The sequence below is a fragment of the Zingiber officinale genome, chromosome 8B (genome assembly GCF_018446385.1).
Source record: "Zingiber officinale cultivar Zhangliang chromosome 8B, Zo_v1.1, whole genome shotgun sequence".
In the NCBI taxonomy this organism is placed as follows: domain Eukaryota; kingdom Viridiplantae; phylum Streptophyta; class Magnoliopsida; order Zingiberales; family Zingiberaceae; genus Zingiber; species Zingiber officinale.
The window spans coordinates 6626186-6768573 of NC_056001.1; the positions used below are offsets into that span (position 1 = coordinate 6626186).

Consider the following 142388-nt stretch of genomic DNA (forward strand, 5'->3'; position numbering starts at 1 on the left):
ACTTTCTCATGGCCTCCTGCCTGGCAACCCGATTCTGATATCCAAAGAGTTCCTTGAGATTGAGCATCATGTCATAGGCAGCAGTACATTTAACATAGAAGCCAAAATATAACATAGGTTATGATACTAATGTTGCAACACATTTACCATAGAAGCCAAAATATAACACCGCGTCATCTCATCTGTCTTGACCCATTTCCTATGTCTCTCTATCTCCTCTTCACTAAAATCCTTATCAGGCATCCTAGGACAGACCTCAAGAAGTACGAACTTGTATTCTTCAGCAGTTAATTTGGACTAGTAAGTTTGTTTTCTTTTAAAATAACAGCAAGAAGATTGAAAGTCATTTTGAAATTCTGAGAATTACAAAATAAAATATTTGGTCAAAACTTTAGAATTTAAAATAATATTGATTCCTCAAACAATATAATTTAAATTCACCAACACCTCAAAACACCGTGAATTTCGTATGCCACGATAGTGTGGACGTATACTAATTCAAACATTTGTAAGAGAATGGTTTACCCATTAATTTTATTATCTTGTCAACCTAACTTTATGACAAATAAAATTAATAGTTAGTTTATCTTCGATCACACAAATAATAGCAATGACTCCGATGAAGAGGATATTATTAAATGCGCCTAAGTATATACCATTACTTGATACTTAGTCCATTAATTAGGATTGTGCCCCTTCAGATGGAGAAGATCACACAAACCTAAATAATTTCCTATAATCATCCATAGAGGAAGTTTGATCTAGTGATCCATAAACAAACTCATCCGATATGGAGGAAGACACTTAAAGCCAACGAGCAAGTTTGAATGCATCACTTACAAACCAGTAATGAAGACCGTGGAATTTATTTAAATAATCCCTCTCCTACTTAGTTATTTAAATTGAGAAATTTTAACATGCACACACATCACAGCACATACATCACAACACACACATCACAGCACATAAAAACAACATATAAAGGCAATAAATATGAAAATAAAATTTTCAATTATTATGATATCATCCAACGCTGTCCTCCAATATGCCGCCAATGAATCGCTGTCCTCCAATGTGCCGCCAATGGATCAAGTCGTCGCGTCTATCTCGCTTCCTTCTCCGCCGGGCCTCCGGTCCTCAAAATAACACCATGCATAGCAAGGATACAAGCCACAATATAAAGAAATAAAATTTACATTTATTGATCCTATATTCCACAAAAGAATTTACATGTAATCTAGATCGAACAAAATGTAAAAATAATACAGCAATCGGTCGTATTTAATTATTACAATTATGCACACACAAACAACCTCGACATGTCCGAGGGTTCAAATCATACACAAACACACAAAGCCATAATAGTTGGACTTAGGACGCCTGTAACCACAGAGTTAATCTTTCTTGCACATCCTACTATTATCTGGCCTAAACTTATGTACAAACAGTGCATAATTTAACCGAAAACCTATCACAGAGAACCAGAAAACTCGCTCTGATACCACTTGAAAGCGCTGAAATTCCGTTCTGTTTCAATTTCCTTGTACAAAAAATTGTACAAGAACATAACTTTTTCTAGCAACCCGCATGTTCGATCAATCATGTGTTTGATCAATCAGGCAAGTTTTTGAATGATCAAAGCACACCTTGATCGAAGTACAAGATCACTGGCATCTTGTGTTGGTATTCCAAAAAATGATACAAAGAAAACTAACTAATTACGCAGCGGAATTAAGAACTAGTTGTATCTTTTCTTTGTAGCTAAAGACCTCTTGATCTTCTGTCGTATTCCTCTCCTCTTCTTGGACGTCATGTGGGCGACGATCTGCCAAGACAACACCACCCTCTTTCTCTTCTCTGTTTCCAAACCGCCGACTACAAAAGGAGGCTCTAGTATGGGGCACCTTCTAATCTTCTTCCTTCTCTTCTTCCTCTTCTTCCTCTTCTTCAAGCCGCCACCCACCAAGGGAGAAGGGCGCCGACCCTTCGCAATAGGTGAAGGGGCGCCGACCCTTAGCAATAGGTGAAGGGGTGCCGACCCTAAGCAAGAAGGAAGGGGGGGAGGGGCACCGGCCATAAGGAGGAAGGAGATGAGGGGCGCCAACCACAAGGGGAAGGATGTGTGCCGTCGACCTTAGGAGGAGAGAAGAGAATTGTAGAAAATTAGGTTTTAGGGAGCATCACCTACTCCTTTTATAACCTTTGCCGTTTGTTACAAAGAAAGAAAAATAACAGAATTCTGTTTAGAAAAAATCTCCCTTTCTATAACCATGTTAAACCAAACCAAGTTAAAGATGGGTGGATGCGAGACTTTATATAGAGGCTACAACAAGGACCTAGAGGAGGAATTGGTTTAGGCCTCCTGATGGGCTTGGGCTTCTTGTGTTTGACCCGAACACCCAATCCAAGCCCATCAATAATAACACATACCACTAAAGGGTTATTATTGAACTACCGCACCAATCTCATATTACAATATGGGTTCCTTCTTATCATAAGTGTGTTAATCTCCCCGTGTTTAAGATATCATATATCCGTTAATTAAATGAGTTACTGACAACTCAATTAATTAGCATCTGATTCCAAAAGTAGTACCACTCAACTTTATTATCATGTCGGACTAAGTCCACCTGCAGGATTTACATGATAATCCTTATGAGCTCCTCAAGGGGACATCATCAACCTAAATAATTAGGATACAGATTCCTTTTATAATCAACAACACATCGTATAAATAATACTATCTCTCAACTCATTGGGCCTATTGATTTAACGAATAAATCTCACTCATTGATAAGTTAAAGAAATAAATACTAAGTATACGCGTTTATTATTATATAGGGATTAAGAGGGTAGACATCCATAATAATAGAGGTTCTGTTCTTTTATGTAGTCAGTACAAATCGAACAACCTCAAATGGTCCTGCTCAATACACACAAAGTGTACTAGTGTAATTTTATAGTCAAGACAGACTAATACCAAATTACACTACAACCGTTCCAATGGTTTGTCCCAATCCATCTTGGTTGTGAGCTACTATTTATAATTTATATAGAACTGATAACATGATCTTTTGTGTGGCACCACACACCATATTATCTACAATATAAATTAAATGGACAACTGCATTGACATATATATAAATATAAAATACAGACATTTGACTAAGGTGATTCTCATTTCAAAATATTTTAAAATAGATGTTCATACAAAAGCTAGGCTTATAGTATACATCCCAACAAATCATATATTTCGTAGCTATTGTATGTTTGCCGAATACAGGGTCATGTTTGAATAAAAAAGCAAAGACCTCTTTAAGTGTGTCTCCATCAACGGTCGAGCGGCGACCTTAAACCCGGGTGCGAGTGCATATAAACCGTGGAGCGGCGACGTTAAACGCGGGTCTACAATAAACCATCGAGCAACGACCTTAAACCCTCGTCTCCATCAACCATCGAGCGGCGACGTTAAACCCTCGTCGCCACCAACGATTGAGCGGCGACCTCAAACCCTCGTCTCCATCAACCGTCGAGTGGCGACGTTAAACCCTCGTCTCCACCAACGGTCGAGCGACATCCTTAAACCCTTGTCTCCATCAATCGTCGAGCGGCGACGTTAAACTCTTGCTGGTCACAACGATCGAGCGACGACCTTAAACCCTCGTCTTCACTAGCGGTCGAGCGGCGACCTTAAATGCGAATCTACACCGAATCATCGAGCGACGACGTTAAAAATGGGTCTGCTTCGAATCGTCAAGCGACGACGTTAAACTCGGGGCTTCATCAAATAGATAAACAACAACGATAGGCCCAAGTCTACGCGGGTGGACGAATGGTTGACTACAAATAAGGGTTGCTCGAAAGCCCCCAAAATTGTAGATGAACGACCCATTCGGGAGAATGTACCAAAATACTCCAAACTCCGTGACTTAAAAAGAAAGGCAAATTGGGCAGACGCACATAAAAAACCATGGTTGACCGAAGGAATTATGGGACTACAATACAACCAAAGGAAGATCAGGAAGCTAACACAATAAGAAAAAGCCCGATCGAACGACCAGACATGCATTAATACTTTAAAGTTTACAAAGGGGAAATTACAAGGATAGAGCCCTCAGCCTCACTTTAAGTAATCTAATACGTCATCGAGCAGAGCAACTATCAGCTTGTCCTGGCTTAAGGCCTTGCTGGTCACAGCGGCCGACAGGTGGCCTCCCTCGTGAAGCTGACCGATCGTCCTTTCGATCGTCAAATCTAACAGTCGAAGGGCTCGATCTATGAATCTGTTGCAGAATGTGTTCGAACGGAGGTAGGCTTACTTCATGTTTTCAAACCTACTCCCTTCGGCATCCTAGTAAATCCACAGCGTCGCACAGGATCCCTCCAGCAGCGCCACACGGGATCCCTCCAATGCCGCACGGGATCCCTCCAGCTCACCCTTGGCGGTGGCTAGCGCGGCATCCTTGGAGGCCACCTGATGGCGGAGGGACTTTTCCTCAGTCGAGCAGCTGTTCCGCTCAACCACCAAAAAATCCTCGGCCTCCTTAAGCTTCTAAGCTAGGCTTCGAGTCTCCTTGTTCATCAAATCGAGGTCGTCGATGGCCCGTTGCTTCCTAGCGGTGGCAGACTCTATCTTCTTGTCGAAGGTGGTGACCTGTTTATTGAGTCGAGCTAGCATCACCTCCTGATCGGCAGATTTTTTTCCGCTCAGCCTCCATAAGTTTATTACTTTTCTCCAGGTTGGCCTTCAGCTTCTCGCCCTCAGAGATCGACGGCGCTTGGGAGGAGGAGGTGCCACTTGAGACCTTGAGTTTCTTGAACTCATCCTCCAAAAATGCAAGCCTGTGACACATGGCCAGGCTCTCCACCTAGTACTGTGGGAAAATAGAAAAAGGTTATGGCCGAACGGAGGTAAGCTATGAGTTTACATTAAAAAACTTACTCCAGTGGCTATTTGGGTGTGACTGTTAGCCAGGGCGCCTGGAGGAAGCATCGACTGCATGCCTGAGGTAGCGGAACGCGGAGATGGCTCCGCTCGGCGTTTCTTGCGCCTGGTCAGCGACACGTCAGAGGAGGCTGAGCCCGAGGGTTCCTCGACGGGAATGATGGGGCGCCGCTCCGGCTGAGGCTATGAGCTCGGGGTGGTCCCTCCGCTCGGTGCATGGCTGGCCGCACCTTCGGCCACTTCCACAGGCGTCTCCTCGCTCAACCCAAGTGGATCTTCGTGGGAGCCGACCGACCACAGACCTCGGCTCGCTAGTTCCTCGGTAGCAGTCGCCTTGATCGCGTTGTCCAAAAGCTTTGCCTTGCCGGCCATCCACGCGCGTATCATGACTTCGGCTGCAAGATTAAAGGAAAAATCAGTTAGCATCAAAGAAATAAGTAAAGAAGCGTCTTACCTAGGCTGGTCGACAACCGGGTGAGGATCAGACTCAAGTCGAAGATGTAGAGGATACCCTTAAGCAACAACTTGTAGATATCATACTTCTGACCGGCCAGCATCGCCGCAGCATCCAAATAGTCCAATCGGCTCTTGTAACTCTTCAGTAAGGGCTGAGGCACCACTTCAAGTTGCCAATGGGTCGAGAATTCCGATCGCTCGGGAAGACGTAAGAAAAAGAAGTACTCCCTCCAGTGTTTATTGGAGGATGACATTTTATCAAAAAATACTAGACCAACCCTTGACTGGAAGAAAAAGGTCCCCGGATCGGACAGCTTCGAGTAGTAAAAATAGTGGAAGACCCTAGGCGTGAGAGGGATGTCGTGCAGCTGAAACAAGTCAACGACGCCGCACAGAAGACGGAAGGAGTTCGGCACTAGTTGAGGGAGGGAGATGCGGAAGTATTTACAAACTGCGATAATGAAAGGATGGATAGGAAACCGCGGGCCGACGGAGAAATGACCCTTGAATAGGCAGATGCATCCGGTCGGCGGGGTATTTGGCCGATTAGACGAGGAAGGCAAAACAATCTCGTGGTCAGGCGAAATTTCGAAGGCATTTCTAAGGCCCTCCGTGTCGCCCTCGTCAAATCTAGACTCCATGGTGGTATACCAAGGTCCTGGGATGGCGGTCGATGGCTGTGAAGAGCCGGTCGTAGCGAAAACACAGGAAAAAAGGGAGTCGTCGGAGGAAAGAAATGCAATCGGTGGAGGAAAAAACTGCTAGGGGTTACCGGAATCTGAAGATGAGTTAAAAGGCCCAAAAGCAGACACGAGGGGGAGAGAGGTTACTGGAAAGGAGAGGAGGTTGCCAGAGAAAAGGAACGAAGGATTGCCAGAGGACAAAACACAAGGAATCGTCGGAGAGCACAGCGCGTAGGGGCACAGGGGTCGTCGAAAACACAACAACGAAAGCGTGAAGAAGGCGGCGACACAGCGGGCTCATATACCCTGGGCTCGGCAGACTGGAGCCGTCCGATCTAGGTCATGGAAACCTAGGTCAAGATCTTGCCATTAAATTCAAACCACCAAATGTCACAATCAATGGTCATCACGTCAGGCGTGCGACGACTGTGGGCGTGACATGTGGCGTGCTACCATGGGTCGACAATTAAGGTAGGCATGGGAACCTGTTATGCCTTAATGAGAGAGGATTTGCATACTTCCCAAGAAATTGGGATGGCGTCAGCCTAGCTCGCGCTCGCCCAAGATAGCTCGAAGAAAAAGTTCTACAAGTGCAAGCCTTTGTCCGCCCGATTGGATCTAGGGAGAGTGCTTATGACCGAGCGACAAGCTTCAGAAGCCCAATCGGGCAGGATCGGGCCCATCCTGATCGGAGTCCATACAGTGACGAAGGTCGATCGGGAGGGAATCTGTTCACACAATGGTCCAGTCAGTCGGACTACAACCTCCTTCAACTAGACTTGGAAGGGAGGCTTGTGATGTGGTGGTGATGAGGGGTCCCGCCCCGCTGCCACGGTGGAGGTCAAAGTCAAGACGGTCAACGGACGGATGGTCTTGACCGGTCGGATGGGGCATATTCCGACTATGGGTTGAGCACTGACCCACTATCTCTTACACGGAGTAATCAAACCGACGCTTAAGGGATGCGTAGAAGCCAAGTGGCCATCCCACTCGACCCAGCAACGACGACACGGACCGAGCGGCTCTCCCGCTCGGTGCGATAGTGAGCTTCCGGCCGAGCGGCCATCCCGCTTGGCCTAGCAACGGGCGACACGGACCGAGCGGCTCTCCCGCTCGACGTGACAGTGAGCTTCCGGCCGAGCGGCCATCCCACTCGGCCCAGCAACGGACGACGTTCGGGCAGGGAACTTTCAGCCGAGCGGTTATCCCACTCAGTGTGACAGCAGACGCAAGAATATCAGAATCCTAGTCGAACGGCCATTCCGTTCGGCCAAGCAACAAACACAACAAGGTATCCTTCGACATCCTTTTGGGAACTAATGCCGCTGACAGGCGACATGGTCAGACAGAGGATCGTACGGTGGAAGCTTCCACTATCACTTCAGAGATATACTAGGCCCATTAAGGTACCGTGTCAGGAACACTTTACTGATATGTCTCTTCAAGAAAAGTTTGGGATAGCGTGCCCTCTTTAAGAAACATGCACACACGTTACAGGAGCCCTATATAAAGGGGGTCCAGGCATCGACGGAGGTATGCTTCTCTCGCGATTTCTACTGTTACGTTATAGTTCGTTTCACTTCTTGCTTCGCCGGAGATTGACTTGAGCGTCGGAGGACCATCGCCAGAGACCTCTTCCCTGGTTCGCACTGATGCTGCTTGTGTAGCAGGCGGGAGTGAAGTCCACAGGAGATCAACGGGAGTGCCACGTCCCCAGCATCCATCTCTTCGACTTTCAGACAAGATTAAGAAGAAATCGTGCAAAGCTTTTGTTTAATCATCACGATGACTTTAGACATGTGGTTCAACACATAGAAGATGTAAGTTAAATTAGAATTAATTTTATAATTATATGTTTGATTCTGTATAAGTAATTTTTTATTGTTTTTTTTGCTATTTATTTTTTTAATAAAATTGCAAGGGGCATGATGAAATTGAGGTTTGGCATCAATATTATTGCACAGAGGAGTTTGGGAGGATGAGTGTGCTTGCACGAGAGCAATATGTAAGTTATAATTTAATAATTTTTTTTTTTTATTTGTATTTTATTTTTGGTACGATAAGTTTTTTTATTTATATATATTTGTTTAATAGGAAATGATGATCACCCTCTACAAGGACAAAAAAAGCCTCACTTTTGGCAACAACAACAAAAGATGGTACTTCTCCACCCACCCTCTATGATTTTAAGAATTTAGCATTTGAATGCCACCGGAAAGTACTTGGTCGCAAATCTGATTATATTCGTGGATTAGGATTGGGACCCAAACCACCATCAAAGACATACAAGACTTCGACATCTGCTACTCCTACATCATCTAGTACACAAGCAGAGATGGATGTTATGCGAGAGACAATTGTTGCACAAGATGAGCAGATATCTGAACTGGAGGCTCAATAAGTCAAGACACAAAAAAATATTACATCAACTTCTCATGCGACAACAAGATAGTTGATTACCCGAACAGTCTAAGTTGACTCCTACCCACGAAGGAGAAGATTATCTAAATATTTGATACTTTAGTTAGATATTTTATTGTAACATACTTTTATAAGTTACTTTATCATTTATTTTCTTTTTTTTTTTTTTTAGATAATTTACTACTATGTTAAAATTTATCTTTTTATCAGTTATTTAATTAGTATTTTGAAATTTACCCATTATTATTTCGTGAAAACACTTCATAAATTGATAAAAAAAAATAATTTTTAAAATTTAGCAACTAATATATTTTGGTTGGTAACTGAATTCAAAATACCGACTAGATCGGTTAAAATTTAGCAATTAAATGTATATTTCACTGATATTATTAAAAAAGTTTACCTATCATTTATTTGGATAAAAAATTTGGTCAAATACATATTTGGCTGGTATTTTTTAAAAAAATTATCGATCATTTATTTGGACAAAAATATCAACCAAATATATATTTTACCATTATTTTTGAAAATATTTATCCAACATAATGGTCGGATATCCTTATTTAATGACTATGGATTACCAATAGCGACTATGGATTACCGATCAAGCCTTGATGAAACATATTTGGCCGATAATCCATATTATTGACCAAAATACTATGATTACCGGTCATTTTATTTTGCTAATAAATCCAACTTTTCCCGTGGAGCGAGCTGGTTCGTTTTAATGGTAGGGATGGAAGTGGCAGATGAACCTCAGCAACGGTGGTGCGTAGCTAATCTGCAACGAACGCAACCCAATAAAACTAGCAGCGTTAGAAAGCCTAGCGAGAGGGAAAAGGACAGACCTTGTCGCAACAGACAGAAAGCGACGTTGAAGGCGGATTTAACCTAATAGCCATTGAAAATTTTCTATGGACGGACCAATAACTTTTAAAATTAATTGATTCGAAAAGAATTAACTTCTCAAAACAAAAAAAAAAAACTCTAGTTCCAACCCAACACATCAAATCTCTCTTTATCAATTATTTTTGTTAATCAGCATTTATTTATTTATTTATTTATTTTTGGGGGAGAATATTCATATGAATAAATTTGCGAGAGCCATATGTATATTAAAAAAAAATTAGAAGTGAAGGGAATCATCAAGACATCTCATGCAGATTATATTGTGATGTAAATCTACTGAGCACCAACCAACTCAACTGCCCCGTGGGGGCACACGCGCAGATTATATTGGCTACAATACAAGGTGGGTTCTACAGTTAGGTCTTTATTTTGTAGCTGAATCTGATGCATAATGATTAGGGAGCTGAACTCACTTTAAGCAAATCAGTTGCACAAGGGCATGCAGATATTTCAACTAAATGCAACCTTTTGATAAAAATAAATAAATAGAAATAAAGAAGTGACGCCGAATAAACGAATAACAAATAAGAATAAAAAATTAATCCTCAACTCACCTTCAGCCCAACATAATGCACGTGTTAATTTCCTAAGCAGAGACTCGAGCCCACAAGCCCCTAATGATCCTAGGAAAAGAACGATCATTTACACATAGATAAGAAATCATTTTTTGGAGGGAATTTATGTTCCAATCTGTCTTAAGAAAAAACTATATGAAAGAACGATTAAAAAATGTTCAGACAGTCGAATGTTTTCCCCCCTACTGTTGCTGTTTCTGACCATGTATTTAGAATCCAACTTTGAGAAGAAACTCAAAATGGTCTTCGATTGACTAGCTGATAAACAAGCTCTGCTACTAATTTCTCTCTCTCTCTGGTTCAAGTGCTGTGATGCATCTTCCATTCCCGGCCTCCCGGGGGCAATAGGAGTATATAGGACTTCAAAGATCTATATTACCTAATCAATACCAGAGCACACAATCAGTTGTTACCAAAAAAAGGTGAAACTTGATATAACACAACTAAAGCAATAATGTATTGACTACATGTAGCTTAGGCATGAAATCCAGAATAACATCAAAACTTATGTTTATTAACATAATTATTGAGTTGGAGCTCTTCTCAAGAAATTGTGGCTCTATTCTCGAGTACAGATTCCATTAACCAATTAGCATAACGTGCAGTTCTAACTAAGGTTAACTAATCAAAGTAGTATTTGGGATTAGTTTATAGCTCAAAGGAACATAAATTAGCTCTTACACAATGAAGGATTGTTCGTAAATGTTTGGTTCTTATTCAACAATAAGTGAAATATGAAAATATGACAAGAATACACACGATGAAAGAATGGTTCAAAAACAGTCTTTAAAAAAAAAGAAAAGGTATTAAATGATTGACTAGATGTGTAGCTGTTATGGTAGTTGGGTTAACCAGGTGTGTGCTGATCATGTGAGGATGGGGATGCAAGAACTTTGATTTAGTGTGTCATACTTGTGTGGGTTGTGTTACAGCATGCATAAAATCATACCACCCAACCCAAGGCCACTTTACCTGTTGGAACTCAAGCTAAATGAAAATCTCAATCAATGTTACTACTGCAAAGACTAGAAAGAGAACTCCACCAACATAAGCAATAACCTGAAAAAGGAAGAAACAGGTGTTTTATAGTATATGCAGAAGGATGTAATATCAGTATTGAACAAACATACAGAAATAATGTCTCTGTTAAGTGGACATCTTGGCGTTGGGCCGGTCTAGTTTGTTTGCGTACACGTGAGAAGTGTAAACCACACAGGTCCTTGCTCTAATGCAGGATTGATAACGTGGACTAGTTGACCATTTATTTTGAAAGCTCTAGTTGTTAGGAAATGAACAATCTGTATATATTTATTTTGTAATGAATGTTTACTGTGTTACTGTTGCTCACGTGTTTTAAAAAAAAAAAGCTCACATGGCAATATTAGTATATCAATAAAATAACAGAATTTGACAAGTAGACAATGTAATGCCTATATTTTATAAAATATGAAGTTGTGCATATAATTGTCAAAATTATAAGTTTGGCCAGATTGGTCACAAACGCAAATGTTAATCTAGCAAATATAGCAAATCATAAGTTTTTTCATAAGCAGAAACACTTTCTAAGCACCTTTTTACTCAACCTCAGATTTATTTAATCAATTTGAAGGATATTCATATGATTTGAAACAAACATGCGAATAGAAAAAAATGGAATAAAGTGTGGTCAAAAAACTAAAAAAATATATAATAGACTAAACCACCAGAGGATAATGTTTCAACTCACCTCCTTGCTTACTGTTTTAGTTATAATTATTGATGTAGCTCAAACTTCTAGATCAGAGTCCATGGAAGCTCATAATTTCAGTACTAATTATGTGATGCAGTTTGAAATTTGGAGATAGATTTAAGGATTATTTTTAAAATTTTACAAGTTTATAAACTTTTAAAGTTATCTAGTTTTTTTTTAAATGTTTTATTTTTTTATGACAAATTACACATTATTTTTAAGAGACTTGTCTTTATATGATGGCAAAAGATAAAATCGTCACCTTAGCAGCCCCTCCGGACAATCTCACACACTTTGAAAGAGGATAAATCACGGGAGCTTATTCAACCTTAGCCGAGCGGCCTTTCTAGACAAGGGGCATGAGATAAGAGACTTGTCTTTATCGTGGTTTATGAAAAGGGTTTCGATCCCCACAAAATGGATTATTAATCAATATGTGATATTTTCACATTTTGTGAGATTTGTTCTCAGTGTGAGATTGTTTCTCATTCTTGTTTTTATTTCAATAGTTGACCATCTTTCAATGCTTTTTTCTAGTTAATTCACAACATTTTTAAGGCCTATCTTTATTTTACTTGCCATTAACTTCTATCTTTGATATAATACATATGTTCACTAGTAGGTGGTTGAGGCTATTTAAGATGAACAAAAAGATAAATCCATTTTGATAGTTTTTGAAAAAAAAAAAAGTGTACCTTCTCAGAGACAAATGTCCCAAGAAAAGAACCCCCAAGAACTGCAAGCTGCAACCATGAAGCCTTGTTAAATTTTTATCTAGTAACATCTTGTTTGACAAGCCAGAAAGGAATAAAAAATACAACTCTGATCTTTCCAATCTAACATGACATGGCTATTCAAATTCCACAAAGATTCATTCGCTCTCTAAAAATATGCTATTCATTAAGCTAGATGTAAACTGGAGACTACCATTTCAATATAAGAAAAAACAACTTTATCTTACATACATCCATTCGTCATTAAAGGGTAGCCCGGTGCACAAAGCTTCCACCAATGCAGGTCTCAGGAAAGGGTCTATTGTACGCAACCTTCCTCTGTTTTGCAAGAGGTTGTTTCTGAGACTTGAACCCATGACCTCTATGTCACACTGCAACAACTTTACCTTGCACCAAGCCTCCCCTTCACACATCCATTCCTCATTCCAGCAAGAAAAATATACTAATGGGTCTCCATAAACAAAAATCTTCACCTCTGGGACTAGTGAATCTAATTGACAATGATAATTCTTTTGAAACTGTTTGTATGCATCTGAGATATGCGAAAAATATCTCATTATATTTTTCTATTCCTATAATCAACAATTAAATGATTGTTCTGGTTAACATGCTGGTGCGATCACTCAATACCACCAAAATTTGGTATGTCTGATTGTCTGCTTAGTAAATCTGTTGCTAATTGTAAAATCTAATGGTTTAGGAACCTAAGTGATGCAAAAAGAACACAAGCACAAGAGTTTTCAAATTATATCAAGTACTAAAAAAAGCAAGTTCCATGAGTTATATAACAAGCAGAATAGATGAAAATTGTGTATATGATACAAATGACCAGAAACCTCTAATTAAACAGAACTTTAGAAATCACAAGAATGACGAAGTGTCCTATAGATTAAAATAATTAATGATAATTTTTGCTTCAATCTTGTAGTACATGGGATTCCAAGAATAGAGCTCCATGCAGCATATAATGAATGTGAACCCTACGTACATAGAAATCTGATGTAAACTTGAAAAATATAAGGAAATTTGTATCATATCTTATTTCATTACCAAAGTTGCAAAAGCATGACCAACAAGTGCACCTCCTATGACACCTAGAGGTGAAGAAGCTGCAGCAAGTGCTGTAGTAGAGAGAATTCAACTGTCATGACTAACATCAAAACATATTACTCAAACCGAAGTGAAGACATCAATATTCACCTATTGTGGAGAAAAATGACTTATCACCCCATTCGGCAACAAAAACCAAGATGAATGTGCTAATAACAGTACTGGCTGCAGCCATAATTCCTGCACCGTCTCCTGAAAATTCTGAAATTGCTAATTCTGCCTGATTTAAAATTTGAAAGACAGATTAATCGACTGTATCAAACGACTATTTTAGGATTAATTAGTCAACTATATAATAACACCACAAGAACCATAAAAGAGCATCACGATGCATAAACATCATACCAAGAATGACCGAATGCACAATAATATCACTTTGCAGAGTCAAATAAATTCTTTGAAAGTGATGCTTACAAGAAAATTGGCCACATGTTGAAATTTTCAGTAGCAGAAGTACAGGCATTAATATGTACGAATGACAGTTCAGGCACTGAATAAAATTATAAAGACATTATAACATTCTGATGAGTTGAGCAACATAGAAACATAAGGATATTAAGGAAATCGGAGATTTATTAAGTGAGGCTAATATGGAGCAACTAGATCAAGAAAGGAATAAAATGAGGAATAGAGTGATGAGCAAAACAAGAGAAAAGGATACTAAGTTAGGAACTGATTATAAACAAGAAATAAGGGCACCAAATGTGGGGCATTTGTAGAAAGATCCAGTGGTCTGATGCAGATGAGGTTAGTCCGTAGTTAATTGATATAGGAAATGGAAATTAAGTGATTCCCCAACAATAAAAGAGCATATATTGAAATAACAGAAGAAAAAGAACCTCGTTAAGTCAAGAAGTATGTAACTTAAAGCATTTGCATCGTGGAGAACTCACATATACATTTCATGAATTAACATCCAAGGATCAATCTTAAGAACTGGAGAAGCAAGTGAAACTCGAGCTGAAGAAGAATGAGTATATGTTGTAGAAACCAGAAAGCATCTCAGTAACTCAAGAATCCAGACTAGCCAATTTGAGTAGGGAATTTATAGAAAAAAGTAAAATATTTCTGGAAACTAATATATTCTGAAGAACCTCATTAGAGAATAAGATGAGAAATATTCAATTTTCATCTAAATATCGAATCACTTCTCTCATCAGAAAAGAAACTATAGTATGCATTATAACTGGCTCACTGCTTATATATTCATTATTTCATGTCACATTGGATCACCTTGCTTCAATCATTGAAAGGAAGCATATATATTTACTTTAATTAATACAAAATCTCATAGGACAAAAATTAATGGAAATACAATTCATTCAGAAACTTCACCTCCTTCTGTTCATCTGTGCTCTGTTGTCCATCATCTGAAGCAGCATCAAGCAATGTAGTGACTCCAAAATACACCTGAAATTACTTTTTAAGGCAATACTTGACATTCTGTAAATCACATTTGAGTATGTAGAGATGCATAAATGGAAAAAAAACATTGTCCTTTTATAAGCATAAGTTGATAATTACCAATAGGCAAACCGCAGCAAAATCATCAATTGGGAAATCAGTCCCGCCGAACCTAAGCTAGTAGAGTAGTGTGAGTGGAAAAATCTGTAAAATAACTTTCTAAAAGAATAGCAAAAATAATTACCTAAAAGGAAGAGCGTCATCAATGTAATGGAATGTTCTGCCCAAAACGACAGAAACAATTGACATTGTGCTGTGAGATGCAACAAAGCAAAGTATTAATTTTGGGGCTAAACGGAAAAACTCTACACTAAATGAGAATAAGTAACTTAAGGGTGACCACATACAATGCACTGATAGCGATGATAAGTAAACTGTACAGATAAAAGTAGCTATTTGTGTGAGTTAAACAAATACAGCAAAGTATAACTGTTTTAAAACTAAATAACATGCCAAAGAATAATGCTCTAACACCAGCTGCTGCAGTTTCCAAAAGAATATATAGTATAGAAGCTACAGTTCATTGAAATTTGAAGATAAATAAAAGATACAATTTCCTTGAACTAAATATATCCTGTCCATAAGTCTTCAATTACGATACAAGAAAAAACAAGAAGACATGCCGTTGTTTATGAAAAGATAAAAAAGATACACTAAAAAGTCACAAAATTTGATTTTTATATTATTTGAATATTTAAAACAGCATAACAGAAAAAAAAAAAAGAACAATAACAATAAATAAAAGAGACCATCTTTAAGGAAATATATTATGAGTCATTTACTCACGCAAGTGCTCCAAATGTTCCTATAAAAACAATGACACCAGAGTTCCTAGCTGCCAAAAGAGCCTGCAAAAAGAACAATTGTATAGTTAACTTATTCAAGCAAAAGTTTTATCATAGAGAGTAACAACTAACCATGGATTTTCACTGACACACTACATTGGTCAGAATAAAGAGGTAAATAATAAAGGAAAAGAAAATAAATGTGATAATGATAAGAGCTCAAACACCCTGAAAAAATTTCCATGTGTTGGCACGAATGACATGATCCATAGTAAGTCTGAAAGCCTTGATTAGTGTCAAGAAAGTACAAAACATAACAAGAAACAGAAAAAATTCTCATCAGAAGGTTACAATCACAACTATTTGAATATGAAAGAAAATTGTTTTGCACTATTAAACAATCAAATACTGATATTTACTTTTCTCCTGAAAAAGTGTGGTAGAGCTAGCATATATCTCAATCCAAAATTGACAGTTTGAAACTAAAGGGAGATTATAGAAGCTTTAGTTTCTGTTCTCTCATTTATAGGCCATATGGGAGCAGGAATGATCTTTCTCTGCAATAAGAAATAAACTAATGCATTCAGTTGAAGTATCTTACGGCGATAAAAAATGTTTTGTCACCCAGTTCGGAGAAAAAGATCAGCAAAAATGCCTGCATAAAGAATTTGAAAAAGATATAGTTTTAAAGAAGGAAAAATATAAGAAGGGAAATTGGCACACCATAAAAGAATCAGAAAATTGAACAAATGGAATCATAGAAGGAAGTAAAACAAGAAAAATAATAGAACATGCATGAGCTTTACGAATATCTAATGGTATAACGTGTAGATATTCCTGTTCAATTTAAGAAGAATTGCACCTAGTAGTTGTTTCATTTTTCTAAAATCTGACAGCACTTATAAGAATTGCAGTGTATTCTACTAGCCACTTAATAAGAAGAATTGAGTAGACTTTTATGTTCACTCAAAATCCTATAAAAAAATCTAGACAGGTTATTTCATTTACTTTGGGTTGATTCAACTCAATGTTCCGTTGTATTATTGATTGAAAAAGTAGTACTAAAATGAACTCAAGCCCAACAAATAACATTAGATATTTTTTTTTGAAAAAAAAAACAAAAATATGTCATACTGATGCAAATCCCGTACTGATGTCACCCAGATCTCCTAAATAAGTCATTGGCTGAAGTCCAGCTAGTTCTGTCCCAGCAATTGCCTGCTGAGATGCTTGAAAGGTAAATAGACCAAGAAGAAATGTGAACTCCAGTGCTCTCCGAACATTGCTGCTCCGACCCTTCGTGGGGATGTCTCCAAGTGCTTTCTCCATCATATGGGTATGATGGATGGAGTCTAGATTAGGTCTTCCGCTATAATCGTCGAGCCCCTGCTACCAACTCGATGAAATCATTTCAAAGTTTAACCGCGTGAGCTACTTAGTTCTTCCTGGAAACAAGATCTCGAAAAATATTTATAAGGCCCTACCCCTCCATCTTCAGGAATCGAAAACTTTCCTGAACTTCTAGAAAATGTCGGGCGCCGGAGGGAGGAGCGGCGGTCGCAACGAGGAAGCGCATGGTTGAATCGGCAGCTGCGAGGGACGGAAGCAAATGAGAGCGGACGGGGGAAGTCGGAAAGGAAGAAGGGGTGAGGGAGAAGGCCTTTGGTGAAGCGGCAGCAGCAGGCCATCCCTACCGGCTACCCTCTTCGGGGAAGTGGATGATGATATAATCGTTTCCCTCCACCAGATGAAGTATGCCGATTCCCTGGAACTACCAAGACGGGGCGCAGCATTTCGGCCTTGGAGAAGTTGACACGTAAGACTATTTCGTAAATATCGTCCGGCGGCGGCTTGTTGGCGAATCACGCCCACTGAGTTGAGAACTGGTTCGTTCTTTCAGGCGGCTGAAGATGGACGTGAGTTCCGCTCGATCATCTTCGAGTGAATATCAGTATGCATATGCATATTCAACTTGAATAGTTTGAATTTAAATATTTTAATTATTTTGATAGGATAAATTTGAGTTATAAATATATCCGTTTTATCGACTTCTTGTGACATTATCAATGCATTTATTAATTAACTGTGTGAAGGTTATCAAAGTATTTTTAAAAATTACTTCATAATTTTAATCTCTAGAAAGTCATCAAAATAATTAAAAAAATATTTTTAGTGATATTTATTTTATTTTATATTTTGACCAATAGTATAAAGATATTTTAGAATATTAAAGTGAAAAGTGTATTCAAAAGCGCACATTTTAATAGTTATTACTCGTAATTAAGAAGTAAATTTCTATACCAATCGATATTTCGAATTATTTTGTAACCGTTCATAAAACTATTTATTTTATAATTTTTTTGTGAATTTAGAGAAAGAATAATGATACGGAGAGAAAAAAAAATTCAAATAAACATTTACGGATAAATATATAAATTTATGAAATAATGCGTGTTATTTCTTCGACGTGAGTTCTTATTGGCTGCTATTGGTGTACCCTGTCAGATTTTGTATTGGCTTCTATTGGTGTTTCCTGTTTAGGATTACTAACGATTCAAGCTTATCGCTGTGAAACCCTAATTCTCGCAACTATAAAGAGTCCTATTCTGCCCGGGCGCCGTCTCCACTTTAGTCGATCGGCTGCCGAACTTCTCGTCCGTTTCTTGAATCCCCAATTCTCCAAGGTAAGTAATCATCTCGCTTCCTCGCGATCGCAAGTTTTCGTAGGTTTTCAACTAAATGTATTTTTGTTGTACTTTTTTCATCATCGAAATCAGAGTTCTTAGTCCCAGCCATGTCAGTCTCAGAGATCGCTTGCACTTACGCCGCTCTCATCCTATACGATGATGGCATCCCCATCACGGTTATCCCCTGTTCTCCCCTTTCATTTTGCATCCTTTTTGGCGATCTGTTCCTTAACTATTTGCCTTCATGAATTGATCAGTCAGAGAAAATCTCAACTTTGGTGAAGGCTGCCAACGTAACCATCGAATCATACTGGGCTGCCCTGATCGCCAAACTCCTCGAGAAGAGGAGCGTGGAGGACCTCATATTGAGCGTTGGATCCGGTTTGACTTTTTCTGTCGTTTCGTTCTTGCTTTTTCGTGCTCGTGAAAAAAAAAGATCGAATTTTGGACGATATTTTTGGATGCTCTTGCAGGTGGTGGTGGTGCTCCGGTTGCTGTCTCTGCTGCTCCTGCCTCTGGTGGCGCTGCGCCTGCCGCCGCCGCTCCTGCGGCTGAGGAGAAGAAGGTGAGAGCCTTGTGCCTAATTAGATTCAATCATTTGTATTTGATGTGAGAAAGTGTTCAACCTTTTATTTTGATCGTTTGCCTTCGTTGTCACCGCAGGAGGAGCCGAAGGAAGAGAGTGATGATGACATGGGATTCAGCTTGTTTGATTAGAGAGTAATTATGGTCCCTTTTAGAATTGGATGACAGTTAATTGTTACCGTGACCAAATGTTTTTCTTTATGGTATTTATGTTACTGTCTTTTGTCAAGGAGTCAGTTCTCCAGTATGACATTTCCATTTTGGTATTGAGCAATCGCACTCTCAGTTGATGCTTATCTTTATCTATAAAACTGGTTTCCTTTATTCTTTGTGGTAAAAAAAAATTATAGTTCTGTTTTATTTGCTGTTTGCTTTGCATCCATTTGAGTTTCTACAGTGATAAGATTGTTTTATCTTGAACAGTTCAATGTTTTGGATTAGATTAGATAGTTTTATCTTGGATGATTCAAGTCAGCTAGGTCAAATGACATAGAATATCTTTTGAGGAACGGCTTGGAGGTTGTGTCCTGCATCTCTCTTGTAGTATCGCATAATTTTATGATTGTTGTGATTGGTTTCCATTCGATCTGTATGTTTGGGCCGATTTGGATTCCAATAGACTCGTGGTTTGCAGGAAGTCCACAATACAATTTGATCCAATATTGAGATGTCTTTGCGGGATGTACGTGCAGTTTTATTTAACCATTGTTTAAATATCTTTAATTTTTTTTTCCTATCAATATTAAATGTAGATACTAAAATTTAATAACATTTTAACCTGGTTATTAAAAAAATAAAGATATTATTAATCAAGTAAAAAAATAGTTGTGTGTTGGCTCGTGTTGGGCACAGCGCGTAGTCCTAGTGCTCGGGCTCTAGTTAAGACCTGAGCCTGGCCTCTGCGTTTGTGGAGCGGGAATGAGCATGACCAAGAGTGCGTTTGATTTTAGTTAAGGGTTTATTTGATTCAAGTTATCATGTATAATTTTTGTTATGTGATTATCAAGTAATCACATAACCAAGATTGTGGAGAATAAAACATAGTCAAATATTGTTTGTTCAATTTAGATAATGCAATAAAAATAATTTGTTTGAAGGTTTTAATGAATAATTTAATTTAATATTTTATTAGATTATCCTTAGTTATAAAATTAATTATACATAATAATAATAATAATATTATTATTATTATTATTATTTAAACTCTATTATATTTTATTATATTTTCATATTTTTTTATTTTTATATATTTTTTTATTTTGTTTTTTTTTATTTTTTAAATTTTTAGGATTTTTTACATTTTTCTATTTTTTAAAAAAAAATTAATGTTTTTTAACATTTTTTATTATTTTTTACTTTTTTAATTTTTTACGTTTTTCCTATTTTTTTATTTTTTAAAAAAATTTAATGTTTTTTCTATTTTTTTGTTTTTTTGTATTTTTTTTAAAAATTTTTTTATTTTTTTATATTTTTCTATTTTTTTATTATTTTTTTTTAAAGTTTTTTTTACCATTTTTTATTTTTTTATTATTTTTTAATGATTTTTAAAAAAAATTTATGTTTTTTTTTATTTTTTATATTTTTCATTTTTTTTCTTTACATTTTATTTTTTTTCATATTTTTCTTTTATCTGAGGATATTTTGGGTAAAAAAAATTTGATAACCCCGAAATCAAGAAGTTAGGGGGCGTTTGGTTTGCATTTTCCGTTTTCTGTTTTCATTTTCTGAGAAAATGGAAAACGTGTTTGGTTTGCGTTTTCCATGTTCATTTTTAAGAAAATGAGAGAGCGTTTTATAAGAAAACGAAAAATACGGAAAAGTCATTTTCTAAAAATTGAAAAACGTATGTTTTTCAGAAAATGAAAATGAAAATGAGATAAACCAAACGCCCCTAGTTTTTTGAGGTTTTTTGATTCCTGATTGTATGTTTTTTTTATTGACGTATCGGGCATGGAACATTATTTCAACCAAACGTATTCATGTTTACATGGGTAAATGTACGATGATTAATTTATTTTTTCACTTGTTCGTTTGAGTGAATGAAAGGGAAAAAATCCATTCTGTCATTATTAAGCTAAAAAGCATGTCAAAATTAATGAATAATTTTGAAAAAAAGTATTTCCTCTTCTCTTCTGAACTCCTGTTCTTTCTTTACTCGCTTTATCAAATATAATTTTTAGATAATAGTTCACATAAAAAAAATAATAAAAAGATCGATTCAATTTTATAGAATTTTTTAACCAATTATATAAATCAGGAAACGCACTTCTAGCTCTCAATTGAAAGGTGTAAATGTGCATGATCAATAAGAGAATTGATAGTGGAGAGAAGTTTTAAAAAAAATAAAGATTTTAATTTTTAATATGGTAATGATATGATAGAATATAAATCTCTAAAAAAAATTGATGACTGCGGATGTCCTAACTCCTAAGTGTACATTTTAAGGATAAAAAATTAATAAAAAGGTATTATAAATTAGGCCGGTTCGAATCGGTTCGGCGAACTGAACCGAAATCGACAGAGGTTGATTGATTATCAGGACGCTATAATAATTATTTATAATTATATGACGCCAATTAGATGCTAAAGGAACTCCTCTCCGGCGCAATGGAGACGACGCAACCCGCTGCTTCTGCTCCTGCTCCTGCACCTGTTCCCGCTTCCTCCCAAACCTTCACCCCATCGTCCGCGAAATCCGCTGATCCTCCGCAACTCCTGCAGACTCCTTCCGTTTCATCCACCAAATCTGAGGGCATGGTCGCCGAGCCCCGAGATCCACCGTCCTCGGCTAGTTTGCACCCGCCGGAACCCTCCTCGTCGGCAGGGCCTTCCCACGCCTCCTCTTCGTACGTCATCACCATTCCCAGCTGCTCCGGTTCGCTTCCATCCAAAACCCTACCTTTCGGATTTTACAAAGTGGCTTCCTTGACTTCAAGGCATTAACTTTCTTTTTGCCTCTTGCCCTAGGGTGGTTCTCTTGGGACCAGATCCACAATACGGAGCGGAGAATACTACCAGAGTTCTTCGACGGTAAGTCCGCTTCCAAGAATTCCGAAGTCTACAAGTACTACAGGGACTTCATCATTAAACGGTTTAGGGCGAATCCAACGAGAAAGATCACATTAACTGATGTTCGGCGAGAGCTGGTCGGAGACATTGGTTCCATTCGGAGGGTTTTCGATTTCTTGGAAGAATGGGGTCTAATCAATTATACGCCCTTAGCCAAGCCAAGTGCCGAGGATAAGAAGGGAAATGATGAAGGTTTGGAGAAAAAGGAGACTCCTAGGAGAATTTGTACTAATTGCAAATCACCCTGTAGCATGGCATGCTTCACCACGGATAAGGTGTGATGCTTCGTTCTCAGTACAAGGACCTTTCTATTATCAATCTTCTATATACTACTAGAGGAGGATTACACTAGTTGCCTTGCTATGGATATGAAGATTTTATGGATACAATTAGGCTTAAATATTGATGAGCAAGCTCCAAATTTAAGAGCTTTTGGTAGGTGCTTAATAGAATTCTCTATTGTGATTGATTTAGAGAACCATTTGTACCTGTTGGACCGTTCTGCCAAACCATAGCATTGAATTCACAGGCACATGGTAAAAACCTCTAATGCCATTAGTTTCAAGAGCCACTTGTACTTGATCTCACTTATCTGGTCATGCATGCCACTACCAAGTGCTTTGAAAGTCAGTTCTTGGGTGTTTGGAGTATTAGGGCATCATGACTTGTTTACTTGCTACTTGTATGCCAACCTCTGATTTTGATCTGCACGAAATTCAGTATGAGAACATGCTGTTTATTACAAGGACTCTGTGGTCCACATCTCCTAATGTAGTGACTATTATTGAATATCAATCAAATCTTAATGCTACTTGTCATCTCCTAATGTATCTTTCACCTCCTTTTAAGATACGGTGATGTTAGACTAATCATATTCAAAGTTAACCTCATTGAGTTCCATGTTTCTTTTGTCTAGTATAATTTCAAAGTGAAGACAAATATCTGTTCCAATATAGTTATAACTCTTCACTTTGTTGAACAATTTCTGCATAGTTGAGCCCAAATAGTTATAACTCTTTAGTGTGGTTGTTGAACAACTTTTGCATGTTAGTTGAGGATAGACTAGTTTATGGATTTTGCTAAAGAAACAAAACTGTGTAATAGATGCTGCAATTATCCTGAACTCCTTGCAGAATGAGACCCATTGATGCTTTATAATTACACTCAAGAGGGGTGTTGGGTTACGTTGCTGAGGTAGGTGACAGTTTTACTTAAAAATTTTGGCTGGAAAGATTTCCCTTGTGTAATGTGATGTCACCATTAAATCGTATTGGGGTGTAACAAGGGCTCTCATTAGTGGGGCATTTTGGAGCCTAGGAGATACCATAAATGAGCCTTTAGAAGTGTGGGAGACAAAGATATGTAGAGAAGTGTGTAAGTGTGTGACCTGCTATGTTATATGACGTTGAATGTTGGGCTATGACGTGAGAAGAGGATGTTAAGGTGGATGTGTTGATATACGAGGAGCATTAAAGAAAAAGTCGAAGTTGTATTTATTAAGAGAGAACTCCGAGAGAGACACGTTTAAGATAGTACGGACATGTCATGTCCGTAGACGACCAATAGATATTTTAGGGCAACGTGAAAATATGACAAATACGTACATCAAACGAGGAAGATCAAAAAAGACTTGGTTAGCAACGATAAAACAAGATAAAATTTATTTAAGTATAAATAATGATATAGTAGGGGATAGAATCCAATATCATAGAAGGATCCATATAGTCGACCTCACTTAGTGGGATTAGGTTTCGTAGTGGTGGTTGTTGTTGTCTAGAGAGCATTAAAGGTGAGGTAATTTTTGCTTGTCTTCATTGGTGTTAAGAGAGAAATCTAGGGAGGAATGAAGGGCATAAGGTATGACATCAGTTGAATTGATTTTCATTGTACTTGCTCTGGTCTACTATGAACAAGGATTTCCTTTGTGAATGTAGGGTTATGTGAAACACATTAAATTTCCATTGTCTTTATTTATATATTCGTGGTACTCTGTTAACGGAGATGAATATTCCATCACATGACCTTGTGATGGAGGCTATTCCACATTCTATAGGGATCAGATTTCGATCCACAGTTGTGTGATTCAAGGCAATTGGTGATATAGAGTTATCAATCCTATTCAGTGATATCAGGCACTTGTGATCCCGACAACATTCTCCAACATACATACATGATCCGCTAAACATGATATTAATAACAAATACGACATCTGAATTTTATTGAAAAATGGAACAAACTCAACAATAGAATAATATTTTCTTGGTTTCCATTTAAAGGGAAGAGGTTTATAACCTGCGATCAACCCTCACTCTTTCCTAGATGAAACAACACCTTTCATTCTTAGATTGGGTTAGGGCGAATAGGATAAATCTTGATTTGATTATATTAACCAATATAGAAGAAATTCCAGTAGCCACATAAAATTTCAACAATGCCATCTAATGATTTGCATGACTACGCCAACCTGTCTTAACTATGAAATCAACAACATCAAGCCACACCTAGTCTGCAGATTCATCACCACCTAGTTTTAGTCAAGGAGAATCTACAACATTAACCAAAGTATTCCAACCAATAGCAACGATTTATAAATGCTATACAAAGTGCATTACAACTTCCTTTTGTAAACTAAGAGTGTGATGGAAAACTGCCTTTAGTTTGCAGTTTTTTTTTTCTTCTCATCAAACAGTCAAGAAGTTGGCGTGCATTTTACTGGAATCATAACTTCAATTTTCTATGATTTTTCCCCAATAACTGGTGATCAGATGATTATATATACATTGGCTGCACAGAAAATTAACTGCTTCATATCCTTGTCACATTTGAGTATCTAATTTCACTCCATTTCTGAAATGGTATTAAGCACCCCTATTTTGTTGAATTTGGCTGTAAGCAGGCAGATATTATTCTGTGTGCTCGATGCTTTGTTCGTGGCGATTATAGGCCTGGCCTTAGTTCAACAGATTTCAGAAGGCTTAACATTACAGAAGAGACAAAGACTGATTGGACTGACAAGGAGACTCTTCACCTACTTGAGGCCATTTTGCATTATGGCGAGGAATGGAAGAAGGTTGCAGAGCATGTAGGTACCAGATCTGAGATAGACTGTATTGCTAGATTCATCAAATTACCTTTTGGGGAACAATTCTTGGGGCCTGAAGGTAGCATAAATGGCAATTCACACAAGGAGAAAGATGAAATAACTACAAAATCGATAGAAGATAATGCTCCAGAACAGGGTTCTCCAAAGCGAATGCGTCTCACACCACTTGCTGATGCAAGCAACCCAATCATGGCCCAGGTGTGGTTATAACTTCGATGGTAAAATTGTTGTTCTTTTTTTTTCTGTGGATATATACGCCTGTTAATTTTAGACATTTAGAATATATCTGAAGTTGCTGAACATAGATTATTACAAACAAATGTGTCTCACGCCACTAGCTGATGCAAGCAACCTGATCATGGCCCAGATGTGGTTATAACTTGGATGGAAAATTTGTTATTTTTTCTGTTGATAATGCCTGTTTAATTTAGACATTAAGAATCAATCTAATGTTTCTAAACATAATTCATCGAAACTCTATATATTCTTCAAAATGCAAGTAAAATTGGATTATGATGAACACTGGAGCACATATATAACTGTTGTCGAATAATAGTCCTTTAACTTAGTAAGTGATATCAATTTACTTTTGGTGCTCACTGCTAGTATACTTTCCCATCTTAATATCATTGTTATATTTGTTTGTTTTCTTCAATCAAGTTAGCAGAGGTGGCCAGTGCATTACACCTTTTCACTCAGTTTTTTTGTAAAAACTTACATTCTCTTTTCCAGGTTTCCTTTTTATCTGCAGTGGTGGGCTCAAATGTTGCTCAAGCTGCAGCCCAAGCAGCTGTTTCAGCATTACCAAAGGTGGAGATTGCTAGTGGCTTCACGGTAAATGATGATAAGCTTCACTCGGCAGCAGATGGAGCAAAGGAAGAAGGTGTTACCTGTTACTAGGGAGACTTGAATTCTTAGTAATGCTTGTTAATCCTTGATGACTTAGCAAGCGCAATTAATTTGCTGCTTTATCTAATTTGATGATGACAATAATACGGATAGTTTGCTATCTTTCTATTCTAGTGAGATACGTTTTGACTCTGATTTTAAGTTTCCACTACTCTCATTTTATATTTTAAAATTAAAATCTTTCATCAAACCATTTTAGACCGCGGAGTCAATTTTGCTTTGTGGCATCATTTTAGATGTATTGCTTTATTTCCCTTTGAGAATCTGACAGGTTTCCAGATTAACTTAAATGTTCTAAAATTACATTTTCCTAGTGCAGATTCTCCTGCTGTGGATCAGCAAGCCTATTCTGAGATTCTCAGCGTGGCTGCTGCAGAGGCACAGGCTAAGCTTGAGACTGAACAGAAGGATGTGGAGCGATATATTTCTGATATAGTGCAAGTTCAGGTAATCTAACTAGCCAATGCTTCTGCGACCTGCCATTTTATATGTTTCTATTTTTCTTCTCCAAGTCAGTCTTAAGAACAAGTATATAAGCTATCCGCAGATGAAAGAAATCCAGGATAAAATTATACACTTCGAGGAGCTAGAATATCTTCTGGAGAAAGAGAGGTTGCAACTGAGGCACATGAAGGATCTTCTTTTTGAGGATCAATTGACTTATCTACAGCACAACACTCGACCAATATCAAAAGGAGCTGAAGGGCAGAACGCAAAATCAAACAATCATGTTCCTTGATGATGAGGCAGAATTTCCATACTAATGGCTACTAACCCCTTGTTTAGTTGGAGGAATTTTGAACCCCACTTGTGAAAATTATGTTTCTGGATTAATCAGGTCCAGGCGAATTGTTGTTCTATTACTCATCCTTTTTTCCTCTTAGTTCATCTTTGTACTGAAATACAATCCTATTTGTTTTGTTTTATTGTTGTTGTAATTTAACTGTTCGGGTGCCTATGGCACAGAAAAATAATGGTCTCGCGCCACCCAAAAACTTAAGTTGTTTCTCTTGATAATTAATGACTTCATTAAGGGTAAATGCTGATAATATTTGTCTTGCTTTCAAAGTTGCATTTATGGTGTCTGATGATTATTTTTATTAATGACTGGTGTTGCTATTAATTCTGTTTATACTGTCATATTATTTGAAATTTGCTCACTTCATTTTCAGAATTTAGTTTAGATATTCACACGACTAAAAAAAAAACTGGATTACAAAATTCAATAGGTCCCATCGAGATCTGAACTCGGGCTATTAATTATTAATTCAATGTATTTTAGATCTGTAACGTACGAATTATTCGACTCAAGGATGGTGGTATTTGGTAGTTAACTAAACAGGTATCTTTATTCATTTTAAAAATAAAGTAGAGATGTACCCAAATTCTTGTCTTCAATTCTATTGGCAAAATTGCCATTGATGGAACGTATACATTGTACTTGCTTCACTAATTATATGAATAGGCTGATTAAATTGATAGTTTAATAATAGTAATGATAGAGATTATATTGTAATATTATATGACAAATAATCCACTTGACTTTATGGAAGCGTAAAGGGGCGTTGACATTATTTTTATAAGATGGGCAATGGCTTTATTTATCACGCGTGATGTGCATATATATTGAGATAATTTCTTGTTTGATGAAAATTATATTTGAAGCCATGAGTTTAACAATAATTTCTGTTTTAGTTTCAAGGTGTATATTCTTATAATACATATTCATTTAGATTAGAATTGATCAAGCCATAAAATTAACTTCTTAAACCTCCATATATCAATAGAAATTCTCTAAACATAATTCAATTATAACTAGACTAACAGTAAATTTTTAAAGACCACTCCCATTTACACGTCCAAACTTAAGTTTTTCCCATTGATATTCATGCAGGACACTGCTAATAGAAAATTAGAACTAACTTGAGATCCAACTATCAAGAATATTAATTACCCAACTTTAATTTGCTTGATTAGGCAAAGAAAATAATCAGTAAATTAGCTGCTTTATTGCCAGTTGCCCCACGTTTGGGTGGCCAAAGTGCTATATATCTGCTTCGAAAGGGATTTGAGACATGGAATATTTCAAGTTGAGCTTAATTTATGCAGAATTGAAGTACCCAGATAAGCTTGCACACTATCTAACACGCATTAAAGCAATAGAAAAATAAATAAATTATCGAGTGACGCTGTCACAAATTAATTTTTCAGAAATATCTACTTAAAAAAAATCTACAATTAAAGATTCATGGGTATTATTGTGTTCATTGTCTTCTTCTCAAGTAAACGGATCCTTTCAAGTACAATAAAACTTCTCTTCATTTGTGCTGAGCCAACAATGGGCATGCTCTCCTACGTCGATGAGGTGACGACTAGTTCACTTGTTCATTCGCCGTAGCATGTCGTCGTTAACTTTAATTAGCAAGAAACGTGGTTGACCTCGATTAATTATTCATCTATAGGATCAAGTTGAGTTTATTTTGGAGCCGGAAATCCAAATCAATGATTTTTTGGTGCCTTTTTCATTTGTTTTCCCTCATATTTTATAGCTCATTACATCGTGTATATCCGATCCCCTTATATATCGATCTGATCGAGTTCGTCTTCTGCAAATAACCATCTCATCGATCTATTCTATTTCTACCGCCATGAAACAGGAAGCAACGGGCAGATCAGAGAGGTTTCCTTCGCTCGCGCCATGCAAGCGTTCCCACAAGAAACCGCAGCAGCAGCGCAAGGTCAGAATTGTGCACATCTTCGCGCCGAAAGTCATCGAGATCGACACCGAGAACTTCCGCGGCCTCGTGCAGCGCCTCACCGGAAAGCCTACGGCGAGATCAGCCAAAGGTAAGAAGAAGAGAGCGAGGCCGGCGTCGCCTCCACCCGCGTCGAACAGCACTACTACTACCACGACGACGACCACCACCGGGGAGTTAGTACTGTCGCACCAAGAGGCAGCGACCGCGGTGAAGGGCGAGCCGCCGGCGTTAGAAGAGCCATGGAAGGAAGAGAGCTTTGGCGGCGGATTGATGGTGAGCGCGTTTGGGGATTCCTGGGAGGGGATAATGTTTCAGGACTTCAGTGAGATCTACCGTGAGTTGTGATTCCAGATTAATTCTATGCATGCATGGATTTCTGATCTAGGAAGATTGCTGATTATACACACACGGTTGAGAATTAAACTTATAAAAGTTGTTGATGAACATAGCATGATGAAGTGATAATTATTAATGAGAATTTGTGATAGGATAAAATTTGATGATATATCATGATAAGAACAAGAGTCTCGCGGAGATAAAAAAAAAATTTTAAAAAATCTAGATTATTAGTGTTTATCCAATAAATCTATAAATATGTACCTTTTTCATGAATGAAGATTTTCCTCCTATTCCACGTAAAGATTCTCCTCCTCTTCCATAAATTTTCTTCTCCCATAATTTTTTTTTTCAACAAAGTGGTATTAGAGTCATGTCGATACTTCCTATCTGTCGTTTTGTTGATTTGAAGTATGGTAATTGGTTGTTGAAAGATATTATAAAGTGCCTCAAGAAGGAGTCGACCAAACGGAGGCACAGAGAACGGTAATGACGAAACAAAAGAGAAAAAATAAAAAAACTCTTTTTTTTTATCTATAAAGCTCTTGATGAAACTACTTTTGAGAAATACAACTTACAAAAAGACATGGGAGATCCTACAAGTAGCATACAAAGGTGATGAAAGAGCAAAAAATATTCATCTTCAAATCCTGAGAGGAGAATTTGAATCGTTGGAGATGAAAAAGTCCGAAAGTCTATCAGACTACTTTATAAGGGTATTAGTTATTGTCAACCAATTGAGAAGAAATAGTGATGACATTGAAGATAGTCATGTCGTAGAGAAAATTCTACGATCCCTAGAGCCAAGGTATGACGATGTAGTTGCAGTCATAAAAGAATCAAAAGATGTGAAAGAAATGAAGGTGCAAGAACTATTAAGTTCTCTACAAGCTTATGAAGCAAGAATGCAAAGAAGATGGAGAGAGCCTTTGGAGCAGGCTCTACAAACCAAGCTCACGATTATTAACCAGAAAGAAGAGTCAAAGATCGAAGGTTCACAAGAAAACGACGGTAGCCGTGGTGACTTCCGTGGACGTGGTCGAGCTAGAGGTCGTGGCAGGAGCTTTGCTCGAGGCCGAGGAAGAAGTAAAGACAACAATCAAGAGAGAGACCAAAAATATGACAAAAGAAATGTAAGATGTTATACTTGCAATAAATTTGGACATTATGCATCGGAATGTCACTTTAACAATGTGCAAGTGAATGCTAATTACACATTAAAAGAAGGCAATGACAATATGTAGTTTTGCTAGCAAGAAAGGATGGAGATTTTATAAACAAGAACTTGTGGTACTTAGACTCCGAGGCAAGCAATCATATGTGCGGGCATAAAGATATGTTTGTCGAGTTGGATGAAACGGTGAATGGACAAGTCTCATTTAGAGATGCGTCCAAAATCCAAGTAAGAGGCGTTGGTAAGATTTTCATCAAACTTAAAGATGGAGCTCACACATACATCACTAATGTTTATTATGTGTCCGACATGAAAACTAACATTATTAGTCTTGGACAATTATTTGAGAAAGGTTTTAATATGCAACTAAAAGATGATAGTCTTTATTTGAGAAAGCAAAGCAAACTTATTGCTCATATTCCTATGTCTAAAAATAGGATATTTTCTCTTGATATTAAGCATGTTATTGCAAAAATATTTAAGTGCATGCATAAAGAATAGTACATGACTACGACACATGAGGTACGAACATGTGAACTTCAGAGCTCTAAAGTTTCTATCAAGCAAAGGAATGGTGAATGATTTCTCTCATATTAATACCAAAGATGATATTTGTGAAGGGTGTGTTCTTGGCAAACACCCTAAAGCAAGTTTTTTGAATGAATCGCACAACCAAGCTAAGAAGCCTCTTGAACTCATTCATACAGACATATGTGGTCAATCACTCCGACCTCCTTTGGAGGTCGTCGATATTTTCTAACCTTTATTGATGATTCCAGCAAGAAAACTTGGGTCTATCTTTTGATGAATAAAGACGATGCTTTTGAGAAGTTCAAGAAATTCAAAGGATTGGTAGAAAATCAACCCGGCTATAATATCAAGGCAATGCGGTCATATCATGGTGGTGAATTCACCTCAAAAGAATTTGAAAGATTCCGCAAAAAGCATGACATCTGGAGGCCTTTAACCGCACCTTACTCCCCTCAACAAAATAGAGTTGCTGAAAGGAAGAACCGAACTATTCTTGACATGGTTCGAAGTATGCGAAAAATAAAAGAAGTGCCTAAAGAATTTTGGGTCAAAGCTGTAAATTGTGCGGTGTATTTGTTAAATAGATCTCCTGCAAGGAATCTAGAAGGAATTATACCTCAAAAAGTATGGACTGGATACAAGTTATATGTATTTCATTTGAAGATTTTCGAGTGTATTGCTTATGCACACATTCCAGATCAAAGAAGAACGAAGCTTGATGACAAAAGCTTACTATGCATTTTCATTGGCTATGATGCAAGATCGAAGACTTACAAACTCTATAATCCAGTGAACATAATGGTTATCATAAGTAGAGATGTTGAATTTCAAGAAGATGGTGCTTGAAATTGGAGTACTAATATGGTGATGATTCAAGAAGAAGAACAAGTGAAGAAGAAAGAACCAACTCCACCATCGTCGCTTACTTCTTCATCATCCTCGGATGAGGAAAATCCTCCACCACAAAAGATAAGGAGTCTTCAAGAATTATATGAAATGACAACTCCACTTAATCTTATTTGTCTTTATGTTAATGAAGAGATTGTATCTTTTGAAGAAGTTATTAAAGATAGCAAATGGAAGAAAACCATAGATGAAGAGATGAAGGCAATTGAGAAGAATGAAACTTGGCATCTTACTACTTTGCTCGATGGCCACAAGCCCATTGGCGTGAAGTGGGTTTATAAAGTGAAGAAAAATGCTCAGGGAGAAATAGAAAAGTACAAAACGTGACTTGTGGCAAAAGGCTACAAACAAAAGGCCGACATTGACTACGAAGAAGTATTTGCTCCCGTTGCCCGAATGGAAACTATAAGGTTGATAATCTCTTTAGCTGCTCAACTAAAGTGGCAAATATTTCAGCTTGATGTCAAATCAGTATTTCTTAATGGCTACTTAGAAGAATAAGTCTATGTTAAACAACCGGTTGACTGCATCAAGAGGGGGCAAGAAGAAAGGTGTTGAAATTGAAGAAAGCTCTCTATGACTTGAAACAAACACCGAGAGCATGAAATTCAAGAATTGATACATACTTCAAAGAAAATGACTTTATGCAATGCCCTTATGAGCATGCTCTTTATGTAAGAGAACATAATGATAACATCTTATTGATATCATTATATGTAGATAATCTAATCTTGACAGAAATTTCACCTCAAATGATAAATTTTTTTAAAAAACTATGACAAAAGCATTTGATATGACCAATATAGGACTTATGTCCTACTTTCTCGGCTTGGAGGTGAAACAAGGAGTTGATGACATATTTGACTCAAGAACAATATGCAAAGGAGGTCCTCAAGAGATTTAGAATGGATGATTGTACTCCAATTAACACACCCGCGGACTGCGAAACAAAGCTATCTAAGAGTGACGAAGGAAAGACGGTTGATCCCACACGTTTCAAAAGCTTGGTGGGAAGCTTGCGGTACATAACTTGCACTCAATCGGATATATTATATGGAATTAGTCTTGTAAGCAGGTTCATGGAGGAGCCTAAAGAGACTCATTGAAAGGCGGCCAAGTGAATCCTTTGTTATGTCCGAGGTACTTTGAATCACGCACTATTTTATTCTCACTCTAACAATTCTCAACTTGTTAGATATTCGGATAGTGATTGAGGTGGAGACTGTGATGACCAGAGAAACACTTCCGACTTTGCATTCTTCATGGGAGATATGACATTTTCTTGGATGCAAAAAAAAAAAACAACCTATTGTTACTCTTTCCACTTGTGAAGCAGAGTACATTGCGGCATCCTTATATGTTAGTCATGCTATATGGCTAAGAAGCTTGCTAAAGGAGATAAGATTTGAACAAAATGAAGCAACTCAAATTTGCATTGATAACAAATAAGCAATTGCATTGGGAAAGAATCTTATATATCATCAAAGAAGTAAGCATATTGATGTTCGCTTTCATTCTCTTCGCGAACATGTGAAAAACAAAGATGTGGAGCTAGTCTATGTGAAGACTAAGGATCAAGTTGCTGACATCTTTACAAACCCATTCAAATTTGAAGACTTCGTTAAAATATGATATTTGCTTGGAGTCACAAAATCAAGTTTAAGAGGGGGTGTTGAGAATTAAACTTTATTTTTAGAGATAAAAGTTGTTGATAAAAGTTTATGAAGATAGAATGATGAGGTGTTAATTATTGATAAAGTTTGTGATATGATAGAATTTGATGAGGTGCCATATAAGGATAAGAGTCTTGTGGAGATAGAATTTTTTTTTAAAAAAAATCTAGATTATCAGTGCTTATCCAATAAATATATAAATATGCACCTTTTTTTTTTATGAATGAAGCAAGTGGAGTATTTTATTTTTATTCTCCTCCTATTCCACATAAAGATTCTCCTCCTCTTTCACAATTTTTCTTTTTTCCATATTTTTTTTCCCAACACATATATATATATATATATATATACAGTTTTGTTAAATTACGGACTTCTTCGTGCGGACTCATCCGCACCTACAGATTTTGGTTTTATTTTTTTTATATTTTTGATTTTTTTTTTTACCTTCCTCGTACTCCTCTCTCTCGTCGCCGTGTGCATGTGCCAGCCTCGCCGCCCTCCTCGCCGCTGGTTGGCCGGGCACCACCCACCGGTCACCCCGCCTCCTCGCCTCCGGCCGCCCACCACCCGCCGACCACCCGCCGGCAGCCAGAATCCCAGCCGAAATCCGGCCGCGATTGCGGTCGCTAGCGTGGTGGCCAAATCGCGGCCAGATTTCTGCCGGATTCCGGTTGAAATCCGGCCGGGAATCGGATGGAGTCTGGCAGCGACCGGATTCCGGCCGCGATGGCGCCGGATTCCGGCCGCGATCGCGCCATCGTCATCGCGACCGCACCTGCCTCCGTCGCGATCGCGTCCCGACGCGCCCGCGTCAGGATTCCGACGAAGGCGCGTCCGGATTCCGGCGCAATCACGGCCGGAATCCGGATGCGACCGCGCCGGAATACAGTTGCCTGCCCAACACTTTCGGAATCGCCTGTATCGCGGTGGGAATAGAGATGTGGCCGGATTCCGGACGCTATCCCCGACGGGTTCACCTTCTGGTCTATAGTATGGGTGTCTCCAGGCGGCCGAAGGCCGCCGGCGGTGGGCAGATGGCCGGTGGTAGGGCGTGTGGCGAGCGCGCGAGGAGGCGCGGTGAGCACAGTGAGCAGCGAGGAGGCGCTTGGCACACGAACGGTGTTCATGGTTTTGGCAACGAGAGAAAAAAAAGGAAAAGTTGCATTTAAAAAATTAAAATAAAAATGACATGGCAAAGTCCGTAGCAATCCGTAGGATAGAGTCCGTAGCATAACAAAACTCATATACAGTTTTGTTATATATATATATATATATATATATATATATATATATATATATTTCGCGACTGTGCGCGCGCAGGATATCAGTGATTTTAATTTGTTTTTTATTTTTTTTTAATTTTTGAATTAAAAAAAATAATTAAAAAATTTTTTAAAAATTTTATTTTTAGGGTTCAGGCTTTGGGTATAGTGTTAAAGTTATTTTTTTTTTTAGATTTTACCTTTGGGGTTTAGGCTTTTCAATTAGGTTATAGTGTTTGGTTTTAAAAAAAAATTAAAATAGCTTTTATTTAAGCTTTTATTGAGTATTGTAATATGTTAAGGGGATATATTAAGGTATTAAAAATTTATATAAGGAAATGTTAAATTTTTTAATTAATTTTTTAAATTTAAAATATTAAAAAAATTAAAAAAATAAAAAAAAATTGACCGATCTCCTGCGCGCGCGCACAGTCGCGCACTGTGCGAGCGCGCAGGAGATCAAAACTCTATATATATATATATATATATATATATATATATATATATATATATATATATATATATATATATATATATAGTATTGATATTATGCGCGCCCTCTTTTGCGCTCCTGTGCACGTCAAAGCCAGGTGGATTTTTTTTTTTTTTTTTCAAAATCTCATATTTTCACACCACGTCATTTGATTTTTTTCCTTTTCTTTTCTAAAACTTAACTTTTCCTCGCCTCGCCTCGCCTCTGTGTTTCCTGCGACGCCGAAGGATAGATCAAGATGCAGAGCCAAGCCAATCGCCGCTTCACCACCTACCGCCACTCTTCGCCGCCTTCGCCCGACGCCGCCCTCCCCCTCTCCCTCGTCGATGCCGAGCCCCGAGGACCTTCCTCCATGTTCTGGTTCATCCTCCACGGCTTCTGCTGCTTCGTTAGCCTTGCCCTTGGCTTCCGTTTCTCCCGTGTGGCCGTCCTCCTCCTTTTCTCCACCTCCACCCTCAACTCCACCCCCTTCCTCCTCACCACAACGATGACGACCACGACCACCACTACCACCACTACGACGACCACCACCACCCGAACCGAGACCGTCACCATCTCCCATCTGCCCTCGCTCACTCCGGCTGCTCACCTCCCGCCGCAGAACCGGACGCAAGGCCACGTCGTCGTCGGCAAGCATGGCATTCGCATCCGGTCGTGGCCGCACTCAGAACTCGCCGAGGTGCTGCGGGCGCACGAGATCATCCAGAGCGTTCATCGCGAGCAGCGGCTCCAGTATGGCGTCAAGAGTCCTCGGCCGCTGCTCGTAGTCACGCCCACCTATGTCTGCACCTTACAGACGCTCCACCTCACCAGTCTTGGCCATTCCCTCATGCTCGTGCCCTATCGTAGAGCACGACGTCGCGGGAAACACAGAGGCGAGGCGAGGAAAAGTTAAGTTTTAGAAAAGAAAAGGAAAAAAATCAAATGACGTGGTGTGAAAATATGAGATTTTGAAAAAAAAAAAAATTCCACCTGGCTTTGACGTGCACAGGAGCGCGGCGCGTATAATATCAATACTATATATATATATATTAGCATATAGAATTTCTTTGAGATTCACATATAAATTTAATTATCGAAAGATCAATTTAAACATGAATAAACGATCCTCTCTGTAGAAAAATATGAACGGATAGACTTTTGTGGATTTTGTTATCGTAATCTAAAATCTTTTAGTCATTCTTCCCACTTTATTTAGACATTTTAGAATCCACTTTAATAGACAAATGGAAAATTAAATGATAAGACAGATGTGTTCACAGAATTTTTTTTTCCTTAAAAATTATTTATTTCTTATAATAGCTCCAATTTTAAAAGAAGTTTATCATTTTGTGAAAAATTATTTGATTTGATTTGATTTGATTCCGAAAGTAACAGAGGAATCAAATCAGCGCCTAAACTAAACCGATCAAAACGTCTCCGTGTTCAATGTCTCCGTGGTCAGTGGACCCCTCTCGATCTCGACCAGATGATCGGTTCAGTGTAGCGACACGTGCCCTGGACAATTTAACGCCGTCTACCAAATATGCCACTCACCGCGCCCGGCGCGAGCCCAATGGATAACGCCTCTGTCTCTGTCTGCTCGCGACCTCTTCCTCCGCCCAAATTGGCCTCCCTTCTGCCCTAGTCCAGGCGATCCGCCATTAGAATTCTGCATCAGCGGACTCCTCGGCGTCTCCATGAAAGCATCCTTGCAGTTCCGGGACGATCGGAGTCCCCTTTTGCGGGCAAAACTCCCCCTCGACGCCCTCGGCATCCCCCTCCTCTCCTCCTTCGCGGCCGGCGACCCCCAGGACCTCCGCCTCGATCTCAGCACCAGCTTCCGTGTCGGCCCCATCGTCCGCTTATCGTACCGCCCCAACGATGCCCGGAGCCCCTTGTCTTTCGCCCTCAAGATCGGCGCTGGCGATTTCGGCTCCCCCGTCGCTGCTCCCGTGAGCATGTCCGTCGAGTTCACTCCTCTTGTCCGCGGAGGCGTCCCCTTCTTCACCGTCGTCTTCAAGCCCCGCCTCGGCGATTTCTGCCTCAAGAAGACTGCCCGATCGGGATTTGCCTCCGCGCCTTCGCCTCTGGGCCGCCTTGAATCCGTCGCGCCGGAGAACGGATTCCACGAGGGCAAGATGGCCAACGGGTTCGCCCCGTCGGCGGCCTCTGCCATCAGTGTTCACGGTCTGCTGTCCAGCACGGAGCTCCGAGCAAGCAGCGTCCTCCCATTGCGGAGAGGCGCGTCGATGAGGTTCCGGTGGGGGGTCAAACTGCCAGCGGAAATCGAAATGGGGGTCAACGCCGACCACGCGGCCAGGGCCCAAATCTCCTTCCGACGACTTCCGCAGCTCGTGATGAGCAAGATCACCATCGAGCACGTGATGGGAGATAACAAATCAAAGGAACGAAACGGCAAGGCTGCTGCGGAGGAGGCGGATACGTGGACTCCGGTGAAACAGCAGCTGGATTTGCTGCGAGCGGATAATGCCGTTCTGAAGAGAGAAGTGCGCGAGCTCTGCGTCGAGGTGCTCGCCAAAAGGGAGGTTCCAGCGTCCAGCGAAGCGAGAACCGCGGGTAGCCAGAGGAACCTCGAACGAGGCGGCGCCAAGATCGAGCCGAAACAGTCATCACCGCCACCGCCGGCGGAGAAGCGGACTGAAGCTAAGTCGGCCTCCGCCGGCAACAAACCTCGAGAGGACAACGTGAACGACGAGCTGAAAAAGGCGCTGATGGCGGCTACCTCCGGCACCGGAAAGTGAGTGAAAACGTCGAACGATGATGTAGAGAGAAGAAATTTTTATGCGCATTCAGCGATTACATGATTTGTTAACTAGAAATCAAATTCACAGTTGCACCTTGTCATTATGTTAATTTGCAAACAATATAAAGAGGTATAATTTGTTATATATCTAGCACGATGAAGAATTATTGTTCCAACTTTTTTTAACTGAAATGAAAAACTCTTGTTCTATGGAAAACTAATGGATCATGTTCTTGAATACTAAATAACATTGTTGTTAAATATTCGAAACAAGTAGCAAGTCAATGATAATGTTTTAATTTATCAAATTATGAAATTTTAAATCATATATAATACTTTATTTTGAAATTTAGTTAGTGTTGAAATTTTTTAAAAGAATTCAAATGTGTTGTTGATATGGAATCAGATATTAATTTAGTTTCGTACAAATGAAGGGATTAAAAATATTTTAAAGATAAGAGAGTTTAGTAAGTAAATTATGAAAAGGTTTCTTTGAAGTAAAAAAAACCTAAAATAGGAGGGTTTTTTTTTATGGCAATTACCCAACACTATATTTAGATTACAAAAAATAAATAGAAAGGATTGAATTTATAAAAAAAGTTACATTTTCATTTGTAATGTCGTATTCCTAATCCATTTCATATATTAATTTTAAAAATATTTTGACTTTTTCACCGGATACCTTCACTTTTTAATTAACTTATTTATATATTTTTAATATAATTGTTAAAAGAATCTAGCAGTGCACTGTTACTTCAAAATACTTGTTATTTTGTAGAGGCTTTCAATATACTTAAGTGATGTCTATGCTTTAATGTAATAATGATTTGACTTGAAAAGGCATCAATGGAAGTTCATAAGAAATTAGCAAATTAAAAAAAAAATCCAATCCAACATTAACAAGAATTACCTTTAAGCAGTGCTTCTGATAATATATAGAAAATACAAATACAGAAGTTATAAATTATGATGATTACAAGTGCATAAATTCAAAATCAATTGGTTAACCAAGTGATCAAATATGGATGGCCCGGAATATGATGAATGAACCAAATAATAGGGAAATGTACTAAAAACCTATCCACAATTTGATTGACAAACCAAGACAAAAATCCATCCATGATCAAGATCCCAAAAGTATATTAGGACGAACAACATGAAGCATTACCCCCACTCGGAGGCTCCTGACCAGGGACTACTATTTGAGTTCCTTTGAGCTGGTTTGAGTTCCCAGCAGATCCCCTATCTTCATTAGCAGCAAGGGACTTCTTGCTCACGTTTCCATAAATTTCAGTGAGGCCAGTTTGGAAGGCATTCTCGACATTAGTAGCTTCAAGAGCAGAGGTCTCCATAAAAAAGAGATTTTCACGTTGGGCAAACTCCTTAGCATCCTCAGTTGGAACTGCTCGAAGACTTCCAAGGTCAGACTTGTTCCCGATGAGCATAATCACAATGTTCCTATCAGCATGGCTTCGCAGTTCCTCTAGCCATCTTGCCACATGGTCAAACGATTGACGTTTGGTTATGTCATAAATCAACATTGCTCCTACGGCTCCTCTATAGTATGCACTAGTTACTGCTCGATATCTATTGGAAATCACAGCATAATTCATATTATGACAAAAAAAAATGCAACGAGAACAAAATACTGATGTCTGATAGATAAGAATGCTTATAGATAACTATAGAAGAAAGAAAATTATAACACCCTAATTGCCGACCGCTATATTGTCCATTACTAGTTTTTGATGATTAGATAGTGTTTTTTTCTTATTTATCCAGTGTTAGCTATTGTGAATTTGAATTGAAATTCCTTAAACTGACAACAATAGTAAAATTTTTTGATCTTCACCAAGTTCAGGTTTCTTTTGATTCTGCAGCTGAAATTTTAGATGTTAGTCTACTGCAGAGTTTGGTGATGAATTCAGCTAATAATAATTCTTGACAAGAAGATAATTTGGAATCTTTTAGCATCTTATTTACTGGTGGAACCCAGTGAATAATCTAGCTTGGGTTGAAAGAAAAAACAACTAGAACACAATATACAAACATTATTGTAATATAAGAAATCTGTAAGTTATCTGGTAAAGCATTCCAACCATTGACACCAACATAATGCATCAGTATCAAGATAATTATCATACTTGTACAAAAAAATACACAACAACAACAACAACAACAACAACAACAACAACCAAGCCTTTTCCCACTAGGTGGGGTCGGCTGACTTGTACAAAAAAAAAAATAGCAAAACTAAATTATCATTCTAACAACTTGGTATAAGATAGGCTCGTCTGGTCATTGTGCATCCTATAGACTATCATTTCCGCTATGTGAAGGCATGTCTCTAACTAGGTATGTGGTAACATCTTCCAAGATCTTACCAAGGAACAAACACAGTAATAAAACCTAGTATTTGGTGGATGTTTGTCCATTGATATACAAGGCCAGCATTATTTTCTGACCTCTAGTATTTGGTATGCAAATCCAAGGCTGCTAATGAAGGACAGCATTAAACTAACACAAAAGTTAAGAGCGATATGTTCCTTGACCTCTGATGGCAACTTGGTTACTCAAGCTGTGCATAGTGAAAAGACAAAAGCAGCTAAACAGATAAATTAGAGAAGAAAGACATGTCAAAATTATAATGTGTTGCAATTACATTGAAAGTAAGAGCACATAAACATGCAATAATTTGAATAGGTTATCTAAATGGCTAATTTTAGTGAATAATATAACCAAGAAATGACAAATTAAATTAATTCATGACCCCATGTATTTATAATCAGAAGTGCTTTACAAGGGATCTTGAAACATCTTATGCCTTTAACAAGAGTTCCATCAACATATAGTCTCCCTGCACGATCAGGTTGATAAGAGTTTACCAAAGGTTTGTTATAATTTGATTATTTCATATATGATGAAAGTATTTGGTGTGGCAATTCTATCTTGAAGCTCTTTCATTAACCATCATCCGTGTCTTGCAATGATCTAATTCAAGTAGAAAAGAAACAAACAAAAAACCCTAAAGCAGAGCCTTTCTGACTGTATGTTGCACAAGTAAACATGTGTGAATGGCCATTCTACATAAAAATGCTTAAATATTTTGTTTTGATACTTATTCTTAAAATTTTGCATTAGATTTTCAGGAAGAGGTAAAATACATTAAAAACAAATTTAATTCACTCAATTATAGAATCATAGATACAAATATTTTGCTCATTTGATAAAGAAGACATATATGGCCAAAATTATTGGTTCAAGATTAGTGAATATTCTACATTGTGGACCTTATTTGTCCTTCACAAATTTAAAAACAACTCTGAATTATTAAACAAGGCTCAATAGCATGCAGAGGCAATGCAAGTGAGGCATAAAGTACTTGAATTCATAGTTTTGTGACCATGAAAAAATAATTACCTTAAAATAAAAAGGAAATTAAATCTACAACTGCATATCGGTCAGGAAAGTGAATTCAAAAGAGGATGAGAAAGGGAAAAAATTATATTAGACAAGTAAAAAAGTTATACTGGGGCGAAAAGGAACAACAACTACAAGCAACCTCCTCATGTTTCTTCTATGTAAAAGACGATGATGAATCAACTATTGAGAAACAAAATCACATTAGAAAATATGGCAAATTAATCAGACATTAACCTAGATCGAAGATGGCACCTGACCAATGAATTTAGGAGACAATACACAAATAATCGACTGCTGATTTAAATGATTCGAATACCTAGCATGCCAAAAATCGATGAAATAACACGGAATGCCACTGATTCCGGAGATGAGGAAGGGAGGAATAACCTTTCTTGGCCGGCGGTATCCCAGATCTGGGCCTTGATCGTCTTCTCGTTGATGGCGAGAGTGCGGGTCTGGAACTCGACGCCGATGGTGGCCTTGGAGTCGACGCTGAACTCGTTGCGGGCGAATCGAGCGAGCAGCTGCGACTTCCCCACCGCCGCGTCCCCGATCAGAACCAACTTGAACACATAATCGATCTTCTGGTTGAACTCCCCGTGGTAATTCCGGTTCCCCGACGACATCCTCTTCCCCCGCTTATATCAATTGGTTGTTCCAGCCGTTCAACCGACCCAGGGATCACCGGATGTAACAAGGTTAATTGATCGTCGTCGAAGACTACGGCGAGAAGAAGGTCAGGTACGAAATCCGCACCGATCTCTTTTCTCTCTCCCATTTTGCCTTTGCTATGTATAGTTCCTGAGTTCAAGCTTGCTTCTCCGTTTTTTTTTTTTTTTTTGTAATTTTTTATTTTTAAAAGAATTACGTACGTGGCATGAAGTTGTTGCTTTTATTTAAGTCAGAAGTTAAAATTTCTCCGGGGAATTTTTTGCTCAATGGAGAAATCAATATCTTCGTAGGATTTATGTATAAATCCAGCACATGTGAAAAGGCGGGAATTTTTTGAGCCAGCCGCGCCACTCTCCGCTTTTTCTTCGGTTCTCGTATCTGCCGTTCCTCGATCGAGTCGTCCGCTCTGCTAGAGATGGGAAGGAAAAAGCGATCGAGGGTTTCAGAGGAGGGCGTCGAGGATTCTGCTCCAAGAGAAGGGGGCAGTCTAGGTGCCGGCGCCTCGTCCACTTCCAGTGACAAGAGCTTGTATGAGGTATCCTGGTCCAAACGAAAACCCTAATTTTGATTGTTTTGCTTGTTCGAACTTTCTACCTTTCGTCAGGGGTACGCACCTTTCTTTGCTCTTTCATCGCCGTAGACCCGCTATTTGGGTTAGGGTTTCTAGAGTTCCTTCTCGCGTTTGAATTTTCAACAAACACCTGGTAATCATGTGATCGAGGGGTGTATTATTGGACAAAACCATATTTTTATGTTAGGAATGTACAAATCAGGTCGTGGGGACGTTATTCTTGGAGATAATTTTGGCAAGATCTTGAGTTCTTCATAGTTTTGAGCGTTGAGTACTGTTAGGGAGTAAATATTGGTGAATTAATATCCTGAGATTGACATAAACAAGCTTAGTAGGCAATGATAGATCTTCGAACGGGAACTACTGTGATTGTACATCTTCATCATTGATCCTCATCAGGTGACTTAGTACCACCTACGGTGATTCTACAATTTCCCATTTAAAATGGTTAGAATATCAAGTTGAGAGGATCAAAAGCCATAATTGTTAGGTCATTGTGTTGGGTTTTGTAGTGATGTAATCTGAGCGCAGGTAGAATGATGGTATAATACCGCTTTGGCAAAGTCGAGGTTAGAGTTGAACTCTAGCTCTTTAAGATGAATTTGCCCTGTGCATGGTGCTCGTCCTTAAGATACAACGACTTTATCTTGCGATAGCAACACTGCAAATCGCAAGACTTTCGAACCGAAGAAGCATCTTGAACTCTCCAAATGCAAGCATGAAATGCAATACTTGCTTTGCTATTAACTGGAATAAAAAATAAGAACATGAGGGATCTTATTTATACCAAATAAGAGTCTCTTGGTTCAATTAGATCTCATCCATCCAACTTGAATTGGATGATTTAGATTGCATCCCTTTCCAAGAGACACAATACCTCTTCCTTAGATGCTTTCTTTTTTGAAATTAATGGTTCAGATTGAACCAATGAAGAGACACTTAAACCTTTCAAAGTTGGATGAACAAGATTTGTCAATCTTGATCTAACAATTTAGATTTAATTTTTCATTCACATTAAATTTTCAACAATCCTTCACATGAATGAAAATTAATGTATGCATGTTGTCACCTAAGGAGAGTTCAATCGAAGGAATATTACATTAGGAGAGGTAGATTGAACCAATGAAGAGGCATTTAAATCTTTTAAGTTGGATAAACAGATTTGCCAATCTTGATCTAACGATCTAGATTTAATTTTCCATTCACATTAAATTTTCAACAATCCTTTATATGAATGAAAATTAATGCATGTATATTATTATATAAAGAGAGTTTGTTGGAATCCCGTGGTAGTTTTGATATGATCGACCTGGTTAAGTTAGGTTATGTTATGTTTGATCCTTGTGTCTAAGTGTGCAGAAGTTTAGAAATACAAGAAGTCAAGCGGAAGACGCAACTAGCGAGAAGAATGACACGAGAAGGGAGTCGACAGACTCGGTGCATTCGAGGGACGAGGTGTTGCGGAAGAGTATATCGGTGGACGAGAAAGACGTGCGCGATGTTCCGAGGGACAAGAAGCTAGAGCGAAAGCTTGCTCGAGGAGAAGGCCAGAAAATGGGTCTGGGTGAGCCCTATTTCGAATGACTGCGATCACCCAAGCGATCGGAGCAGCAGAAGAGCGAAAGGAGACTGAAATTGCTGTTGGAGGTGCCTTCAAAGTGAATTGAAAGCGCCTCCGCACCTTCACTGTGGAAGGATGGAAGGCGCCTTTGATGAACAGTAGGAAGATGCCTTCCAGCCCTATGGAAGGTGCCTTCGACCAAGCTGGAGGCGCCTTCCAGTCCTATGGAAGACGCCTTCAAGCCATGGATAAGATTTTCCAGGAGCTATAAAAAGACCCTTGAACTTAGGAAAAAGACAACAACTCTTGTATTCTTTTCCTAGCAATAGTTTGAGCAATTAACAAGTATAAGAGGCTTCTCCGTTTTCACTGAAGGAGATTTTTAGAGCTTTCATTGTCCTTGGATTAACAACCACTTAGTTTGTAACCAAATAAATCCTATGCCTCTTCTTTCATTTTCTTCTTGTTTATTTGAATTACACTATTGCTGCTAATCTGAGTTGAACGGACGAGAAAGGTATTTGTTTTACTTTTTGACAGGCAATCCACTCCCTCAAGCCGACCGCCAAGGGTTCTAACAGAGTTCAATTGAAAGATTGTTGCATTAGGAGAGGTAGATTGACCAATAAAGATGCACTTAAACCTTTCAAGTTGGATGAATAAGATTTGTCAATCTTGATCTAACGATCTAGATTTAATTTTTCATTCACATTAAATTTGTAATAATCCTCACATAAATGAAAATTAATGTATGTATGTTATCACCTAAAGAGAGTTCAATCGAAAGATTATTACATTAGGAGAGGTAGCTTGTGGTTTTGAACCTTCTGTAGTAGAGTAACATCGGATTTACTATGCTGTTAAGTGAACGTCAGGTCTTGAACTACTCGACCATTCATGTAAACCAAAACAATGGTACTTACACAATAATATTTCTCACTTCTTTATAGTTCCTACTGTTTTGTCCGTTTGGTCATGGACAACATCTTGGATTCTTAAGTATTTCATTGAAGCGACCCATCTTCACATTTTATAGGTGACCTCCTATAAAGAGTATCCTATCATACTCTACTTTTTCAAGTATAAGAGTCATTAAAAGTTTATAACTTAATCTCACTACATATTGTAGGAAGTACTTTTCCATTCTAGGAATGAGATGGGGGAACTAGTCCAAGTGTTTACACGAATTTTTATAATTTTGTTATCCTATTGAATTAAGATCTTGGAATATTCAATCAACAAGGTTGGGTTACTACTATGAATGTTTTTGTTTGTAGATTTTTAATCTAATTTTTTTTGATGTGCACTATATTTGATCTCTATTCAAACCCTTTGTAAATGGATCTGCCAAGTTATCTTTTGATTTGACATAATTAATAGAGATTGCTGGTGCAATCAACTTCCATGGTTTTGATGTTTGTTTGACAATATGTTTAATGGAGCTTGGTCAAGGTTGAAATAGTCAATTGAGAAGTCTAGTTAGGCCAAGGTTGACCAGATGACTGACAAGTGGTGAGTAGTTTACCAAGTGATTAGCAAGTCCAAACAAGTCAAGGTGATCTAATGCTCGGCAAAAGGAAAACCTTAGGGGGAGGTAACCCTAGGTCTTGGAGGAGTGAACTCTAAATAAAAGCCCTAATGACTGAAGTTAGGTCCTGGTAGGTGAAGCTACGTGGTGAAAATTCTGGTGAGTGAGCTAGGCCCTAATGAGTGAAGCTAGGTGCTTGGTGAGTGAAGCTATGTCCTAGTGAGTGAAGAAAGGTGGTGAAAATCCCGCTGAGTGAAGTCAGATAATGAAAAATCTTAGGAAGAGGTAACTCTAGGTAGTGAGAAGTTTTAGAGGAGTGAATTCCAAGCATGTGTGATCGGATGGTTTCCGGTCAACTGCGCGACGTCGACTGGACCAACAGATTTTTGTAAACTTAAGTATAGTTTTATCAACCCTATTTTGCATTACTATTATGTTGTTGTGTTAATTTAGTATTGCAGAAATGTCTTAGTGGATTAGACTATCAGACATTGAGTAAAAAAAGTCCAAACAGGTCTGGAGGTCTAGATATTTGGCATGTGAGTTAAGGCAAGCTTTTGGAATGAGTGTAGTGAGCTCGTGTCTCAGCAGGGATAAACCCTAGGCACTGATCCAACTGGAGAAACCAATGGAGGTTTCTAAGTTGAGATCGAGATAGTCATTACTGTCATATTCATGCATCATTATTATTTATTGTGCTAACTTTATTTTGCATGATAAATATATTATCTATGCTAACTTTGTTTTGCAGAAAAGCAAAGTTGACATTGATTGAGAGGTTCAGTTGACAGAGCAGGGAGGTTCAGTCAACTGATCTAAGAGTGTTATGTCGACGGAACAAATGGAGCAAACATGGAAAGCGATGTTCAGTTGTCGGATAACTTGGATCCGTCGACGGAACAACATGATTTTCGGGATTGAACGGATTAGATCAAATTAAATTAGAAAAGAAGAGTGTTCAGTTGATGGAACACAGGGGTCGGTCAACGGAATAACTTAATTTTCGAGATTGGATGAATCGAATCACAACAAACAAGGAAGGATGGATCATGGATCAGTTGACTGATAGGATTCTCAGTCAACGGAAAGGATCAGTCGAAGTTGACTGAACGAAGCCTATAAAAGAAGGCCTTGGGATCCGAGCTTTGTACAAATCCTCTATTCGAAATAACTTTAGCAATTACACGTGCAATTTTTGCTCCTATGATGTCAAAAGACTCATCGATAACCAATGTTTCATCTTATTTATTTATTGTCAATATATTGCACTTGTACTTCATTATATTATTACTTGTACTTCTCATTCATTTAGTGGATTGTCCAATGAAAGCAATTAAGGATCGCAAACTTTGGAGTAGGGGTTAATTGGGTTTCGAACCAAGTAAAAAATCAAAGTGTGTTTTCTATTTTTGTCTCCCTTTTTCCCTATTTTTATTCCGTTGCGTATTCGAGTTTTCCAAAAGATTTTCGAAAAGAAAAGAAAAGCTTTTAAGCGACGAGATTCGCTCCCTCTCTCTCGTCCTCAATGGTCCTACATAGATAACTCTGTTAGAAATTAACTATCTAATGGTATTGTATCGTCGATGAATATGTCATGACTTATCATTATACATGCTATTTTGTACTCTTGCAATTGCCGATTGATTTTCATAATATATCATCATTGCAGACACTGATTTTTTTCGACATGAGATACCTTCTAAGAGGTTATGAAGCCATTCAGCTTCTTTTGCAACTTTATCTAAGGCTATAGACTTAGGTTCCATGGTTGATCGAGCTATGCACGTTTGTTTTGTGAATTTTCATGACATTGTTCCACCACCAATGGTAAATACGTATCCATCGGTGGATTTCAAGTCTTTGGTATCAGATATCCAATTTATATTACAATAGTTTTCTAGTATCACTGGATATCTCATATAATGTAATTCATACTCTATGGTGTATCTTAAATATTTAAGAACCCTTATTAATGTCTTCCCATGTTCATCATTCGAATTACTTATAAATCTATTTAATTTGTTGATTGCATAGGTAATATCCGGGCGTGTGTAGTTAGTGATATATATCAAATTGTCAATTATCCTCGAATATTCTAATTGGGATATAGGTTCACCATGGTTCTTAGCCAAATGCAAGTTTAAGTCCATTGATGTTTTTTTACAGTAGAAAGATCATATACATTAAATTTTCTAAGTACTCTCTCAATATAATGAGATTGTGATAGGATAATTCCATCTATTGTCTTATCGATCTTAATTCCAAGTATAACGTTTGCTATATTCATATTTTTCATATCAAACTTCTTAGTCAACATTTTCTTAGTAGTCATGATTATATCATAAATACTACCCATGATAAGTATATTGTCTATATATAGACAGATAATGACAAATGAGTCAGGTGTGTCTTTGATATATATACATTTATCGCACTTGTTTATTTTAAATCCATTTGACATCATAGTTTTGTCAAATATCTCGTGCCACTGTTTCCATGCTTGTTTTAACCCATATAGTGACTTCACGAATCTAGACATCTTATTTTCTTGTCTTAGAGCCACAAACCCTTAAGGTTGTTTCATATATATTTCTTCTTCTAATTCACTATTTAGAAATGTTATTTTCACATCTATTTAATTTATCTCAAGGTTATGTATTGCAGCAATAGCAATGAATATCCGAATGGATGTGATCCTTGTTATTAGTGAATAGTTATCAAAGAAGTCAAGATCTTCCTTTTGTTTAAATCCCTTTGCCATTAATCTTGCCTTATGCTTTTCAATAGTTTCACCAGCCTCATATTTCTTCTTTAGGATTCATTTACATCCTAAAGGCTTGCTTTCAGGTAGAATATCCACTAATTCCCAAATATGGTTTTTGTATGATGAAATTTATTTCACTATTGATGACTTCTTTCTAAAGGGGAGCTTCGGGATTTAGTAAGGCTTCGCTTATTGTTTTTGGTTCATTTTTCAACATATGTCATGAAATCAAGATCAAATGAATTTATTATTTTGACCCTCTTATTACGTCTTGGTTCTTCATTACTTCTAAGATTATCCATATTTACAGTTTCATAGGTTCTTTTATTTGAACTTTCTTCTTTCTTATCTTTGCAAGGACAGATATCTTCAAAAAAATACAACATTCCTCGATTCAATTATTGTTCCAATATGTAAATTAAGAACTATTGATTTGTGCACCAAAAATCGATATGCACTATTATTATTGGCATATCCAATAAAAATGCAATCGATTGTCTTTGGTTCTATTTTGGTTTCCTTTGGCTTAGTTACTTCAACCTTAGCTAAACACCCCCACACTTTCAGATGTTTATAAGAAGGCTTATGACTATTCCATAACTCATAATGAGTTTTATTTTATTTAGAAAATGATTTTCCAATAAAATAGCTCCCCCCACAAAAAAAACAAATTCAGGGGTAAGTCCGCACTTATTAACATAACATTCATTATTTCTTTAAGAGTTCAAGTTTTACGCTCGACGATCCCATTTGATTAGGAGAGTAAGAGCTATCGTTTGATGAATAATGTCAGATTCTGCACAAATTCATTAAATGGATTATCATATTCTCCTTCTCGATCATTTCAAATGCTGTTAATTTGTTGACCAAGTGATTCTCAACTTCATTCTTATAATTTTTGAATGCTTTTAAGGCTTTATCTTTGCCTTTCAATAGATACACATAATAGTATCTAGTGTAGTCATTAAGAAAGTAACAAAGTATTTTTTGCCTCCTCTAATTTACATGAATTTTAAATCACATATGTTATTGCGAATTAATTCTAGAAGGGTCGTGCTTCTTTCTACTGAATAGAAAGATAACTTTGTTATTTTAGTTTCAACACATATTTCATATTTATGTGTTGGATTAACATTAAATGTTGGCAATAAATTTAAATTCACAAGTCATTCAAAGTGTTATAATTTATATGTCTAAGTCTTACATGCCATAAATTAGAACACTCGGTCAAATAAGCAGAATTTATAATTTTATTGCCATTGAATTTACGATGTACAACCATTACATTCATTTTAAATAAATCGTTCTCGGCAAACCCTCTTACTATGAATTGACAATTTTTTGTCAATACATACTTATTTGACTCAAACATTAGTCTGAAATCGATTTTGACAAGAGTCGACCCTGACACTAGATTCTTTCTGATGTCGGGAACATGAAGTACATTGATTAGTGTCATTTTTTTACTTGACGTCTTCTTTAGTACCGCCTTGCCAAGACCAACAATGTTGGAAGTTGCAAAATTGCCCATGATTAGTTTTCTCCCATTAATAGGTGTCTAAGTTGAAAATTAGGCCTTGTCAGAGCAAATGTGCCATGTAGCACCCATATTGACTTACCAATGCCATGGATTGTCCACCAAGTTGGCTTCAAATACAACGGTTGACCTTGGAACTTCTTAGCCCTCACTTGGCTCTGCCTTTTATTGGAATACTTTCTTTTCTTACCAGTGTTTGGTTTCATCATATCTGCCTTTGCAAATACAAACATTTTTGTTGATTCAGATTGCTTGTGATTGCCTTCTTCAATCCACAGTCTTACAATTAGATTCTCAAGTCCCATTTCCTTTCGCTTGTGCTTTAGATAAATTTTGAATTTCCTTCACGAAGGTGGAAGTTTCTCAATTATCGTAGCAATTTGAAAGGGCTCATTCATATGTCGTTGATAAGGCGGTACATTCATAGTTTTAGAATTAATCATCTTGAAGTCTCCTTTTGAGAGATTCCCATAACTCCTTTACAGTTGATATTGGACTATACACGTTGTATAACGTGTTGTCCAAGCCATTGACGACATAATTTTGACATAAGAAGTCATTATGCCCCTAAGCATCATATGTCGTCTTCTTTCCTTTATCAGTCTCACCTTGAAACATGGAGGTGGCATCTTCACATAAGAACCTTTCAAGGTTCAACGTGGTTAGGTAAAACAACATCTTTTGCTACCACCTCTTAAAATCAATATCTATAAACTTCTCCAGTTTTTCGCCATGTACCGGAGGACAAGGAGCTGTCGATGATGAATCCATCAAGATTGCATGGAAAGTTTTGTCTTAAAATTGTTGGGTCGCGCGGACAGAATGACAATATAACACTGCTTTGGCGAAGTCGAGATTAGAATTGGACTTTATCTCTTTAAGATGAATTTTCCTTGCACACGATGCTCATGGAATATGACAATCGTCTCCCAAGATACAACGACTTTATCTTGCGATAGCAGCACTACAAATCGCAAAACCTCCGAACCAAAGAAGCTTCTCGAACTCTTCAAATACAAGTATGGAATGCAATGCTTGCTTTGCTTTTAATTGGAATGAAAAATGAGAATGTGAGGGATCTTATTTATATCAAATGAAAGGGTATAAGAACCTCTTGGTTCAATTAGATCTCATTCATCCAACTTGAATCGGATGGTCTAGATTGCATCACTTCCCAAGGGATACAATACCTCTTCATTAGATGTCTTCTTTTTTGAAATCACCAATGAAGAGACACTTAAACCTTTCAAGTTGGATAAACAAGATTTATCAATCTTGATCTAACGATCTATATTTAATTTCTGATTCACATTAAATTTCTAACAATTTGTTCCTGAATGACTTCATGTTCTATAGACGAACACAAATAAACATCCAATATCTCTCACATTAAAATGGCTGTAACCTTGTCAAAAATTCACGACAAGGATTCCTTTTATTCTTGTCTTCAGCAAGACAAAGATTTGGCTATCATCCAATTCAATGAAATCATTTTAAGACTGTAACTGGATGAAAGGTTGAGTTTGGCTTAGTCAAGGAACTAAATTTCCATAAGTAGTTTTAATTGAACCCACACAGATGCATGTTTCTATAGAATATACACAATGGAAATGAATTTAGGAATTCCATGCATGTATTTTTTTGGCACTGTCTTTAAATTTCATTATCCAAATTACATTTGCCTGTATATTGCTTTTGAAGTATTATGTATCTTTTATGGTTCATTGCATGTAGTAAAAAAAAAAAAAATCTATTTTCACCATTCCAATGGCTTCAATTTCTGGAGTTTGTTGCAATGTGTCTTCTTATTTATAATTGGTACTATGTTTTGGTGTTGCAATTACTCAAATGCTCTGTCATTTCTATCCTTTTATGTATTGAAGTTGTAATGAATGTGCACAAGCTAACTGATACTAAGGACAATGGTTAACTAGAGGGCTAGGAAACATATCTTTTTTCACATTGAATGCTTTTCTAGTGATTATCATGAAATCAAATGCTTCTCATCCGGTTAGCTTGTGAATTTGTTTCTAGAATAGCTGCTTGCTAGAGTACTGCTTTCAGATTCTCACTTTGTTTTTGGTTAGTAGCTTGATTTAATGTTCTTGCAGATTCTTGGTGTGGAACGGACAGTGTCTCAGCAGGAAATAAAGAAGGCTTACTACAAACTTGCCTTGCGACTTCATCCTGATAAAAATCCTGGTGATGAGGTTGAGAATTGTTTCCAGATGGTAGTTAATCTCACATTAGGATTGTTGGTCAAAACATTATCAAGCATTTGCTTCAATTTACAGGAAGCAAAAGAAAAATTCCAACTTCTGCAAAAGGTTATATCTATTCTCGGGGATGAGGAGAAAAGAGCGGTCTATGATGAGACTGGTTATACTGGTGATGATGTAATATCTTTTGAAAGATTTATTTCCTCTTGTATTATATTATTACTATATCAAGAAATAGATGGGCAACCTTCTTGTCATCATCTTGGAATGTTTGTTTTCAACAGGCTTTGGGTGGGGATGTTGCTGAGAGTCTGCAGGAGTATTTCAGAACCGTGTACAAACGAGTATAGCCCTTGAAATGCCCAATTTCATTGTTATCTAGTTAAACTTGTAAGATGACATGATTACATAGATCAGTTTATTTCTTTTGGTTTTAGGTTACAGAAGCTGACATTGAAGAATTTGAAGCTAGTTATAGAGGCTCTGATTCTGAGAAAAAAGATTTGAAGGATCTCTACGTAAAATTCAATGGCAATATGAATAGGTAATGAAGAAAAATACCTTCAGTTCTTTGTACTTTAATCTGGCTTGCTCAGTTAAAATTTTTAAATTTCGCATGGATTTAAAACTGGAACGATGACAAGCTTTTGGACATTGATTGTTAGCTAGGTTTTATTATTAATTTGTTTGCTTTTTGTAAAAGGAAAAAAGGTAACATTTTTTTGTTCATGCAGTCGTACTGCGACTGCAAGTCCATTGAGGCTTATCATTAAAGTTGTACCATGACGAGTCACCTGTTTTGTTTAGGCTGTTCTGTTCAATGATTTGTTCTGATCCAATGTTGGATTCTCACCGCTTCAAGGATGCAATCGATGAAGCAATAGCTGAAGGTGATCTTCTTCCCCATCAGTTTTAGTAATTAGTATTGCTCTAGTTTGTGAGAATAATCAAATATATTGCTCATGATTAATCAATAAAATAGCCTAATGTACTCCGTATTTGCAAGGCAAACACAAACTGCTGCTTTTCCAAATGGAAAAGAATTTTTTTCCCACTTAATATAACTAATTGACCTTCTCTGAAGTTCGATGAGAAGTTAATATTTGAAAATCATGTGATGAAGAGAATATAACTAGCAAGAGTTATCAGCTACTTTGTGGTGACTTGGATGCCCGCTTTATTTTCCAGGAGAAGTGAAGACGAGCAAAGCTTATCAGAAATGGGCTAAGAAAGTTGCTGAAACAGAACCACCAACTGATCCTCTAGTCAGAAGACGGAAGTGAGCGTTTTTCCCATATTGCACCTAGTTATTCATACATTTTTTTTTCCCCACAAGATACAGTTTCATTTTGCCAAACATATATAGGTCAAAGAAACAAGAAGGAATGGACATAGTTGCAGTTATATCCAATCGCAGGAGCCAGAGAAAAGAGCAGTTCAATTCCATACTCTCCTCCATCGTGGCTAAATGTGGTACCAGTGCTGATGCTGAACCAACTGAAGAAGAGTTTCAGAAAGCACGACAGAGGCTTGAGAATAAGCAAGTGAAAAAGAGAAAGCATTAGCATGTCGGTGCTCCCGAATCAATGGTTGAAGTTTTGTATTCCTATTTGGTGCTTAAAGTGATGTAATAACCTCTCACTTTTGTCAGCAATGTCTTTGTCCCAGCTGCGTGTTAGTATATCTAAACTTGTTAAACTGCAGATCTTTAGTTGAGCTAGTTGTGCACTCAAGACTGATTGGTGCATTGTTAATCTAGTTTTCCAGACTGATTGATGCATTGGTAGCTAAGATCCTGAGAGTGATCATCAGATTAGCAGCATACGATCTAGTTTTCCAGAATGATTGGTGTGTTTGATTTTTCAGAGATTTTGAAACAAAAAAACAAAAAAAAAAACTGAACATAAAAGCACTCCATTCAATTCATGAAAATATATTTTCATTGGTTATCTGCTTTATTATTTATTTAAAATGCAGTGGTGGACTGATGAAGAATATAAAAATAATATATATAATTAGTAAAATACAAAGGAAAAAGGAAAAGGGCAAACGAACCAAAGGACCACGTGGAGCCGTGGAAATGTACTGAGCAGTGACCGCATCATCGTTCACATCACACGGACCACGAGTCTCGATCCAGCGTATCCAACTTTATTTGTTTTTTTTTTGTTTTTGTTTTTGTTTAGAAAGCTAGCGAAACAACAAAATGCTGGACAGAGGCAGTCAGCGAGACTGGAGTAGGAAGCAAGCAGCAGAAGGGCGAGAAGACTTCAGCACGCCAGCGACGGAGACAAGGCCTAACCTGAGATCTGCCTCTCCAACCGGTACTTCTTTCCGATCCGAGGGTCCCTGTGGTGAGCGCTCTCTCCCTTCCCCTCCTCCCCTTACCCTTTAGCTGGAGCACCTCGCTTTCTCGTGAGCCAGTGAGGAGTGGCGTTCTGTCGCCGTTTTTAACCCCTCCATCTGGCTGCATTTTCTTGGGGGTTGGGTTCCGAGACTTCTGAGGGTTTGATCTTCCGTGATTTCTCAGTAAAAGAACGGTCTTGTAGGCAAATTGTTGGTATTTTTATGTGCCGGGTTGTTTTTTATGTTTTGCTTCATGCATTGGTCGAAGGCGGTCGTTTTGGTCTCGATTTGCTGATTGGATTTTGATGAGGTGCAAAAAGGTCGGTTCTTGGAGATGATCTGCTTGTTTGCGTCGATAGGGGTTTGGCGTTCTTGATTTAACGTTTTTATCCTTTCAGGTCTGCTGTCTGGCTTATGTTTTGATACTTGCTTTTGCTAGGACCTGTTATAGTACCAAAATGAAGTGATTTGGACTCGAGAATAGGTGGTTTATTTTGCTTACACGAGTTCTCTACGTTGTTGTGCTCGAAGGAATTGGTTTAATTTATTCGCCGTGTTCGTGTCTTTAGTTTTTCTTTTCCTTTTTGAGTAGGAATAATTGGGTACGTTGACGTGGTATCCAGTAATGGTTTTATTCTTGATTCTGGAGCACTTCACTATTAAGATAATTTATATTCATTGGAGTTAGTTCTACGCCTGGAAATGGGATACCTAGTGAAAATATGCCGTGATTATGCTAGAATTCTGCCTACACTGACCTTTTCAGGCAAGTCTTAATTGCCAATCGACCAGTGCTCTTTGTTTCCATTTTGTCTGCATCAATCTGCAACGTAAACTGATTTTATTGATTCAAACTTTATCTGGAGAGAAGCACCATAACTTGGTACACTAGACGTAAAGCCTGCTCTATCAATTAGATATAATTTTATTTTTTTCACTTTCAGTCCTAATATGCATCTTTCTATTCTTTCCAATGCAGGTCTAGTAGAGCTGTAATGGCTGTTGCGGATACCCAAAATCCTTTATTAGGTGAAATGACTTGTGGATCTTTGCTTCAACACTTGCAGGTTGTTCAGTTCTGCACTTCCTTTTTTAACTTGCACTGTATCCTATGAAGTCAATTAAATTGCTGGCCTTTTGTTTCAGCTAATATGGGATGAGGTTGGTGAGAGTGATGAGGAACGTGATAAGATGCTGCTTCAGCTGGAACAGGAATGCCTGGATGTTTATAAGAGGAAAGTTGAGCAGGCTTCAAAGATGAGGGCCCTTCTTCTACAATCCTTGGCTGATTCTAGAGCTGAGCTTGCCAGTGTTCTATCTGCACTTGGAGAAAATTCTTTTGCTGGCATAGTAAGTTAAATTTCAAGTTTGCTGAGAGCTCCTCAGATTAGGATTTTTTTAATCATTGATTCATGCAAATTTGTTCAATTTATGCTTGCAGTGAAACTTTAATGAAAATGCAATAGGAAACATCTAATAGGATAATTTGATGGTAGAATCCTTGTACAATGAGAAAAAAGTAAGCTAATATTCAGCAAGTGTTGTTAGATTAAGTTTATGGGATAAGAGCTATACATCAATTGGTACATCCTACATACATGTACGATTGCATGCAGTTCATCAAACATACACATTAAGGGGGCATAATGGATCAGCTACACACATTTTTTGGCAATAAGAATTCGAGCCTCAACCAATTAAGTTCTCACTACCCTAGTCTAGTTACATATATGCTTAGGTAATTTTAACCCTACCCATTTGCACAACTGGTCACCCGAATCCATGGTTACCCTGTATATTATGTTAAAGCTCGTGATTTTAAGCAAATCTGGGCCACTATTAATAGCTACTTGAGCCTAACTTAAACGGGTTGGACACCTTGACCTATAGGTACCTGATTATTAGGTATTTGTCGCCATATGTAACTTGTCGTCCAAAAATGGAAATCCTCAAGGTACAACTAGGCCACTCAGATTTGGGTCAATTCTAATGGTTGAATCATATTAGATGTTGTATTTATTAGGCAAATGAGAGAGTGCCTTAAGAGGCTATCGAATATGGCATGAAATGAAGCATTTTTATTCTAATCAGAATTGAACTGAAGAGTTTTTATTTTGTTACTATTTGACTCATAACTGTAGTTTGGCTAAAGAAGATGCTTCTTGTTGTTAAATCAAGCTGGAGCTTGAATTCAAGCTTTCATTTCTTGATGATTTACATACCTTTCTCAAGCAAAGTAAATCTCATTTTACCATAAGTCGTCGTTTTAGCCAAATTAATAACCTAGTAGCATTATAATATATCCTTAAAAACTTCAAGGTGTTCCTGTTCTTGCTTTCGATTCTTTGTTTCTTTTTCTTATGCTCCTTCAGTAAACACTTTTCGCTAGAAAATCTCTATTTTGTGCCTAAATCAGTTTTGTACTAATTTAGCTCAGGGCATTTATTATAAAGTACAAAGACATAAATATGCTAGTGACATTATTTTTTAGTTAAATGGCAGCAATATTTAGCAAGTCTTTTTTTTTTTTGTTTGCATTGGTGATTAATTAAATAGATGTTGCACAATTATGGTACACAAATTATCAAGTTGTTGCCGGATATCTGGAGTACCAAAAAAAATCAAGTTGTTTCTCCAACGTGGAATTAAGGACGATATTAAAACTTTTTGTACACTTGTGTGAGAATCAGGTTTTCATTTTTCTGATGATTCTTATCGTGGTTCAGCCTGATAAGTCCTCAGGCACAATCAAGGAGCAATTAGAAGCTGTTGCACCACTTTTGGAGGAGCTGGGGAAACAGAAAGAGGAAAGGATAAGGGAATTTGCTGATGTGCAATTGCAAATTGATAAAATCCGTGAAGAAATTGCTGGAACTTTGAAGATTGGACAGCAAATTGAGACACCTGTAGTTGACAAGGAAGATTTGTCATCAAAGAAGTTAGGAGAGTACCAATCACAATATCAAGAACTTCAGAAAGAAAAGGTTCTTCATACAACCACTATGTTGTTAAACTTCAATGTATAGTACTTCCAATAACATCTTGAACACTATCATGACAGAGTGATAGGCTGCACAAGGTTCTCGACTTCGTTAGCACAGTGCATGATCTTTGTGCAGTTCTGGGGTTGGATTTTTTCAGTACTGTAACAGAAGTTCATCCTAGTCTGAATGACTCTGTTAGTGTACAATCAAAGAGCATCAGCAATGATACATTGTCCAAGCTCTCTACAATGATTGTGGAACTTAAAGAAGATAAAAAGCTGAGGCTTCAAAAGGTAATTTCTAGAGCACAGCATCATGTTGCACCATTCTTCAGGGCTAATAGTCTTCAATTCTTCATCAAATTTCTCAGGATATGATAATATACAGTTCATTCACTTTTTGGTATTCATGCAACAATATTTATGAACTGCATTATTAGGCAAAAGAGAATGAGGCATTGCCATGCTTCCACTCCAATGCCTTCTGAAACTTGAAACCTGCAATTCTTTTTCATAATATGGGGATGAGATTATGGTTTATATTCTTTAGATATGTATTTTTGGTAGGCTACATCATGAGTTTGCCCTTTGAGAATGCTCTTTATGCTGAATTAGAGGTTGTGAACCATCTCCATTCGTAATCTGCAACTCTTACTTTGTAGTTGTTTGTGTGGAATGTGGATCACTCGTGAAAGTAAGTGTTCATGATCACAATTTGAGATGTTGATCCACACTAATTGTATCTTCAGAGTAAATAATTAAATTGCACTTCTTATGACATTTTATCATTTTGATGTGAAGCACACAATGAAGTGCTCTTAACCATGAAACCTCTCATGCTTTCTTTCGGAAGGTTTTATTAACTTCTTACTTCTGAATATGGTTTAAATTTCTGTTCCATAGCAAGGTAGTTGTCCTATTTTAGAACGAATCTGGTTTTGGTATTGTGTCGGCTGCCAATGCTTGATATTTGTGGCTCTACTTAGGAGTAGGAGAAGTGGAACTGAGGAGAAGAGAGGAGAGAGGAGTCTGCAATGGTGGCAATTTACCTCCTCTGTATCCAGTGGGAGGAGGAGGAGGATGCAGTGGCAGCAACGGCTTGCTTGTTGAAATCCATTATAGAACATGCCACTCGTTTCCATCTTTCATTCTTGTTCTCACCTCCCACTTTTTTCCTTGCCTCATGCTTCCATACTTCTTGTCGCTTCTTGAATTTTGACTCTATTTCGTGTTCCTGTCGGTGGGCAGAGTAATAAGTTTCACTGTGCCGACCAACATTTAACATAACTTTGAACCATGCTTTTTAGATTTGGCATCAACAACTGTTATAGCAACTTCCTTTTTCATTTGCTAAAACCCTCTCTATACCTATATGCTTCCTAGACAATTAGTGTCACAACCAGAATAGTTTCATCTCAATATAAAGGATGCACTCCTCACTCGTAACAATATTTATCATTGGATCCTAACCATAAAATAACCACCAATTGAATACACCAAGCTACAATAATGATAATAAATGCTGAAACTTTTGTTAAACTTAGAATAAGCTGTCATAATGTGTGACTCATGTTGGCAATCACAACTGGATCTCATGGACTCGTGCAGACAAATAAAATTGGACTTTTGCTAATAAAGCATGAATTCTAGTCAATTTGATTAAGTTTTCTGTTGTTACCTTGATTTTTTTCTCCCTGACCTTTTTCATCACATGTTATTGTTCAAAGGATTATGATTTCAGCTGCAATTTGACACTTGCTGTTAATGCCTTTTCAGCTTCAAGATCTAGCTGCTCAGCTCACTGATCTTTGGAATTTGATGGACACACAAATGGAGGAACGCGAGTTGTTTAGTCATATCACTTGTAACATATCTGCAACAGTAGATGAGGTTACTGTTCCTGGAGCCCTGGCCCTTGATTTGATTGAACAGGTTAGACAATAATAATGAGGTTTTCACATTACTGACTTTCCTTTTTGTTATATGGAAATGCTAAACATTAGTCTTTCTTGTTTGCCTTGTTTGCATAAATTCTTTTCTGCATCAAGGCTGAAGTAGAAGTTGAAAGGTTAGATCAACTAAAGGCGAGCAAGATGAAGGAAATTGCTTTCAAGAAACAAACTGAGCTCGAAGACATTTATGCTCGGGCACACATAGACATTGATCCTGAATCTGCCAGAGAGAAAATATTGGCTCTAATTGACTCTGGAAATGTTGAGCCATCAGAATTACTTGCAGAAATGGATAGTCAGATACTGAAAGCCAAAGAGGAAGCCATGAGTAGGAAAGAAATATTGGACAAAGTTGAAAAATGGATGTCAGCTTGTGAGGAAGAAAGTTGGCTTGACGATTACAGTCGGGTAATGATTTTATTTTGTTGCTCTACACAACTAATGCTTGTACCAAATCTACTTAATTGTTTCATGTATTAGTTATTAGTTAATTTGCACTTTGGTCTACAAATGTTAAGTGACAGCTTGCATATGTATATATACTATATCACTTGCAATAATAATATTTGGATAATTTCTTTGTTTACAAACCTTAGCAAACGATAAGTTTATACAACTCGTAAATTCATTTTATAGGTTAATAAAACCACCATCAATTGTATGTTATTCTCTTAATTAGGTTGATTTCCAAAAAAATTCTTTCTTGAAGCTTCATCTCAACTAGCCACAGCTTAAGCACTGGTCTGAAATAAAGTTAGGTTCAGGTCTCAGACAATTGTAAGAGCATGAAGAATGAGATTTCTCTTGTTTTCTCCATCAATGCTCAAGGATGAGCTTAGGGAAGATTGTGAAGATTTTGTACATATTGTGGATAATGACTTATCCCATCTTATTTTTTTGGCTTTTATATCATATAACCTTGGATTCTCTTGAATTAAGTTTTAGTTCGAATCATGTTGTATCATTTTTGTTCCTTTTCTTCTTTGTTTGTGTATGCTATATTGTCATACTAGAGGAGTTTGTTCTTGACCTTAATCTCAAAAGATAGATCCGGAGATTAATAAAAATCATGTTTGGATCAATAAGGGTTGGCTTCAATGTCATACTGTTCCAGCATTCTATCAAAATTTAATCCTTCACTATTTAAAGAACTGGAAATTAATCTCTGTCATGGTTTTTTTCATTTTAACTCGTCTGCTGGTATTTGTTTTACCATATGTCATTTTCTCATGACATTACTGCCCTTTTTTCACAAGAAATTTTGTTTAAAAAAATGCAGTTGCAATCAACTTGAAGTTATAATTTTTTGTATACTTTTATGCATTGCATTATACACTCTAGTTGGCAAACTTCAGTTTGTCCATTCTGTATGTCCATACTATATCACAGATGATTTCTTTTTTAGGATGACAACAGATATAACTCAAGTAGAGGTGCACATTTAAATCTCAAACGTGCAGAAAAAGCTCGCATACTGGTTAACAAGATTCCAGGTATGAATGCACAACCTGGATAAATCTACTTTTTTGGTAAAAAAAATGACATGTAATTATCAGCCAGTGAAGATATAGGTTGCTTGTCCAGTGACTCTGATGATTTTCATTTTTCAGCTCAATTTTCATATTCAACCCTCACTTGGTACTTGAACATTACAGTGCCAGCTTGTAATTGATGATCCGTTTTGAGTTTATGGGCATTATCAGACCGTGTTTTACCTTAAAACTAGTAATGAGTATTGTAACCAAGTGTAAGAGATATTTTTCCCGTCTTCAAATGATCCAAATTAGTCATTTTACCTTCTGAGATATAGATTCAGAAGGCTAATTTACCTTCCATTAGTTATTTGTATTATTCATCTCAGGGGATTGTTCTGATACACCTTCACTTGATTTTACGTATCACACCCTTGACCTAAAGTACATGTAAGCATTGTATGTCATTTGTGAATTCTAATTTACGACATTTCTTGATGTTTCTGTTAGCTGGGTAACACTAATCATTCTCAATTGATCTATATATATATATATATATATATACACTATTGATAACCTTGCATTATGCTGGTAAAACATTTTGAATTCTCTCTTTCCACACACATATATATATATATAGATATATGATAAATATGCTCTTTCATGATGTTGTAGCTCTTGTTGATACTCTGGTTGCTAAGACTCGAGCTTGGGAGGAGGATCGTGGCATCTTATTCATGTATGACAGTGTTCCGCTTCTTGCTATGCTAGAGGAATACACCATGCTAAGACAGGAAAGAGAGGAGGAAAAACGAAGACAGAAGGTATTCTTGTCTTAATCCTCGTGGTACTGCTAAATCTCGATCCATACTTTATTTTCTCTTTTTCTACTTGTAAATTCCAGGATCAGAAGCGCATCATCGAGCAACATGCCACAGATCAAGAATCCGTCATTGGCTCAAGGCTTACTCCAGCTGCACGTCCACTTGGCTCAAAGAAGGTGGTCGGACCTCGAACGAATGGAGGTGCATCAAATGGGACTCCTAGTCGAAGGTTATCCCTCAATGCACACCAGAGTAGTGGCAACGGTGCTGGATCCATGAGCAGGGACGGAAAGAGAGACAGCAACAGGGCAGCAGCTCCAGCGAACTATGTTGCCATAGCCAAAGAGGATGCAGCCTCACATGCGTCTGCCACTGACCAACTCCCTGCTACACCATGAGGAGATTTCTTGAATAAATTTTCACATATTGTATTAATTATCGATCTCGATGTTCATTTTGGGTTACTATTATTAGCAAGGTTAAGAAGCTGAACATGAGCGTTTGATAAAAGTTCCTTTCTTGATAAATTATTCTGGTAGCCTTATAAACATAATATTTGTCATTGTAAGAACGCATGTAATTTGTTCATCTTTATCTAAGCATATATTAGTATTCTTCAGAGGTTATATTGCCTTAACTAATTACCAAGTGATTCTCAATAAGGGTAGTGTCTTTATAATTTAGTTAAAATATTTTTCCTTTAACTATGCCTATGGCCAACCAATCATGGTCGGTCTTAAGTCTAGATAAAGAGGAGGATTTGTGTTAAGTTGTCGACTAATATTAAAATTATGATAAATGTTCAATAAAAGAATTCATTAAATTATTATACTAATATTAAATTATTCCTTAGTAGGAACGCGTTGCAGAGTCTGACTGTAACATCTCGGTAATGACAGCTACATTTCAGAACTTGAGTATAGTGCTAAATATGTAAGAGTTCGTATGGTAGGGTTCAACTATAACATATCGGTAATGACCGTTATATCTCCATGAGAGGTTGAGTGTAGTGTTAAATAGGCATAAGTTCTTACACCATAATTTGGATAAAAATAAATATGATAGGAAAATTAATAGTCTAAAATTTAGAACATGAAACATAGGAAAATCAATAGAGGTAGTAGATACGATGATTAGAAGAAGAATTAATATTTTGTGTGTACAAGAGATCAAATGAATAGGTGAAAAGGTAAAGATGATAGAGAACTCAGGTTTTAAGTTATGACACATAGGAAAGAGAAAAGTAATAAATGCAGTGGGTATTATTGTAGATAATTCGTTAAATGATAAAGTTGTAGGAGTAGTTAGAAAAAGAAGATCGAATTATAACCATTAAGATAATAGTGACGAAAGAAATTATGAACATAATTAGCGTATATACACCGCAAGTAGGATTAGATAAGCTACCAAATCAAGGTTTTAGGACGACTTAGATGGAGTATTACAAAACATTCCACCAAATGAAATAATTTAATAAAAGGTGATTTAAATGGACATGTCGAAGTGAAAAATGAGGAATATGAGAGGATACATAGAGGTTATGAGTTTGGAACAAGAAATTAAAAAGAAAAAACTATATTAGATTTTGCAATAGTATATGACCTTATATTGGCTAATACATTTTTTAAGAAAAGAGAAAAACACTTAATCACGTTCAAAAGTGGTAATAAGAAATCGTAAATTAACTTTCTTATGGTTAGAAAGAAGAATAGAATGATTTGTAAAGATTGTAAGGTCATTCATGGAAAAAGTTTTGTTGGTACAGATTGCACTAACGGTCTAACTCAGGTTTTGAAGAATGATAAGGGAGTTAAATTAGATGTTTTGTGATCTAATTGCTTTACCGAGTGTGTAGGAATTGACAAGTCCAAAGGATTGGACACTAAGCTGAAATCCAGCTAGGTCCGCGGGATCGGATAGTTGGTGTGAAGTCCAGATAGGTCAACGGGCCGACTGGATATCTAGCAGGAAGTCTGGTTGGGTCCGCGGGACCGGACAATCGACAGAAGTCCAATTGGGTCTACGAACCAGACAACTAGCATAAAGACCTGGTGGGTTAAGAGGCAAGTCAATAGCAAGTTGGTAATTTAAGGTAAGTCACTGGAGGAGAGTGACTAAGTGAGGGCGCGTCCCGGGTTGAGGGACAGTAGACGTCGGTCTAGTTTAGGTCCATTTTAGATCCCTAAATTGAGACCTTGACTAGTTCCTGGTTCTAGGAGGGTATGAACTAATTACTACTCTTTATTATAACTGTGCTAACTTTATTTTCAGGGTAGTTGTTTTAGTTTTGGACTAACATATTTTGCAGAAAAAATGGAGCACAAAAGCCTTCGGATGAATAGTACCTGAAAGCGCCTTCGAACTGTTTATGGAAGGCGCCTTCAATGGCTATGGAAGGCGCCTTTCGGAGGATAAAAGTTGACCGATTCGGTGATAAGCTTCAGTAAGTTCTGGGATCATATTTGACCCATTAGAGGCGCCTTCAATGCCTATGGAAAGCGCCTTTCATGCCCTATTTAAGGTCGTCTTGATCAAGCTCCATTCAACAACTACTATACGAGCTACTATATGTCTATTTGAGGTTCCGACTGCTCCAACTTCTTGTTTCAATTCTGCTGCAAAGCTGCTATGCCCGACAACTACTCCAAGAACTTTCGATCGCGACCAACAGATCAACATCGACACTCGTGCGCTCTCACTTTGATCCCTACATGTTGGTAACAAAGTCATTTTTTGTACTTAATTTATGTAAACGAAAAGTGTAGTCTGTTACACTTTTTTGATCTCTTTGTATTCGATCTCCTCTTCCGGAGGTACCGGAAGAGATTTTTTAGTGAATTACCCATTGATAGGTCCGCGGGACCTGAGTCTTGGAGTATGAGTCGTTAAAGGCTCCGAACCAAGTAAACCGCTTATGTTCGTATTATTTTTCACTTGTCCATTCTCTTATTCCGCTGCATTCATACTTTGATTTGAAAACCGAAAAGAATGAGATTTTCAAAACCATGTGATTCACCCTCCCCCCCTCTCACGTGCGACTCGATCCAACAAGTTTAACTACCCAATATAGTTTAGTAGTGTTGGATATACGCCTCAAGCATAATATCAATAGAAAGAAAATATATACGACTCTAAGAGTGTATTTGGTGAGTCAAAGGGACATGCATCATTAAATAAGAAATTTTGGTGGTGGAATTAGAAAGTACGAGAGAAAGTGAAAGAAAAAAAATGAACATCTTATAAGAAATTATATAATTTTATGAACGAGGAAAATTTTTAAAAAAATATAAATAGCCAAAAAAGAGGCTAAGAAACTAGTGAATGAAGTAAAGAATGAAACTTTTGAACGATTATATAAAAAATTGGATACAAAAGAAGAGAAAAAAGATATTTATAGAATAGTTAAAATGAGAGACAGGAAGACAAGAGATCTTATTCAAATAAAATATATTAAAGATGAATTTAATAAATACTAGTAAAAGATGGAGAAATAAAAGAGTGGTGGAATATGTATTTTTATTAACTTTTCAATGAAGGCTTATATGATCAACTTAACTTAGATAATTTAAGTATGTCAAATGAGTATAGAAATTTAATTTTTTATCGCATAATTCAAACTTCAAAAGTAGAACAAATTTTAAATAGGATGCATAAAGGAAAAGTCATTTGATCAGATGATATTCCGATAGAGGTATAGAAGTGTCTAGGGAAACAAGTTATAGGGAAACAAGATATTGAATAACTTACAAAATTATTTAACATGGTATTGAAAACGAAAAAAAAATATCTATCAATGGAGGGTAAGTACTCTAGTTCTCTTATATAGGAATAAGGAAGACGTACAAAATTATGCAAACTATAAGGGTATTAAACTAATGAGTCATTCCATGAAACTTTTGGAAAAAGTAATAAAAAAAATTAAGAAATAAGAACATGATGATCAAAAATCAATTTGGGTTAATATCTGGAAGGTCGATAATAGAAGTTATACATCTTCTTAGATAACTAATTGAAAAATATCAGGGACAAAAACAATATCTACATATGATATTCATTGACTTAGAAAAAGCTTATAATAGAGTCATAAGAGTAACATATATTGAACTAATTAAGAATATGTACAAAGATGTGATGACCAGAGTAAAGATTTCAGGCGGAGTAATTGAAACATTTCTAATAAAGATAAAGTTATATCAAGGATCAACTCTAAGTCCATATATTTTTACACTAATTATAGATGAAATCACCACACACATTCAAGACACAATACTGTGGTGCATGCTATTTACAGATAATATTATTTTGGTAGATGAAATACGTGAATGAGTAAATACTAAACTAGAATCTTGACGGGAAACACTAGAAGGGAAAGATTTTAGACTTAGTAGAATGAAAATAGAATATATAGAATTTAAGTTTATAATATCAGACGTAATGAGACAATTATTAAGATAGGAGATGATGAGTTATCCGAAAACGAGAGCGGATCATTTTTACAAAATGATAGAGAGATTGAGAAAGATATCTTACATAGAATACAAGCATGATGATTGAAATAGAGGCAAGTGTCAGATGTTTTAAGTGACCATAAGGTACCTTTAAAACTTAAAGGAAAGTTCTATATAACCGTAATTATACCTGCTATGTTATATGGAGTTGAATGTTGGACTATGACTCAAGTACATAAGCAAAAAATGAAAATATTAAGGTAAATGTGTGATATATAAGGATGAACATAATAAGAAATGACATTAGAGAGAAAGTCGGAGTTGTATCTATTGAGGGAAAACTCTGATAAACGCGTTTAAAATGGTATGAGTAGTATACTTAGACGATCAATAAATGCTCCAGTTAGGTGATGTGAAACTATGATAAATACACATATTAAATGAGAAAGAGGAAGATAAAAAAAAAAGACTTAGTTAATAATAATAAAATAAAATAAAATTTATTTAAATATAAATAATGATATAATAAAAGATAAAGTTTAATGATATAAAAAATCTATATAGTTGATCATCTACTAGATTATTATGAAGGTTTGTTGTTGATAAATATTTCCCCTCTCATTTCAAGATATTTTAAATATTTAAAGTAAAAAAATACATATTTTGCGAAGTAATGTTGATACGTTGACAAGTCCAAATCTACAGGCTTTCGGTTGGATCACGTCCCTCTACATTTTCGGTGGACACTAGAAAAGGAATAAATAATAATAATAATAATAATAATAATAAAACAGAGCTACTTCGCTGTTAATCATTCGATCTTCCAAGCGTGCAGGAAGAAGCAAAACTCCGAAGAATGTCCACCTGCAGCGCTAACATCGTCGTTAACCATGACGGCAGCATTGTCGGGCTCGTTTGCTTCAGGCGGCGCAGGGATGGGCTCCGGCAGGCCGGGCTTGAACAAGAAGAGGGCGTGGGTGAGGCCGTGGGGCTTGAAGAGCCAGTCGTGGGCGTCCCAGATGACCTGGACCGGGAGCTGGTCGATCCACACGATCTGGCTGCCGCGGAACTTCCACTGGAGGTTGCCGACGTGGACGAGGACGGCGCCGTCGACGGTGATCCACAGCTCGGTGCCGTCGCGGTCCTTGGTCTGGTCGGAGATGGAGTGCTCCACCACGATGTCGTGTTCCTTGCTTCGCTGGCTATCGAACTTGGCCCGCGCGGCGAAGCTTCGCTTTCCCAAGACCGTCTCCTTCTTCGACACCAGCGCCGCCTCCTCCAACGACGGCCGCGACCTTGCTCAAGATTCCAACCCCAAATTATGTGAACATTAAGAGCAAATTTCCGAATAAAGAAAAGAAAGCGGTTTAAACGGATCGGACTTGGTTTTCTTGTATGCCTTCTTCTTCCTGTCGCCGATCAACAGCACCACCTCGTCGCCGGAGACAACGGCGACGAAATATCCTTCGTAGGGCTCCGGCCCGTCGGTGAACTTAGCCAGACGGAAGTTCCACGACACGTCGACATGGCTTCCGTCAACGTCGAAGGACTTGGAGCCTTTCTTGCTCCAGAAAGGCCATGGCTTCATCTCCACTTTGCATGTCGCCGCGCCGTGGCTGCCGTCGATCGACACCGAGAGCGAGTGGTGCATCATGTTCTTGCTCCACACCACCGTCACGGCACGGAGCGCGCCGCCGATCTTGGCCCGGTACGTCGAGATCACGGAGCACTGTGGCGCCTTGCCGCCGCTGCTGCTGCACGTGGCCAGGTCGTCGTTGGTCCCAGGATCCTGATCCATCTGCGATTCGATTTCTTCGCGAAAGATCTCGATAGATTAATTTTCATTTATTTGAAACCTTAAGCAAACTATGCTTGTTCATCGATTGCGCGGTTGATTCATGTTCTTCTTTCCCTGAGATCACGATGGGGAATGATTCATAGATTTCATCCAAAAAAAAAAAAAAAGAAAGAAATCTTCTCTACGGAATCCCCCCTGTTTTCTTTTGGACACTGTAGACGATATAGAAAAGGGGAATCAAAATGGAGAATCACCGAGAGCACATTAGAACAAAGTATAAACAAAGAACAAAAAACTGAAAGAAAATAGAATTCCAAAAATGAGTTGATGATCAAAAGCAAAGAGTTTCAAGAATTGGAGTTGATCCTAAAATCAAGGAAGCATTTTCTGTGATCTCTCCTCAATTTGACATCGGAGGATGACCATGTCAACCGTGGTGTTTTTCCTATTCTGCACTGACCCGTTAAACGAGTCGATGAACATTAATCGAAAACTAGTGGATCAGATTAGATTTTGCTTCTCAATTTAACCCGTTAAACAGATTGATTCAATCTATTTTTTGAAGCACGGGGTGTCATGGTCCAAATCACCTCTCACCACCATGCTCCGAAAAAAGACTGAAGGTTAAATATAAAAAATGTGGAGGAGATAAAACTTTTCCCTCTACGTGGCCTCATCCACTCTGTCTCTTTCTATATTCCGCATATCTAACACGAACATGTGAATCTCTGGAATATTTTCAAAATTAAATAATTTCAGTGGCCGTGTAGAAACACGTTAGAATTAAGTCGATTTGAATGATACGATTTACAATTGGATTAATATACTACTTTTTGCACACACGTGCATGGTGTGTGAAAAAAGTAAGCCTAAAAATTTTTAATTCTTCAACCAGTGGAGGCTTGAGAAAATTGATGAGCAGAACTTACCAGTTTGATGCATATTTCTTGATTCTCCTGCTTGACAGAGGTAAATTACATTCCCGAGCAGAATAAACGTGTATGCATTAAATTCAATGTTCAACAAGTACTGACGTCCTCGAGCTGAACTAAATACTAATGTTTGCTGAAATTATTATAGGAGCACACAGATAACCCACATAATGAGCCATCTCACGGGGTTCAAGTCAGATACATAAAATAAACTTGCCAGAAACCAAGTTTGGCAGAGGGATCAGTGTCTTTCAATTCACAAGGAAGATAACTTTTACACGCACACACATCGATGATCCTAGGAGAAGAAAATGAGACGACTCTCACTGTGATAGCAACTTGGAGTCACATGCGACTATCTTCACTCTCCTTGCTTGATCATTAAATTCATCGCTTTTGAAAGTTGCGTCTTGTAAGATGAACGTCCAAACATTATCACAGAACCTGTAAGTGTGCAGATGACCCTGCAGAACAATCTCAGAGTTTCAGAAGGATCCAAATTAGCAGATTATCAACAAAAATGCAAGGTTTAGAATCAGAAAAGATGGATGCTGAATAGATAGAAGTATTGATACTTGTTGGTGATAGCATATAACGAGTTTTCACAAGCCCAAGAAATAGGTCAGTGGGTTGGTTGTCCTAGTATAAAGGGGACTAAAGGTCATGAGAATATTTGTAGGAGTGGGAAACACATCAATCATGGTCAAGAGAACATGTTTAATCAGTTTATAAAACAATTATATAAATTAACCCTTTATTAACAGCTTATGCTTTATGAAAAATGGTTAGCAAGTAAAACTTATTGTGGTATCAGAGCTGAAGACAAGTTGTGTCTAAATCTTTGCCAATTTTAGTAATCGAAGAATAGGTTGTAAATGAATCGAACGATCGTGAACAAACTTGGTGTTTGATAAGAACTTTGTTGTGCTCAAAAGGATGTCCACATATCTCCACAATGACATGATATTGTCCACTTTGGGTCTAGACCCTCATGGCTTTGCTCTTGGGCTCTCCCTAAGGCCTTATGCCAATGGAAATATCCTACATCTTTTTAACCCCATGATCTTTCCCAAATCTTTCCAATGTGGAACTTTGATTGAATCCCAACAATCCTCCGCTCAAATGAAGGACCACAATTACTCTTATAGTCTGGGCCTCCCCGCGAGCATCCGATCATCCTGACCTGCTTTGGGCCTCCCCGCGAGCATCCGCATCCGGTCACTCTTGACCTACTCCGGGCCTCCCTGCGAGCATCCGGTCACCTTAACCCACTCGCCTCCCTGCAAGTATCCGATCACTCTAACCTGCTCCAGGCCTCCCCGTGACTTGCTCCAGGCCTCCCCGTGAGTATCCGGTCACCCTGACATGCTTCGGGCCTCCCCGTGAGCATCCGGTCACCCTGACCTACTCGCCCCCTTGCAAGTATCAGGTTACTCTGACCTGCTCCGAGCCCCCCACAAGCATCCGGTCACCTTGACCTGCTCCGGACCTCCCCACGAGCATCTGGCCACTCATGACCAGCTCCGGGCCTACTCTCAACTTCGTTCAAGGCCACCCCACATTGCATCTGGTATGGACCATGGCTCTGATACCATTTGTTGTGCCCAAAGGATGTCCACATATCTCCACAATGGCATGATATTGTCCACTTTGGGCCTAGGCCCTCATGACTTTGCTCTTGGGCTCTCCCCAAAAGGCCTCATACCAATGGAGATATCCTACATCCTTTTAACCCCATGATTTTTCCGAAATCTTTCCAATATGGAACTTTGATTGAATCCCAACAAACTTGTTTATGTTTATTCAATATACACAAGATCAATTAAATGAACAAGCTCGAACAACTCGTTTAACTAAACGAATAAACTTGAACACATGTGTTCAGCTCGTTAACGTTAGTGAATATTTATGAACCATGTTTGTCAATAAAACTCTCATCAACTTACTAAATAAATAACGAAACTTTCAAAATGAATAAATAAATTTGTATTATCAAACTCAATAACTAATCAAACAAGCTTGAATTGAGAGTTCGATAACATTTAAACGAGCCAAGCTCAAACCAAACTCAAGCTCATAAAAAAGAAACCAAGCCAAGCTTGCACAATCATTTTAACAGCTTGATTCATTTTCGGCTCGGCTCGGCTCGGCTCGACTCAGTTACCTTATCAAACAAGCTTGAATATCACAAAGCTTGGCTCGGCTTGGCTTGTTTATTGCCCTATCGAAGAATAAGTATCCGACATTGAGTTAGTACATGGACATGCCCATGGCAATTGCCTACTCTAGTAATATAAAAGGGATAGTCTAGTCCCTTTGCTAACAATCCAAACTTTGAACTTTTAATATAAGCAATGAACCAACAGAATTGCCATAATCAATGAGCTACGCAGAAGTGATCAATAAGAGTTCATTTGTAATTAAAACACTAAATGAACAAACCTGAACATTTCCTTAAGCTCAGGTTATAAATAAATTGAACATGAATATAACTAAACTCAGCTCATCAATTTTCATTTAAAGCTCTAAATGTTTTCAAACTTGAGCCAAATTGTCCAATTCAAGAACCAAGATATTATAACTTGGTTTGATGAGACAACTAACTCATTATCTATCTATCTATCTAATCTAATCTTGCATCACTCGTCAAGCAAGCACCTGAAATCCAACAAATATGGCATGCGGTCTTGTCAACATGAAGCACCTAATAGATAACAATAGATCAAAATATATATACATGAGATTGTACAATAACAACAACCAAGCCTTATCCCATAAATAGGTTGGCTATATGACTCCAGGAGATTATGATCATAAATAATGAAGGTTTGTGTTATTTATTGTATAAAACAAGAGCATATGCAGCAGGATCAAAGAAATTCATCTTTGCATGGCCAATAAGAAGAAAATGAGAAAAACAGAGTTAGGGATGCTGCAGACAACAAGGGCACAAGAATACTTTCCTATTTCTTCTTCACAATAGTACATCAAACTTAAAAATGGCATTCAGCTGTCAGCTTCAAGGATTAAATTGCAAGAAAGAAGGAATAGTTAAAACAGGAAATTGATCAGGTACAACATAGTTCAGTGTATACTAGCCACATATAAATAATGCCAATTGATAGTTGCCGCACCAATGATACCCTTAATCATAAGAATTTAGATCTACTAGGGTTTCTCTAGGTACATGGGACGGCATGTTACAATTACAGGAGCTTAGGACTACAAATCCCCTGGACATGTAATAGAGAACTTGCAACCTTATTTCAGACAAGGACCTATTAGGCTTAAAAAATATATATATATCACCATGACCTATATGGAAAATGTTTATCATAAGTAACTAAAGCAATTGACAAAGCGGTTCATTCCATCTTCCATTTTTTCAGGGTGTTCAGATTTGAAACCTAGTGGAGAGGATAACCAACAACTCGATATGGAGTTTGTCAGTGTAACTAAAGTTCTTACAAAACTCCATTCTTGGTTTCTAAAAAAATCAGATACAAGATTTCACATATCATACTTATATTTGATTGATAAAGAACATCATGCTCAAATGGGAAGGGATAATGAAGAGTTAAAAGCACAAGTATCCTAAGGAGCATCAATTTAGATTTATGTTAAAAAAAAAAGGTTAGATCAACAGCAGCATAAAATATTAAACATAAGAGGAGATCAAAGAGCCTCACTGAAATGAGTATTGCATTAAAGAGTATCTAAAATGGTAGCTACAAACTTTTACCTTGATAGTAACTTTGCTCTTCACTTGAGTCTCCAAAGCCTCGGTCATAGACTGGAAAAAGATAATATCAGCACATTTATATGACCTCAGAAGTTCCTGAAGAATTTTGACAACTGCTAAGAAATTAGCTCACCCTATCAAACTGCATAAGAACTTGAATAGCAAGCTCTGGGCTCAAAGCTCCTGTTGAAACCATCTCATCTAGAGTTTCTGTCAAACACATACCAATACTGGACCTTCGGTACAATTCAAATGTGGCCATAGTTTATTCTAGCATACCAAAAATTGATGGTTAATGAGTTTTCAGAAAATAAAAAATATATAATTGAATGTTAATCAATGACAAAAGACAATGATTGCAAAAGGAAAACCATGTCAATGTAATTGACAACATGAGACAAAGAAGTTTTGCTCAATTGTTTATATTGGGAAGGCAGTGGACAATCTTTTTAAAGTGGCCACCACCATACCAAAAATGAATCCACCTCTGCCATAAAGTACCCTAATCAATATTATGAAGCGAACCAATATAGTGGCATGGCTACAGAAGTACTATTAACAGAAAAAGACATGGTCATTTGGTATAGTAAGAAAGCAAAAGATGTGTAGTTTACTTTGCCAAGCATATACATAAGTCATACTTAATACAACATAACTAGGAAATGTTTGTTCTATAACAATCTTCAACACAGCTTTAGCATTATGCAAACTAAGAAGTTCTTAATACAAAAGAGTAAACATTAAAATAAAAAAAAATATAGTATCTCATTATGCCTTCATATCATTCATATCCCACATTATTGATATATGTTTAATCTAATCAAACAACTTATGTATGTCTGAGGTAGGACTTCTATTGTTGTATATTCTCTCCCATTTTAGAAAGATTGATCAAACTATAAATGATCAGAAAAGCTGTTGAAAAAATCATGATACCCAATTTTTTGTTGACTTCACCATCCTTTCTTTTCGAATGGTAAATGAACTTTGTGTTTTTTGTTTTTCTACTCCTTGTTTAGACATTAGTGTATCAAAAACAGAGAGAAATTGAAGAGACACCTAATGCTCCTTGTATCAGTGGGTGCATAGTAGTTTTCTCATAAACGATAAAAGTTCAAATTTTTCTTAAGAAAGTTAAAAACATCAATAATACAGTACCCTGACGACGTGCCAACTAGCTGATCTGGTAAGGACCTTGTAAGTTTTTAATAAGGGCATGTAATCAAATCCCTCCCCGGGACCCCGCATGGCGGGAGCTTCGTGCACCGGGCTGCCCTTTTATGTAATCAAATCCCTCTTTAATCAATAAATATACTATAACTAATAGATTTGCCTCCAGTATGTGCTGGAAAAAATACAAATTCTTTCTAGAGAAATGTATGTCATCACTAGATGAAAATGGCAGACAAAGCTACTTAAAACTATAGAAAATTTTCATAGGAAAAGAATAATTTCTCAATTTTTACTTCTTGAATGCCATTTTTTTCCCTTGAAAAAAAACCCAGAGAATCTAACTAACCTTAGTGGCAACATTGCTATGAATAAACTTCACATACAATAATAAGGCCAATCAAACTAGGGAGCGGGAGCAGGAATGAACCCAACAATATTCAGAACAATTAAAACATCACTTTTCATAGGAATTTTTGGCCTAGTTTGTTTAATGTTAAACAGGAATTCAAAGGATAGTGCAGCAATCACAATAATGATGAGATAATGCTTAGAAATATTCTTGCAAAAAAAAGGAGAAAAAAATACAAGAGACAGAAAAGATATTACTGAATGATTAATGCCTATTTTCATTTCTATGGGAAAAACAATCAACTCTGTTACACAATTGAGCAAACACCTCAAAATACAAACTATAAACCATACAACTACCGAAATTGAAAACTATATCATAAACAACAAGATATGATTCTGACAATTTGGACAAGCATCAACCTATCCTCTTTTTATTAAATGAATTTCCTATTATGTATATATGAACGTAAAAATTCATCTCCAAACTAAATGGATTCTTTTAGTTAATTAATATTTACTATAAGGATAATCAAACTAAAGAAAGTAACAAAAACATATGAGAACCTGAATGATTTCAATCTAAAGAATGCCAAAAATGTAACATGATTGCATTTTGAGGAGTCCCAAGTATTTCACTTAAAAGATTCACGATTTCAGAAACATGGTCATGAAAGATATGCCAAATCTAATTAGCAATTCATGTGAAAGCATACAAAATCCAGTCTCACCTTATATGTTTATAACTAATGATTTCCTAATTCCAATACAAAACAATGGATTCAAATAAACTTAATATTTTCATGCACAAGTCAGAATTCACAGAAATTTGCAATGCTCAAAGGTAAATAGTTGGATGCACCTCAAATTATAATCCCATATCCAAATATCATTTAAAAAAAAAATCAAAATCTATAGATTCTGCTTATATTGTCCTTGCCAACATAAAATTTTCACATTAATTATCGCACTTCAATTTAACCCCGTTGCTGACACATCTAGATAAGATCCTCAAACAGGACTGGATAAGTAGAATAGAAACACAGGATCTCTAGTACATGAGACCACCTGTTGCCTGCCTCTTGGGAAGCTAACTATGGATCAGGACCATTGACCTGAGTTTTCTACATCCACACACCGAACATGAAAATTTGTTCCTAAACATGCCTCCTACTTAAGATCTGCAAATAGCATCTCATGTCAAACCATTTGGAAAGACACTTGACCCAATACATGCAACAAATTAATGCTAATTCTGATATAATGCAAACTCCTAAATCCTAATTACAGGGAAATATTTCAATTAACCGCATCATTTTCTAGATTCTTAGTTGCTTAAACCTTCGATAACTAGGTACTTTTGACATCACTTCCCCCTTTGAAAGAAAATACTTATCCTCATGGACAATGTAAGGGTAGGACTATGGCACAAATCTGACCTAATAGTAATGAAGCGATCTAGGCTGCTTTCTCTCATTTAGTAGCTTTTCCCTTTTTAGTTTGGGCTAATGACAGGATACTTTCTAGAGACAAAAGGAAGAGCACATTATGATGCAGCAATGTGCACTTTTCAATCTAAAATTGTAACTTATATTTAATAAAATTGTCTCAATAATTCAATAAAACTAATTAAATTGAGGAGTTGTTGCAACCAAAATCTGCTGTTAACTATGAAGTTAAGTAAGAAAATATAGACCAAAATCGGTAATTAGCCATCAACCTAAAGCAATGAAAATGCAGTTCAGCAAGCAGCATATTATCACGGAAAGAAATTTAGGGAAATTATTGTTTGTCCATTTAATAGATTATGTATTCATCTCTTCAACAGGTAACAAACAAGTTAATCTCGTGCGAGAACAAAAAAATAGACAAATAAATCATCGAAGCCCGAATATATAAGAAGAACATTCGAATAACCAGTATCTGCGCTTATGATCATATAAGTCCAATGCCATTTTTCCAATCCTTAGGTTAATTATCTTCCTGATTTCCTTTCTAAGATTCTAATTTAAATCACACAAATCACCTGGCAAGTTTGATTAATGAGAAGAGAAAATAAGAAGATTCAACACAAGTCTTTCCAGCAGGAAAAGTCTAAAAAAAGAAACAAAATACGCCTTTTCAGTCTGAAAAAGAAACCTTATTTACCATTCCACGAGTCGAACAGAGAATAAATCCAATTAACCACAACGGAGAAGATAGAGATCCAGAATAAAGAAATCAAGGCAGAATTAGCTATTTTCAGGTCATCAAAAACAGACCTATGCCTAAACCTAAATCCAAGACCAAACCATGGAATATAAGAATTCAAATAGGGGTGTTTTCGACACAAACAGCATAGAGCTTAACATGGAGAGCAACGGATATTCATATATATATTTCTGAAACGGAAGAAAATGACCTCGAATCGCGAGATCTTGAGCTAAGCCTTGACCGTCGGAACCCTACTCGCCGCCGAGGGGGAGAACGTGAGCCCGGGGGGTTTATAGCACGGGTATGATAGCGCCGGCGACAGGAGAGCGAGGTGGGAGAAGAAAAAGAGTGAGAGAGATCGGTTCCCAATGGTGGGATTCAAATCAAGGGTTTTATAGGGGCTATTGATTCGGGAGGAAGACAATATATAGGTCGAGATAAAAGGAAGCCTCGTTGAACTCCATTTCCGATCGGATAGTCCGCATAGTAAACTCCATGCGGAACGTGAATCCGCCGTCCGTTGTCTCGATAAATGGAATCCTCACCGTCAGATAATGGAGTCGGAGCCCGACCCGAATCTGGGTCGCATTTCTGCGAGACGATGGCAGAGTCAAATCGGTTCGACTCGCCGGGTCGAAAAGACGATTATTGCATATCGAGATAAAGCAGTAATTATTTGATATTTGTGATTCTACAGTGTTAGATCGCACTTATTCCTCACGTTAATTTACGAAATTTCACATCAAATTATAAAATTTATGCAAAACTAGTTATTCATCTGTGCAATATTGCACAATTAATTTACATATATCTCACAAATTTCAGTCACTAAATTTAGCAGAGCTAATGCTTAATTTTTTAAATCATTTCAAGGTTAATTACTTGGCCTTTGAAGAGGAACATACTGTTAGATCAGATCCGACTAGAGGGGATTAATAGACAATCTATGAAATAAGTTAAAATTCTCTCTTATTTTCTTATTTATCAAAGACACATAATTAATTAAAAATAAAGAAGAGATTCATGATTTACTTGGTTACAAAATAAGTGGTTGTTAATCCAAGACAATTGAAAGTACTAAAAGAAAACTCCTTTGATAATAGTCGAAGATAGTGAAGCCTCTTATAACAATTAGAAACTTAGAAATGAAATACAAAGTTGATTTTAAGTGTGTGTTATTGAACTCCTAACTCTAAGGTGCTATTTATAGCATTCTGGTCAGAAGTGACCATTGCTAATTTGCATTAAAAGTGCCTCTAATGACATTCAGGACGCCTCCAATGAGATAAAATCTCATCCTCATCACAATGACTCAACAACGGTTCCACGACATTGAAAGCGCTTTCAGTTGACCTGAGGTGCCTTGATTACTGTTCATCCGAGACACCTTAGTCAATTGAGACGTCTTCATTCTCTTTTGCAGCAGCTTATCTACTAGATACCCGAGGCGCCTCCAATCATCCGAGGCACCTCGGGTGTTCGAGTCTTCATAGTCAACTTCCCAGTTGATCATTTTCGAACTTCGTCGCTTGGGTGATACTTTGGTTGTCTAAAGTTGAGCTCACTCGAAACCCAACTCCGACCTTCTCCTGGAGCAGACTTCCTCCCGGTTTCTCATCCCTCAAATAGGTCACGCGAGTTCTTCTCGCTTCACCGATGTACTCTTCTGCAGCTCCTCATCCCTCGGATGTACTGAACTCGTCGACTCTCTTCTCATGTCATCTTTCTCGCTCATTGCGCCTTCCACTCAATTTCTTGTGTTTCTAAGTACTTGCACAATAAAACACAAGTATCAAATATACAATGTCTAACTTAACTTGGTTGATCACATCAAAACTAACTCAGAGTATTTACAAACTTCCTCTTTTTGATATGCATCAACCCGAGTTAAAGTTAAAGTTAACAAACAAGAAATATGATTTATAAAAAAATAAGCATAACATCAAATATTGTAATTAAGTACAATTATTAAATATTATAATTAAGAACAATTGATAACTTTGTAATCTCCCTCTTAATGGGGCATAATTTCTCCCCCTTTAATCACATCAAAAAAAAATTAGGAAAAAATAATAAAAGAAAATTTGATAAAATTTTCTAGGGGTTGTTTAAAGATGATCTAAGGTTCTGTATTTTTAACTAAATTATTTTTCAAATAAAATTATTTTTAAAAATAAAATCTCAGATTTTTCAAAAACTAATTTGAAAAATATTTTTAAGTTTTACAAAATATTGAAACTTTTTTTAAATAGGAAACATAATTAATCTGGTCTTATAAAAAACCTCAGTGAGAAAATTATTTTTCTTTTAGTTAGAAAATATTTTTCTTTACATGTTTTACAAAATAAATTTTTACTTCTAAAACTCTTAATTATTTTTTTAAACATTCAAAATCAACCCGTTATATTAGGAAAAATTAAAATTTTCAAAAGTTAATTTCAGAAAACTTTCAAATTTAAAAATTTAATTTTTATTTAAAAAATTTATAAAAAATATTTAATCTTTGAAATATCTCAAAAAAATTCCCACCAACAGATAATATAATTTTTTATCGCAAAACAAGTTAAACCGAAAGAAAATCAAACACAAAGGGTACAAACAATTAATTTAGCCAATGCTTTAAAAAAATTCAACTAAATTAATTTCAAGCATGCATATAAAATCAATTTAGTATATTAAAATAAAATTTAGTATCCAAAATAAATTATTATCTACTGCATTAATTAAATATTTTCTCAAAATATTATTTTTAACATCTTGTATAATTTGACCCATATAATTTTTAATATATCAATTATGCCCCTCATTATATCTATAAATTTTTTTAGAACTTATAAGTAATTTGAACGATCCTTTTCTAACATTTCTATTTTATTTTTTAATCTCACATTTTTAGTTATAACTTTATCAAACTCTTCCTTTAAGCATTATTTAATATTTTATGTTCAAAGTCAATGCTAATCCTTTTTAGATTCATATACTTAGTTCATAATTTACATAAGATATACTTAACATTTTAATTTATTGCATCATATAATTGGTTAGAAGATAAGAGTTGTATCTCACTTACCGTGTCGGACTCGTAGGTGCACGCTACTCCTTCATTAATGCTCTCTACTAAGGTGTCTTCGTCTTCTAATTCTTGGTGACTGGCCATTAGTGGTAGCTCGGTGTATTCTTCTTTTTTGAACTCAGATAATGATAATTCGCTTCACGTTGCTTTGAGGTTCTTGTGATGGAATTTCTTGACCCTTTTTCCTTTCTTTTCCTTTGTTTTTTAATCTTGGACAATTGTAATTGCCCTTGATATGCCCTTCTTCTTAGCAGTTGTAGCTGATGAAATTATAATAGAAATTTATTATACGAAACAATAAATCATACCTCGTTGTAGCGAAATTCGAAGAGGAGAAAATGCTAGATGGAGGAAGACACCTCTTACTGTCGGAAGAGCGATCACAGAATCAGAAAGTTCTCCGCAATTCTACAAATCAAATCTCACAACCTCGAATGTTCTTCTTCTACGTGAAAATGAATCTCACGTTCACAACCCCTCTCCTTTTTTTCCCCGTGAACTACCCTTGGACGCATCCTTTATAATGAGAATTATCCCAGGGATAAAAGGGACTTTTTTCCCAAAAGAAAGTGGCCAACGTGAGCATGCCCACGTTCCCATTTCCTACATCTTCTACTCGTCCAAGGTAAGTCACTAAGATTAGTTAGTCACAAAGGCTAAATAAATTGCATAGACTATATAAGGGTTTAGTCACAAAGACTATATCAGAACATCTAATCCATACTTAGAGAAAATGGTTCGTGCGGCAGTAAGCACACTAAGCGATAGTTGCTAAGAAGATTGTTACACCTTACATAGCCGCTCTCAGAGCGATCAATGTTAACAAAGTTGTTATACTTTACTTAGCCGCTCTTCCAAATGAATTAGAGACATACTCATCATGACATATAACATCTTTTTTGGCGGTACATATCCATTATCCAAGAAACATAAACGAATAGCCATGAACAATATACAAATACTCCTTCTCGAACTTCGATCTAAGTTAGGCAAAATACTTGTAAAACAACAGAAAAGAAATGAATAAAATAAAGATAGAGGCAATAAAGATTTACTTGATTTGCAATTAGAGAATTGCTAATTAAGACAAATAAAGCTCACTAAGGTCTCCTTCTTCTAAAGGCGGAGTAGCCTTTTACAACGTTGAAAGCATAAAAAATAGAGAACAAAACTAGAATTGTAAGCATAGAAGTTGTTACAAGTGTTGTTCTAATTACAGAAATCATGATTGCATTTATAGGTCTGATACGGGCGCCTAGAAGGGTTCCATGCACCTGGGTGTGGATAAAGTTTATCCACGTCACAACAAATCACGACAGAATGGGTCTAGATAAAATTTTCGATCGAGGCGCTTGGAAGGGTTCCGGGCGCCCGAACTGCCTTCGTACAAGGGCACCTTGGCAAGGCGTCCCGGCTGAACTAGACCGGTCCGGGCGCCCAAATCACGATCAACTTTGTAGGATCGAATGAGTGTGATAGAGGGGGGGGGGATGAATATCGAACTCTTTAAAAAATTTTCTTTTACTTGTTTAAATCAAAGTCGTGCAATGGAAAATAAAGAATAGGTTCGGTTACTTGGTTCGAAACCTAGGTCAGCTCCTACTCCAAGACCCGCAATCCTTGATCGCACTGTTGGACAATCCACTAAAACTCTTTTCTCTGAAAATCTCGGAGAGAAGCAGCTCATACAATGAAATGAGTAAGATAGTAACAGCATATTATCTTACTTTAGATTAAGTACAAAACAAGCTAAATAAATATACCGATTGCTTAGATAGAAGATGCAGCTCGATCGGTACTTCTTGGATGGTATAGCAGCTTGCTTGATGGATGCATAGAAGATTAGTAGCACGAACAGTAGCTTGCACAAAGGTGAACTTCGAATAGATCTGATTTTGTTGCACAACCTCAAACCTCAAGCTCACTTTTATAAGAGTCGTCAACATTAGGTCGACTGATCCCTATGTTCAGTCAACCGAACCATCTCCCTTCCATCTTCGCTGAGATCTGATGTTGATTCGATCTTCGGCACTTAATGACATTAAAGTGTTCGGTCGACCGATAAACCTTTTCGGTCGAGCGAACAGAGAACCTTCCCTATTTCTTCAGTTGGAGTAGCGACTTTAGGTTGTTCCTTTCAGGAACACGATTTCACTGTCGCTCCTCCAGTTGCATACCTCAACTTACCTGCCAAACATTGGTCCTCCAGACCTGTTTGGACTTTGCTTGCTCAGTGTCTGATCGCCTGATCCACTAAGACTTTTCCTGTAATACTACATTAGCCAACAACAATAATAGTAATACGGAATACTATGGTAAACCTAAACTTAGATTTATCGAGATCCGCTGGTTCGGTCGATCGCGATCAGATCCTCCAGACCTATCGAATCCACCCGACTTCCACGATCTACCGAGATTTCTCTTGCCTCAGTATTCGGCTACCCATGGATCAAGTCCTCCTGACCTATCGAATCCACCTAGCTTCCATGGTCTACTAAAATTTTTCTTGCTTAGCCTGTAACTAGGACTTCCCTTGCCTAATCATAGTTAGGACTAGTCACTCGGTTGACTTCTCACCCTTGCCTAGCCATGACTAGGACTTCCCATGATCAAGCTCCATTAAACTTATTTAAACATATTTGTCAGACATTAAAACCTTGGAGGTCGATTGCACCAACAAACTTCAATTTGACTTTTCATCCGGTTCTGTCACTTCGGCTCCGCTCGCTTGGGTGATTTCGACCATCCAGAATGGGGCTCATCCAAACCCATTTTTCGGCCTTCTCGAGTAGTCTTCCGCTCTGGCTTTTCGTCCGCCAGCGTACTTTTCCACAGCGCCTTGTCCCTAGAACGCACCGAGCCCATCGACTCTCTCTTTATCGTCCTTCTCGCTAGCTGTGACTTTCGCTCGACTTCCTATGCTCCTAAGTTCCTGCACACTTAGACACAAGACATCAAAATAACAACAGGACTTAACTTGATTTTGTTGATCATATCAAAACCATCACAAAGTATTTACAATCTCCCATTTTTTAATATGGATCAACCCAAGTTAAGTTAGGGTTAAAACAAGCTATTAAATTAAAGACATTAAATGAAATTATAAGTTTTGAAACAGTAGATATGCAATATTTTGAAAAGAATATATCTTCCCCTTAAACTTAACTTCTAACTCTCCCCATTTGATCACATTAAAAATAGGGGGTTCTTACTAAATTAAGTTGAAATAAGGTCTAAGGAATTTATACTTGAAATTAAAACTAGTGAATTACATTTAGGAAAATTTTAAAAAATTTATACTCGAAATTCTGATTTTTGTGATTAAAAAAACTTTCAAACAAAAATAATTCTAAAAATCATTTTATTTTTTGAAAAATTTTGAAAACTTTTATAAAAGTTAATTAGACACATCTAAAATCGGGATAAAATTTTCACGAGAAAATAAAATAAATTTAAATGGTAAATAATTATTTACTAAAAAATAATGAATTTTTCTTAAAAATGCTCAAGAAAATAGTTTTGAGGTTTGAAAAAATTTTAAAATTTTTTTGAGAATATAATAGAGTAAATATTTTTGTAAATAAATAAATTTTTGAAAATTGAATATTCAAGAATTTTTAATATTAAAAATTAATATTTTAATAGAAAATTCATAGAAATTTTAATAATAGTAAAAAAAATCATAAGATTTTTCTTGGATAGAAAATGTAATAAATTTTCATGAAAAAATAAATTTTGTAAAAATAACTCTATGAGATATTTTTAATTTGTAAGATATAATATTTGAATGAAAATTCATAAAAAAAAATAATACAATGCTCAAACAATTTAATTTTTTTTTTTACCGATACGAAATAAAATCCTTTTTTTTCAGAAAAATTAATAGCTAATTAATTTTGAACAAAAATTGTATGAAGAAATTTATTTTGGTGTATTGGACAATTAAAAGTCAAATATTAAATTAAATTAAAATTAGAAATATGCATAATTTAAACTAAGCATGATTTTGGAACACAGTATAGGTTCCTTCCAACTGGATTAATCGGGTATTTTCTTGGGATGTATGTTTTTGTTACTCTTCTAATTTGACCATTGTGAAATTTATAATACCAATTTAATCCTTTATAATTCTTAAAATTTGAAGCAGAAAAATTTAAACATGCAAATTTTTTTAAATTTTCTATTTGATCATTTAAATTTATATTTTTAATTTTTTAAGATCCTCTATTAAGCAAGATTTTGTAAAGATTCTTTTTATTTCTAAGTTTTCCTTTTTCAATTTGTTATTTTTAGTTTTCAATTTGCACATAGATTTAGATATTGATTAAATACCATAATATAGTTAATCAGGAGGTAAGAGTCATACCTCACTTACCATGTCAGATCTGAAGCTTGATTCCCCCTGCTTCGCTGCATTCATCTGAAGTCGCTCCCTTTTATCGATGTTGGCATCTGAGGTGCTTTGTTCTTCGTGGCTAGCCATCAGTGCTAGTCCGACACATACTTCTATTTTTGACTCAGATGATGAGCTTTCATCCCAAGTGGCCTTGAGACTCTTGTGCTTGTTTTGTTTGGACCTCTTGTCTTTTTCCTTTTTGAGTTCTGGGTAGTCCTCCTTTATGTGTCCCTCTTTTTGACACTGGTAGCATCGAACTTTTCTTCTATTTTTTGGATTTTTTTTTTCTATTTCTGTATTTCTTTAAATTGTTAGATCTAAAATATTTTCTAAATTTCCTTATCATGTAAACTTCTTGGTCTCCCTTCAGATCTGAGTCCCACTCGGGTTCATCCTGTTTGGTGGCTTTTAGTGCTAGATTCTGGCTTGATTCTTTTATTGTACCTGTACATCTGGTTTCATGTAATTTTAAGGTAGAAAAGAGTTCTTTTAGGGTACTCACCTCCAGGTTCTTCGAGATGTCGTATGCGTTGATTATAGAAGCCCATTTTGGAGTCTTCGGGAAAGCGTTGAGTGTGTAGCGTACCGAATCCTGGTTGGTTACTGTTTCGCCGAGGTTGACTAGTCCGGTGATCAGCTCCTTGATCTTTGCGTGTAGTTCGACTAGCTTCTCACTTTTTTCTAGACGGATGTTCATTAGCTTGTTCCAAAGAATATCCCATCGTGCGAGTTTCTCTTCGGATGTTCCTTCGTGGAGTTCCAAGAACTTCTCCCAAAGGTCTTTTGTCGATGTGTAGCTTCCAATGTAATTTACTTCTTGAGGCGGTAATACACTTAAAAGGTGATATTCCACTCTGCTGTTGGCTACGAAATCGCTTTGCTCCTTCTTAGTCCAGAGGTACTCTTCTTCCTCTAGCCTTGTTGATCTTTTAGACCTGCAAAATCATTATTAAAAGAATTTCAAAGTCAGTTTTTAGGAATACCTTTATTCGGCGTTTCCAGTGCGCAAATTCCCCCTCGAATTTTGGCGGGATGAGGCTTGGTTTGACCATCGATTTCTTTGCTTCGATCGATGGTTAGTCCTTTTGAAGTATCCTAACTCTGATACCAATTGTTGGTCCTCTAGCGGTCGGCTAGAGGGGGGAATAACCCTAAGAAATAAACAAATACCCTTTCTCGAACTTGGAACTAAGTTAGGCAAAATACTTGTAAAACAACAGAAAAGAAATGAATAAAATAAAGATAGAGGCAATAAAAATTTACTTGGTTTACAATCAGATGATTGTTAATTCAAGACAAATAAATCTCACTAAGGGCTTGTTCTTCCAAAGGCGGAGTAGTATCTTACAACATTGAAAGTATAAAAAGTAGAGAACAAAATTAGAAGTGTAAGCACAGAAGTTGTTACAAGTGTTGTTCTAACTATAGAAATCAGGATTGCATTTATAGGCCTGATCCGGGCGTCTGGAAGGGTTCCTGGCGCCTGGGTGTGGATAAAAGTTTATCCACGTCACAACGGATCGTGACAGAACAGGTCTGGATAAAATTTTTGGTCAGGGCACCTAGAAGGGTTCCGGCGCTTGGACTAAACAGGGGCGCCTTAGCAAGGTGCCTCAGCTAAACCAGACTGGTCTGGGTGCCCAGACCATGACCAACTTCAAGTTGACTTTTCGTTCAAATCTTCTGCTCCGACTCCGCTCGCTTGGGTGATTTCAGCCATCCAGAATAAGACTCACCCGAACCCATTTTCCGGCCTTCTCGATCAGTCCTCCGCTCCAGTTTCTCATCCCTCGGAAATGTCGCACGCCTCATTCTGGTCCGCCAGCATACTTTTCCGCAGTGCCTCGCCCCTCAGACGCACCAAGTCTGTCGGCTCTTTCCTGTGTCGTCATTCTCACTAGTTGTGTCTTTCACTCGACTTCCTGTGCTTCTAAGTTCTTGCACATTTAGACACAAGACATCCAAATAACAACAGGACCTAACTTGACTTGGTTGATCCCATCAAAACCATCACAGGATACTTACAATATGCAATGCTATTGGTAGTTTGATGTATACAATGAGATAAAATCTCATCCTCGTCACAATAGCTCCGTAATAGTTCTGCAGCATTAAAGCTGCCTTCAGTTAACCTGAGGCACCTCAGTTACTGTTCATCTAAGGTGTCTCTAGTCAATTGAGGTGCTTTTATTCCCTTTTATAGCAGCTTATCTGCTAGATACTCGAGGCACCTCCAATCACTAGAGGTGCCTCAGGTCTTCAAGTCTTCATGGTAAACTTCTAAGTTGACCATTTTCGAACTCTGTCACTTGGGTGATACTTTGGTCGTCTGAAGTTAATCTCATCGAGATGTACTAGAAGGGGGTAAAAATCCATTAGTATTACACTTGGTTCATCTTTCATTAGAGGTACCTTTGTTAATCTTATCGAGACATGCTAGAAGAGGGTAAATAGTACTCGTGGTTTTTTTTTTTCACTTTTTCATTTAAAATCAATCAAAGTAAAACATAGCGGAATAAATAAAAGAAAGCAAAAGTAACGCTAACAAGGTAGAGTTTTACTTGGTTCGAAGCCTTTGAGGACTTCTACTCCAGGGTCCGCGATCATTGATCGCTTTAGTTGGGCAATCACTAATAATTCGAATAATGATTACAAACTTGAAGTACAATAGTAAAAATCAAGTTACCAACAACAATAGAATTAACAGTCATTCATCAATTGTTGGAGTAGCATTTGGTGCGTTGTCGAATCGTTCTGAAGTAGTGCGCAAGAGCTTAAATAGTTCTGAATGATGTCTGAATGTCTCTCCTCGAAGCTGCTGGTCGAACCCTATTTTATAGCTGAGCTAGACCTGATCCAGATCTACTGATCTCGGGATCAGTCTTTGACTCGATGTTGATTGGTCGACCGAACCTTCTGCATCTACCCATCTTCATATCCAGATGTTGCCGCTTCGGATAAAACCTTCGTTCAGTCGACCGATCCTGCTATCCTCGCTGGCTTATCTGGTTCGATCAACCCGGTCCGATCAAGTCACTGGTTATCCACTATTCGATCGACTGAACCTGAGATTCGGTCGACTGATCCCTTGGTCAAATCTGATCAAGTCGCTTCTTATCTAATCTTTTTGCTTGAGGGTTTGGTCTACCGATCAGGATGTTTGGTCGACCGAACAAGCCAAAATTCTAACTTGCAAATTGTTAGTATTCCTGCAAAATAGAGTTAGAATAAAATGCAAATAACATGTAAAGATAATTTTTGACAGCCTTCTGACTGTCTGGTCCTAACTTTGAGTTTCACTGAAACTCTAGGTCAGACTGATGCCTATTGTTCCCTCTTTAGGGAACACATCCTCACTTACTCCTCTCAGGAGAGTTTACCTTTTGCCAGACCAGTCCTTTAGACCGTTTGAACTTTTGCTCAACATCCGAAACTTCACGACTTTTCCACTAGACGTCCAATCTCTAACCCGTCCAGTCTTTCACCTGGTGTCCGTGACCCCCAGGATTTTCACCTAGAGTTCTCAACTCTAGGATTTCGTCTAACATCTTCGACCTACTAAGACTTTGCCCAGTCCACCGGACCAAAACTTCGTTGCCTAACCGCAGCTAAGACTTTCCATAACCTACGGTTACCACCCCCTAGGACCTAGGGTTACCTCCCCTAAGGTTTTCCACCTGCCTAGAATCCACTAGGACTTTTATCTAAGAACACTTAGGATTTTCCTGCAAGCTCAGTCACACTTGTTAGATCACAATACATCTTAACTTTTGAATACATTGTCATAATCAAAACTCAGGTTCAATCGTCTAGGTGCTCCCTGTACCAACAAGTAATACAGATTATTTTCATGCTTTCACAACTTATGCTATGATACCAATGATGGGATTATAATAAAAATATATTAAACGAAATAGTAAATCATACCTCGTCGCCACAAAATTTGGAGAGGAGAAAATGCTGGATGGAGGAAGACGCCTCCTACTATCGGAAGAGCGATTACAGAATCAGAAAGCTCTCCACAATTCCACAAACCCCCATAACCTCGGATATTCTTCTTCTATGTGAAATCAAATCTCACGTTCACAACCCCTCTCCTTTTTTTCCTCATGAACCACCCTTGGACACACCCTTTATAATGAGAATTGTCCTAGGGGTAAAAGGGACTTTTTCCACAAAAGAAAGTGGGGAACGTGGGCATGCCCACGTTCCCATTTCTTACAGTAGCATCTTAGTTATCTTTTTCTCTAAAGTAGTTTTGCTGCATAACTACTTTAGAGAAAAAGAAAAGTAATATGCTACCGTAAGAAATGGGAACGTGGGCATGAGTTTTGCTGCATGTTTCTTATCAAAGTTATTAGATTTAAAAAACTTTAAAAATTTTCTTACCATAAATGCTTCTTCGTCTTCGTTGAGAGAAGACTCTGAATCTGGTTCGAGCTTTTTAGACTTGAGTGCTAGATTCTATTTCAGTTTTTTTTTTTACTTTTATGAGTTCTACATTTAGAGATTCGTGAAGTTCTAAAGTTGAAAATAAACTTATTCAAGTACTTACCTCGAGGCCCTTGGAGATATAGTCGGAGTTTACTATTGACATTCATTTCGGTGTTCTCTAAAATGCATTTAGAGCATACCTTAGTGAATCTTACTTCGTTACCATTTCTCCGAGGTTATTGAGTTCAATGATTAGTTCTTTGATCTGTGTATGCAGTTGCACCACCTTTTCTCCCTCTTTCATCAAGAGGTTGGTTAGTCGATTTCGGAGCAGGTCTCATCTTGCCAATTTTCCTTTTGAAGTTCTTTTATGAAGCTCTAGGAACTTCTCCCAGAACTCTTTGACAGAGTTGTATATCGTTGGCCATGAAGTTTGTCTATTACTTTTTGTTCCATTGGTGCTTTTCTTTTTTTCTCCATTCTCATCCCAGAGTGCTTCAAAACTATATTTAATTATTAGAAGAATATCAAAGTTAGTTAAAAAAAAATACTTCCATCCGACACTTCCAAACTGCAAATTCCTCCTCAAACTTCGGTGGGGTGAATGCTTGATCCGGTCATTTTCTTGTTACTTTAGTTAACGTTTAGTCCTTCTAAGGCGTCTAAGCTCTGATATCACGTTTGTATCGGGCTCTGATACCACTTCTTAGATCAGGTGGATCGGTTAGAGAGGGTGAATAGATGACCTACAAAACAAGTTAAAACCTTCTTTTGCTTTCTCGCTTAGTAAGGATACACAATTAATTAAAATCAAATAATTAACATAAAAATAAACAAGTGACTCGAGGATTTACTTGGTTACTACCTATGTAGTTATTAATTTAAGACAATTGAAAGCACTAAAAGAAAACTCCTTTTTCGACAATAGTTTGAGACGGAGAAGCCCCTTACAATGATTAAAAGCTCAGAAATGAAGTACGAAAGTTGATTCTAAGTGTGTTGTTGATCTCCTGCCTCTAATGCTCTATTTATAGCATTTTGGTTACAAGTGACCATTGTTGATGAGGCATTGTAGGCGCTTCCAATGAAATTGAGGGTGTCTCCAATGAGATAAAATCTCATCCTCATCACAATGGCTCCACAACAGTTTTGCAGTATTAGAGCCGCCTTTAGTTGACTTGAGGTACCTCAGTTACTGTTAATCCAAGGTACTTCTAGTCAACTAAGGCGCCTTTATTCCCTTTTACATCAACTTATCTGCTGGATACTCGAGGCACCTTCAATCACCAGAGGCGTCTCAGGTCTTCAAGTCTTCATGGTCAACTTTTCAGTTGACCATTTTTGGACTCTGTCACTTGGGTCATACTTTGGTCGTCCGAAGTTGTGCTCATCCAAACCCAACTCCGACCTTCTCCTCCAGCAGACTGTCTCCTGGCTTTTCGTCCTTCAGATGCGTCGAGCGCATCTTCTCACTCCATTTGTGTACTTTTCTACAGTTCTTCATCTCTCAGATGCACCAAGCCCAACAAGTCATTTCCCGTGCTATCCTTCTTACTCATTGCACTTCCGCTCGATTTCTTATGTTCCTAAGTCTATATCAAATATACAAAGACCTAACTTAACTCAGTTGATTACATTAAAATTAATCCAGAATACTTATACATACCCCCTAACTAGTCATGTTTTTAATAAAAAGAAAGTCACCTTTAAGAGAATGAATTGACAAGAAGAGGCCTCAAATTTGATTTAGAGAGACAACTCGAAAAGCTCAGCCATGTTCCCCCTTCAAGTATAAAGACGATATAGCTAGGATTTAGGTTTGAAACTAAGGGCCCAATTTTCATCTGACTAGAAGTCCCAATTTGACCTAAATAGAAGGCCCAATAGGAAGGTCTAAGCCGTAAGTGAAAGTCAGAGTTATGGTTTGAAACCTAAACGGCTAAACCTTCGACGACAAAATGGAAAACAATATTTAAAAAAAAAACATCGAAAATAACTAAAATTGTACAAGTATTCCATGTATTCGATCTTCTATCTTTATTAATGTATGGCATGATACTTTTTTTCTGCATACGATCACACCATTAGAAATATTTAGTCTTAATCTTCGGTAAACACCTTAATTAAAAAAAAATGCGGTAGGTTTAATTGATCATCGACAGTCAAACAAATGAACCTACCCCTAACAAACACTGATAACTATATCTAATCACATCATGCATGCATCACCCGTATAATTGCTTTATTGAGTTTAAAAATTCCACTCGATGATTACCTTGATCATGTATAACCCAACCAAACCTTTTTATAATTCAGGTTTTGTACTAGATGATGTCAAAAGTTTCTCCTACCAGCTGCTTAATCATGCATTAATTAAAAACTGTGTGTTTTCACTTTTGCTGAAGGTTCTCCAGTCTCTCTATGAAATGAAAGATGCACCAACTCCTTTTGACATCCTTGCTAAAGTAGTCTACTCTCATCTAAAAAGTTCTCGAGGACTCCTCATCTCTCTAGCTAAAGCTGGATCTGCTAACAGCTTAATTCATGATTGCCTACCCACATTAATTCTGTTCATCTGATGGTGCCAAGGACATTTTTAAATCTTCTGGGCTGTGGCAGGAAAAAATTGATCATTATATATATATATTAATGATTAATTAATTTTCAGCTGGTGTGTTCTTGTCCTCCACCCTTCTTGTAGAAGCCCTAGCCCAATTAAGGCTTCATGCAGACAAGTACGAGCTAGCTAGCTAGCCCTAATCTTCAACCAAGCGATGATGATATGGAGGGATGAATAAGTCCACTCTAATAAAGAAGGTGCTGCTAAAGAGCAAAACACATATTTAATGTCATCGAACAGAGCTGGTTAGACGTTGCATCATTTCTATATATATCAAGACGGCATGCATGCTCAGTTGTTCTGTAATTAAGATCGATGTTGATCATCGGTCTGTAAATACGCCTTCTGTATGGCAGATGCGCAGATGCAAGCAAGAATTCAATCAGCAAAGTGTTTGGATCGATGTGATGATGATGGAACAGAACTGGAAAGTTGGTCGTGATTTAAGAGTGTAAGACAGTTTCAGCAGGAGAGGAACTGATTCAAGTGTGTATGTATTGCCTCATTATATTAATTGCACTGAAATATATATTTTGTATGTATGGAAAAGGCCAAATTTAACTACCTACGTGATACTGAAAAAGGACAGGGTCAAGTTAAGATGAATGATCGATGGAAAGCGATATTATTGGAGGTAAAGAGAGATCTATGGAGATCCGATTCCATCGCCAAATAGTCAAAAAGAAATGGCACGAGTAGACCGTGGAATCTCTGTGCCGACGATATATATTTTATTATCATTGTGATGGTCAATTTGGTAGAACTCATGCAACTTAGGCTGATTATTAATTTTAATCAAAACTTTTCATGTTGTATTGATCTTTTCTCTTAATTTATCCGATTAGATTCAATTAAGTAATTAGTTGGAGGAAGGAAATTCTTTCTTAATAATAATAAGAGCATTTTTTTAAGAAGTTGGTGAATGAAAATTAAACTAAATGTTCTAAAAACCAAAAAATACAAACTAACTTTTTAAGACATGTGTGGCCTACTCACTTTAATCACGACAAAACACGGCATACTTTTCTCATTCTGGAACATGGAGATTTGTCTGGAAAAAGACTTGCAAGATGCACGCATTAAAAAATAATGATCTCTCTTTCGCTTTTGCTTTTGCTTTCAAAATGTGTGGAAGATCAGGAAAGTGTGCTAACTGCTAATGCATATTTGAGAATTATCAAAATTATTGTGGAAAATACGAATTATTGTGGTCTGTTTTCTAATTTGATTTTCATAATTTTGAAAGGACGAACATCGCTTGTATGAGTTTAATTTTCATATATTTTGTCAAGCGGATACATTTAGAGAAGAATAAGGCTTTGTAATTGTTGCAAAACGTTCTTGTTATTTTAATTTTTAAAATAGAAATCCAGTAAATTATTGAAATTCTTTTTAAATTTTCAAATTATAGATGCTAAATTTAAGTTGGATTTGGTATGATAAATATTCACAGATGATGCGGTGATAAAGGAGGGCCATCAAGTGCGGATCAAGTGTAGAGATAATAGTTAATATGAAGGTTAAAGTCAAGATGGTCAACGCAACCAACGGACTCATCAAAAATGGGAGCGAAGGTCTATTGCAGTTGCCGATCGGACACGAAGTGTCCGATCGGCAAGTGTCTTATTTGAGTGGAACTCCCGGACAATCAAGAGCATTACGACCAGAACATCATACGCGTATCACGAAGTAGAGGCTAAGGCGACCAGAGTGTTGTTCTGATCGGGCTGAAACAATCAACCGAGCCAAGGGATTATGGAGAAGATCGGTTGATGTTTATGGGACGAGGATCCCCGGACGAGTAGCTTCCCCGCTCGGTCAAACAGTGGAATCCTTTTTATATCTCTTTGGAAGATAATGTCACTGACAACGAGGCATGATCAACAGGCGGATCGTACGACAAAAACTTCTATTGCCGCATCAAGAATTTGCATGTCTTGTTGAGGTATGGTGTCAGAGACACTTTCCTGACAGATCCTTTCATAGGACGGTTAGGAAAGTGTGCCCGCGCCTTGAGGCACGTGCACAATGCCCACTGAGGTGCTATATAAAGAGGGGTCCATGCACCGGCGGAAGTACGCGTTATTCACTATTCACGCTTATGCTTACTATTACTTCACTTCCTTCCATTTTTTTCGATAACTGACTTGAACGTCGGAGGACCAACACCAGAGACCCATTCATTGACTCGGCACTGACGTTTTTTATATTGACGAATGGAGCGAGATCTATAAACAATCAACCCAAAAGTCACATTCCAAATCAGTCTTCTTCATAATTTTGGAACAGAATCAAGAAGTATTCTTTTAGGCCAAATTAATTAATGATTTGTTTTGACAGAATATTGATAATGGTTGCCTTTAAGTCATAAACTAAATAATCCTAAAATTCCTCAAGCGCTCATACGTGTGTAAGTAATTAATTAATTCATCTAAGTTGCTCAAATTGATGATTAATAACTTTACAGATGGACTTGTTTAATATTTAGTACAATATTCCCATTTTCTAACATCGTATTATTAACTATGTATTGCGAAAATATTTGAATATAAACTCTGGTTTCCATGTTAATTAAATACTCAACTAAAATACGTATTGCATGCATGCAGTTTTATAGCAATCCATTTATATCGTCTACCTTCTCCAGAAAGAGTAGCAATATTATTTACACCATGAACTAACACAACAAAAGTGTGTGTTAGTGTCGTCATTCATTCATCATATAATTAACATGCACGTGCGTATATATACATCATTAGTACCATTCCATATATTCACACAATACACTGCTGAATGCACACTCCATATCGTGATCGATCGACATGAAATTATTATTTAATTAATTTTTGATGGAATGTTGGTTCTGCTAGAATAAAATTTCCCAATCGCTCGCTCTAATTTTGTGTTAAATTTCCGTTCCACTTCCTCTGATTTGTGAGCCGGCCGGCCGGACGGCCGTTCTTTCTACCGGGAGGCACCGCTCATGTTGTCTGACATCGCCGACGTTGTCCTGGTCAAGCTCCACAGATCGCCATCCCCTCGTGGACGGTACACATCCTCCTCATTCTCCTCCACAAGTGTTCCGCAGCCGGAAGATGAGTCGATCTCGAACCCGAAGCAGCCTGCCTCCCCGGCGCCATTTGTGCTGCCGTCGAGTTGCGAGGCAAGCAGCCGGTCGAACGCAGCCCAGTCTCCGCTGATCGGCTCCTCCTCCACGGCCTTCGTGCTGCATGATCCATCTACAGGAACAAAGCTGCAGTAGGGGTTATTATTGATGTTGGGGCTCTCGAGCGCCGGTAGCTTCATGAACATCTCCAGCAGCCCGCCGCCGGCGGTGTCCCTGGGGCGGCGATCGCCAACGCCGCCGCTACGACTGCAGCTGATCGTACCGCGTTCCCACTTGCACGGTCTAGTACCCATGAATTGGAGAATCTGATCCAATGCGCCGCCGCCGTCATCGCAGCGACTAGTAGCCGAGGAAGAGTTGTTGGCGCCGGCGTCGATGCTGGACTTGTGGTGGTGGTGGTGCATGTTCTTCTTCTTGAACACCCGGCACACTACCCAACCTTCATCTTGGTTATGATCACTGATTGGGTGATTCGTCGTCGATTCTCCCATTGCGCCACCGATCTAAATTGTTGATTGATTACATAAATTATACATGACATGAATTGAACAAACAAATTGAGTAGCTACTATCTAGCTAGATAAGAATCATTACGTGGACGAGATCTTGGGGGTGTTCATCTAGCCTGTACTCGTGCATGATCCAGTCGGACTTCTGGCCATGGGGGGCGCGGCCTTTGTAAAACACTAGCGTCTTTCTCATTCCGATCCGGTGGGCGGCGGAGTAGATGAGCTTGTCGCGGCCGGTGGCCTTCCAGAAGCCTGCGGCGGTGGCGCGGTTCGTGCGGGTGCCAGTAGGATACTTCTTGTCCTTGTGGCTGAAGAAGTACCAGTCGCTCTGTGGCGTCGACGACCCGATCCTACACTTCTCTGCAAACGTGTACACGCATATCATCAAATTAAACGATCGAAATTGGCTGCAGCAGCAAGCTGCTCGATCGATCTGATCGATGCTTAACACATCCATGTATCGATCATTAAGAAAATTGCGAACCTTGGATGTCCCATGGCTCGAGCTTGTTGAGATCGACGTCGCGGATGACGTCGAGGTCGATCTTCTGGGAGGAGACCTTCTTGCGGAGGTAGTAGGAGAGGAGCTCCTCCTCTGTGGGGTGGAAACGGAAGCCCGGTGGAACGACAGACTGCCCGTTCACCTGGATCGTGCTCATGATCTCCAATTATATATTAATTAGGACTAATTAACTGATTAAAGGAGGCAAGAACAGGAGAAATTAGGAGGAAGCTAAAGGGGCAGGGCGAGGGAGCGATGGGGGGAAGACAGTGGCCGATCATCAAGCTTATTTATGTAGCGCTGAAATTAATTAACGATGCACCAAATTAATCAACAAATTAAGATATAGACGCGTCATCATCCAACGATTTGTTTTTGTTGCTGTTGTTGTTGATAACGATATGGTCCCTAAAGCGAGAGTGGCTAATGAGGAACAGTGTAATTTCAGAAAGAGCAACATAACACCTGACCTTGTAAATTAACTTTACAAAAGGGATCGTATCGATGGATTGGAGGCTGCAGTCAGCCAACTGCCACCGATCAATCGCTGTAAAGATCGGCCCTGCATGCAGCTAGCCACGGCTGTGCTGGGCACAACTTTAGTTTCCTAGTAAAAAAAATCGAAAGCAAACAAGTGTTTTTATATTAGTTTTGGAAATAAAAAAAATGGAATCCAAAAGGAATCGAGAACGTCTCGGATTGGTTTTAGAAAAACATACTAATTAAAAATAATAAAATCTGCTGAATAACTTGTTTGCTGCCTCCACTCATTTATATGAAATAAGGGCTTTTATCTCGATAGAATCTTATAATATTAGGAGGAAACGACCGCCGATGCCCCGTTAGATCCGCCCCTGCCACGTAGATTGCACTGTATCTATATATCGTGACTGATAAATGTTTCAGTGATTTTTTTAAATAAATATATATATATTCCGTGGAGGATAGGTGGGAGAGAGAGCCTTTTCATGGGGCCCGCGGTAACCATGGAATGGGAGATGTACCCATCCAATGCTGCAGGTGATATATATCTTTTAAAAATAAAAAATAAAAAAAGTTATAACGTATCCATCAATTATTCCTATGACAATTATCCTACGTTTCTAACAAAGATCCTAGAGCATTTATGGTAGATCCGATGACACGAAAAGTCCGTGCGTACACGACATACGCTAATGCTGCTTATTATTGCAAGCAGTATAATTCCAAAAGTTCTAACCCCCCGTGTAGACTTTATTCCGTGTTGTATGTGAGACAGACAGAATCGATCAGATGCAATGAGATAATGGTAAGAGACAATAGCGATGCTATCGCACTTTATATATCTGGCTGGCCAACTTGTTGTTGAGTCTCTAGTTCTTCATCAACTAAGCCTAAGATGATGTCAGCTTAAATTTCCAACTGGTTCATGGGATCTTTCTGGTCAGTTGTGACTCTGGTTCACTGTTGAACCGACTGCTGAACCAATCTTAAGGTATACACAACGGCGGGAGCCGGGCCGGGCCGGGCCGGTCCGGTTCTGTCGGACCTCGAGGTACACCCATCATAAGGGCAGATTCGGATAGCTCACTAGCTTTCAAATCGTGGGTCCAATCGAGACACTGCACCCTCACTCTGACTCACTTCGTGAACCGAGTCTTGTGTCGCTGTCCTCCATTGCCAAAAAGGACTTTCACTCGCTCTTCCCTTCCTCCGTCGATAAAGATTCCTGCAAAAGTATGCTCGCGTGAAACTGGCTGGTGATTTCTCCCTCGTAGGCACTGTTGATGCTCTCTCTTTTACTCTTGGGAATCGTTGGCTAACGGTTCGTATCAACGGGTAGAGCTGCAGGTGGCGGAGCTCATCCTCTTCATGGGCAAGAAGAGCAGCGGTGGCGGCGGCAGCTCTTGGCTCACGGCCGTCAAACGCGCATTCCGATCTCCAACCAAGGATCCCGACGGGAAAACCTCCAGGCAACGCGAATCGCCCGACCAAGAAGAACAGGAAGACAAGGTTAGATTTTGTCTTGTTGGTTCTACCTCCCACTCTCGCAGAGGGGTCATCATTTTGTATCCCGCAGCAAAAACGGGAGAAGCGGAGATGGATCTTTCGCAAGCTGTACTCTCCGCAAGACCAGCAGCAACTCAGGACCACTGTCGCCGTGCCGGCTGTCACGGCAGAGCAGAGGCACGCCATTGCGCTGGCAGTCGCCTCCGCGGCGACGGCGGAGGCGGCGGTGGCGACGGCGAAGGCGGCGGCAGAGGTTGTGCGGCTCACCAGACCTTCCTCTAGCTTCGTGAAAGAGCATTACGCGGCCGTCGTCATCCAAACTGCCTTTCGTGGATACTTGGTACTTGCATTCCTCTGTTTCCTCTCCGTCACCCCGGTTTTGCTTTCGTGACCCAAACTTGAATTTTGGTGGAAGGCGAGGAGGGCGCTGCGGGCGTTGAAGGGGTTGGTGAAGCTTCAAGCGCTAGTGAGGGGCCACAACGTGCGCAAGCAAGCGAACATTACACTTCGGTGCATGCAAGCGCTGGTGAGAGTCCAGGCAAGGGTGCGTAATCAACGTATGCGGTTGGCTCAGGAGTCATCCTCCTCCTTCAGCTATGACACGTCTCTTTGTGATACCCAGTATCTGCACGCCACAGATAGGACGTCCATGGTAACTGAATCTTTAATGATCTCTTTTTTTCACTGAGACTTTTCTTGCTCATTATGTTAAGCTTCTTGGTGGATTAAGCACTCGAGAGAGGGGAGTAGCTTTGCTGAAGATTGGAACGACCACCCAAGAACAATGGAAGAAATCCAATCAATGCTTCGGCTCCAACGGGATGCGGCTCTCAAGCGAGAAAGGGCGCTCTCATACGCCTTCTCCCATCAAGTAAGCAACACCTTTGTTTTGCCGCCTCAGTTTAGTTTTCTATGGTCGTGTACCTGACGTCGAGGTGTCTTGGTGTTCTTCCTAAGCTTCGGAGATCGGACCGACACCTATCGCCGTCGCTGGAGGATGATTTCGACGGCGAGGTGGTTTCGGCGGGAGAGTCTGAGCCGGTCCGGTGGATGGACCGTTGGATGGCGTCAAGGTCTTCTTTTGACAACAGAGTAAGTAGCAGGTCGCGCGTCTCCACAGAATACCGTGATCCCATCAAGACATTGGAGATCGACACGGCTCGCCCTTTTTCCTACGCCGTCTCCGCCAATCCTCGCCGTCAATCGCCCCCAGCCCGGCACCCATCTTCCCCCCTCCAACGATCTCTTGCCACGCCGTCTCCCTCCAAGGCGCGCCCTTTACAGGTTCGCTCTGACAGCCCCCGCGCCGGGCGCGACGAGCGGAGCTTCTTATCCGCCCATTCCCCCCGGCAGCTACAGCAGCAGCACCCTTCAGTGGCGGCGCCGAACTACATGGCGGCGACGGAGTCCGCCAAGGCGCGAGTGCGATCGCTAAGCGCCCCGAGGCAGCGGCCGGGGACGCCGGAGAGGGGCGTCGGCGTCTCGGCCAAGAAGCGGCTGTCTTTTCCGGCGCCTGATCCATACGGGTGCTCTCAAAGCCTGCGCAGCCCGAGCTTCAAGAGCGCTGCGGGTTGGTTCTCCGGGGAGCAGCGGTCCAACGCGTCGCCATCCTGCAATGACAGCGTCGGGGGCGAAGCGTCACCATCGTCGACAACGGACCTCCGGCGGTGGCTCCGGTGAGCGGGGCACCGTGCTTCATCTGTGCTGTGCCCGTACCTTACTTAGCTGTAACTTTTTCTTGCTTTTTGCGTCGGTGGGCTAGTCGTCTCGTGCAGTGGGGTGGGATTGGGGAGCGCGAAAACTTTTAATCGATAAGGTGGTGGTGTTGGCAGGCAAGGCCATGTGTGGGAGACTGCCCTACTACAGAGCTCTAAAAGAAGTGCAAGTGATTGGTTTTCATGCCGTCGTTGGCCAGCCTTTCCCTTTGACGGGAAATCATGGGACGTGGCGTCACATCCTGCGTTGAGTTGGAGCACAGTGACAGAGCAACACAGAGAGCATGCTTCTAATTAATCTTGTTTAAAGTTGGTATTAGCGGTAATAATTATGTCACTATGTTGCATGATCCTTTCAGAAAAAGAAACTGCGGTTGTTTGGTGTTTACTAATGGCGTTGCGAGGTTATGTGGAGCAAGAAGCCTAGACTCTTTGCAGACTGATAACCGGACATGACAATTGATACCGGATGGTATGGACAGATTAGGATATGATATATATGCTAGTTAAAATTAAGATGATATAACAGCCGAAGTTAAGAAGAGATGGGCAATCATCGTGTCATTCTCCACGAAACTTTGCTCTTTGCCAAGCAAAGTCTTCAGTATGAAGACAACTAGTCCATGATTCGATCAGACCTTGGGGATCTAGTGCTCCATTTTTGTATTAAAATATCTATTATATATCTGATCATTCGATAACCAATCGAGTTTAAGGGATATCTGATCTATCACAGAGCCGATCGATTTTACGGTTGGCCGGAGTAAAGGGATTCAGCTTCTCATACAATATAAATCTTTCAGCGTATAATTGCTCGACTCTATTACCAGTTAATCCTATGAGTTTCCTTACATGACAACCCTCCTTTATATAATCGGTTGATAATAATGTTAGTCAGATTTATACAACTCAGCATGATTGTCTCTTATACGTACAGAATATAAAAATATAAAACAACTTTCCTTATAAACTCACTAAAGAATCAATCAAACCTATGAGACTTAACTTCATATTACTTTCAGAGCATATCTCCAGTATCACTTAGTGTATAACCAAGCGGCTTAAGGGAAGGACGACCATATAGTTGGCCGGTTTAAAGATCCGGTCGAGATACACTTAGTAGACAACACGGTCAAAGAATTACAATAATTTGGCAGAATAACAACCGTTTTGTCAGAGAATATTCCTCTATTGTAATATGAGCATTACACTATGACAACATATTATTTCAACCGCCTCATTAATGACGTAAGTTATAAAAGATATGCACGCAAATAATAGAATATTTCTCGGACGATGACTATACGCTCCGATTCTCAGACCATACATATTCCTTTATTTGATAACTTTTGACACCTGATATTCTCTGTCATCTGATAATTGCGGAGGTTATAAGAGGTGATATATAAAGGAGGAGTCTTCTCCGCTGACGAGATACGTGAAATTACATTAAGTTACTCTCAATTATGCTTCTCAATTACACTAAGCTATCTACGCTCATCTATTGTTCTTATTTCCAGTGGCCAATATAATGACTTAAACGTCGAAGAGCCTACGTCAGGGACTTCTCCCCTGCTTTTGGTGTTGACGTCCTGTCTGTTCTCTTTGGTGCGTGTAGAGAGGTAGGAGAAACCCCCTTTTTTTTCCTAATTCAAATTCTTTACGCAGTCAACAGCACAGCCGCCTATCCAGCGCACCATCTCTCTAATTTTCAGATAGGATCCATAATAAAATCATTAGCTCCCTTAACCTTCAAACATTTAAATCTGTTAACACTTTAACTTCTTAAGCCTCTTAACTTTTGCTTTAAAAAATCTGATAACATCAACATTGTTGGCTCCTTTTTCTTTTTGAGTATTGACTGTGAAGTGAAATCCTTTGACCAAGTGTCTTTTTTTTTCCCAGTATCTGAAATGAACCTTGTATCTGAAAGCATTATTAACACAGGGCATTTTTGTGTAGCAGCTGAAACAGATGAGAACCTTTCGAGCTTAGAACATATTCGTTTTAGAATTGATTACTCCAACTCTAAATCCTTGAATAGAGAGGTCTTTTGACAGGCCACATTATATGAACCCTGCTCCTGCGGAAGCTTTCTGCATCTAGAATCTCTGTCACACTGACAAACTGATCACTTGCATTGCATATGTTGGCCCAACAAATATTTCATGGAACCGGATTTGGAGTTTGAGAGGAAAACTAGTTAAACAAAACCCACTATGAAACAACCTAACTCTGCTTTCACGTTCTTTGGTTCGTCCTTGAAGCCATTATTCCATGACTTGCACTAACTTAACTCTGCTTTGAAACCGTATACCCGTAGTCTATTGAAAAGAGGACTTCTGTCGAATGATACGTTATTTGCAATCCCTGCATCCGATAGTCGCAGTGATGATCACCTGAACAGGTTTTTCTTTGCAGGTTGTTCAAGTTCTGTAAGCCAGATAAAATTTGCATCCAACCCACAAAATCCAAGCAATCTCGGTGGTTAAAGCATCTCATTTGCCAGTTTGGATCCGAATAGACACTGGACAGACTTGCCTGTGGTCCTTTCTCCATGTCATGTGTCGAGCGCCACCTAACTGTTATTGAAGGTTCATTGTCTTATTGTACTAGTGATCTTGAATCATTGGATGCTTATGATATTATTATCGTGGACCATATATAATTATGTCGACAATGAAGAAATGTTCTTCATGCGCCACAAGTTTCTAGCCCTTCTTTGGTTGTTGATTAATTACATAGACACAACACAAGGGAGGGCGTCCGGAATCTGCAGTGTATGAATCCTGGCCGGTGCTCTGCTTATTCATTGTAAAACTGTCATGTTCTTGGGTGAATGATCATGTCTTCCTATTCATCACGGGACTCAAACATATGACACAATAATAGAGTACTATACCGACTCACACCTACATTACACTGACAACAGATGTTCAATTTTCTTATACAGTTTTATTCTCCATTTGTTGTAGCTCATCTCTTGGTTTCCTCCACCAATCAGATCCTAATAGCCAAGTAAAACTTTAAGTTTTACGATCTGAGCTAAGCTCTGCCACAAGTTGTCCCTATTTAGGAATGCTAATCTCTGTTTCATTTACTTTAAACTTGATGACGATGGCTGACAGATCCACATAGAATGATCCACTTGGGCAAAGTTGGTCCCTTGTTAAACCTTCCTTAAAACTATTGGTGCAGAGGGATCGATAAGAGGAGGATGAATTTCTTATAGTAAGAATAAACCTCTTCTCAATCTTTTAATTGGATTAGTAGTACAATAATAATAAATAGAATAATAATAATGAACAATTAAAGAAAAGTAAAAGGATAATCTATTTAATTAGTTACAACCTAAGTAATTATTAATTCAAAGCGTTGAAGAAAATTTCACTAGAAAAAGTTTTTTTGTTAAAGGTGGAGTAGCCTCTTACAGACGTTGGCAGCTCACAGAATGACTAGAAAGTGAATACAAGACTTGTAGTTCAGTTGTTCTATTATTCCTAGCTCCAAAGGTTTTTTATAGCCCCTGAAAAATCTTATCTGAGGCTGTAAGGTGCCTTCAATAGGGTGGAAGATGCCTCCAGCGTGACAAATTTTATCCGTGCGGAGATCTTTATCTTCGCTAACAATCACTTGGAAGACGCCTTCAATAGCTTGGAAGATGTCTTCGTACAGTTCATCGAAGGTGCCTTCTAAGTCATGAAAGTTGTCTTCCATATGACATATAAGCTCTTTTGCTGATCTCTTCACGTAGGTGATTCTCAGGCTAACTAAAGTTAAGCTCACTCGAACCCAACTTCTACCTTCTCCTTGACCAGACTTCCTTCCCATCTTCTCGTCCCTCGAACACCGCACACATCATTCTCGTCCACCTGTGTACTCTTCCACAGCATCTCATCTTTCAGATGCACCGAGCCCATCGACTCCCTTCCCATGTCATCCTTCTCTCTAGCTATGTCTTCCACTCAACTCCTTGTGTTCCTAAACTCTTGCACACTTAGACACAAGGATCAAACAGAACAAGACCTAATTAAACTTGGTTGACAATATCAAAATTACCTGGGGTACTAACAATCTCTATCTTTTTGATATGCATCAACCCAAGTTAAGTTAGGGTTAAAAAATATAATGAAATAGTAAAGCAATGAATTAAATAAGTTAATTGTAAAAATAAATACAATGATAAAAATTATAGGAATTGAATTATCCTAACTCTCCCTTAATCTCCCTTAACTTTTGTTTATCTCTCCCCCTTTGATCACATAAAAAAACATAAATAGTTAAAAATTTTGAAATAAATTTCTAGGGGTATTTTCAGTAAGTCGATATTTTCCAAAAATAATTATTTAACATTTTTTATTTTTAATCATTAATCTTTTGTAATGCAACTAATTTTTATAATAATTTTACTTATTTTTTAAGATGTGGAAAACACATATTTTAATAGTAGAAAAATAAAAGTTTTCAAATTTCTATTTACTTTGAAGTTTTAATTTAAAAATAAGATTTTCACAAAGTAATTCGTAATAATTTAGAAAAAAATTTTTAAGGACAGAGAGTACCATGTTTCATCACAGAAAAATAAAATTTTCAAAAATAAACTTGAAATTATTTTTAATTTTTAATATCCATTTTCGTTAATAACTTCATAGAAAATAACTTAAGGGTAAAAGAAATTTCAAATATTTTTCTAATTGAGATAATTTCTAAAAAAATAAAACTTAATTTAAAAAAGATTTTGGAACCCAATATAGATTCTTACCTACTTGATTTATTAAAAATTTTGGGGTACATAGTTTCTAGGGATTTTCCTAATTTATCTTTGGTGATTTCTTATGTACCAATTAATTTTACCATTTTTTAATGTTGATTTCTGGAAGTTATTCGAATTTCAATATGCATAGTCATTTTCTAGTTTTTCTATTTGTGCTTTCAATTTTTCATTTTCTATTTTTAGATTATCAAATATATCTAAGGGGCAAGACTTTGCTAAGTTTAATTTTAACCTAGCATTATCTTTTTCTAATTGTACTAAGTTCTTTGAAAGCATTTTAATAAATTGGAAAGACTGTTTAAGAGAAAATGCGCGTACCTCACTTACCTCGTGTTCTAATGCTCCCCCTTCATTGCAGTTTTCCTCTGATGATTCTCCCCCTTTATCGATGCTTATCTCTAAGCTGCTTTCATCTTCTCCTTGATGGTCTGCCATTAGAGCTAGTCCGACGTAAGCTTCGATCTTCGGAGGATGACGATTCATCTCATGTGACTTTCAAGATCTTGTGCTTCGATCTTGTTGATTTTTTCCCCTTGTCCTTCTCCTTCTTCTTCATTTCGGGGTAATCGTCCTTAATGTGCCCTTCTCCTTGGCAGTTGTAGCATCGAACTTTTTTTTTTTCTGTAAAAGTACTTTTTCGCCTAACTTATTAAATTTATTAGATTTGATAAACATGTTAAACTTTCTTACCAATAATGCTGCTTCATCTTCATTGATTGATTCTTCAGAGTCTAGATCTGGTTCACCTTTCTAGTTGGCTTTTAGAGCTATGTTGTAGGTTGTCTTTTCTTCTTTATTTCGTAAGCCTACACATCTTGATTCGTGAAGTTCAAAAGTGGAAAATAGATTTTGTAATAAACTAACCTCGAGGTGTTTAGATATATAGGATGAGTCGACTATAGATTGTTGGAACCCCAAGGTGTTTTGATGTGATTAAACAAGCTAAGTTAGGTCCTGCGTTTGTTTAACCCTTGTGTCTAAGTGTGCAGGAGCTTAGGAACACAGGAAGTCGAGCGGAAGACGCGGCTAGCGAGAAGGACGACACGGGAGAGAGCCGACGGGCTCGGTGCGTCTGAGGGACGAGGTGTCCGCGGAAGAGTACACCGGTGGACAAGAAGAGCGTGCGCGGCGCTCGAGGGACGAGAAACCGGGAAGGAAGGCTGCTCGAGGAGAAGGCCGGAACATGGGTTCGGGTGAGCCCTATTCCGGAAGGCCGAGATCACCCAAGCTAGCGGAGCCGGAGCGAACAGACCCGGACCGAGACTGGGACTTGACGGAGAAGTGATCCCGGACAAAAAGTCAACCGCAGTTGACTTTTTGCTCCGGGGCGCCCGGAGCATGATTTTGACCAGGATCGCGATTTTCGCAATCTGACCGTTGGGGGATAAAGTTTATCCCCCCGGGGGCGCCCGGAACCCTTCCAGGCGCCCGGACCAAGACTATAAATATAGCCTTGGTCCAGAAGCAATGATCAATCAAGAAAAACTACTTGTAATCCAGTGCTTTCATTTGTGTTATTTATTTCTGTGCTTTCAACGCTGTAAGAGGCTACTCCGCCCAGAGGAGAATCAATTAGTGCGCCGTCTTTGCCTTGGATTAGCAATCCTCTGATTGCAAACCAAGTAATTCCTCTGTGTCTATTTTCTGTTTTAATTAGTCTCTGCCTTTTTAATTACAAGTTCTTTTAAGTTAGTTGAATATCCGAGAAGGGTTTTTGGTTTTATTTTGTAGGGCAATTCACCCCTCCCCTCTTGCCGGCCTCCAAAGGGACCTACAAGTGGTATCAGAGCGAGGGCGCTTCAGGAGGACTAACCGCCGATCGAAGCAACAAGATGGCCGGACCAAGCATCGTCCCACCAAAATTCGAGGGGAACTTCGCAGACTGGAAGCGTCGTATGGAGGTATTCCTAAAAACAGATTTTGAAATTCAATTTATTATGAAATATGGTTTTGTAGCTCCAATAGATAAAGATGGAAAAGAAAAAGAAGAGAGCGATTGGACAAAGAAGGAGCAGAATGAGTCGGTAGTAAACAACCGTGCGGAACATCACCTGCTGAGCGTGTTACCGCCTCAAGAGGTCAACCGCATCGGAAACTATTTATCTGCTAAAAAACTTTGGGAGAAGTTCTTGGAACTCCACGAAGGCACGTCCGAAGCAAAGCTCGCTAGAAGGGACATCCTCTGCAACAAACTGATGAACATCCGTCTGGAGAAAGGTGAGAAAGTAGCTGGTTTACATGCAAAGGTAAAAGAACTAGTTACTGGTCTCGAGAACCTCGGTGAAACGATAACAAATCGGGACACTATACGCTACGCGCTCAACGCGTTTCCAAGAACTCCGGAATGGACATCAATCGTCGACGCCTACTACATCTCAAAAGACCTGGAGGTAAGCACTTTAGAAGAGTTGTTTTCTACTCTTGAATTGCATGAAACCAGGTATGCAGGAACGACAAAGGATACAACCCAGACTATGGCGCTGAACGTAACCCAGAAGGATGAACTCGAGTCAGACTCCGAAGACGATCAAGAAGCATACATGGTAAGAAATTTTAAAAAGTTTTTTAGATCTAATAAATTTAAAATGCAGAATAAAAGGAATCAAAAAGGTGGAAGAAAGGTGCGGTGCTACCAGTGTCAGAAGGAGGGACACCTAAGAGAAGACTGCCTAGAACTCAAAAAGGCCAAAAGGAAGTCTCCCAAGAAACACAACCTAAAAGCAACTTGGGACGACACTTCTTCATCCGAATCAGAAGCTCAAGAATATGCCGGAATAGCACTAATGGCAAGCTACGATAGACAAAGTATATCAGAACCTAGCATCGATGAAGGGGGAGCGACCTCGGATGAAAGCAGTGAAGCAGGGGGAGATTCAGGCTTCAAATCCGACATGGTAAGTGAGGTATGCCTCTTACCCCCTGATCAACTTTACTCTGGTATCAAAGCTATGACTAAATCCATGTATAAATTAGAAAATAAAAATGCCAAATTAGAAAATAAAATTTTAGAAACAAAGCGAATTTTGGCAAAATCATGTCTTATAGAGGATTTTGAAAAATTGAAAATTGAAAATGAAAAACTAAAAGAAGAAATAGAAAGATTGAAAAAATCTAATGATTCAAATATTCCTACTTTTAGAAATTTAAATTGGTATTATAGATTTCATCAAAGTCAAATTAGAAATATATCAAAAATCTATATACCTAGGAAATACTTGGTTAATCCTGTAGGTAGGAACCTTTACTGGATTCCAAAAACCTGTTTAACTTAAAATTAAAGTCAGACTTAGCATTTTCAGCAAGGAAATTAAACAACTAATTTCTTTATGAGGCTTTGTCTAAGGAAGTGGTTGTTGCTCCAATAACCAAGAAGGCCTAGTGCCTCGCCACGACCTGGAAGCCAACTATCGAAATGAAAAGTTTAATTGACTAACTGAAAAAGCATTAATTTAAATTACATAATGCTTTAAAAGAGTTATTCAATTTGTGTTAGAAAATAGTTAAAAACTTTCTAACTTAACTTAGAAATTTTTTATTATCTTAGAAATTTTCATGAAAATTGACTTAGAATTTTTTTTAAAAGTTAACTTATTTTTTTTTAAATATTGCCTTATCATTTTTTTTTAAAAAAAATTGACTTAGAATTGTTTCTTATGAATATTCACTTAGAATTTTTTTTAAAAATAATTAGAAATTTTTTTTGGGAATGCTGAGATAAGTTTTAAACTTAAATTTTTAACACTTATGACTGTTCTTATCTGAAAAATATTTTTTTTCAAACGAAAAATTCTGAAGAGTGTCTTTACTAAATATTTTACACTTAAAAGTTCTTGTTTGAATTTACCTTAGACTTTTTTATAACCCCAATTTTTATGTGATCAAAGGGGGAGAAGTATGTTAAGTCTAGGGGGAGGTACTATATAATTTTTCAATTGAAAAATATTTGGACTTATTTTAATATAAATTGTTTTTATTGCATATGGTTACCCTAACTTAACTTGGGTTGCTCACATCAAAAAGGGGGAGATTGTTGGAACCCCAAGGTGTTTTGATGTGATCAAACAAGCTAAGTTAGGTCCTGCGTTTGTTTAACCCTTATGTCTAAGTGTGCAGGAGCTTAGGAACACAGGAAGTCGAGCGGAAGACGCGGCTAGCGAGAAGGACGGCACGGGAGAGAGCCGACGGGCTCGGTGCGTCTGAGGGACGAGGTGTCCACGGAAGAGTACACCGGTGGACGAGAAGAGCGTGCGCGGCGCTCGAGGGATGAGAAACCGGGAAGGAAGGCTGCTCGAGGAGAAGGCCGGAACATAGGTTCGGGTGAGCCCTATTCCGGAAGGCCGAGATCACCCAAGCTAGCGGAGCCGGAGCGAACAGACCCGGACCGAGACTGGGACTTGACGGAGAAGTGATCCCGGACAAAAAGTCAATCGTAGTTGACTTTTTGCTCCGGGGCGCCCGGAACCATTCCGGGCGCCCGGAGCATGATTTTGACCAGGATCGCGATTTTCGCAATCTGACCGTTGGGGGATAAAGTTTATCCCCCCGGGGGCGCCCGGAACCCTTCCAGGCGCCCGGACCAAGACTATAAATATAGCCTTGATCCAGAAGCAATGATGAATCAAGAAAAACTACTTGTAATCCAGTGCTTTCATTTGTGTTATTTATTTCTGTGCTTTCAACACTGTAAGAGGCTACTCCGCCCAGAGGAGAATCAATTAGTGCGCCGTCTTTGCCTTGGATTAGCAATCCTCTGATTGCAAACCAAGTAATTCCTCTGTGTCTATTTTTTGTTTTAATTAGTCTCTGCCTTTTTAATTACAAGTTCTTTTAAGTTAGTTGAATATCCGAGAAGGGTTTTTGGTTTTATTTTGTAGGGCAATTCACCCCTCCCCTCTTGCCGGCCTCCAAAGGGACCTACATAGATGTCCACTCGGGTGCCCTAGGAAATACATTTAAAGCATAGCTTAATAAATCTCGGTTAGTTACCTTTTTTCTGAGATTCATGAGTCCGGTGATGAGTTCTTTGATCCTCAAGTGCTGATGTGCGATTGTTTCACTTTCTTCCATCCGGAAGTTTGTCAGTTGGTTTTGGAACAAGTCCCATCTCGCGAGCTTTGCTTCGGAGGCTCCTTCGTGTAGCTCCAGGAACTTCTCCGAAAGTTTCCTTGCTGATTCGTAATCTTCGATCTGATTAACTTCCTCGGGGTGGAAGTATGCTGAGCAGGTGGAACTCGACTCATCCATTTGCTACAAAGTTTGTTTGCTCCTTCTTAGTCCATTGATATTCTTCTTTTTCATTTCCTTGTGTGTCTTTAGGAGCTACAAAATCATATTTTATAATTAAGAGAATCTCAAAGTCCGTTTTAAAGAATACCTCCATCCTGCATTTCCATTGCACGAAGTTTCCCTTGAACTTCAGTGGGCAGATGCTCGGTTCGGCCATCGTGTTGGTACTTCAGTCGACGATTAGTCCTTCTAAGGTGTTCTGGCTCTGATACCAATTGTTGATGTAGAGGGACTGGCAAGAAGGGGTGAATTGCCTATAGTAAGAATAAATCCATTCTCGTTCTTTTGATTTGATTAGCAACACAATAATAATAAACAGAATAATAAAATTGAACAATTAAAGAAAAGTAAGAGGATAATCTATTTACTTGATTAAAACATAAGTGGTTGTTAATCTAAGTTGTTGAAAAAGCTCCACTAGAAAAACTCCTTTGCTGAAGACAGAGTAGCCTCTTATAGATGTTGATAGCTCATGAAATGACTAGAAACTGAATACAAGACTTGTAGTTCAGTTGTTCTATTATTCCTAGCTCTAGGTGTCTTTTTATAGCCCCTGGAAAATCTTATCAAAGGCTGGAAGGCGCCTTTAATAGAGTGGAAGGCGCTTCAAGCGTGGAAAATTTTATCCGTGCAAAGATAAAACTTTATCTTTACTAACGGTCACTTGGAAGACACATTCAATAGCTTGGAAGGTGCCTTCGTACTATTCATCGAAGGCGCCTTCTAAGCCATGGATGCCACCTTCCATATGACAGATCAACTTCTTTGTTGATCTTCACGTAGGTGATTCTCCGGCTAACCGGAGTTGAGCTCACCTGAACCCAACTCCGACCTTCTCCTCAAGTAGGCATTCTTCCAGGCTTCTCATTCCTTGAACGTCGCGCACATCATTCTCATCCATCGATGTACTCTTCCGTAGCATCTCATCCTTCGGATGCACCGAGCTCATCAACTCCCTTCCCATGCTATCCTTCTCACTAGCTGCGTCTTCTGCTTGACTTCTTGTGCTCTTAAGCTCCTGCACACTTAGACACAAAGATCAAACACAACAGAACCTAATTGAACTTGGTTGACCACATCAAAACTACCCGGGATACTAACAAAAACTAATTACTCTAAGTAAAGACTTGTCCATTATCCTGGTCCTCCTTGAGAAAATTACTGCATGATCTTATCCGGAAGTTGATTACACGACAGACCAGTGAAGTGGCTAGAAAGTTGGCGGAGGAGAGACTACGAGCTGGGAGCTGTGAACCGGTAGCTGGGAGTTGCTAACCGGGAGCTGGGAGCTATGAACCCGCGCATACCAGAGACAGAGTCAATGGGAACGTTAGAGTGAGAATTAGGGAGGGGGTCCCTGGCGTAGACACTCCGATACTCAAGTCAAAATAATAGCCGAGCGAAATGGAGAAGAAGATGAACAGTAGAATAATAGAACTTGAGTGTCTTTGAATGCGTTCGCGTAAGTGAGCTTACTTAGCCAACAGAGAGGACCCCTTTTTTATATTGTCTCTTATAACCTCGGCAATTAATGAGGTGATAAAAAATATCTGGTGTTAGAATGTGTAAGGGGATGGAAAATGTACAATCATCCTCCAAAGAAGCTTACGCTACATATATATGAATCATCTTTTATAACCTTCGTAATAATGCGACTGAGAATGCCTAATGTTAGGTAATAGAAGATGTACAACCACCCTCATAAGAAGGTTCAATTACGTGTATATACCAGAATAAGGGAATATTCTCTAGTGAATAGCTGTTATTCTCTAACAAGTTATTACGATTCCCTGACAATGTTATCTTCTAGAGGAGATCCGACCAGCTCTAGGTCCGAGCAAATGTATGCTGAGAAGCTTACACAGGAGAAGTGGGGATCTAAGCCCCGTATATCCGGCTAGTTCTAGGGTCCGACCAACTTTATGATGAGAGACTTGCATAGAAGAGTGGGGAACTAAGCTTCATATGCCTGATCGGCTCTAGGGCTTGACTGACTATACGCTGAGAGACTTGCACACGAGAGTGGGGAGATGAGCCCCATATGCTTGGCCGGTTATAGGTAGGGCTGTAAATGAGCTAAGCCGAGCCGAGTTTTGGGGTGTTTAAGTTTATTTGATAAGGTAACCGAGTCGAGCAGAGCCGAACTTAAATGAATCAAGTTTTTGAAATGATTGTTCAAGCTTGGCTTGGTTTATTTTTTATGAGCTTGAGCTTATTTAAAGCTTGGCTTGAGCTTGATTCATTTAGATGCTATTGAGCTCTCAATTCAAGCTTGACTTGAGCTTGGTTCGAGCTCGGTTCATTTAGATTTTATCGAGCTCTCAATTCAAGTTTGTTTGATTGTTTAAAACTTTTAGTTGTTTAATTGATTATTGAGCTTGATAATTTAAACTTATTTATTTATTTTATTTTATTATTTATTTAGCATATTGAAAAGAGTTTTGATACGGTGAATAAAGGTGGGGCCCGATAAGGCCAGGCAGTCAGAAATCAAGGGGACGTGATAGTCAAGAATAGTCCAAAGTCAAGAGGACGTGACAGTCAGAAGCCAAGGGAACGTTTCAGTCAAGGGCAATCCAAAGTTAAGGGGATGTGGCGGTCAAAAGTCAAAGGGACGTGGCGGAAGGAGTTAGACCACCTAACGTCATCAGCCGCATAATTTTCGGTCTGGTACAGATAGATCAAGGTCCCAGATCTGAGAGATAAGATGCAGCCTGGAGTAATGCCTGACCTGCCCCGACTAGTTGGATTTCCTCAACTCTGGCTGTATAGCCAGGCCTGGTCCTTTCAGTAAGACAACTCCCGGTCAGCCCTTCAGTGATTCAAGCATGAAATATGGGACCCTCGCCATAGCTCGTCTCCCTCATCAAGACTCAAGTTAGGTGGCACACCCGAATGGTCATCCCGAGCTGTCCGTAGCTAAACCCGGGTAGGACAGAAAGCGCTAAGTGACAAACAATGTCAGGGAATTATAACCACCTGTCAGAGAATAACTGTCATCAGCCAGAAAATATTCCAGTGGTCAACCATTGACTGAGAATGAAACCTTCTTTCAACCAATGAGAGGGCACCACGTGTCATCCATCACCCGACAGGCCCGATACCCAACATTCTCTCACATCGGTCAGGCTCCAGAGGTACGCATTATCATATAAAAAGGAAGATTCTCTCCCTTGAGCAGGTGCGCGCTCATTCACACTTGTCTTCTATTGTTCTTTTTTTCCTTCGTACATTGTTCTTCTGGAGAAAAAGTACCTGATTTGAGTGTCGGAGGGCCTACGCTGGAGACTTTGTCCCTGATTTCTAGTCTCTAACGTTCTGTGTGCTTGTCTGAGTGTGTGTGGAGCCTAAGTACCGCCAGTCTCGTCACCACTATCCTTGAGTTCCACGTGGGGGTCCGTCTTTCCAGTGCACATACACTAGGTATGTCCAAGTCACCTCTCTGTCAACACTGACGCCATCTCAGCCCGCCTTCGTCTGACTCAGATTCCAGACAAGATTAATTTGGTGTCATCTATGGGAAGTTCCTTCACCTGTTCTGGAGCGTGACGATGGAGGATACTGGGAAGATCAACGTCACCATGACAACAGGAGAGTACAAATTGTTCAAGGAGGCCAAGAAGCTAGCGGCTTTCGAAAAACACACCACTGCTTCACAACCACACAAGATGCCTGCAGTTTCAAAGGATCAGACCCACGTTTCTGACAGGGGGTCTAAGAGGAAATAGCCCGAGACTTTCCCCCAAGCTTTTTATAGCGAGCCTTGCCCAGATTATTATAACAAGGGTCTGAACTAGTATAACAAGAAAGAGTAGCACCAGGTCTCCACGGCCAAAAGTTCCCTGCCCAGAGATCTGAAGAAGGGCAAAGCTATCAAGTGACGGCATCAAGGGCAAAGCTATCAAGGGCTTTTTATAATGACGCCATCAAGTGCCGAGTGTTCTTAAACACTTTGTCTAGCTTGGCACAAAAGTAGTTCGATAGATTGCCGAACAGATCCATCACCTATTTTCAAGACTTCAAGAATGCTTTCCTACGTCATTTCTCCAGTAGCAAGAAGTATCAGAAGATAGACCACTGTCTCTTCATTCTCAAGCAAGGGTCTGCAGAGCCCTTGAGAAGTTACATAAAACGCTTCAACTAGGTAGCTCAAGATGTCCTGTTCGCTACCTCGGAGATTTTGATGAGCTCCTTCTCCCATGGTCTGGTGGAAGGAGAGTTTTTCTAAGCCCTCATCAGAGAGCCTGTGAAGAATTTCGATGAGATGCTGGGATAGGCAGCCAACTACATTAATGTAGAAGAAGCTCAGGCGGCCTGGAGGAAAACAGACAAGGCGCCTGTTCTTGCCAGCAAGTCGGAGAGAAGGTCGCCCCAACCTCCAGCTTGACCCTTTCCCTGCTCCAAGGATGCCCGACCAAGATATCTGCCCGGTCAGGAATCCAGGGCGGCGCAACAAGTTGAAATTGTCCAAGCCCCCAGATCCGGTCAGTGGGAGCCCTGTTATTACACCTACCATAGGTCCCATACCCATTTTACTGGAGATTGCATCCAGTTCGCCCAAGATTCTCGGAGGGCGGCTGAACTAGGCCTGCCTCCGCCTGAGATCACGCTCAAGCTTCAGAAGCTGTTAGCCAACTCACCTGCTGCCATAGGGCAATCAAGTAAACCCCTGTCTGAAAATACAGGTCGGGGCAAGAAGTTGATGGAATCACCTGAGGAGGAGAATAAGGAAAATGTCACCATCCGGGTGATCGACATGATCTCCGGAGGACCCACGGATGGAGATTTTGCTAGGGTTCGAAAATCTCATGAACACCGCCACAGAATTACCATTCCACACATGGCACGGGAGGCATTGGGGGTGAACTGGGATAAGGGGATACCAAAATACTGACTCAAAGGAAAAGAAGGGATAGGAAAGCAGAGACCGCCAAGAATCTGGTCTTTGAAGAAGGTCACAAAGCCGATGGGAGGAGGACACGGATGGTCGTTGAGTCTCGAAAGACGAAGCTTGTATGCTTCAGAAAGCTGTAAGCTAGATTGTACCAACCTGAGGTCACTCCGATCAAAATCAGAATGAAAATATGTGTACCACGGTACTACCGTTTCTTTGGCCATTATTGAATCAAAAAGTGAAGGAACAGAAGGTGAGGGAGGAGAAGCATTTACAAAGGAGATGCACGAAGGGGAAAGTGAATGAGCAGAATTGAGCAGAGAAGGAAACATCGAATGAAGACGAAGCACTAATGAACAACTATTGGAGGCTTTTAGGATTTTTAAACCAAAACCCTTAAGGAGCATGGGGATTTGATCCGGACAATCAAAATAGCAGGGTGCACAATAACCGTCAAATCAAGGGAGAGAAGCGTTATTAGGTCGTGTGCAGAAAGCATGCGTCAGACATCATATCAAGGGAAGTTCATGGGACACATGTTAGCTTCCTATAAAGTGGCATTTATGATGGAAATTACAGGGAAATCATAGAGTTGATATGAGAGTAGTGGCACCATGCCTCACTGGGAACATGCCTTGAGGATCAAAAATTCCATGCGGCTACTTCGGGAAATGGAGTAGGAGGCGGTGGGAATTGTTGATCAAAATTTGGCACCTCATCCCAACCTCCGAATCATAGTAAGATTCAAATTTAACTAATGTCTTATGCAATACGCTTCATGATCACAGGTGGATTGGGCTAAGTCCATGGGTGCATTTCCTCCAATCCCCAACAGTCTCTCGGTCGGGATTCCAGACTTTCGTTCCAACGTGAGTTATAAGTGAGCATGCTCTCACGCCCAATGGCCTCTCGGTCGGTGTCCCAGACTCTCGCCCCAGCGCGAGTTATAAGTGAGCATGCTCTCACGACCAACGACCTCTCGATCGGTATCCTAAACTCTCGCCCCAGCGTGAGTTATAGGCGAGCATGCTCTCACGTCCCAACGACCTCTCAGTCAGGATTGTTGGAGTGTATACTAAAAGCCTAGCTTTTGGTATAAACATTTATCTAGAAATAAGAATCACATTGGTCGAATGTCTACATTTATGATAAATGTAGTTGTTCAATTAATTTATATTGTAGATGACATGGTGTGTGGTGTCACACACAGAAGATCATGTTATCAGTAGCTTATAAATTATAAACAGTAGCTCACGACCATGATGGAAAGGAACAAACCATTGGAAGGTCGTAGTGTAATTAGGTATTAGTTTATCTTGACTATATAATTACACTAGTACACTCAGAGTGTATTGAGTAGGACCATTTGAGGTCGTTTCTTTTATACTGACTTTATAAAGAAACAAAGACCTCGGTTATTATGGAAGTGTGTGCTCTTAATCCTAATGTAATAACAAGCACATATATTTGATATTTATTTCTTTAATTTATCAATGGGTGAGATTTAGTTCGTTGAATCAATAAACCCGATAAGTTGGGAAATAGTATCACTTATAGTGTGTGTTGTTGATTATAGAAGGAAACTGTGTCCTAGAGATACTAGGTTGATAATGTCCTCAAGAGGAGCTCATAAAGATTGTCATGTTAAACCCTGCAGGTGGACTTAGTCCGACATGATAATAAGGTTGAGTGGTACTACTCTTGGACTTAGATATTAATTAAATGAGTTGTCAGTAACTCACTTAATTAGTGGACATTTGATATCTTAAACACAGGGAGACTAACACACTCATAATAAGAAGGAGCCCAAAAATGTAATTTGGGATTGGTGCGGTAGTTCAATGATAATTCTCTAGTGGAATGAATTATCATTGATAAAATTAAGTTGTGTGTTCGGGGCGAACACGGGATGCTTAATTTTATCGGGAGACCAAAACCAATTCCTCCTCTCGGTCCCTATCGTAGCCTCTTATTTGTAGAAGTTTTATACCCACCTATACCCACCTTCTATACCCACTAATAAGGGGCCGGCCAAGCTAGCTTGGGAACCAAGCTAGGGCCGGCCTAGGTATATTGGGTGGTCGGCCCTAGCTTGAACCCAAGCTAGTGGGGCCGGCCAAATTAAATTAAAAAGGGATTTTAATTTTAGTTTTTATTATGTGGAAGAAATAATTTTTTAAAGAGAATTAAAATTAAAATATCTCTCTTGTAAAAGATCTACAAAAGATTAAAGAAAGAGATTAGATCTCTTTCCTTATTTGTAGATTGATGAGTTATTTTATTTTCTCTTTAAAATTATCCACATGTTGATAAAATTAAAATTATAGAAATTTCCTTTATCAACCATGAAGAGATTTTTAAAGAGAAATTTTATTTTTAAAATTTCCGGAAACAAATTAGGAAGTTTTAATTTGTTGATTAAAACTTGTCTAATTTATTTCCTCTAGAAGTGGCCGGCCATTAGAGATTAAATTGGGAAATTTTATTTAATTTTTCTCAATTAAATCATGTCAAGGAAATTAAGGAAATTTTATTGTAATTAAATTTCCTAATTTGCCTAGGCCAAGGAATATAAAAGAAGGGTGAGGGTGCCTTCACAAGACACAACATCTATTATTCCTCTCCCTCTTTTGTTCCTTGGTGTGGCCGGCCAACCTCTCCCTCTCTTCCTCTTGTGGTGGCCGAACCCTACCCTTCTATTGGAGCTCTTGTGGTGGCCGGATACTACTCGGAGAAGAAGAAGAAGAAGAAGAGAAAGCTAGCATCTCTTGGAGCTTGGTTAGTATTTTGTTTTTCTTCCTTGGTGAAGCTTCCTCTTTGTTGGCCGAACCTAGCTAGGAGGAGAAGAAGGTGATTGGTGGTTTCTCGTCTCGGAAGATCGTTGCCCACACAACGTCCGAGGTTAGAAGAGGAATACGGTAGAAGATCAAGAGGTTTTTCTACAAGGTATAACTAGTAAATTTTATTTCCGCATCATGCTAGTTATTTATGGAAATAATACCAAATACAAGAGGCTTACGTTCTAGAATTTCGAATATGTTTTTTCGAAGTTGTGTTCTTTTGTTTCTTTCTTTTCCTTGTGATTTGATTGTTCTCTTTGGTTAACCTAAAGTTATTTTAGGAAATTAAATATTAGCTTTCTATTAAAGGTTTTGTCTAGTCGGTGGTGGTTGCTCCCATATCCAAGAAGGCCATGTGCCTCGCCACGTCGAACCTTTTATGGAAATTAATATTTAATGGAATTAATAACTTAAGGAGACTTGGGTCGAACGTGTTAAGTTCCGCAGGAGATCCAAGTCAAAACCTAAAAGAACAAATAGATTAAGTTTTGGATCAAACGTGTTAAGTTCCGCAGGCGATCCAAAATTTAATTTAAAAGAACACATGGTAGCTAGGAAAAGGTTCAGACCTTTGTACAAAATTTTTGTACAGTGGAACCTATAGGTTTTCCGAGTAGCAACCAACAAGGTATGCTCAGGGGTTTTGCCTCTGTGTATTTGGTATTAGTTTAATTATGCACATGTCATACATAATTTAGGCAGGTTAATAGTAGGATGTGCTAACTTTGTGGATGCAGGATCCAACTATTATGGATTTTAGTTATTATGTGTGTGATTGGACCCTTGGACATGTCAAGGGCATTTATCTGTGTGTGCATGATTGTATTAAAATACAGCAGGAGCTGTATTTAGTTTTATTGGGATTTTATTTTTGATCTAGATACATGTACATTCCTTTTATGGAATATAGGATCAAAATGTAAAATTCTATGTATGTCGCGGATCGAATCTTGCAAAGCGTGGAACCTTCTAAGGACCAGAGGCGCAGCGGAACTAGTAGCAAGATGGATGCGACAGCTAGACCCGGTGGCGGTGGCCAAATATGGCAGCAGCTTGGGATGACAACACACGGAGGACAACTAGAGATAAAAGCCATAATAGTTGAAAATTAGATTTTCTATTTATTGCTTTTATATTGTGCTGTGTGTGCATGTTAGTATACATGACTAGTAGGCTAGCATAGTTAAAATTCCTCGTTTATAAATAACTAAGTGGGAGAGGGATTTTTAAATAAATCCCATGGTCTCCATTACTGGTTTGTAAGTGATGCAAACAAGCTTGCGCGTTGGCTCTGAGTGCCTTCCTCCATAATGGATCAGCTTGTTTGTGGATCACTAGAACAGACTTCCATTTTTGGATGACTATAGGAAGTTAATTAAGAGCGTGTGATCTTTCCCAACGGAAGGGGCATAATCTTATTAATGGACTTAGTGTCAAGTAATGGTATACACTTAGACACATCTAATAGTATCATCCCCATCGGAGTCACTGCTATTATTTGTGTGACCAAATGAAACCAACTATTAATTTGTCATAAAACTAGGTTGACAAGATAATAAAATTAAAGGGTTAAAACCCCTCTTACAAATGATTGATTTTGTATACGTCCACACTAACGTGGCATACAAAATTAACGGTGTTTGAGATAATTTTATTTGTCATAAAGATACGTTGACAAGATAGTTAATGGGTAAAACCCTCCTTTTACAAATGTTGAATTTGTATACGTCCACACTAACGTGGCATGCAAAATTCACGGTGTTTGAGGTGTTGGTGAATTTAAATAATATTGTTTGAGGAATCAATATTTTATTTTAAAATTCAAAGAGTTTTGACCAAATATTTGATCAAAGACAGATCAACTATTAATTTTATTCGTCATAAAGTAAAGTTGACGAGATAATAAAATTAATGAATAAAATCTCCTCTTCGATTTTGTATACACAAAATTCATGGAGATTTTAAGGAGTTGATCTTGACCAAATATTTTGTGATTCTTAGGATGTTTGTCAATCCCTAGTAGTCATACTATAGAAAAAGACTTATTAGTCCCAATTGTAATGATTGGAAATAGGACTTGGACATTAAGGTAGACTGTCTTCTTAGAACTAAGAACAATTTAGATGTATTTAATTCATTAGTTGAAACATGTCTAGTGGTGTTATCTACCAGAACCTGGAGTGTAGATACAAGATGCCATTAATCATGTCTGCAATTCAGGGTTCCAGGAAACCCGACAACTAAATGAAAGGTAAATCACCGTCCACATGAGCACTACTGTAAAAGTGGTAGTTGTTGCAGTGGGAGATGTTTATCCTTTGATAAGAATAAAATATGGATTTTAAGTAATTGTCTTTACGTACCAAGTTTAGAAAGAACCTGATTTCAGTTTCTAAACTATTATAGATATTGTGTCTATTTTGATAACAAAGTTGTTATCAAGAAAAATAGGAAAGTTATCTATTCTGGTATGATGGTTGACAATTTATAATCCAATAACTCCCACGATGCAACAAATGGAAATTAGTAACACATCTTCTAATTTTAAGAGAAAGCAACCTTCGGAAATGAACCAATTATATCTTTGGCATCTAAAGCTAGGTTATATTAACTTAAGTAGGATTCATTGGTAGCTGATGAACTTTTGGGTTCATTGGTAGTGGAAATCTTTCCAACTGCGAGTCTTACTTGGAAGAAAAATAACCAAGAAGCTTTTAAGTCCAAGGGGTATGGAGTCAAAGATATGTTGAAATCGGTTCATTCTGATTTGTGTGATCCTATGACTATCCAGACAAGAGGTAGTATTGAATATTTTGTCTAATTTATAGACAACTATTCAAGATACAAATAAATTTACTTAATGTACCGCAAGACTAAGTACTTTGATTAGTTCAAAGAGTACAAGGTTGATGTGGAGGAATAAAGTAAAAAGTCACTATGGAAGATCGTAGTGGCAAGTACCTCTTGAGAGATTTTAGGAGTCACTTATCAGAAGTTGATTTCAATCCCAACTAACTGCATCTGGTACACCCCAACAGAATGGTGTAGTAGAAAGAAGGTAAAGAACTCTTATGGAATAATTAGATAGATGATGAGTTATTCAGAAAATTACCAAATTTGTTTTAAGGATAAACTCTGAAAATGAAAGTGAACATAGTCATAACTCTCTACTCATATAGAATTGCTGAATAGGCGTAAGCCTATTTTGAAGCATATTCGGATTCAGGTAATCCAACATATATGTTAAAGAGAGATAATGATAAGTTGGATAGGAGTTCACTTGTTTGTAAGTTATCCTAGATAAACAAAAGTAGGTTTATAGTCTTAAAAATCAGAAGGTCATTGATAACATCAATGACTGATTTTTAGAAAAGGACTATATAATGAACCACGTGCTCATAAGTAAATTTGTTCTTAAGAAAATAATAAAAGACATGTCTAATCTAGTACCAACTGTACAAGATGAGATACCACAAGAAAACTGCAACACGTATCACAAATGATACACAATTGCAGAAAATGCCTTGTCGTAGTGGGAGGGTTGTTAAGCAACCTTAAAAGATTCATGTTTTAGGAGAGTTTTTGAACTCGATCCCAGAAGGACATGAACCTGATCTCCGGACATATGACGAAGCACTCCAAGATAAATATGAAGCATCTTGGCAAAGAGTAATGAATAATAGAATTAGAATATATGTATTCTAATAAAATCTGGAAGCTTGTAGAACCACCAAGTGGTGTAAAAGCCTTTGGGTGTAAAAGGTCTATAATAGAAAAAGAGGGATAGACAGGAAGGTAGAAACCTTCAAAGCAAGGCTTGATGAAAAAGGAAACCTTTTTCACTGGTAGCCATGCTTAAGTCTATCCGGATTCTTTTATCTATTTGGCAAGTGGATGTCAAGACAGCATTCCTTAATAGAAGTCTTGAAGAAAGCATCCATATAAAGCAACGGAAGGGTTCATTGAAAGTGCTAAGAGCATCTTGTGTGCAAGCTCAATCATCTATGGACTGATACAAAGCTTCAAGGTCTTGGAACATCCAGTTTATCAAAGTAATCCACATCTATGGATTTATTGAGTAAACGAATAAGTCTTGTGTATACAAAAGATGTGATGGAAACGTGGTGGTATTTCTTGTACTATACGTAGATAACATTTTTGGTAGTTGGAAACAATATCAAAATGTTGTCAGAAGTAGGGGTATGGTTGTCCAAATAATTCGATATAAAGGACTTGGGAGAATGTATATATTTTTTAAGATCAAAGTAATAAGGGATCATAAGAAAAAATATATTTATTCCAAGCTTGATACATCGGAAAAAATCCTTGCTCGTTTTAAGCATGCAAAACTCCTCAAAAGGTTTCTTACCTTTTAAGCATGGAGTGTCTTTATCTAAAGAGATGTCTCTGATGACATTAAAGGAGATTGAGGACATGTAGGCAGTTCTTTATGCTTCGGCAGTTAGACAACCTAATGTATGCTATGCACGAGAACAGAAATCTGTTTTGCTAAGAGCATAGTTAGCAGATATCAAAGTAACCCTAGACAAGGACATTGGACTGCAGTAAAGCATATATTAAAGTACCTTAGAGGCACTAAAGATTATATGCTAGCTTACAAGGCAGTTAATTTGGTTCCTATGGGTTGTATGGATTTTGACCTCCAATCGGATAGGGACAATAATAAGTCAACCTCAGGGTTTTGTGTTTATTTTAGGAGGTAAAGTCATAACTATGGAAGAGTGATAAGCATAGGTGTTTTTCTGGACTCCACCATAGAAGCTTAGTATATGGCAAGCCTCTGAGGTAGCCATAAAAGCTGAATGACTCAATAACCTCAAGATAGACTTAGATATGATTTCTGGTTTGTCCAAAGATTATTACAATTTATTGTAATAATGTTGGTGCAGTAGCAAACTCGAAGAAACCATAAGTCTATAAGGCAAGTAAACACAATAGAGCGCAAGTACCACCCAATACGAGAAATCGTATAAACGAGGAGAAGTTGTTGCCGCCTAGATTGCATCAGGTGATGACCTATTGATCCTTCCACTGAGGTCCTTAAGGCAAGAGCTTTTGATGGGCATGTTGAAGGGTTAGGAATCAGATGTATGGCAGCAGATATAGCAGCTTAGTCTTTTAGTATAAGTGGGAGATTGTTGGAGTGTATACTAAAGCCTAGCTTTTGGTATAAACATTTATCTAGAAATAAGAATCACATTGGTCGAATGTCTACATTTATGATAAATGTAGTTGTTCAATTAATTTATATTGTAGATGACATGGTGTGTGGTGTCACACACAGAAGATCATGTTATCAGTAGCTTATAAATTATAAACAGTAGCTCACGACCATGATGGAAAGGAACAAACCATTGGAAGGTCGTAGTGTAATTAGGTATTAGTTTATCTTGACTATATAATTACACTAGTACACTCAGAGTGTATTGAGTAGGACCATTTGAGGTCGTTTCTTTTATACTGACTTTATAAAGAAACAAAGACCTCGGGTATTATTGAAGTGTGCTCTTAATCCTAATGTAATAACAAGCACATATATTTGATATTTATTTCTTTAATTTATCAATGGGTGAGATTTAGTTCGTTGAATCAATAAACCCGATAAGTTGGGAAATAGTATCACTTATAGTGTGTGTTGTTGATTATAGAAGGAAACTGTGTCCTAGAGATACTAGGTTGATAATGTCCTCAAGAGGAGCTCATAAAGATTGTCATGTTAAACCCTGCAGGTGGACTTAGTCCGACATGATAATAAGGTTGAGTGGTACTACTCTTGGACTTAGATATTAATTAAAAGAGTTGTCAGTAACTCACTTAATTAGTGGACATTTGATATCTTAAACACAGGGAGACTAACACACTCATAATAAGAAGGAGCCCAAAAATGTAATTTGGGATTGGTGCGGTAGTTCAATGATAATTCTCTAGTGGAATGAATTATCATTGATAAAATTAAGTTGTGTGTTCGGGGCGAACACGGGATGCTTAATTTTATCGGGAGACCAAAACCAATTCCTCCTCTCGGTCCCTATCGTAGCCTCTTATTTGTAGAAGTTTTATACCCACCTATACCCACCTTCTATACCCACTAATAAGGGGCCGGCCAAGCTAGCTTGGGAACCAAGCTAGGGCCGGCCTAGGTATATTATTGGGTGGCCGCTTGAACCCAAGCTAGTGGGGCCGGCCAAATTAAATTAAAAAGGGATTTTAATTTTAGTTTTTATTATGTGGAAGAAATAATTTTTTAAAGAGAATTAAAATTAAAATATCTCTCTTGTAAAAGATCTACAAAGATTAAAGAAAGAGATTAGATCTCTTTCCTTATTTGTAGATTGATGAGTTATTTTATTTTCTCTTTAAAATTATCCACATGTTGATAAAATTAAAATTATAGAAGTTTCCTTTATCAACCATGAAGAGATTTTTAAAGAGAAATTTTATTTTTAAAATTTCGGAAACAAATTAGGAAGTTTTAATTTGTTGATTAAAACTTGTCTAATTTATTTCCTCTAGAAGTGGCGGCCATTAGAGATTAAATTGGGAAATTTTATTTAATTTTCTCAATTAAATCATGTCAAGGAAATTAAGGAAATTTTATTGTAATTAAATTTCCTAATTTGCCTAAACCAGAATATAAAAGAAGGGGTGAGGTGCCTTCACAAGACACAACATCTATTATTCCTCTCTCTTTTGTTCCTTAGTGTGGCGGCCAACCTCTCCTCTCTTCCTCTTGTGGTGGCGAACCCTACCCTTCTATTGGAGCTCTTGTGGTGGCGGATACTACTCGGAGAAGAAGAAGAAGAAGGAGAGAAAGCTAGCATATCTTGGAGCTTGGTTAGTATTTTGTTTTTCTTCCTTGGTGAAGCTTCCTCTTTGTTGGCGAACCTAGCTAGGAGGAGAAGAAGGTGATTGGTGGTTTCTCGTCTCGGAAGATCGTTGCCCACACAACGTCCGAGGTTAGAAGAGGAATACGGTAGAAGATCAAGAGGTTTTTCTACAAGGTATAACTAGTAAATTTTATTTCCGCATCATGCTAGTTATTTATGGAAATAATACCAAATACAAGAGGCTTACGTTCTAGAATTTCGAATATGTTTTTTCGAAGTTGTGTTCTTTTGTTTCTTTCTTTTCCTTGTGATTTGATTGTTCTCTTTGGTTAACCTAAAGTTATTTTAGGAAATTAAATATTAGCTTTCTATTAAAGGTTTTGTCTAGTCGGTGGTGGTTGCTCCCATATCCAAGAAGGCCATGTGCCTCGCCACGTCAGTACTGGGAACCTTTTATGGAAATTAATATTTAATGGAATTAATAACTTAAGGAGATTTGGGTCGAACGTGTTAAGTTCCGCAGGAGATCCAAGTCAAAACCTAAAAGAACAAATAGATTAAGTTTTGGATCAAACGTGTTAAGTTCCGCAGGCGATCCAAAATTTAATTTAAAAGAACACATGGTAGCTAGGAAAAGGTTCAGACCTTTGTACAAAATTTTTGTACAGTGGAACCTATAGGTTTTCCGAGTAGCAACCAACAAGGATTCCAGACTCTCGCTCCAGCGCGAGTTATAAGCGAGCATGATCTCACTCCCTAACGACCTCTCAGTCGGGATTCTAGACTCTCGCTCCAGCGTGAGTTATAAGTCTCGGTCGGGATTCCAGACTCTCGCCCCAGCGTGAGTTATAAGTGAGCATGTTCTCACGGCCAACATCCTCTTGGCCGGTGTCCCATACTCTCTCCCCAGCGCGAGTTATAAGTGAGCATGCTCTCGCACCCCAACGCTCTCTCGATCGTTGTTCCAGACTCTTGCCTTTACGTGAGTTATAAGTGAGCATGCTCTCACGAGCAACGACCTCTCGGTCAACGTTCTAGACTCTTACCCTAGTGTGAGTTATAAGTGAGCATACTCTCACGACTAACGATCTCTCGGTTGGCGTTCTATACTCTCACCCACGCGCGGGTTATAAGCAAGCAAGGCCTTCACCAACTATTTCTCGGTCAATATTTTAAACTCACCACATCAGGGGTGATAGATGGGCAGGGCCCTTGCCATGGCTTAGAGAAGTAGTTTTTCTGGGGGCAACTAACGTTGCTATCGTCACGTAATTCATGGATATTCAAAAACGCCCTTTCTGTTAAAGATGTCTGCATGAAGCAAGGGAGTTTTAGTGGGAAAGGAGTAAAGAGACATGAATAAAGACTGAAACTTGATCAGATCTACATTTAATTGATAAATTATAGGGGAGCGCCCCTCAAAATCTCATTCTTAAATCAGTAAGAACATAGAGGTCATCTAAGTGCTTATAATTCTCTTTCGGTGCCAACCTTGAGTCGGCACCTCGGGTAAAAGCATTCTGCTTGACCCGCTTTCTCAAGATGGATTCGAGCCTGTTCTAGCTCAGCTTGAGTCAACTGAAGAATGTGCCATTGTTGAGCAATTGTTTAATCTTTAATCTTTGCTTCTTCCTACAAAAGGGACATGGAAGAGGCGTGTTTCTTTTTCAAATAGATCATGAATTGTGCTTGGTTCCCTAGGTCTAAATGAGCTTTCTGTTTCGACGCTACCTTAGCGCGGGCCAGCGATTTAGCAACTAGCCAGAGTTCTTCAATTTCCCTACGAAGGAAAGACTGAAGATGCCTCTCTTGCGTCATCTCGGCTAAGGCTGTATCCTTCTGGGCAAACAGTTGGGTCATATGAGCCAGTTGCTGGCGAAGGTGTGGCAGTTAATCAAACTCGGATTTCAACTCCATGATTAGGGGATGCCAGTTAAAGGAAAGTATGTCTCTGTGGGTGGAGGTCATCCCCTTTTAAAGAGGAAGAGGGGAGAAGTCAACTTCTGTAGAGATTTAAGTGGTCTTTCTCTCGAGGTTGATTGAGCAATTAAACAGTTTACAATACCGATGGTTTGGGAAAAAAAGCAGTATTTATAGTCATAATAGTGAAGTAAATGAAACTCGAATTTGGGTCTAGTCAGTCGGACTTGAGCCTCCTTCAACTAGACTTGGAGGGGAGACTTGTAATACAATGCATAAAGGTGGGACCTGATAAAGCTAGGCAGTCAGAAGTCAAGGGGACGTGACAGTCAAGGATAATCCAAAGTAAAGGAAACATGGCAATCGGAAGTTAAAGGGACGTGATAGTCAAGGACAGTCCAAAGTTAAGGAGACGTGGTGGTCAGAAGTCAAAGGAACGTGACAGCCAACGTTAGGAGGGGAAAGAAGGAGTTAGACCACCTAATGTCATCAACAGCATAATTCTTGGTCTGGTATAGACAGATCAGGGTCCCAAATCTGAGACATAAGATGCAGCCTGAAGTAATGTCTGACCTGCCCCGACTGGTCGGGTTTCCTCAGCTCGGGCTGCATAGCCAGGCCTAGTACTTTCAATAAGACAACTCTCGGTCGGCCCTTCAGTGATCCAAGCATGAAAGATGGAGCCCTCGCCACAGCTCGTTTCCCTCATCAAAACTCGAGTCATGTGGCATACCCAAATGGTCATCCTGAGCTGTCCGTAGCTAAACCCGAGTAAGACAGAAAGCGTTAAGCGACAAACAATGCCAGGGAATCGTAACTGCCTATCAGAGAGTAACTGTCATCAGCTAGAGAATATTCCAGTGGTCGACCATTCACTGAGAATGGAACCTTCTTTTAACCAATGAGAGGGCACTACGTGTCCTCCATCACTTGATATGCCTTGACACATGACATTCTTTGACATCGGTCAGGCTCCAGAGGTATGCGTTGTCATATAAAAAGAGAGGTCCTCTCCCTTGAGCAGGTACACGCTCATTCGCACTCATCTTCTGCAGTTTTTTTCCTTCGCACATTGGTCTTCTAGGGGAAAGTACCTGATTTGAGCCTCAGAGGGCTTGCGTCGGGGACCTTTTCCCTAGTTTCTAGTCTCTAATGTTCCGTGTGCTTGTTTGAGTCTGTGCAGAGCCTAAGTACCGTCGGTCTCGTCACCACTGTCCTTGAGCTCCACGTGGGGGTCTGTCTTTTCGATGCACATACGCCAAGTGTGTCCAAGTCGCCTCTCCGTCAACATCGACGCCATCTCAGTTGGCCTTCGTCTGACTCAGATTTTGGATAAGATCAAGTTTTATTAATGAATATGATTCGTAAACAATGTTCACGAATGTTAACGAGCTGAACACATATGTGTTCAATCTTGTTTGTTTAGTTTAATGAGCTATTAAAGTTTTTTTATTTAGTTAATCTTGTGTATATTGAACGAACATAAACAAGTATTTACCAAGCTGAACACCAAGCTTGTTCACGAACGTTTGGTTCATTTATAGTCCTAGCTATAGGGCCGCTTGGGTTTATGCTGAGAACCTTAAATTGGAAAAGTGGAGAGCCGAGCCCCGTAAGTCCGAACGACTCTGTGGTCGCCCGAGTTTATGCTGAAAACCCTACTTCTGAGAAATAGTTCATTTGGATACGTATACCCAAATTTTAACTACCACCTTACTTTGACTTTGACCACCATATCATCTTAACAATCAACCCCACATTACCTCACTCACAACACGCCATATCACAAATCTTCTCTTCAACTCTAGTCGAAAGAAGCATCAGTCTGATTGACTAGACAACCTATTTCCAAGGTTAAATCGCTCTCGACCATAAAGTTTAGACCATTGGGTCGGTCGCATAACATTGAACGACTAGTTGTGGCGAGATCGAGTGAGTGACAGTAATGGTGTTGAGCAAGTAACGAAAACTATGCTAATCGAGTCGTGATATATAAGGAATGTCGAGGGAGCGGCGATATATAAGGAATGTCGAGTGGGCGACGATATGTAAGGGTCGAGCAGGCGGCGATATGCAAGCGGTAGTATGTAAGTGCTTGTAAGTCGTGATATGTAAGTGTCGAGCAGGTGGCGATAAGTGGGGAATGCCGAATGGATAACGATATGTAAGGAATATTGAGTGGATGACAATATGTAAGTGTCAATCAGTTGGGATTCCTGGCAAAGTGAGTTGATGCTTGGGGTCATCACCAAGTGAATTAGCACTGGGAGTCATGCCTAAGTGAATAATTTATGTGAGCCATGTACGCTTGTAACTCAACTGAGCGACGCGAGAGTCTGGGACATTGGAGCGAGGGAAGGCTTGCTTATAACTTGGTCGGGTGACGCGAGAGCCTGGGACATAGGCATGGTGTGTGACTTGAATGCCTTGGAGAGTGGAGGCATAGTGTATGACCTGAATGCCTCGGAGTTTGGAGGCATAGTGTATGACCTGAATTCCTTGGAGATTGGAGATATAGTATATGACCCAAATGCCCTGGAGAATGGAGACACGGTGTATGATCTGAATATCTTAGAGCTTGGAGGCATAGTATATGACTTGAATGCCTTAGAGAGTGGAGGCACGGTGTATGACCTGAATAACTTAGAGAGCCATGCATAAGTGAATGTGGAACAACTGATTGAATGATCGTTAGGCACGTGAGTATGCTCACTTATAACTCGGCCGAGTAGCTCGAGAGTCTGGAATATATGTGCGAGAGCATGCTCGCTTATAACTCGGTTGAGTGGCTTAAGAGTCTGGAATATAAATGCAAGGGCATACTCGCTTATAACTCGACCGAGTTGTTGGTTGGTACTAGGAAGATCGTACCGGTTCCACTGTACAAGAATTTTGTACAAGTGTTGAACCTTTCCTAAACAACCTACTGTGTTCTTTAGAAATAAATTAGGAATCGCAAACGAAACTTAACATTATTGAATCCAAATTTAACTTATCTGTTCTTAATGGTTTAGATTTGGATCGCAAGCAGAATTTACACTATTGATCCAAGTCAACCTATGTTACAAATTCAATTAAATATCTATTTCAAAAATCGGTTCCCAAGACAAACATGGCGAGGCACATGACCTTCTTGGGTATGGGAGCATCCACCACTGCCTCGACAAAACCTCTTAACGAAATTAAATATTTAATTTCCTAAAATAACATTAGGTTTAACCAAAGAGAACAATTGAATTACAAATTTGAAAAACAAAAACTCGAATCACAAATTCGAAACTCTAGAATCATACGCCTCTTGTGTTTGGAATTCATACAAAGAAAAACTAGCATGATACGGAAAATAATTACTAGTTATACCTCTTCTTTGTATACTAATAACCTTGAGATCTTCTGCCGTATTCCTCGCCTTCTTTGTGACGTTGTGAGGGCGACGATCCTCCAAGATGAACACCACCCAAAAGCTCCTCCTCCTTCTCCAGTATTCGGCCACCACCACCACCAAGGAATAAAAGAGAGCAAGGGGAAAGGAAAGAGAGAGGACCGGCCACAAGAGAGAGCTCCAACAAGAGAATAAGAATTTTTGCAATCCCTACTTCTCCTCTTCTTCTCCTTCTCTTTGTATCCGACCACACAAAGCATCCACAAGAGGTGGCCGACCCTAGCATAAATAGAAGCAAGGGTCGGCCCTTAGGAGAAGAATAGAGAGAAGAGAGAAAAGAATAGAATTATTCATGAGGCCTCTCCTCCCCTTCTTTTATAATACTTGCCCAAGGCAAATAAGGAAAGATTTTTACAAAAAATAAAATCTTTCTCTTGTTTTTCCTTTTCCCCTTTTATTTTTCCTTTTCTCCTTTAATTGATTGATTGGCTGACCCCTTGCTTGGGCACCAAGCAAGGGTGGCCGACCCTTAAAAGAAGGAAAATAATCTTTGTAAAAATTTTATAAGCAAAGAAGGAAAGCTCTTATAAAATTTTACAAGCTCTCTTTTAATTTCCTAATGTGGATGTTAAAAAAGGAAAGTTCTAAAAAATTAAAACCAAGTTTTAAAATTTAAAACATCTCTTCTAATTTTTTTTTTAACATGGTTACAAAAATAGAAAGTTTCAAATTTAAAACTCTTTTTTTTTTCAAAACCATGAGGATGGTTAAAAAATGAAAGTTTTAAAACTTTTAAAGTTTTTTTTAAACCATGTGGCCTAATTCAAATAAGGAAAGTTTTGTAAATTTAAAATCCTTATTTTAAAACTTGTAGTTATCTACAAAGAGAAGATTTTAAAAATTCAAAACACCCCTCCTTATTTGGATTATGGTGGCCAACCCCTCCTTGCTTGGGCACCAAGCAAAGGGCCAACCCTCTTTGAGAAGATAGTGGTCGGCCCTTGGCTTGGTTACCAAGTCTTGGGCCGGCCCCCTTCTTAGATACCAAGATGAGCTTTAGATGGATGAATTTGAGGCTTCATTGAGGCTATGACAAGGACCTAGAGGAGAAATTAGTTTTGGCCTCCCGACGAGCTCAAGTATCCCGTGTTCGCCCTGAACACACAACTCAAGTTCATCAATAATAACTCATTCCACTAGAGAGTTATTATTGCACTACCGTATCAATCCCAAATTACATTATGGGCTCCTACTTATCATGAGTGTGTTAGTCTCCCTGTGTTTAAGATATCGAATGCCCATTAATTTAATTGAGTTACTGACAACTCACTTTAATTAATGTCTTAGTCCAAGAGTAGTACCACTCAACCTCATTGTCATGTCGGACTAAGTCCACCTACAGGGTTTAACATGGCAATCCTTATGAGCTCCTCTTGGGGACATTCTCAACCTAGATTACTAGGACACAGTTTCCTTCTATAATCAATAACACACACTATACGTAATATCATTTCCCAACTTATCGGCCCTATTGATTTATCGAGCTAAATCTCACCCTTTGATAAGTTAAAGAAATAAATATTAAATATATGTGCTTGTTATTATATTAGGATTAAGAGCACACACTTCCATAATAACTAAGGTTTTGTTCTTTTATTAAGTCAGTATAAAAAGAACTTATCTTAAATGGTCCTACACAATACACTCAGAGTGTACTAGTGTAATTTATTAGTCAAGATAAACTAATACTTAATTACACTACGACTATTCCAATGGTTTGTTCCTTTCCATCTTAGTCGTGAGTAACTGTTTATAATTTATAAAGAACTGATAACATGATCTTTTGTGTGTGACACCACACACCATGTTATCTACAATATAAATCAATTGAACAACTACACTTGGCATATAAGTATAGATATTGACCAATGTGATTCTTTTATTTCAAATATAATTATTTACAAAAAGCTAGGCTTTTAGTATACACTCTAACACGAGTGACACAAGAGTTTGAGACACAGGTGCAAGAACATGCTCGCTTATAACTCGACCGAGCGGCTCAAGACTATGGAATATAGGTGTGAGAGCATCCTCACTTATAACTTAGCCGAGCGGCTCGAGTGTCTGGGATATAGGCGCGAGAGCATGCTCTCTTATAACTCGACCGAGTGGCTCAAGAGTCTGGAATATAGGCGCGAGAGCATGCTTGCTTATAACTCGATCGAACGGCTTGCGAGTCAGGGATATATGCACGAGAGCATGCTCGTTTATAGCTCGGCTGAGTGGATCAAGAAACTAGAATATAGGTGTGAGAGCATGCTAACTTATAACTTGGCTGAGCGGCTTGAGAGTCTAAGACATAGGAGCGAGCATATGCTTGCTTATAACTCCGCCGAGCGGCTCGAGAGTCTGGAATATAGGTGCGAGAGAATGCTCACTTTTAACTCGATCAAACAACGCAAGAATCTGGGATAGCTGACCGGATGGTCATTGAGCGTGAAAGTCACGCCCGCTTATAATTCGCAGCTAGGGCGAGAGTCAAGGACATAGGCGCGATACCATGTTCACTTATAACTTGGCCAAGCTGCACGATACTTTGGGACAAGCGGGAGGGCAAGCTATCATATAACTCGGGCGGACAACCCGAAAGTTTGCAACATTGATATGAGAGCATACTCGCTTATAACTCGCAATAACTGCGAGGGTCTAGATTTTCTTAAGTTGAAATTCGTTGACTAAGAATTGCTGATTGATGCTGATAAAACTTTAAACACTACTGATTGAACTATTGAATGGTCGATTGAAGCCGAGCTAATTTTGATAGGAATTTCTTGGAGCTGGTTAACGACTGTCACTTTCATTTCCATGGATAATTTGACCTTGCTTATTTTGCCTATAATGAGAATCCAGTTGACCATTGATTTGAAATTTATCTTGTTACGGGTTGAGTGACCATTTAGAAATATCGACCGTGTGGCCATTTAGAGATACTGGCTGAGTGCCCATTTAGAAATACTGACCGTGTGGCCATTTAGAGATACTGGTTGAGTTTCCATTTAGAGATACTGGCTGTGTGGTCATTTGATGATACTAGCCAAGTGACCATTTAGAAATACTGGCCGAGTGGCCATTTGGAGATATCGGCTGTATTATCATTTGGAGAAGAGCCTCTTGCCTAATACGTATAGGGATATAGTTTAAATTTAAATTCTAAAATTCAAGTTTTAGACTTATCTGTTAAATGACTTGAGCGGATAATCTCAAGCTGCCAAGTAAGACAAATGAGCTGCTTGGGACGATTGAACTATCATTTTGAGCTTGGATGAATATGCTCGGATTTAAATTTAATTTCGTCTTTGATGGGGATTGTCGATCGGATCAAATTGCATTGTGCTTTGAAATATTTGTCTCGATTCTAAAATATTTACGGAGTTAGGGAGAGACCAAGAAATTCTAGTTCGCCTGCACTGTAGTGGTGATGCTTTTATTGAAGTCCTTCGGAGTCATGGCGATGTTGATTGCACCAGATGCATCCATCTTTACGTTCTAAAATATGTGAATTTCCCATAGACGACGTCAAATTTGATCCTATCCAGAAGCTGAGTAGACGGAGGGGTTAAGAAAGTGGTTGGAATGTTAGCGGAGGAGAGACTTTGAGCTGGAAGCTGTGGATCGGGAGCTGGATGCTGTGGACCTACACATACCACAAACAGAGTCAATAGGAATGTTAGAGCGAGAACGAGGGAGGGGGCCCTGGCACAGACACTTTGATGTTCAAGTCAGAGCAGTAGCCAAGTGAAATGGAGAAGAAGATGAATAGTAGAAGAGTAAAACAATGAAATTGGAGTGCATTTGCATGCGTTCATGTAAGTGAGCGTACTTGGTTAACAGAGAGGACCCCTTTTTTTTACTGTATCTCATAAGCTCTACAATTAATGAGGCGATAAAGGTTGTCTGATGTCAGAATATAGCAAGGGATGGAAGATGTACAATTATCCTCCGAAGAAGCTTACGTTACATATATATGAACCGTCTTTTATAACATCCGCAATAATACAGCTGAGAATATCTGATGTCAAGTAATGGAAGATAAGGGAATATTCTTTGGTGAGTAACTGTTATTATCTGACAAGTTTTTATGATTCTTTGACAATTCTGTCTCCTAAATGAGATCCGATGGGCTCTAGGTTCGGGTGGATGTATGCTAAGAAACTTGTACAAGTGAAGTGGGGAGCTAAGCCTTTTATGTCCGGTTGATTCTAGGGCTCGACCGATTGTATGCCAAGAGACTTGCACAAGAGTGTGGGGAGCTGAGCCTCGTATGCTTGGCTGACTCTAGGGTCCGACTAGCTATATGCTAAGAGACTTGCACAGGAGAGTAGGAAGTTGAGCCCCGTATGTTCGGCCAGTTATAGGTCCGCCCAGGTTTATGTTTAGTATCTTATATTGGAAGAGTGGAGAGTTAGACCCCGTAAGTTTGATCGACTTTGTGGCCGCCCAGGTTTATGCTGGAAATTTTGCTTCTGAGAGATGGTTCATTAGGATACGTATACCCAAATTTTGACCACGACCTCACCTTGACTTTAATCACCGCCTGACCTTGATTTCGACTACCAAATAATTTTGACTATCAATCTCATATTATCTTTGAGGCCACTCACACCACGCGTATCACTACATATCCTTCATATTCAGGTAAAAAAGAAAATCAAACCTTAAGCACGGCAACAATTGCATCTATCCATTCTGTGCTATATAATGAAATCTGGTAACCTTGAGTAGGAGAATCTTGAAGGGAAAAATTAGTGTTTAGGGGCTATTTCTTATCAACAATTTGTGGTGGTATAAAGCTTATTCCATTCAAGTTAGTGGAAGAGAACAATTCCATTCCTTTTGTGTGCTTAGCAGTTGCCAGTGTCTTTCTTTCTATTTAATTTGCAGGTGCGAGTCTGTCACGCTTGGTCGGTCTTAAGTGGCAAACAGATGCATTGGTTGTGGACGAGCCATCACTTAGTGTTGGATATATCTCAATGAAGAGTGGTGGAAGAGGGAGGAAGTTTTATTATAAATAAGATTTTAATTTTATATTCAGAGTTTGAAGATATATGGTTAATTTATATTGATTTACATATATTAATGATGTGAATAAATATATGGGGAGAGTCCTTCTCTTTTATATGGGTAAATAGGGAGTGTAAATCTAAGGTTCGAATTGTACTGAACCAAGTTAACTCATGTGCGAGCACAACTTGTGCACGCCGAATGTCCGACCGATCGGGGTAAAATTTATCCAAGCCACATGTATTTTTTATATGCTATTTAAGAAGGTTACGAAAGCATTAATCATTATTAATGACGATTTCTTAACCTCCTGATTAGTAATGGTCGACCATTGATGACAACCGACTATCATTAAATTTTAGTATTAAATGATCATACTAGACATTCAATGCAGGTGAAGGATGATACTCATATATAAAGAGATACCATAGTCTTGAGCAAAACACACAAAAAGTTGAAACTCGCCACATACGCTCCCTCTTCTCAGGCTGGTCCTGGAGGAGGGCGGCACTGGGCGATGACCCTGAGCCCATAATTTGAGAGGGCCCCAAAATTTTTTTTTTAGTATTATGTATAATAGACATGTAATTGGGGTCTTGAATAGTTGAGCTCAAATTCATATTTCAGAATCTGTTGATATTGTCTTTTACTTTTATCTTTTTAGACATGTAATTGGGACCTTGAGTAGTTGGGACCCAAATTTATTTTGGACCTTTTTTTTTCCCGCCCCGGGCCTCCTCTGTAGAAGGACCGGAGCTGCCTCTTCTCCTCTATTGTGCATCTTTTGTTCGGCGAAGTATCCGTAATAGTAGTCGTATACCTCTCAGCTCGCCGTGACCACTAGTACGTAGTGTGTATCGCGGTTAATCCTGGGAAATAGACGATCCGAGAAAATCTCAAATCATAGCTGGAGGTGGGGCGAGTCTATTTCAAGAAAACTACGTCCATCGCAGGCCTCGGTCCACTCGTCGCTAGACCGCACTACCCGATCGACCGCACTACCCGCTCGGCCGCACTACACTCTCAGCTACTCTACCAGGTCGGCCGCTCTTCTTGATCAGCTGCTCTGCTATGCTATTATGCTCGATCGGGTACTCTGTCCGCTCAACCGCTCTGTCTGCTCGACCACTATGCAATCTGCATTCAGTACTTGACAGAAACTATTCTCCGTTAGTAATACGAAATTATCAGCTCTGAATTAAATTTAATTTAGTATAATTTAAATTCAACTAATTTTTTAAAATCGTCAGCAGATTGTCCGCATTGTCTGACACTTAGTAACTTCTGTCGATGAACAACATTACAAATTTAGAGCAGAACAGAAGCTATAATTTTACATTCACATATCATTTCTTTTAGTGCTCTGCAAATTTGCATCCTTTTCAGTGACTCAATTGTTGTTTCCGGTAAATTCCGGAGTATGCAAACTGATCGTCGAGGCTAGTGTTCGACACTATCTCCGTAAACGATATTGCTCCGCTACGGTGCTTAACGGATTGTTGCAATTCGTTCCCAAGATACAACGACGACAATCGTCTCAGAATCGTAGCACTCCGACTTCCGAGACCAGCGAACCTTCTCGTAGGCTTCTTGGACTCTTGAATGCACAAGATGAGTGAGTGAATACTTGAGGAAGAGAAGATTAAGTTGAGTGATTTGATTCCAATCTGGAGGGTTCTATTTATACAGAAGGAAGAGGCTTTAGGGAGGGGTGTGACCTTTGGGTGGATTAATCTGGGCCGTCCGGACTGAAGAGTTATAACCCTTCACATAGCCCCTTTAATCTCATCCATCAGATCTAAGAGTTGTGACCCTCAGATCTATCAGCCATCGGATCTGGATCCATTGATCCGATGCTTCAGATCATGTCTCATCCCAAGCCGTCAGATCGTGACTCATTGTGATCCAACGCTCTAGATCGCATCACAAGCGATCCACCATACTTCTTTGATCAACGTTGATCAACGGCTGCCATCCGTTGTAGGCACTGCAATGTCACCTGGAGCATAAATTTAAGCTCCTCAATGCTCCTCGCGACGGTGCAAAGTGCGCCTACAAAGCGCCCATTGCGCCCATTGCGCACGTGCGCACGTGCGCACGTGCGCACGTGGCGGGTGGCGGGCTCACAGGTGCGAGCACCTGCTCGCCCCTGAGCAGAGAGTACCTGGTACTTTTCTGAGTTAACTCCAATAACTCAACATCATTAATAAGTAAGGAATGCACATCGGAAATTTCCGATGTGGGACTATTCTCCCTTGCATTTCCTTAATGAATAACCAACGTTATTTTGGGCCGACTTTGAACATTAATTTCTCATTCACCCTTAATCGGTTTTGAGCAAATTAATAGTCTAAATCTATCTACGCGAAACGTAGATTTCAATTTTGAAGTCAATTACGACTTTCAACAATTGATGGCTTCCGATTTTTCCTCCTCACAATCGTATTGGTCTATTTAGGGCCCAATATCCAACAATCCCCCACATGAATGGAAATTAATGTAATGCGTGTATGCATGCTGACACTTTACAAGAGTCCAATCGATAAGTCACTGCATCGGGAGAGGTAGCTTGTGGCTTTGAACCTTCCGTAGTGGAATGCTATCGAGTATACTAGGCTGCGCAGTGAACGTGATGTCTTGAACTGCTCAGCTGTTTGTGTATACTAAGACAATAACACCCACACAGAGACCTATCTCACCTACTTTAGGTTCTCATGGTTGGTTCCGTTTTGACCATGGACACCATCTTGGATTCATGAGTGTTTCATTGAAGCGGCTGTCTTCACACTCACATGGTGACACTTCTATCAAGAGTATCCTACCATACTCCACCTTATAAGGTATAGAAGTCACTAAAAGCATACTTAACCTCACTACATGAGGTAGGACAGCACAAATTCATCCTAGGATTGGGATAGAGATAAACTATCTCCTGTCTGAACCACAACTTTGAAACTTTGTTGTCCCATTGAACCAAGATCTTGGGATCTCCAGTCAACAAGGTTGGGTTTTCCACTTCAGTCGTTTTCAGTTGTAGATTTTTTAATCCCATTCCTCTTGATGAGCAGTATACTTGATCTCGACTCAACCCTTTCGTAAGAGGATCTGCCAAATTATCTTTGGACTTAACATAGTCGATTGCAATCACTCCATTCGAGATCAACTGCCTAATGGTATTATGTCTACGACGTATATGTCTTGATTTCCCATTATACATACTACTCTGTGCCCTTCCAATCGCCGATTGACTATCACAGTGGATCAGTACGGCAGGTATCTTCCAAGAAGTTCCGCAGCCATTTAGCTTCCTCAGCTGCTTTGTCTAGTGCTATAAACTCGGATTCCATAGTTGACCGAGCAATGCACGTCTGCTTAGTGGATTTCCAAGATACTGCTCCCCCACCGATCATGAATACATATCCACAAGTGGATTTGGAGTCTTTTGTATCTGATATCCAATTAGCATCACAATATCCCTCCAACACAGCGGGATATTTTCCATAATGTAATCCATAGTTCATAGTATATTTCAAATATCTAAGAACTCGCATCAATGCCTTCGAATGGGCGTCGTTTGGATTACTGGTGAAACGACTCAGCTTGTTGACCGTACAGGCAATATCCGGACGTGTGCAGTTTGTAAGATACATCAAACTGCCTATTATCCGAGAGTATTCCAACTGCGATATGGTCTCACCATGGTTTTTCGCTAAGTGTTGACTTAGATCCATAGGTGTTTTTACTGTAAAAGATCGTACGCATTGAATCTTTTCAATACTGATTCTACATAATGGGATTGTGTTAGAACTATCCCCTCTGATGTCCTGAGAATTTTAATTCCCAATATAACATCTGCTTGACCCATATCTTTCATATCGAAATTTTTGGTCAACATTTTCTTTGTAGTCATGATTACATCATGATTACTGCCCATTATTAGCATGTCGTCTACGTACAGACAGACGATTATATAGCCTTTAGGTGTGTCTTTGACATAAATGCATTTGTCACATTCATTTATTCTGAATTCGTTTGACAGCATTACTTTGTCAAATTTTTCGTGCCATTGTTTAGGCGCTTGCTTAAGTCCGTATAACGACTTAACAAGTCGACACACCTTTTTCTCATTTCTTGGAGCTATGAACCCTTCGGGTTGCTCCATATAAATTTCTTCTTCCAACTCACCATTTAAGAACGCAGTCTTAACATCCATTTGATGTATTTCAAGGTTATACAGTGCTGCAATGGCTATTAGCACTCGTATGGACGTAATCCTTGTCACCGGTGAGTAGGTGTCGAAGTAATTAAGGCCTTCCTCTTGCTTGTACCCTTTGGCTACAAGTCTGGCCTTATACTTGTCAATTGATCCATCAGCTTTATACTTGCGTTTTAGTATCCACTTACAACCTAATGGTTTATTACCGAAGGAAGGTCTACTAATTCCCAAGTATGATTATTCATGATAGACTCAATCTCACTATTGACCTTCTTTCCACATTGAGCATCGGGACTAGAGAAGCCTCACTTAATGTTCTTGGTTCCATTTCGACATGAAAGTCATGTAATCGCCCGAACGATTTCTCAACTCTAGCCCGTTTGCTACGACGTGGCTCTTTGTTTTGATCGTCAATAGTTCTTTTATAACAACTAAGTTCAGAAACGACATTCTCGTTTGAACTTCCGTTGTTATCATTTTCAACATTTCCCTTCTTATTTGGGAATACGTTTTCAAAGAATATTGCATTCCGAGATTCTATGGTTGTTCCCACATGAATATCGGGAATGTCTGATTTGTGAACTAGGAAGCGATATGCACTACTATTATGGGCATATCCGACAAATACCGCATCGAGCGTTTTAGGTCCGATCTTTACTTGCTTTGGTTTAGGTACTTGACCTTTGCCAAGCACCCCCACACTTTCGGTATTTGTACGATGGCTCGCGGCCTTTCCATAGTTCATAAGGAGTTTTATCACTTTTCTTATGAGGGATTTTGTTGAGAATGTGATTTGCTGATAATATTGCTTCCCCACAAGTTTTGAGGTAAGCCTGAATTTATCAACAAGGCATTCATCATCTCTTTTAGTGTCCGATTTTTACGTTCGGCAACACCGTTCGATTGAGGTGAGTAAGGTGTTGTTTGATGAATAATGCCGATTCTGAACAAAATTCATTAAACGGTGCACCATATTCTCCACCTCTATCGCTACGAATTATTTTAATTCGTTTGTCAAGTTGATTTTCAACTTCTGTTTTATAAGTTCTAAATGCCTCTAGGGCTTCGTCTTTACTTCTTAAAAGAAAGACATAACAGAACTTTGTGCAGTCATCGATAAAAGTAATAAAATACTTTTTACCTCCTCTAGTTTGCACAAATTTCAAGTCGCATAGATCACTATGTATTAACTCTAGAGGAGTCGTTGACCTTTCCACCGAATGAAAAGGTAGTTTCGTCATTTTTGCTTCCACGCACACTTCGCATTTGTGTGTTCCGTCAACATTGACGTTTGGTAATAAATTTAATTTGACGAGACGTTTAAGAGTATTATTATGCACATGTCCGAGTCAATCATGCCACAAATTAAAACACTCAACAACATAGCTGGAAGCATTTATTTTATTACCATCAAAATTTCGGAGTACAGGCATTACAACCATTTTGAATAGACCCTTTTCTAGGTACCCCTTTCCTACGAAGATACCATTCTTCGTAAGTACAAAGTTGTCTGACTGGAACACTAGCCTAAATCCGACCTTGACCAATGCCGCTCCAGAAACTAGGTTCTTACTGATGTCGGGAACATGGAGTACATCAATGAGTGTTAGCTCCTTTCTGGACGTCATCTTCAGAACAACTTTTCCGAGTCCAACAATTGGCAACGTCGTGGAATTACCCATATAGAGCTTCCTGCCATTTATCGGAGTATACTTGGAGAACATCGCCTTATCGGAACAGATATGACGAGTTGCTCCAGTATCAATGAACCACTGCTTCGGGTTGGTATCCACCAAGTTGGCTTCAAATACAACCGCAGTGAGATCCAAGTCCTCAAGAGAGGTTGCGACGTGGTTCGCAGCATCCTTTGGCCCCTTGGTTGGCTTCTTCGGGCGTCTGCAGTCCTTGGACAGGTGTCCTGCCTTTCCACAGTTGTAGCAGGATCCCTTGAACTTCTTTGCTTGTGCCTTCTTCTTGAACTGTTTCGGCTTTTTAGCGTTCGGCTCGACCAGGTTGGACATATCGTCTATAGTCCGCTTGGTTCCTCTGCAGTCGGATAACTTTCGATTATCCTCCTCTATTCGTAGCCTCAGGATCAGGTCTTGCAGCCCTATCTCCTTTTGCTTGTGCTTTAGGTAATTCTTGAAATCCTTCCATGACGGAGGGAGCTTCTCAATTACCGCAGCAACTGCGAATGACTCGTTCAGCTTCATTCCTTCGGCGTCCAGATCATGCAGTATTAATTGCATATCTTGGACTTGAGATGAGACGCTCTTTGAGTCCACCATCTTGAAATCCAGAAACCGGCCGACGATGAATTTCTTCAGTCCGGCATTTTCGGTCTTGTATTTCTTCTCAAGCGATTCCCACAAAGATTTCGCTGTCTCCAATGAACAATACACGTTATACAACGTGTTGTCCAAGGCGTTGAGAATGTAGTTGCGACACAGAAAATCTCCGTGCGTCCACGTATCGCAAGCAGCCTTGCTACCGTCCGTAGCGACTGGCGGGTCTTCACGCAAAAACCGTACAAGGTTTAGCGTTGTTAAGTAGAACAGCATCTTCTGCTGCCATCTTTTGAAGTCGGCTCCGGTGAATTTCTCCGGCTTTTCTCCGTGCGGAATGGATGTCGGAACGGCGGTCGAGGACAAATGGAAACGTCCTTATGAAAGGTAACCTTACACGGAATACCTTCTGTTGTTTCCGGTAAATTCCGGAGTATGCAAACTGATCGTCGAGGCTAGTGTTCGACACTATCTCCGTAAACGATATTGCTCCGCTACGGTGCTTAACGGATTGTTGCAATTCGTTCCCAAGATACAACGACGACAATCGTCTCGGAATCGTAGCACTCCGACTTCCGAGACCAGCGAACCTTCTCGTAGGCTTCTTGGACTCTTGAATGCACAAGATGAGTGAGTGAATACTTGAGGAAGAGAAGATTAAGTTGAGTGATTTGATTCCAATCTGGAGGGTTCTATTTATACAGAAGGAAGAGGCTTTAGGGAGGGGTGTGACCTTTGGGTGGATTAATCTGGGCCGTCCGGACTGAAGAGTTATAACCCTTCACATAGCCCCTTTAATCTCATCCATCAGATCTAAGAGTTGTGACCCTCAGATCTATCAGCCATCGGATCTGGATCCATTGATCCGATGCTTCAGATCATGTCTCATCCCAAGCCGTCAGATCGTGACTCATTGTGATCCAACGCTCTAGATCGCATCACAAGCGATCCACCATACTTCTTTGATCAACGTTGATCAACGGCTGCCATCCGTTCGCCCAACCAACTGTCCAGTCATCTCCCTTTGCCCACGAGGATGCCACATAGGCACTGCCATGTCAGGTACTAGCCTGACACGTCACCCGAGTGCCATGTAGGCACTGCAATGTCACCTGGAGTGCGAAGTGCAAAGTGCAACGTGCACGGTGCAAAGTGCGCCTACAAAGCGCCCATTGCGCACGTGGCGGGTGGCGGGCTCACAGGTGCGAGCACCTGCTCGCCCCTGAGCAGAGAGTACCTGGTACTTTTCTGAGTTAACTCCAATAACTCAACATCATTAATAAGTAAGGAATGCACATCGGAAATTTCCGATGTGGGACTATTCTCCCTTGCATTTCCTTAATGAATAACCAACGTTATTTTGGGCCGACTTTGAACATTAATTTCTCATTCACCCTTAATCGGTTTTGAGCAAATTAATAGTCTAAATCTATCTACGCGAAACATAGATTTTAATTTTGAAGTCAATTACGACTTTCAACAATTGATGGCTTCCGATTTTTCCTCCTCACAATCGTATTGGTCCATTTAGGCCCCAATATCCAACATCAATTGCCACTGCTCCGAACACCCGGTCGATGGGACGATGAGCATTAGAAAAAGGAAGCTATTTCTATCTAGGCAAGGGAAGTGTCCCGGTGGTTGTTGGGCGGTGGCTTTCCGTTTGAATAATTGCAGTGCCTTTCACGTTATAATGCACCGTCGCAGCATCACGCCAGAGTTAGTTTCCATTACCCGAAAGGGATGAAGTTATTTTTTTTTTCAAAAAGAGAAAAGAAATGAAGGCTACGCTCCACGCCCACCGTTTCAAATGCACGTCTCTGTTGCGTGACAAATCTTTTTTTCCAGCTTCTCACAGTTGGGATGATCATGATACGGCTAATGAGATGAGACCGTTAGGTTCGACGTCAAAAAAAAAAAAATAATAATAAATAAATCAATTGATATGATTGTCAAAATTAAGAAGGGGTCAGTTCTCGAATCGTAT

At 38.7% G+C, this 142388-nt stretch overlaps 14 protein-coding genes and 1 pseudogene across 18 annotated transcripts; 8 read left to right on the top strand and 7 right to left on the bottom strand.

Moving 5' to 3' along the window:
• Positions 1-4853, bottom strand: part of LOC122013451 — a 19704-nt pseudogene extending 14851 nt beyond the window's left edge.
• A 5071-nt stretch (positions 4854-9924) lies between these two features.
• On the bottom strand, positions 9925-17534 carry LOC122015210 (GDT1-like protein 1, chloroplastic). 3 transcript variants are annotated; one of them, XM_042571974.1, is made up of 12 exons: positions 17296-17531; positions 16946-17200; positions 16413-16466; positions 15813-15874; positions 15211-15279; positions 15087-15138; positions 14898-14972; positions 13653-13782; positions 13503-13573; positions 12414-12461; positions 10962-11048; positions 9925-10368 (listed from the first exon to the last, which is right to left on the bottom strand). In XM_042571974.1, the coding sequence occupies exons 1-11, from the start codon at positions 17497-17499 to the stop codon at positions 10977-10979; spliced, it is 1092 nt and encodes a 363-aa protein (XP_042427908.1). In that variant the 5' UTR covers positions 17500-17531; the 3' UTR covers positions 9925-10368; positions 10962-10976. The 3 variants fall into 3 exon arrangements, 2 of the variants coding, with proteins under 2 accessions (XP_042427908.1, XP_042427909.1); XM_042571975.1 differs by having other exon boundaries at positions 16946-17197; positions 17296-17530; XR_006120850.1 differs by lacking the exon at positions 9925-10368 and having other exon boundaries at positions 11025-11048; positions 13653-13754; positions 17296-17534.
• Positions 17535-18352: 818 nt separating this feature from the next.
• LOC122015784 (60S acidic ribosomal protein P1-like) lies at positions 18353-19407 on the top strand. The gene is made up of 5 exons (XM_042572816.1): positions 18353-18495; positions 18589-18674; positions 18756-18879; positions 18972-19063; positions 19162-19407. Exons 2-5 carry the CDS (start codon positions 18606-18608, stop codon positions 19213-19215), a joined length of 339 nt encoding a protein of 112 aa, XP_042428750.1. The 5' UTR covers positions 18353-18495; positions 18589-18605; the 3' UTR covers positions 19216-19407.
• Positions 19408-21652: 2245 nt separating this feature from the next.
• On the top strand, positions 21653-27232 carry LOC122016103 (SWI/SNF complex subunit SWI3B-like). Of its 2 annotated transcripts, XM_042573291.1 has the most exons (6): positions 21653-21958; positions 22051-22427; positions 25049-25453; positions 25988-26138; positions 26484-26611; positions 26712-27232. In XM_042573291.1, the coding sequence occupies exons 1-6, from the start codon at positions 21664-21666 to the stop codon at positions 26901-26903; spliced, it is 1548 nt and encodes a 515-aa protein (XP_042429225.1). In that variant the 5' UTR covers positions 21653-21663; the 3' UTR covers positions 26904-27232. The 2 variants fall into 2 exon arrangements, with proteins under 2 accessions (XP_042429225.1, XP_042429226.1); XM_042573292.1 differs by lacking the exon at positions 26712-27232 and having other exon boundaries at positions 25988-26172.
• A 1532-nt stretch (positions 27233-28764) lies between these two features.
• Positions 28765-29400, top strand: LOC122017653. Its single transcript, XM_042575320.1, has one exon. It carries the CDS (start codon positions 28813-28815, stop codon positions 29266-29268), a length of 456 nt encoding a protein of 151 aa, XP_042431254.1. The 5' UTR covers positions 28765-28812; the 3' UTR covers positions 29269-29400.
• A 6136-nt stretch (positions 29401-35536) lies between these two features.
• On the top strand, positions 35537-36193 carry LOC122013452 (probable beta-1,4-xylosyltransferase IRX14). The gene has a single exon (XM_042569741.1). The coding sequence runs from the start codon at positions 35537-35539 to the stop codon at positions 36191-36193; it is 657 nt and encodes a 218-aa protein (XP_042425675.1).
• A 627-nt stretch (positions 36194-36820) lies between these two features.
• On the top strand, positions 36821-38187 carry LOC122017694. The gene has a single exon (XM_042575366.1). It carries the CDS (start codon positions 36978-36980, stop codon positions 38040-38042), a length of 1065 nt encoding a protein of 354 aa, XP_042431300.1. The 5' UTR covers positions 36821-36977; the 3' UTR covers positions 38043-38187.
• Positions 38188-38940: 753 nt separating this feature from the next.
• On the bottom strand, positions 38941-42273 carry LOC122016957 (ras-related protein RGP1-like). The gene is made up of 2 exons (XM_042574399.1): positions 41855-42273; positions 38941-39631 (listed from the first exon to the last, which is right to left on the bottom strand). The coding sequence occupies exons 1-2, from the start codon at positions 42091-42093 to the stop codon at positions 39187-39189; spliced, it is 684 nt and encodes a 227-aa protein (XP_042430333.1). The 5' UTR covers positions 42094-42273; the 3' UTR covers positions 38941-39186.
• A 121-nt stretch (positions 42274-42394) lies between these two features.
• LOC122016956 (chaperone protein dnaJ 6-like) lies at positions 42395-54073 on the top strand. The gene is made up of 8 exons (XM_042574398.1): positions 42395-42674; positions 52212-52310; positions 52395-52496; positions 52604-52663; positions 52757-52863; positions 53127-53209; positions 53508-53598; positions 53686-54073. Exons 1-8 carry the CDS (start codon positions 42555-42557, stop codon positions 53882-53884), a joined length of 861 nt encoding a protein of 286 aa, XP_042430332.1. The 5' UTR covers positions 42395-42554; the 3' UTR covers positions 53885-54073.
• Positions 54074-54512: 439 nt separating this feature from the next.
• LOC122014973 (65-kDa microtubule-associated protein 1-like) lies at positions 54513-62515 on the top strand. Its single transcript, XM_042571550.1, has 10 exons — positions 54513-55559; positions 55645-55732; positions 55812-56015; positions 57392-57649; positions 57727-57942; positions 59425-59580; positions 59697-60008; positions 61006-61093; positions 61748-61896; positions 61977-62515. The coding sequence occupies exons 2-10, from the start codon at positions 55661-55663 to the stop codon at positions 62292-62294; spliced, it is 1773 nt and encodes a 590-aa protein (XP_042427484.1). The 5' UTR covers positions 54513-55559; positions 55645-55660; the 3' UTR covers positions 62295-62515.
• Positions 62516-67093: 4578 nt separating this feature from the next.
• On the bottom strand, positions 67094-68498 carry LOC122016857. Its single transcript, XM_042574281.1, has one exon. The coding sequence runs from the start codon at positions 68140-68142 to the stop codon at positions 67675-67677; it is 468 nt and encodes a 155-aa protein (XP_042430215.1). The 5' UTR covers positions 68143-68498; the 3' UTR covers positions 67094-67674.
• On the bottom strand, positions 67156-67638 carry LOC122016859 (the record flags this gene model as incomplete). Its single annotated transcript, XM_042574282.1, has 1 exon — positions 67156-67638. A coding segment is annotated over one exon (483 nt), but the record flags the coding sequence as incomplete, so codon positions are not given.
• A 632-nt stretch (positions 68499-69130) lies between the features above and the next one.
• On the bottom strand, positions 69131-76951 carry LOC122017433 (transcription initiation factor IIA subunit 2-like). Its single transcript, XM_042575052.1, has 4 exons — positions 76739-76951; positions 72950-73086; positions 72817-72867; positions 69131-69538 (listed from the first exon to the last, which is right to left on the bottom strand). The coding sequence occupies exons 2-4, from the start codon at positions 73076-73078 to the stop codon at positions 69398-69400; spliced, it is 321 nt and encodes a 106-aa protein (XP_042430986.1). The 5' UTR covers positions 73079-73086; positions 76739-76951; the 3' UTR covers positions 69131-69397.
• Positions 76952-93752: 16801 nt separating this feature from the next.
• On the bottom strand, positions 93753-95507 carry LOC122017439 (NAC domain-containing protein 43-like). The gene is made up of 3 exons (XM_042575062.1): positions 95174-95507; positions 94775-95049; positions 93753-94683 (listed from the first exon to the last, which is right to left on the bottom strand). Exons 1-3 carry the CDS (start codon positions 95346-95348, stop codon positions 94018-94020), a joined length of 1116 nt encoding a protein of 371 aa, XP_042430996.1. The 5' UTR covers positions 95349-95507; the 3' UTR covers positions 93753-94017.
• Positions 95508-96788: 1281 nt separating this feature from the next.
• LOC122017438 (protein IQ-DOMAIN 17-like) lies at positions 96789-99283 on the top strand. 2 transcript variants are annotated; one of them, XM_042575061.1, is made up of 6 exons: positions 96789-96930; positions 97014-97183; positions 97251-97520; positions 97596-97832; positions 97911-98051; positions 98138-99283. In XM_042575061.1, the coding sequence occupies exons 2-6, from the start codon at positions 97043-97045 to the stop codon at positions 98858-98860; spliced, it is 1512 nt and encodes a 503-aa protein (XP_042430995.1). In that variant the 5' UTR covers positions 96789-96930; positions 97014-97042; the 3' UTR covers positions 98861-99283. The 2 variants fall into 2 exon arrangements, with proteins under 2 accessions (XP_042430995.1, XP_042430994.1); XM_042575060.1 differs by having other exon boundaries at positions 96806-96944.
• Positions 99284-142388: the final 43105 nt, after the last annotated feature.

Bases quoted from the DNA above. Each gene is read 5' to 3' on its own strand.
- LOC122015210 (XM_042571974.1), bottom strand. From the start codon at position 17,499: ATGGCCTGCTGCTGCCGCTTCACCAAAGGCCTTCTCCCTCACCCCTTC. The intron at 15,280-15,812 runs GTGAGTAAATGA...TGCATCTCACAG, and splicing joins GGAACATTTGGAGCACTTGC to CACAATGTCAATTGTTTCTG. The intron at 11,049-12,413 runs GTACACTTTTTT...TTCCTTTTTCAG, and splicing joins GGACATTTGTCTCTGAGAAG to GTTATTGCTTATGTTGGTGG.
- LOC122016957 (XM_042574399.1), bottom strand. From the start codon at position 42,093: ATGTCGTCGGGGAACCGGAATTACCACGGGGAGTTCAACCAGAAGATC. The intron at 39,632-41,854 runs GTTATTCCTCCC...GATTTCCAATAG, and splicing joins GATACCGCCGGCCAAGAAAG to ATATCGAGCAGTAACTAGTG.
- LOC122017439 (XM_042575062.1), bottom strand. From the start codon at position 95,348: ATGAGCACGATCCAGGTGAACGGGCAGTCTGTCGTTCCACCGGGCTTC. The intron at 95,050-95,173 runs GTTCGCAATTTT...ACACGTTTGCAG, and splicing joins CGAGCCATGGGACATCCAAG to AGAAGTGTAGGATCGGGTCG. The intron at 94,684-94,774 runs GTAATGATTCTT...TCAACAATTTAG, and splicing joins ACCCCCAAGATCTCGTCCAC to ATCGGTGGCGCAATGGGAGA.
- LOC122014973 (XM_042571550.1), top strand. From the start codon at position 55,661: ATGGCTGTTGCGGATACCCAAAATCCTTTATTAGGTGAAATGACTTGT. The intron at 57,943-59,424 runs GTAATTTCTAGA...ATGCCTTTTCAG, and splicing joins AAAAGCTGAGGCTTCAAAAG to CTTCAAGATCTAGCTGCTCA. The intron at 59,581-59,696 runs GTTAGACAATAA...TTCTGCATCAAG, and splicing joins CCCTTGATTTGATTGAACAG to GCTGAAGTAGAAGTTGAAAG.
- LOC122013452 (XM_042569741.1), top strand. From the start codon at position 35,537: ATGCAGAGCCAAGCCAATCGCCGCTTCACCACCTACCGCCACTCTTCG.
- LOC122017433 (XM_042575052.1), bottom strand. From the start codon at position 73,078: ATGGCCACATTTGAATTGTACCGAAGGTCCAGTATTGGTATGTGTTTG. The intron at 72,868-72,949 runs GTGAGCTAATTT...ATCTTTTTCCAG, and splicing joins TTCTTATGCAGTTTGATAGG to TCTATGACCGAGGCTTTGGA. The intron at 69,539-72,816 runs GTAAAAGTTTGT...ATTGTTCTGCAG, and splicing joins AGAGCAAAGTTACTATCAAG to GGTCATCTGCACACTTACAG.
- LOC122016956 (XM_042574398.1), top strand. From the start codon at position 42,555: ATGGGAAGGAAAAAGCGATCGAGGGTTTCAGAGGAGGGCGTCGAGGAT. The intron at 52,497-52,603 runs GTAATATCTTTT...TGTTTTCAACAG, and splicing joins CTGGTTATACTGGTGATGAT to GCTTTGGGTGGGGATGTTGC. The intron at 53,599-53,685 runs GTGAGCGTTTTT...AAACATATATAG, and splicing joins CCTCTAGTCAGAAGACGGAA to GTCAAAGAAACAAGAAGGAA.
- LOC122016857 (XM_042574281.1), bottom strand. From the start codon at position 68,142: ATGGATCAGGATCCTGGGACCAACGACGACCTGGCCACGTGCAGCAGC.
- LOC122017694 (XM_042575366.1), top strand. From the start codon at position 36,978: ATGAAAGCATCCTTGCAGTTCCGGGACGATCGGAGTCCCCTTTTGCGG.
- LOC122017653 (XM_042575320.1), top strand. From the start codon at position 28,813: ATGAAACAGGAAGCAACGGGCAGATCAGAGAGGTTTCCTTCGCTCGCG.
- LOC122015784 (XM_042572816.1), top strand. From the start codon at position 18,606: ATGTCAGTCTCAGAGATCGCTTGCACTTACGCCGCTCTCATCCTATAC. The intron at 18,675-18,755 runs GTTATCCCCTGT...TGAATTGATCAG, and splicing joins ATGATGGCATCCCCATCACG to TCAGAGAAAATCTCAACTTT. The intron at 19,064-19,161 runs GTGAGAGCCTTG...TTGTCACCGCAG, and splicing joins CTGCGGCTGAGGAGAAGAAG to GAGGAGCCGAAGGAAGAGAG.
- LOC122016103 (XM_042573291.1), top strand. From the start codon at position 21,664: ATGCTAAAGGAACTCCTCTCCGGCGCAATGGAGACGACGCAACCCGCT. The intron at 22,428-25,048 runs GTGTGATGCTTC...GGCTGTAAGCAG, and splicing joins CATGCTTCACCACGGATAAG to GCAGATATTATTCTGTGTGC. The intron at 26,139-26,483 runs GTGTTACCTGTT...TTCCTAGTGCAG, and splicing joins AGATGGAGCAAAGGAAGAAG to ATTCTCCTGCTGTGGATCAG.
- LOC122017438 (XM_042575061.1), top strand. From the start codon at position 97,043: ATGGGCAAGAAGAGCAGCGGTGGCGGCGGCAGCTCTTGGCTCACGGCC. The intron at 97,521-97,595 runs GTACTTGCATTC...TTTTGGTGGAAG, and splicing joins CTGCCTTTCGTGGATACTTG to GCGAGGAGGGCGCTGCGGGC. The intron at 97,833-97,910 runs GTAACTGAATCT...TGGTGGATTAAG, and splicing joins CCACAGATAGGACGTCCATG to CACTCGAGAGAGGGGAGTAG.